Source organism: Scatophagus argus, chromosome 17 (genome assembly GCF_020382885.2).
Source record: "Scatophagus argus isolate fScaArg1 chromosome 17, fScaArg1.pri, whole genome shotgun sequence".
Lineage (NCBI taxonomy): Eukaryota > Metazoa > Chordata > Actinopteri > Scatophagidae > Scatophagus > Scatophagus argus.
Window position 1 is genome coordinate 18,151,490 of NC_058509.1, and position 144,179 is coordinate 18,295,668.

At 40.3% G+C, this 144,179-nt stretch overlaps 6 protein-coding genes across 8 annotated transcripts; 4 read left to right on the plus strand and 2 right to left on the minus strand.

Annotated features, from left to right (window-relative positions):
• Window positions 1–25,211: 25,211 nt before the first annotated feature.
• Window positions 25,212–28,407, plus strand: tbxta (T-box transcription factor Ta). The gene is made up of 8 exons (XM_046417733.1): window positions 25,212–25,647; window positions 25,887–26,151; window positions 26,552–26,686; window positions 26,783–26,844; window positions 26,930–26,991; window positions 27,132–27,305; window positions 27,402–27,525; window positions 27,716–28,407. Exons 1-8 carry the CDS (start codon window positions 25,463–25,465, stop codon window positions 27,972–27,974), a joined length of 1,266 nt encoding a protein of 421 aa, XP_046273689.1. The 5' UTR covers window positions 25,212–25,462; the 3' UTR covers window positions 27,975–28,407.
• Window positions 28,408–37,580: 9,173 nt separating this feature from the next.
• On the minus strand, window positions 37,581–43,249 carry nudc (nudC nuclear distribution protein). The gene is made up of 9 exons (XM_046418342.1): window positions 43,049–43,249; window positions 42,287–42,364; window positions 41,974–42,183; window positions 41,813–41,878; window positions 41,610–41,723; window positions 40,293–40,487; window positions 40,097–40,180; window positions 39,879–39,997; window positions 37,581–37,906 (listed from the first exon to the last, which is right to left on the minus strand). Exons 1-9 carry the CDS (start codon window positions 43,121–43,123, stop codon window positions 37,855–37,857), a joined length of 993 nt encoding a protein of 330 aa, XP_046274298.1. The 5' UTR covers window positions 43,124–43,249; the 3' UTR covers window positions 37,581–37,854.
• Window positions 43,250–44,928: 1,679 nt separating this feature from the next.
• On the plus strand, window positions 44,929–46,526 carry nr0b2b (nuclear receptor subfamily 0, group B, member 2b). The gene is made up of 2 exons (XM_046417459.1): window positions 44,929–45,774; window positions 45,859–46,526. Exons 1-2 carry the CDS (start codon window positions 45,231–45,233, stop codon window positions 46,098–46,100), a joined length of 786 nt encoding a protein of 261 aa, XP_046273415.1. The 5' UTR covers window positions 44,929–45,230; the 3' UTR covers window positions 46,101–46,526.
• kdf1b (keratinocyte differentiation factor 1b) lies at window positions 46,394–53,469 on the minus strand. Of its 2 annotated transcripts, none has more exons than XM_046417457.1 (4): window positions 53,387–53,469; window positions 51,231–52,180; window positions 51,039–51,125; window positions 46,394–48,523 (listed from the first exon to the last, which is right to left on the minus strand). In XM_046417457.1, the coding sequence occupies exons 1-4, from the start codon at window positions 53,452–53,454 to the stop codon at window positions 48,429–48,431; spliced, it is 1,200 nt and encodes a 399-aa protein (XP_046273413.1). In that variant the 5' UTR covers window positions 53,455–53,469; the 3' UTR covers window positions 46,394–48,428. The 2 variants fall into 2 exon arrangements, with proteins under 2 accessions (XP_046273413.1, XP_046273414.1); XM_046417458.1 differs by having other exon boundaries at window positions 53,223–53,432.
• A 1,629-nt stretch (window positions 53,470–55,098) lies between these two features.
• zdhhc18b (zinc finger DHHC-type palmitoyltransferase 18b) lies at window positions 55,099–67,682 on the plus strand. Of its 2 annotated transcripts, none has more exons than XM_046417454.1 (9): window positions 55,099–55,903; window positions 56,555–56,715; window positions 58,662–58,811; window positions 59,058–59,195; window positions 59,518–59,569; window positions 59,824–59,926; window positions 60,233–60,342; window positions 61,378–61,480; window positions 65,525–67,682. In XM_046417454.1, exons 1-9 carry the CDS (start codon window positions 55,659–55,661, stop codon window positions 65,879–65,881), a joined length of 1,419 nt encoding a protein of 472 aa, XP_046273410.1. In that variant the 5' UTR covers window positions 55,099–55,658; the 3' UTR covers window positions 65,882–67,682. The 2 variants fall into 2 exon arrangements, with proteins under 2 accessions (XP_046273410.1, XP_046273412.1); XM_046417456.1 differs by lacking the exon at window positions 65,525–67,682 and adding an exon at window positions 63,220–63,248.
• A 21,013-nt stretch (window positions 67,683–88,695) lies between these two features.
• tent5bb (terminal nucleotidyltransferase 5Bb) lies at window positions 88,696–97,028 on the plus strand. The gene is made up of 2 exons (XM_046418221.1): window positions 88,696–89,210; window positions 95,379–97,028. Exons 1-2 carry the CDS (start codon window positions 89,055–89,057, stop codon window positions 96,402–96,404), a joined length of 1,182 nt encoding a protein of 393 aa, XP_046274177.1. The 5' UTR covers window positions 88,696–89,054; the 3' UTR covers window positions 96,405–97,028.
• The last annotated feature ends 47,151 nt before the right edge of the window (window positions 97,029–144,179 follow it).

Consider the following 144,179-nt stretch of genomic DNA (forward strand, 5'->3'; position numbering starts at 1 on the left):
AATTGTATTACAGCTTTAAATTCATGTAAAAATAGTTTTTGGTTAATGTCATTTCTTCAAATATGTCACTTGTGGGTGCTCAGTTCATTGGCCGCCCGTGCTGCCGAGCTTGTTATTGCAGGTCTTTACTTGGGCTCACATAAAACATCAAGCGTGTAAGCAAGAAACACTGTTCATCAACACAATGCATGGTGTGAAAAAGGGATACAATGCTTACTGAGCCACATTAAAGCGCTCTCCAAAACCTCTGATTCTGTTTGTTCTGTCGTCTCTGCTGGAGACCAGGTAGGAACCCCTTAACTGTGGCTTCTCACCCGCCGCTTAATCTTACCCACAATCACATTCAGTGACAGGCTCACAAAGCAGTCCGGCGAGCTCTACAAGGCTCTGCTATTATGTAACCACTGACAGCTGGGCTTTCAAGGGATGGGTGAACTCCCCATCCGTGTGGCAGCACTTTGTGTCAACCAGACGTGACAGTCAAGAAAGGGCCAGGGTAGAGAAAGGGTATTATCAGGCCAGGCAGAGGCATACAGTCCCAGTAACAAACACACCGACTGATAGAGTCCAAATCAAAACAGCAGTTCAGCCATGACACTAACATTTCCTCCAGATCCTTTATCAAATGTCATGTAACATGCTGTATCTGTGTGACACTTGATAACAAGTGCTAGGCCATCAGTAGCCTGTAATATTAGTGTGTCCTAGAAAATAATTTAAACCAAAGTAGTATATTTTATTGGCTACCGGCATCAAAATTCATCCCAGGGGTAACAGAAATTAAGGCTTTCTATGATGCAGAAATGAACAGGATTTTTTTTCTCTTTTAAGTGCACCCAACAATGTTCTTGGTTGCATTTCAACCAAATGCATCCCAATGCAGATTTCTGTGTCTTAGAAAAGTGGGAATGGGCACATGTGCATAGATTTCAAGTCCCCTCTCTCCAAAGGGGGTGATTTCTCCCCATTGTTTTTCTTTATATGTAATTTCTTTGAGACGGTGGCACATGACCCTGAACACAGAGGCACCCAAATGTTTGATTAAACTGTGCATCGCCTCCCTTTAGGCCGACATCTCTGACGGGTCTTTGATCCTCCGAACACACAGCAGAGCCAAAAGACCCAGAATAGCAGGGGGATAATCGACAGACGGTGTGTTGATTTTGTCACCCTTTCCAAATAATTCCCTGTTGTTCCAGGGAAGAATCGCTGTCAGTGGCGGCATTCCAGGGCAGACAGACTGCAGAGATTGTACAGGATGAGGGCCACTGTCTAGATAGAATAGATCTAAACACGTCTGTGGTCACACAGACCTGGCCTTCAACGTGCTCTGGAGCCAAACTGGCTGGTGGTTTTTTCATATGCCTGCATGAGCAACTCGGCATGCATATAAACTTGTTTATAACATGCAAAATTAATGACTAACACTTCTGTTTGCCCACAAAATACTTTATGTGAAAGTAAATTGCTGCAGCAACATAACGTCACAACGAAAGTCAGATGAAGGGCAAAAAACATACATGCATCATAGAAATAAGTGTGAAGTAAAGTGAAGGCAAAGTGAAGAAAACAGTAAAACATAAAAATGGTCTGAAATAAATAATATAGAGTGTATTATCATTGGGAATAACCGTATATCATAGTTCAATAGTTCAATTGTACCGATGCTTTTAAAGGCTTTCACACAAAACTATGTACACTATAAATTATGGCTTTTTCCTAAGCAGTTTTCTGTGAATATATAAACAAAGTACAAGTAGATATCTGTTGTCAGGACCATTTACTTGGTAAGTTAACATATTTTTTTGATAAGAAAGTGGCCATAAACCTTGTAGACTGCATGGAGGCTAATGTCATACCAACTTTTCAACATGTCTGCCCCAGTGCAGTGGTTTCAGAGGTGGATCAGCAATTCAGAAGAGAAAAGAGCTCTCCTCTTGTTTCTGTGGGAGATTTTAGGTACTGCTAAAAGACAGTGGGGGCCATTCTTGACACAAGGTTGTCCAAGTTTACCGACCACCAGTATAACCACTTCTACTCCCTGGCTGTGTAGCTGGTGTCTGGTGCTCTCACAGTTGAGCCACAGATAGTCAAGTCTAGATAGAGGTCATAGTACAGCAACCGCTCCCTCCAGTACACACAGTTCATTAGCACACAGGGGCTAAAATCAGTAACATGTATGAAAATATCCAAGGTTTTAACAGTCACACTTTGTGATAGCATCATTTGTTAAGCAGTATATAACACTGTGATGCTCTCCCCTTCTATTTTTCCACTTTTAAAACGTGTTTTTGCTTCAGATTAAAATCAAACTCCTGTCCGGGTTTTCCACGAAGCCGGAGCCTCAATTTACTGTGTGTGCTTTCAGTGCCGCTGCACTCACTGGCAACCTTAAGGATTCCTCCGCGGCTCACTTGTGTGTGCCTGTATGTGACTCTTGTTTTACAGCACAAAACGACACTTAACGCACCACGCAACGTCACGTAAAACAAAGTGTAATACTTCATTTTTATTGTCTTTTCACTGGCTAGTAAATATAATGCTTTTCCACATGCACAGGCCGGGTTTAGGTAACTTGGTGCACTATTTTGCCCCAGCTGTCCTGTCTTTCTAACGCATACAATACATTCCTGTGTTGGTCCGCGGTGTGACAAGGCCCTGCCTGCCTGCTGTTCCTGTAAACTCCCGCCTTGACTCGATGAGCGAGGGAGGCAGAGAGACCCAGACAGAGAACGGAGAGAGTGAGTGGAAAAGCCCTATAAAACAAGCAGTCCCACAGCAACTGCTCGAGTTCATGTACCATTATAGAGCTCACATTAAGTTTGCTGGGTATAATGAACACAGTAATCTCAATAATAAAATAATGACCCACGCATATCAGAGTGGAAAAACATCACTTTACTCAACAAAACGGTCTACATAAACAAACGATTCAGTACTCAGAGTTTACTGCATTAAATACTAACAGACAACAAATGAGGTACTTCATAGTGAAACACGTATTAACCCCCCCACCCCCTTTTATTAAAAAGGAGATGTAACATTTCATAGCTTTATGATGATAAGACAATGTAATTTAGTGGAAATCCAATATTACATATTTTCACTCTCATTTTTACAAAGTCAACATGTCCTTCAGCTGACATTTAAATCTAAGCTCTCTCTATTTAATGTTTAAATAATTTCATTCTGATCCTGATTAGTTTGATCAATTTTGTAACTAAAGACTGAATACAATAGGTAGGCTCTCTAACTGAAATAAAACGACTGAGTTCTGATCATATATTCCTTTGGGAACTTCTTATTTGTAACTCTGAATTTGTCATAGCCTCACTTTTGTATTGGAAGCCACCCAAAAGCAGCCGCCTTTTATCAGCTTTGCATCTTAACCATCAATTAATTTCTGACCAGGTCTTGAGTAGCGTGATGGGGTTGTATGATGACTGATGCTTTAACAGTCAAATTGCGTCCAAAACCAGATTCCACTGACCCTAAGTGACAGTTTATGGTCTTTGATTTGGTTTGGCCAGAGACTGCCAGGCAACAAAACTACCCTGGGTCCTGAATGAAACAGCCATCTGTTCCATAGCCCGGTAAAACTGAATTAATTTGACGCAGGGCCTAATCCTGGAATTCAGCTGAAGATTCTTTTTTTTTTTGGAGGGGGAGTGGAACCAGAATTACCACAAAAAAGTAGGTTACATCAAAGAAGATCAAGACCATGGTGAGATTTGATATGAATGCATGCACTATTGAGTATTGCTCAATCTTCACTGTACTCAAAAACACACTTCAACAAAGGCGGGATGCATGAAAGTTTGAGATGATGAATGAAAAACAAAAGAGAGGATCTGTTTGTGCAGACTGTAAAGCAGGTCGTAGCATACTAATCCCCTTGTCTGTGCTGTCACCCATTGAATGGAGGCCATTTCTTGCTATTCCTATAGATTTAAAAAAAAAACTGAGATGATTTGAAGCACGTTAGAAAGAACATTTTAAGGAATAAGAATAAAGCCAAGGCTAAAAGCTGCACATATGAACAGAGTTGGTTTGGGAGCTTCGGCCAGCTCCAGTCTGCTTGTCAGTGACCTTTTCCCCTGCAGATTACCCAGCTGCCCTTGACCCACGGCACACTGAGGGCACAGCCCTTTGGCACAGACGACAACCTCTTCTTCCAGTGTCCCCCAGCTTTATCCGTCCTGCTTCATGCCTGTTAAACCTATATGGATTGTTTTACCCTCCGATCCACGGGGCCACACAATACCTATTGAGAGGGAAGGGTCAGAGGCTCTCCACTGCGACCCGAACATGGGGGGCTTTTGTATGGAGCCAAGCTTGTATCCCATTCTCTACCCTGGCTCAAATCATGTAGCCCAGCACAAGACACACTTCTGGGGCTCACACTAAATCAGCTTCATAAAGGGTGCAACAACAATGGAAACAGAGCTGATCACTCGGCTGCTGTTGTTTCCCTTCCCACACAGTTGTAGGGTTAAATCTGACGGATCACACTTTTTTCCCCCACGTGATATGATGCTGAGGGAGTCGGGCTTACACTGACAAATCTACTAATACTTAGTGTCAGACACACTTCCAGGCTATCTCTCCGTCACAGCTGGTGAAAGCGCCTGATAACCTCCATGCTCCCCTTTTTTGTCTCAGATGTTGTCTAGTGCTCATGCAGGTCAGAAGGTGTAGCAGCAGCAGCAGCAGCAGCCAAACCCTGTGTGGTGATTATGACACTTCTGGCTTACCTGTGATATTAATAACAATGACTCAGGTGCTGTCCTTGCCTTTAAAACTGAGAGCTTGAATGGGAAAACCAGCAGAGATTTGTTACATTTCTTCATTTTCTATCATTCCTCAGAATTCAGATCACTTTGAAGTAAAAGATAATTGGCAAAGAAGGTCAGGAGCAAAGGGGCAGCTGCTATTTTCAGTGCAATACACTCCATTTTTAATTTATTTGACCAGGCTATTCTTGATTTGCAAACTGCTTTGACAGCAAAACAAGAGTGTCTATCTCAGTCAGAAGAATGATGATGGTCTGTGAGGAACAAACAGCTCCCTCCTTTATGTCAGTAATTAAAGCAGCAGTGGGTGGATGAGTGTGGGAAAGAAGCAGAAGAGATGTAAGAGGGCTGGTTCAGGATTGCCACCTAGTGGTGTGACAAGCATAATGCAGCATGAGACATGCAGAGTGCTTTGTTTTATTTTATGTTTTTTTTTTCTGTAGTTACAGCATGCAATGAGCTGTGCAACGTTACTGTCCACGGTCGAGACACAAATCCCAGTCACCTTTCCTGAACTCACTCTTCACAAATATGTGAAAGCACCGACTGGCAGGATCTCCAGGATCTATCATCTCCTTATGCTATGAATGGCAAAAATAATTGAATAGGGTGACCCACACTTGGCAGCTGAAGTGGAGGATGGATTCTGATCCCTGTAATAAGTAGGGCTCAATAAGCGCTGCAGGAAGCCCCAGCTCGGCTCCAGCAGGAGAATGACTGGGTCAGATTAAGGTTGAGCAGTTTAATTATGAACAAGGAAATGAAGTTCTCCAAATCTCTGGCTCATGGGATAATTTTAGCCAAGAGACGACAGTGGGTGTCTCGGCCCGTCTTCTCTCCGTCTGTAGCTGAAGCATCTTTCTGCCACTTCACAATCAGAAGCCTCCTGAGGGATGAGGAGGGAAGGAGGGAGAGGAGGGGTAGGTAAAAGAAGCAGACAGGGATGAAGTGCCACTTAGGATATTGCTTCAAGGACTGCTCCCCTTGTTAAACTCATTGCTTTGGGCATAAATATAGCCAGGCGTCTGATGATTTATTGACACGCGCTCCCTTTCCTCCTTCTTCCTGACTAACAAGCCTGTGGACAAATGAATTGTCGAACTGAAGGAATTCTGCCTTGATTTACACTGAGTTCCTATTGCCTGTGGGAAATAGCAGAAGAAGGGGCTGAGAGTGTGTGAGGAGGAGAGTGCGCTAAACTCGGAGTGAGAGTGATAGACGGTAAAGGATACACTGTAGATGTTTTATTCACCAAAAGCCAAAAGTACAAAAGTTCTTAATCAAACTTTATTCTTTAAACAGTCTTAATGGAGAAGTACGCCAACCTCATTTTCACTTGATGTGATGATGAACATGAAAACAGTTGAATAACGTCTTCTCAGTGAGAACTTTGTCAGGTCTGAGAAAATGACCATGATGATGTCAACAGTTTCTTGCTACTTCACATTTGTTAGACAAGGCTTATACAACAAACTATTGGAGTTGAAAAGAATTTAAAATGCAGTGAGGTGTCCAAGGAAAAAAAATGCTGTTGGTCGTATTATGGGAAACGTGATGATACACGATCACAATTTTTTCTTTCACTTTTGACCGTTGTGCAAATAAAGATTCTGTGTGAAATCACAATTCTCAAGTCTTCAGTTGTGTCTTCATTTAAAGTCTACCAGAATACATTCTTTGAAGTTGCACTAATCAACGTTTTTATTATTATTATTATATTATATTATACTGTATTTATCCCAAGCTGGAAAATGACTTCTCTGCATTTAATCCAGCACTGATTGAAACACACACACATGCAACATGCAGTGAAACACACAGGAGCAGTGGGCTGCCATTTCAGGCACCCGGGGAACATATTGTGGGGGTTAAGTGCCTTGCTCAAGGGCACATCAGCCAGCTAGTGGGGGGGTCTTTATTAATCACTCTACCACAGACAGTCACAAGCCGCTTCTCAAACCTCATTTATATTCGCAAAGGATTAATGTGCAGTGTGAAAGGTGTTACTCAACAGTGCCAAACTCAAATCTGCAGTTCCCTTGAGCCACATGATGATTTTTAGCCTGTTTTAGCTAATTCTTTTGGTTTTGTGGCAAACAAACTGCAGTCTAATTGATACTGATCTCTGTCCTGTGTTCAACTTTCTCGCTGGGTTAAGCAACTTTTCAGACCATCAGGATAAAGGCAAGGGATACATTATTAAATACTGTAAATCATCCTCATACATGCTTCTCCTCTTGGCTGTGTGCAGCACACTTGAATTAACAAATAGTGTGTATACACAGTGGTTCATACATCTTTTAATAAAATATTTCACAAAACTCATTACACACAGGCCAACCTCCACTTATTTGTCCCATTAATGATCCATTCAAATATGAAAACAGAAAATGTTCCTAACTCCTATGTTTACAGTGGTCTATCTACCCATCTGTAAAGAAATTCATTTCGATGAAAACCAGAGGCATGGAAACGTTCATGTTTTCCTAACTCTATGTGATCCCTCTCGGCTTATGCAAACCCATATAGTAGAGCCTAGAAGGGACCACAGTTGCGTGAAGGCAATGGCGCCTCCATATCCAGGTCTGTGTTAACACATCCATGGGTCAGGGCAGATGGATAGAGTAACAGAGTGTTCATTAACGAGTGAAGCCATGACGCTAGAAGTGTATAGCCCTACTTAATGTTTCTTAATGTTAACTTGACATTTTATTTAGATGTTATCTGCCAGACTGCAAAGCCAAATCCTTCTTTCCATGCCTTTGTGGCTTTTAGCAGCAAACTGTAGATACCATAGCTGCCAGAATTCCCTGGATCCCAAGTGGCCAAAAGATCAATAAATGCAGCTTAAAAATATAAAGTTTTAGACAATTCATAAGCACAGGCAAAGTTACCCTAAAACATGTGAGGCTTTCTACTTGTGATTTTGCTGTCATGTGTTAAAAGTAAGAGACCAATCTGAGCATAACGCAGAGACCAATATTTGATAATTTTTCTCGAAGTAAAAAAGAACTTGTCCAAGTAAATCATAAATCCATCGTCATCTCAAACCTACATGAAGGTTAAGGGCTGCAGTCAGGATGGAAAGTCCCTCTTCTATTCATGTTTACATTGCAATTGTGAGGTGAGATCATGTTTGGGAAAATTCCTCTGTGGGAAACAAAGGGAGGTCTGTGAGAGAAGAGACTAATCTTAAGCAAATACTCGGGAACTTCACTTAAAAGCCCTTTTCAAGAACTTCCTTCAGTTTCTTCCTCCCCAGTAAAGCTGTTGTGAAGGTCTTGAACTCAGCAGCTGGCCGCAGACAACATCGACTAAATGAGCACGAGAAGAAGACGAAGAGAAAATTATTGTCGACTGTTATTTGCCACAACGTTGCACTTCACCAATTGAAGACAATAATTGGACATCACATAAGCTGTCAGCGCCATGTGCTCACATGTAATTTCTTTGTCTCTCTTACTGCTCCCTCCCTCTCTCTGTTTTCGTCCTCCTCATCCTCCCTTCCTCCCGGTGTCAGTCCCCACCTCGGGTGGGAGGGTGGCACGTAAGCGCTGATTTGCTCTGACAATGAGCTACTTGCGCTAATTTACTCATTTATTCTAATATGATTGACATTTCATTTCAGCACACTCCCCTCCTCTGCCACTGATAGGGCTGGCCTAGGCAGCCAGTAATCACTGACAGGCCCATTAAAGGGAGATTGCATGCAATTATCTCACTAATTTAGAGGGTTCTTTTAATTTGGCAGCATAAAATTGTCAATCTTGAAAGTGTAATCGGCCTCATTCCCATTTTAGGCCAGGGCTAAAAATAAATAAGAATGGAGTGTGTTTCCCTGTGCTGTAGCCTAATGACAAAATAGATGCAAAGGATACAGACCCTCATCTGTTGTCAGTCCATGCAGACAGGCATCAGGATCATACACAGGCTGCAGGAAATTAATATTGTTTTTGCTGTCACATCACTTTCATTGCTATGAAGCCCTCTAGATAAACGGCCTAATTTATTTCAGCTTGCTTTGTATACTTACCATCATCGACGTCCGCGTGCAGCAAATGACCACATGGACCAAATATGATAAAAAGAAATGGAGATACTGCAGAAGAGAGTATTCATTGTTTAAAATATATGTGGATCCCCAAAGCGGCATCAAATCTTCATAAAACTTTGGCTGCGTGTTCCATATTGTTCAAGATGCTAACAATGAAACAAATCCTGCCATTTAAGAGAACTCCAGAACTGCGTGGACAGAGAGTAGATCCTAGATAGCTGCAGTATAGAGACAGAGCTCATGCAGCACTCACCTCACCTGTGTGACTGTATCATGGATCATGATCAATGTGTATATTTCAAAACAGAACAGTTCAGGCCTAAAATATTTCATAGGATGTTTGTTTGTTTGTTTTTGCATTCCTCGGGGAGAAAACAAGAATTAAGCCGCATTCGCTCTCCGTGCGTGTATGCTGTAGAAGTAAGATTTCTCTTAATTGGAACTAAAGCGCCTACAGCCTAACCATGAAAAACAGCCACAAACAAAGAAAACATTCAGAATGAAAAATATGAATTATGAAATAAGTGGAAATGTATTTCAAAATGTCAATAAATTACATTCAGAGAGCACAGTGTTTACAGCATATGGGGATTCCTATACAAAAGTGTGTTATGTTCACATTAACAGGGAATATGAATGTCCACGGTGCCTCGGTGTGTAGGTGTGTGTGTGTGTAGCTGTGTAGTGATTATTCATCTCATCAGGACATTCAGTTTGCACATGCTGATAACACATGACATTTACATCTCACTGCTGTCCCTGTGCATTTCTCAACCCCGCTTTAGAGAATTGTACAGCAGCAGTTCATCTTATCCAACATTCCCACAGACTGTCATTTCTCCCACTCTCTGACTGTTCTCAGGATTTCCAGATGAGGAGGTGATTGGTCATTTCCCCGTAAGTGCGAGGGCCTCCGAACGCAACCCCATTCAAAAGCCATCAAGCGGGCCCCGGAGAAACACTGGAGTGGATGGGAAATGCTGCGAGAAGTGGACTCTACATGAATGAGAGAGCAAACCCTTGGCATTCAGTGCCTGAAAATGGCTTTTCACGCCACACTCTCAGAGAAGCCAATTGGGCTGCGATGCGTGGCACGTCTCCTCTCTCCCTCACTACGGGCGATTCAATTACCTCCCATGCAAATTGGGCCGGGGCTTTCATTTCTAGGAGGCAACCCTGGTAACTCATAAGGCATCTCATTGGTAATCCCAGCAATTAGGGAGCTAATGCATCTGTTTGTCATGGTTTGGAAAGAGTGAAAGACACTGGCACAAATGAAAGTGTCCAATTCAAAGAGCGGGAAAGCGGTTTAACATGAATGCAAACTCGCTTATATAAATTCCATAAAGTTTGATGAGATGTGGTCCAAAATGTTTTGTTTTTTTGTTTTTTTTTTTTGAAGAAAATCTTGGAGGCAACGAGGGATACTTTGCTAGAACTGAAATTACATTCAGACCAGGGAAATTTATACATTTTCAAGCTTTAACACTAAGAATGAACGATTATACAACAATCTAATGTGTTTGCTATTCTCATGAATCTATTGTTCTGTTGGTGTTCAGCCAAGATTTTATTGTTTATCTAACCGCTCATGAATAAAACATCCCACAGCCATTTTTACTGCATGCTGTTGCATTATATCAATCATTCACAAAGCCTGTGCCTGTAATTTGATTCTCAGTGTAATATTCATGGCAACAATAGCAGGCGTAGAAAAGTGAAACTGTGGAGACACGTGCATTTTTGTCGCCTCTTTATATGATTTGTGGCTTATTTATCATCAATCTTGGGCATGCTGTTGGAAAAAAAAAACGTTGTACATTGTTTGGGATTCACATTTGGAGAAGATTAAATTATTATATCCAACATAATGCAGTGATTTGGGAGGCTGGTGCAGGAGAAAACATACTGGTTACTGTTGTGGCCACCAGAGGGTGACCATGCATTATTTAAATGGTGGCCAATGTGTATGGGAAAACAAAAACTCAATAGGTAGACCAATTGCAAATGAGCATAATGTCACAGCAGGTAGCAGCTATCAAACCAAACATCTAATTCAAAACTCCCTTTAGATTTTGACACATTTTCTCCGCTTTCTGCACACACCTCAGAGAGCTGTACCTGCTCCGAGTGGACTTTTCCTATCAAAACCCTTCATTTGTGCAGATGTTTCCTTCTCCTTTCTTCCTCTGTAATAAACACCAGGGGGCCATTTAGCCACAGATCACGGTGAGGATCAATGAAAATGTCACCAAACGTCGAAAGAGTGTCGGCAGCTGTGTCTCTTAAAAGCGGCGGAGGAGTGACAGGAGAGTTAGGAGAGACCGTGTTCTCATTTATAAGGGCCTGGTGATCGATATTAATCAGCTAGTTTATCCGAATGGATTCATCTGTCTTGGGTTGGTGCCATTAGTCGTCACCACTGGAGCTTTGCAGTTTTTCCTTTTGGGTTTTTGAACATCCAAACCAGGTCCACATCCATAGTATTTCAATTTGATGTGATATCATATCATCATAGTCGTATAAAAATCGTGACATCTTGAATTCAAGTATTTCAATCAAAGCCTAAATGAAGAAAGAGAGTATATGAAACTAACTTTAAAACTAATCAGAATTCCTTTATTTAATTAAAATTAATTAATCATGGCCCCATGTGATGTTTAATTAAATTTAATTAAACAGCTTAAAGTACATTTTGAATCTGTTAATAATGTCTTTGTTTGATAGTCAGTGGTCCTTGGTTTAAGACTATATTGTACTTCTTTAAATTGATTAATTCTAAGGTCAAAAATAAGCTTTTAGACTCAGCGTTAAAGCCCGTGGAAACATGGTATTTCTCTCAGTAATAACCTCAATAATCATGGCTAAATAAGAGACAGTCAGGGTTAAAGTTGTGATTGAAAAAAACATTAAAACGTATGGTCTGCTTCTTTAGTTTGAGACCAGCTGGAGACGTCTTTTGCATGTCATCTCCCATCTGCCTAATTTACTGTTACAGTCTGTAAAAGTCAAAAATGCTCCAGAAATGCAAAACTACCCAGTTTGTCACCTGTTGACAGATGACCAAACTAATAGCTATAACAGGAAAAGTGACTGCTTGTACTATGAAAAATACAACAGCTTTTTTTTATGCTTTTTTATGCTTCTGAAAGAGCAACAGCTGTTATTTAGATAGATTCTTTATTGATCTTATATGGTACATACAAAACACCCTTACATACTTAATGAGCCACCACCAGAATTAATACGGACAGCTGTGATTACAATATGCAAAAGGACGAAGGTGAACTGTAAGGTGAATAGCAGTGCAGGTGTTAAATCCATTTTCTGCTGATTGGCTAATTGATCACTACTAATATTTTCAGACTATTTAAAATATAAGAATATCATATTTATTTTTACATGCCATATTTACAATATATTTAGATATTTAGACGTCATCGGCTATGTTGGCCTTTACTGCGGCAAGCAAAAAGCAAACAAAGTCAACTAAAACAGAACACAAAAATATATCAATAATAGCAATAATAGACAGATGAAGGTGTTAAAAACATCTAGAGATTCTGTCAATGTGATATATTCAGCTGCAAGATAGATGGAAGAAACAAATTACATCTGAATTGCTTATAAATGCTATTATTATAACTGTGTAACTGTGCTTATAACTATAAGCTTTCTGTTATAGGAATGCCTGTGTGTGTGTGTGTGTGTCTCCCACAGTGGCTCAGTTGACAACTGTCCTTGGTCAACTGGTAAAAACTATTACAGTGTAATATATCATCCGGGAGGCTGCTACCTTTACTGTCACCTGGGATAAAACAATCTCCAAAGCAAATAAACAGGAGGCCTGCTGTGGTGATGGGAGCAGCGACTGGACCCACAGTGCACTCCCAGCCTCCTTGGCTCCCCCAGCAACAAAAGAGCAGACGGTGATTCCGACCTGGCTCTTTTGTCAGGGTCCACATGGGGCCATGATTAAAACAGCTCAGCTCACCGAGGGGGGTCCCTCCCCTTCCCTTGACAGCAGCTCTACCTGCAGCTTCTCATGGAGGGCCTCAGGAAACTGGAGAGACAGGAGTATTTGTGCCTGAATTTTGCTCTTATCGGAATGGAGGAACATCTCCGCGTTGATGATAATTCAGAATTCATGTAAACTCACCTATCATTTAAAATGGCCAAGCTTTGAAGGACTGGCCCATGCTGTGGAGGGATCTGTGGGATCCGGGTATCCTACCAAGCGTATGCGTGAAACAACATGTTGGACTTTGTTTGCATGTATCCACGCTGCTGCTGATAGGATTAGTGACGCACTGAGGCTGCTGATCGTTCTCTCCGCATAGATTCATTCTGTTGTCGCTGCATTCCCCTCTTGTCACCTTCAAAGTTCAAAGTGAGTCAAAGAAGGCCTGTGATGGACAAACGCGTGAAAGTGTGAGAGAGTGTGTGTATCCTCTCCGGCCCAGTTTCTCAAGTGTTGATTCCAGCCATTCTTGTCGTAGGCTTTGCGTGTCTCATCAAAAAATATTTCATTAATTCATTGTCATTCATTTATCAGTGAGAGTCAGCATACACAACTGCTGAAAATGTTTGTTCAATTCAGCATATTCATTTTATTTTGTGTGTCTATTTACTAGCTGAACTATTTACAGAATGATCCAGTTCCCCCACAGGAACCATCAGTGTTTCCTCATATTCTGCCAGAGACACACAAATACTAATGCACAATAGGAGGGTGTTAAATTCTTAAAATCCCAAATTATTTGCAGGAATTAGCTCCCATAAATTTATTTCATTCATATATTTACTTTGCAGGCAGAACTGCACAGAGAAAAACACCTGTTTTTAATTGTCACTGTGCTAGGAAAGTTTTCTGTTCTTCACATCACATGACCTTTTTAAATCAGAATCAGAATTCCTTTATTTATCTCTGAGGGGAAATTCTTTTGCTGAACAATACATTACAGACGTACACAAACCTGAAAACACCACTTTTTTTTTTATCTCAGCTGATGAAAAGTTATTGTGTGGAGATTCAAATATAGAAAATAAGGTTATTTCCATCTGCATATATAATGTATACAATGTATTCAACAGCAATATGTAATACTTGTAAAAATGGCTCATGAAAACACGCAAAATTGAGAATTAAATAGAAATACATGAGCAGTTGTACGGCAATAATGTGTACCTCAGCAGGATAAAAGTGCGCTAAAATCGCAGCTGTAAGTCATAGAAAGAACACAATGAATGTGTAAAATGAAGAACAGTAAAACTATAGTCAACATGAAAAAGTTAAAAATAAAACAAAAATAAATATAGTCTGTGCAAAGAATGAGAAATTGATCAGTAATAAGATTATCAATGAAGTAAGTTGCTGAACTTGGCATTTTGTTGTCTTGTAGTGGCTTTCTAACCCTGGGAGACGGAGATTCTCTGCTCTGATGGACATGTCCTCCATCAGAGGTCAGGTCAGAGAGTCTCAGGGCCTCCAGTAAAAACACTGCTCTGATGCTTTGGACCTTTTGCGTCCTTTTAGAAGGTAGTGGGATGCTGAAAATATTTTTCTGCACAAGAATGAGTCATTTACAAGCTTTTCTTCTTTAAATTCAAACATGTACTTAAAACAGTTGTAAACTGTGCGTCCAAAGATAAGAGTTTTGAAAGAATCCCTGCGTGTAGATTATAAAGTGTATCTTTTTTTTTTTAAATCCAGTTTGCATGGACATCTCAGAGAAGGACAGATAGGTACAGTGGGATTGAGCAAAGGGAGGGGGGGGGGTTAAAAAAAAAGAGGAGACACTCCAAGATGAAGGGGCAGCAGAAGAAAAGGGGCAATTACTCTTCCTTTCTTATGGAAATGGTAATGAAGTGGGACATGGGGCTTGGGACAATAGAGGGCCACAGGCAGGTTGAGCGTCACCATGTAAACTGCTTCCTGTTAGGGAGCCATTTAGCCCTCACTTTTACTGACTAACAAGCCATCTCCAGGCCAACTACAAAGAGGCTTCCCCATCAAAGCTGGAGGCTGCTGCTGTCTGCGGAGTCCAGATAGGCTTTTCCCAGGCCAGCTCACATCTAACGGCGCAGCACAGGCCTTTAGGGTGCTGCTTTAAAATTTGTGTGTGTGTGTGTTTTGCGCGTGAGCGTCTTTATCCACGTGCAGGGATGAGAGATGACGTCTGTCGGCGTTTCGCATCACTAGACTGAAGCAGAAACGAGCTTGTGCAAGTAATCTCAAGAGTTTCACCAGCAACCCAGTTTCCAATTCAAAATTTACACCAGGGATGCAGCTGCTTTGCTGACATGAGTACGGGACAGTACGATGAATGCAGATGAAGTACTGTGGTACTGATTTTTGCGTCATATAATAATCACTGACTGCTCAGGGAAACATTCTAGTAAATAACTTTGTTTTAAAGGCGTTTACGTCTGTACATTCACACAGCTCATAGAAGGTATTTATAAGATATTACTGTTCATTATAAGATGAAAACAAGAAATAAAATGAAAGGACGATGCTCTACATGCTCAGTGTATTATCAATTAGTGTTTCTATTTAACCAGGTAGTTTAACAATAAAAAATATTTATTATTCAGAGTCCGGAAAAGAAAACCCTGCGCGGGTGCCTTTCACATTTGAGAAATGAACAGGGAAATGCTATATCACACACAAGATGTTTAGAAGTATGGAGAAATACGGGAAGGATGGAGAATTCAAAAAAAGAAATGCTGAATTCAAAAGCCCACATTTTCTCTCCAGAGAAATAACAAAAACTTTACAAGTGAATGGGACGATGAAAACACGATGAAGATGATGCTTAAAGGACCACGTGAGTGTGATGTCATGTATTTCTCGATAAACGTCGTCTACTCTGCCATGTGACTCATTAAATGGAGAGTCTGCACTGCATGACTTCACAACAATAATGTAACTCAGAGAACACTAATGCAGGCTTGATATTCACTGTGACTGATTACACACCAACGTCATGAGGGCTAACTCACGTTCATATTGTGCAATAATGACCACCAACGGATGGCCTGAATGGTTAAAAAAAAAAAGTGCATCTAAAATTACACAATCAATTTAGTGTGGGTTGGAAAATAAATCATTAAGCTGTGATTTAAGGTACAGGTGATTTGTCGTAAATGGACTGAAACGTATTTACTCTGACTTCTGTATCCTCAGCAGAAGAGAACTGTGCATGTGACTGTTTTCTTTTTATGAGATTTGTTAACAACAAGAAAATTACAGAATATGAGCAGATTTTTAAAGTGGAAAGAGACAACCTTTTTGCATAAACTTATCATTTTGAAGTCAACTTTTATTGCACAGTGTAATAGTCATAGAAAAATGACACCATTTGTGTTTATATTAGTTCCCCGTACGCCTCATCATGATAATCTGTCTGTCACCAGGCAGGATTTTTCCCCAATGAATTAAGGCTAGATTTACGGCACAAAGGCATAAGTCTGCCATGGTACAACCCAAAGAGGAACAGCATTTGTTTTCCCTGGTAGCTATCCACAGGTAATGGTGGAACAACCAGAGTGTCTGTGGAAAAAGAAGCATGTTGACAGACGGGACAAAGAAGGCAAAGAGGGCAAGTGATAGAAACTGAGGTGCAACAAGAGTGAATGAATGTGCATCCACTCCATGGGTGGACCTCAGGTGTTCTATCCAAGCCTGTTACCCCACTGACCTGAATGTCCCCTTAACAATGGGACTCTTATTGCAGTACTGAGATAAGAGTTTCTAGATGAACTTGAGACAGTCATGGTTGTTTCTTACTGTGGAGAGTGGCTGAGCACACCAGGGGCTGCAAGGAGGCCAGAAACTAAAGAAACAAACCTATATTGGGATGTTAAAGAAATGTTGACAAGATTAACTTAATATTCCTTAAAAAAAATCAGGCTACACGACTTGAAACCAACCAAAGGCTTTAGCGATAATCAGCCATTGCCTTTAGTGAGCCAGCCTTTAATGTTATTATTACATATAATGTTACTGACTTTTGCACCATTTATTTTGCACGCTGATGCTCCAGACAAAATGAAATATTTCTCCACAGAGGGACTAGATCCTGTCCCCTCTCAGACCACACTGGACAGAAGGGGGCAGTGTGCTGGTCTCAGAGGGGGGATGCAGGGCAGATGAGGAGGAGGGCTGCCATCTATTGTCTTTTAATGAGATCCTTTGATGTGGCCCCACTGTTTGCTGTTTGTACACCTGGGTCACTGCGCCTGCATTCAGATTGGCTGTCTGCTGGTAGAGGGGGGAAACACGGCATATTCCAGGTAACACTTTTCAGTCAGCTGCTGCTGCAGCCTGGCGTGGGAAGGCAGTAAAAGCAGCCCAGCCCCTTTGTTTACCCCCCTGCAGTTTACGGTGCGGCCCTCCTTCCTATAGTCCTGCCTGGACTCCAGACTCTGCAGGCAGACGCTGGGTGCCTCTTTGGGGCCCCTGGACACCCGTAGAGGTACGGCTGCCTTCCAGGGCTCACAGGCAACGATGCTTCCTTCCGGTAGAGCAGGAAATGAGTGTTACCATACAGGGGCCTCAGTGCGGACACAGATACAGGAGGAAGAGGGGTTCTGTGGGAAAAGGCAGGTTTCAGCCGCGTCAGATTTACGGCCGCAGCACCTGAATTGAATTTCATTTCTGCTGCTCAGAAAATTGAAGTGACATTTAATGTACTGAAAGGGATGAGAGTGATGAAAATGTACCAGTTAGTCTGAATAATAAACAGATCTGACTTTTTTTTCTAACAAAAAATGAAAACAGTTGACCATTCTTACTGGTAATCAGAATCAGAATCAGCATACTTTGCTGGTCCCTGGGGGAAATTGGGTAAGTAAGTGATGGCAGTAGTCTCAGAGACAGATGTCTCAACAAACCTCAGCAAAAACAAAATAACTAAATAAATAAAAATCTACACGTAAGAAAGAAAAAAGTGTTTGTGGTTTGGGTGAACTGGGCTTCTAAAGAGCTCTCAGTGTGGGAGTCTGCTGATGCTCTAAATGTTGTTCCAGGCTCTCTTTTCCATTCTGATAAAAATGAAACAATTGGATATGTAGATTTAACTTTATAAAAGTATTCTTAAATTAATCAAGTGGTCTCACTGTGTTCACAAGTCTGAACACACATTCCATATACAGAATTTCACAGCAACTTCCATCGAAAATGTAAAAGAATTTATCATTAAAGTCCACCTCAGCTTCTTCTTGTTAATTTACTTGACGACTGAGCTTCACTGTGCAGAGATTGTCTTCACATTCAGTTGCCTAAGGATGAATGTTTCCCAGTGCTCACCTCAAAGCTCGGTTTAACAGGTGGACGTAAGTGCAGGAGTTTGAGTGACATCACAACTAGTCTGGAAGCCAATCACGGTCCAATCAAGTGCAGCTTAATGTGGAAACCCGAAACGTTTAAGTGCACGTTCACTGATAATGGACTCGTATATTCGATATAAACACACAAAATGTCCAAACGGTGCGTGTGTTCGGCCAAGAGATCTGCCAAAATATCAGCCAAGAACACTGGAGAGACTTTTTAGATTTATGGTCAGTGGAAAGAGACGCCGCCACGCTGCCACTGCTTAACCCTAGAACACTAACGTCGGGTGATTTTCACCCACACAATTTTGAAGTGATCGAATTTTACAACCAAATGAAGGGATGTGTTGATACTTTCGACCAAATGTGTGCTCAGTACAGCTGTGAAAGAAAAACCAAGAGGTGGCCACTGTGTGTCCTATATGGCATGATGAACGCTGGTGTGATAAACTGTATTTTATCCAAGATATTATATCGGGTAAAATATACCCAACGTTAGTGATGGTGTTACTAATTTTAACGTTAGTGTTCTAGGGTTAAGTTAAAAAGTCCAATTCCAATTACTTTTTCTTTGTTTCTCTTCATTTAAATTTGTTTTTCTTGTTTTTTTCTCCTTAAAAAATAAATAAGTACACACACACATAAAGAGGACAATCTAGTAGCATCTGCTTTAAATGTCCTAACTTTTTTTAGAGGTTAATTCCTTTTTCACTGACATTTCCAGGTTGCCTGCCAAAGGTGGAAGAAGTAATCAGATCTTGTACTGAAGTAAAAGTAGTACACTTTATGTACGAAGTATAAACATTCTGCTACAAGTAAAGGTCATACATTTATATTTTTTACTTAATTTAAAGTACAAAAGTGTTAGCGTCACATACCAAATGTCAAGGTACTTAACAAGCCAAAGAGCATATTTCAGAATAATGTGTATTGTATCACTGGATTATATTTACTGCCAGCACTTTAATGGTGAAGAATTACTTTATATGGTTTATCTCCTGAGTAGCTTGTGAATTTCCCATTAGGGATCAATAAAGTTTTATATTCATCTCTAATATTACATCACAGTTTATATGTTGATGACATTTTATATTATTACATGAATTCATGTTGTGAAGTAAGAAGGACAGTATTTGCCCTCTGAATTGCAGTGGAGTAGAAGTATAAAGTAGCCGAAATTGGAAGCACTCAGGTAAAGTACAAGTACAGTCGAGCTTTCTGTCACTGCTGCCCACTTTATTATTAGTATATTCTGTTAAAAGTGAGTAAGGAAGATGCCGATAGCTCATTGGTCATGTGGTGGAAGGTGACAGCGTGTTGTGTGAACATCTCATTTTAATTGTGCATTTATAGAGAAAGGAAGTGCCGCCAGAGGAAGAAGCTGATGAGGTCTGAAGTCACACGTCCTCTGACTCAGGGTAAATAATGTTCCTGCCTGCACCTATCATTAATCCTCTGTCTTTAACACTTACGTTTTGTCAGTAGAAACTGGTCCTGCTCCTTTTGATCTCCCCCCCCCCCCCCCCCCCCACACCTCCAACCCCTGCCCATTTAACCCTCCCACTGAAAAAAACTCACCCACCCAAGTCAGAGCAGAGGAAGAAGGAGAGCGTCCTGCAGCAGGGTATAGAAAATGTTCCCGGGCAGACACCGGGGCTCGGTTATGATGATCCACCCGAGAGCCATGATTAATATCTGCTAATATTTGCTAATGTCTTTCACAGCTTCCCAGCAGTCGATCCCTCTTCACGTCAGGAGGAGATAGGTTGAAGTGTGATCTCACTCCACAGGGTCTTCTGTCAGTGTGTGTGTGTGTCTGTGGTGGGTGTGTGGATGCATGTGCACACAGTTGGGGGCTGCTGCAGGGAGATTTAACTGTGTTTTCTCACACACTGGTGTCTGCTGACCTCAGCTGCTCATATTTACATCAGACAACACCGATCACGGTGGAAACAAAAAAAAAAGAAAAGAAAAAAAAAGGAAACAGGCGAAAACAACCCTGCGAGGAAGAAAATGTGTGAAGAATACAACTTCACAACTTCAATTTCAATAAAACACTGTCTAAAAACAGTCAATGTCCATATATGTTCATTTGCTGCAGATTCTAATCTATATGAATGAAAACATATAAGCCATGCTGATCTGTCCAGACATAAAAGCAGGAAGGACAAATAGCACACATGTACAGTTAAATACGCTGGTGTCACTACTGACCATCAAGCTGTCGTTGTAAAGATCGCTTGTTAAATGGAGATCAGTGCAGGTCAGCTCCTGCAGCGCTTGTGTCTGTGGTTCTCATGTCAGCGTATTCTTTTCTTCCAACTTGTCTCTGGGTTTATTTTGTTTTTTTGTTTTGTCGTTATATGCACACAAATGCAGACAATACACAAAATTAAACGCTCAGATTCATACAGCATGGAGCGAGGACCCGCAGTATGCCGCACATGTACTCCAACAGATGCATACTGTAAATAGAGTGAATTATCAGCTATGTAGTATTTATTTCGAGCATTCTTTGTACAACGCGTGCCATGTGAAGGTACTTTGTAATAATCTCATCTGTATGTACACAGTTAGTCATTTTGTGAAACTCCATCCGGCTCATCGGTGCCTTGTACCACTGATTATTAAGTACATTTACCCAAGCATCATATAAGTACAGTTTTAAAGTGCTTGTACTTTACCTGAGTGATATTTTTATTTCTCAACATGTTGGAGGCAAATATTGTACTTTCTACAGCACTGCGTTTATCTGACTGACTGGTGTGTCGAGCACTTGCTTTAAAGGTTAAGATTTTTCATGCACAACCACGCTGAGACATTAATTTCTGCGACAATTTCCTTCTTCGTTTTCCACTTGAAATTTTAATTAGCTTCATAATGCTCAGCTGATTTATTAAATACGATAATCAGGCCAGTGTTTTCTTTGCCTCGTACCTGGAGGTGTTGGTCGTACAGCGGGGATGTACAGGCAGAAAGAGTTCTATCATCATTCTGCCCTGAATGTTTTAAGCTGGCACTACAGTTGTGGTCATGAAGACATTGTTGACAGTCTCCTGCATGAAAGCTGGATTTTGATTTTTCGCTCTATGAAACGGGACATCTCACTGCCTCCTAACAGACTGTCCTTCTTGCTCAGAGGCGGTTGGGTCAATCCCTGTAGTGTCAAAGCTGAGCCTCCTATCATTAGCATGCCAAAGGTCCCGAGGTCTACTGTAGGGCACCTAGATGAGGGTGGTGGGGGTTTGGGGGGAAGGGGGACAATTACTGTCCCCACTAACTCTTTTTATCCCTTTCAAAGGGAAGGGTGATTAGAAGAGGAAAGTTTAGATTTCCTGAACTTGAAGTGGAAACGCAAAAGTGACAGACGAAGCTCGGGGCTCAATCCACATCAGGGTTTGGTGTGTGTGTGTGTGTGTGTGTGTGTGTGTGTGTGTGTGTATGGGTTGTCAACCCGTGGTGGTGGCTGGAGGATTCTTTCACTTGCTCTTCTTGCTGTTCTCAAAATAACAGAAATACAGTTTGGTGACTTGGTGACTGAATACCTGTGGGTCAAATCTCAGGAAACACTCTGCGTATACATACTCGTACATTTACTACAGTTTATACTGCACTTATGCTTTAAGTGAACATTTCCAGTTTAGTAGAAACCTGTAAATATTGTACTTGAACTGCACTGTCTGACTTCTATATTACTTCACACATCAAGTCATAATTAAATTGATCAAACAGCCCAAGAGTAAGTAGTGGCTCCACCTTTATGCATCAGTAAGAATATTTCAGTTGTACATGTAGTAACATTAAATGTGCAGGAGCCATTCTGGATAAAGAGTAGTGTTACTTTTATTTCTAACATTTATGTACCTGGATTTTTACTTGTGAAAGAATTGTTTTTAATCTGTGGTATTACAACCTTTAATTAAAGTGAGAAAATGCAACGCAGTGTGCCTCTTGAGAAAAGTTTAATTTGTACACATCAAAATGCAGCCTCATTTCATTTGTTGGTCTGGTGTGAGCTCTATCTTTAAGTGGCTAAAAGAAAAAAATACAAGAAAACTAAACTTCATGGTGTCCGGTCACATGTTGCTGGGGGGTATAAAGGACAAGAATGGGTGTTATGAAGCAGGTAACGCAAAAATATGCCACAACATGAAAAGATTACATGAAAAGTCCAGTAAGAACCATATGAGATGTATTTCACATTTCCTGTTTATCACATTTTGCATATCCAATAATATCAGATCCATTATGGGATCTTATTTTTGGTCCTTATCAGGAACTTCATTTACTTTTTATTGTTTTGTCCAGTAACCAACTTATGTCATAATTCATGAAAAAAAAGGACTTTGTGAGTGTGTTTTTGTACGTTTGTGTGTGTGTGTGTTTTTTCTTCCCAGGGCTGACTCATCTGCCTTCCTTGTGTTTACTTATTTAGGCCAGCGAAGTCCTCTGGAAAATATGCATCATTATAACTGCCCCTTTGTGAAGCACCAGACCTCTGCAATATTTCTCACCTAGGTGAGTGTGTGCCGATGCCAGAGCAGGGCCTGCATCGGTTAACCCTTGGCTCGCCGGCGTGGCAGCAGCAGTGTTCGTGAGAGGAGAAAAGCTGTGGGAAATCTCTTGCGGCTTTTCAAGCAAACTTTGTATTTCAGAGCAGACATTCGCTCACCGTTTGGGATCCTTCACCTCAGCTTGGACTCTGCAAACTGTCAGTCAGACTGTGAGGATGTTTTGTGCCTTCATAATTCTCGACGGGCATCACCTGATAACCGCAACACACAGCTGAAGTGCAGCCAAGAGAGTGCTGTGTTGTTGCAGCTACAGACAACTCATCTCTGACTGATCTCTGAAATGAATCCTAATTTGGGGTTATGAGGGTTATGCTTCCCGTGAGTGTTCAGGTTTAGCAGAGCCTACAGGCCTGGTCAGCGGGGGTTAGGTCCTGTATGCAGCAGCGTTTTTAACACTCTCTGTCTCTTTCTCTCAGCCTCTAAAATTAAAAACAACACACGGGAGGGGTGGGGGGAGGAAGAGGCCGCTGAATGATACGAGATGGAAAGGTGTGAGAGACCCCCTTTACATTTATGGCCTCTGTAGAACTGGAGGAAGTGGTGTAGTAAAGTGGAGTCGCGCTCCAAAGCCCTCACTCAATTCCAAGTACATCACAGACAGTGGAATCAGAGGCGACGGGAACAAAACAAGAAGGCTCAGATCTGAGATCAGTGGGTACAATGTAAGGACTGTAATGAATACTATGGTCAGGTGACGTCTGGGTCCAGGAGCTCAGTATTAATACACTGTGGCCTGTATTCACATGTTGCCCTTCAACAACAGCAACACTGCTGTGTAAAAATACTGCAGTGCAACATATTGCCTGTGAGAACTGTGCATCTCAAAATTTTGAGTAATTCAGAGTTTTCCAGATAAACTGAAGGGTTTCTTCATGGCAGGAGAAAATGATCCTATTTCCTAAACCCCACTGGATCTGAGAGATCTGAAAGATGCACTGTGACAAAGCTGAAAGCAGCTGAAACAGTCTAATACAGTTACATTTGTAAGTTATATAATATTGAGTTATATTGCTTTATATATTATATTCTTGAATGAGCATTATAAATGCAAAAACGGTTTCATGCTCCTACATGATGTATCCATCTTCGTATGTTTTTTCTTTTTCCTACTTACTGCAACGCAGATTGTATTTTATCTTTTTACATCTTGATAAAAAATGAACTCATGTGTTTCTATCATTTCCATGTATTTCTTTCTCTCCAGTTGTGTTCACTTCCAAAGAAAAAAAGTGGGAATGGCCAATGCAAGAGCAGCATGTTAGTTGTTAAACTATGCCAGGGCTGCCAAAAGCGGGGCGCACGGGTTCTGTTTCAAGTGAAGAAAAATATTCTAATTATTTTTCAAAAATTAAATTAATCTAAAGCTTTTTAATATTTTCTTTGGCAAAAATGCTCTTTAAATATGTAGGATCCCTAATTATTATTTTCATAATCTGTGCAAGGCAGGCAGAGTGAAACTCAGGGAATTTGGAATTCCAGTACCTTTTGCATCCTTCCAGTATAATACAATGCAGTACAACAGATGTGTGCTTTTGGCCCGTGGCCCGTCGTTATGTTTAGTTGAAGCCCTCCAGGAGAAAATGTTTGGGAACCTCTGCTCTGTTCTTCCGATAACGCTTTAAAAGTACAACATTTCCCTTTGATGTGTGGCAGAGTAGAAGCATCATGTAGCAAGAAGAAGTGAGAAGAGTTAAGTGAAAATGGCTCTGAAGGACTGTGCCTGAGTAAACACACTTAGTTTCCAGCCCTGTTCAGCAAAGATAAAGCAAAAGACAGAAAGAATCTGTTTTAAAAAATCACATTCAGTGCAAATGTTCCCACCAGACTGATTAATTTCTGACTTACAATGTATCACACATTGAGTTCCATTTTGCCAGCCACAAGTTCCACTTTGTCTCCTGAGGCAGATTTTGCTGGTAAATGATCTCAGACAGAGACTTTTCCTCAACTTGTTTAATATATCTTTTTAAACCGTAGAAATAGCCTCTGCTGAGTCTCCCAGCAGCGGAAATATTAAATATCAGAGTCTTCTAGGGAGTCGTGCAGGCCCATTATGCAAATCCAGGCATCACTTGTGGGCCATCCACACTTTAGCACAACAGGAACACAGAGTCTGCTCTAATGGCCCACACTCAGTAAACACAGGCCCTCTCCCATGTGGACAACAAAAGATTAGCACTATTTGCAAATACACAACTGAGTTCAAAGGCGTGGGTCATCCCTCGCTTCCCTTCTTTTGTTTGAATGCACAGCTTTGAATATGTAGGACATCAAATGCAGTGGATTAAACAGATTTTAAGGTATCAAGCTATAAATCCCAAGTTTCATTTCAAAGTCATTGTATTTTACATTTATAAAAGTTGTAAAAAGTTAGTTTTATGAGTGGAGTTTGGTTAAAGAAGTCACAATTAAACTTTAAAGGTAGAGTGTTACAAATATGTATATACATATTGTAGATAGAGGTTGGTCTGGCGTGGGGGCGGCCTTTGGAGACGTTCGGTCAGGGAGGGGAGATGTGTGTGCTCAAACCACGCCCCGAATCCCCATGAGGTCCCTGGGGGCCCTTAAATGGTGAGGCCTCAAGGTTTAGGGACCAGTATCACTCGGGCCTTCTCTCTCTCTCTCTCTGTCAACGACAGTCTCAGAGTCAGTGAGCCCCTGCACTAAAAGTCTTGGATTCAGGTCTGTCTACACTACTTGGAAATATGACTTCATCCAACCCCGACCAGCGCCTCGAGCATCTCCTGAGCGCCGTGGAGAGTGAGTTCCAGAAGGGCAGCGAGAAGGGAGACGCGTCGGAGAGGGATATTAAACTGACGCTGGATGATGCGGACTTATGGATCAAGTTCAAAGAGTTAACCAACGAGATGATTGTCACCAAAACTGGGAGGTAGGTCTGTGCGGAAGCCGCCGTGGTGTGTTTTGCGCACCGGCCGGGTACATTTTTACGCGCCTTTTACGCACCGGGCATAAAATAGTTTGTACAAATGGTTTTAGTCTTTAAGAGGTGCCCACATACGCACCAGGGATTTTTTATAATTCAAGTTACCAACTCGTTTCTGTCACTAAACTAAAACAAGTTTATCTCGGCAAAATGCGCTCACAGACGCCATCCTTGTTGTTTTCCAGGAGGATGTTTCCTGTGCTGAGGGCCAGCGTCACCGGCCTTGACCCCAACGCCATGTACTCGGTGCTGCTGGATTTCGTGGCTGCGGACAACAACCGATGGAAATACGTGAACGGAGAGTGGGTCCCCGGCGGCAAACCGGAGCCCCAGAGCCCCAGTTGCGTCTACATCCACCCGGACTCCCCCAATTTCGGAGCGCACTGGATGAAAGCGCCCGTCTCCTTCAGCAAAGTGAAACTCTCCAATAAACTCAACGGGGGCGGCCAGGTGAGGAGACATAATAGGATATGGAGGATTCATGAGTAGAAATATCATTAATGAGGGTGACTTTTCATGATAATTTAACTGTGACACTGAAAGATCTATTCATTTAAGTCATTTATTCTTTTTAAACTTTGATCAATACAATATAATGTGAAATATACAAGTTTCCAGAACCTTTTTACGTATTTGAGGAACTGTAGAATTTTGAAACACGACAAAATAATGTGGATCACTCGTATCCAGACAAGGAAACTTAATTCAATGGGAATAATGTGATTTTTTCTGGTGTTATGTCACTTTACTGTCGTGTCCTCAATTGAGCTGAGAAAAACACTAAACTGACTGAATGAATTTGTAGCCATTATAATAATTTAAAATAACATTAATTGAAATCTTCCCATAGATCATGCTGAATTCCCTGCACAAGTACGAGCCGAGGATACACATCGTGAAGGTTGGAGGCATCCAGAAGATGATCAGCAGTCAGTCTTTCCCTGAAACTCAGTTCATCGCTGTCACTGCCTACCAGAATGAAGAGGTCAGTTGAGCATAAGCCCTATGTGGACCTTCTGTTTACACTGACCCCTCTTGATTACTGATTGAAATGCTAACAGCCGTCATGTCGTCCTCACAGATTACTGCCCTGAAGATAAAACACAATCCATTTGCTAAAGCCTTCTTGGATGCCAAAGAAAGGTACAGACTCAAACCTCAAAAGTTTCCTGAAATGATCAAGTTGGTATACTAACAGTATAGCATCTAACAGTATTTTTGCTTGCAGGAGCGACCACAAAGAAGTCCCTGATCACAGTGCAGACAGCCAACAGTCTGGCTACTCTCAGCGTGAGTTTTATCAGTTTCTCCATTTCTGAGCACCTCTACTGGAGTGTTGTGCGTCATAGCATTTGTAGAAAAATGTCTTAGAAAGGGAGCAAAGTAAAATTCTTATACTTATGTGACTTTGTTTTTGTTTGATTCCACAGTTGGAGGTTGGTTCATTCCAGGCCAGACTCCTATCTGCCCCAGCAGCAGCCCTCCTCAGTTCAGTGGCACAGCGGGCCACTCCTCTGGCTCCTACTGTGAGCGCTACTCCAGCCTGAGGAGCCACAGAGCTGCCCCGTACCCCAGCCACTACCCCCACCGCACCTCCAGCACGAGTAAGACCCCCACACGCCTTACACGAATGAATAATGAATGGAATCTCAATAAATGGGACAATCAACATTAAATTGTGGCCTGTCTCTCATTTTCAGACAACTACATGGACAACACTTCAGGAGCTCTGCCCGCTCATGACAGTTGGTCCGCTCTTCAGATCCCCAGCTCCACAGGCATGGGCACTCTGTCCCACACCACCAACTCTACATCTAATTCTAGGTGAACCTTTCTCATCTTTGATTTCTTTTAAGAGTAAGAGGCAGTTGCTGAGGCACAGTTACTTGGTACACTCTATAGGTTCGGATAATTCAGAAAACCATGATGTGACCATCTTTGAAAGTTCTTCAGTAGACATTGTCAAGTACCATAAAACTTAATGAACCAACCCTTCTGTTCCTTTTGTCCACAGTCAGTACCCCAGCCTATGGTCGGTAGCTGGCACTACCCTCACCCCTTCAGGCTCACCCTCAGGCTCCATACCTGGAGGTTTGACTTCCCAGTTCCTGAGGGGCTCCTCCTACACGGGCCTGACCTCCTCGCTGCCCGTTTCCTCGCCTTCCTCCATGTACGACCCCAGCCTGAGTGAGGTCGGTGTTGGGGATGCCCAGTTCGAGAGCTCTATCGCCAGACTGACCGCGTCCTGGGCGCCTGTCGCTCAGAGCTACTGAGCTCTGAAAACTTCAGCATCTCTGAAGGCTTGGGACTGAATAGAATATCTTGGAGAACATGTGGAAATGTCACAAGGCCTGCAAGGATCTCCTTTGACTCCTTTTATGAAAATGCTTAGAATATTCATTCCAGAGCTTGTAATCTTAAGAAAAGGTGTAAAGTTAGGCTGGAGTCATGCTGAACAAAGTTGATATGCAAAGACAGGACTTGAAAGACAATCACCACCTTCCATGCAGGACAAAATCAAAGAAGAATATTGAGCTTTAGAACAGCTGCATGGTCAGAACTCCTTCTTTGCTCTTAGTAATTCCCAACATGCTTATTACACATTTATAACATGTTTATTACACCTTTTTCAAACTCCTTGAGTTCCTTACAAGCAAACAACTGAACAATCCTTGATATTTTAGTTTTTATTCTTAAATATATAAGTTGAAAAAATGGTTCCGCTAACATAAATGTGTAAATGTGTGTAAATAGAATAAATTAACGTCTAGTGCTCTCCATATAAATGTGCCTTTTCTGATTGCAATAAATGTTCCAAGACTGGACTGAAAGACATCCTGGCAGGGCCTCCCCTGCACGAACACCTGTACATAACTATCTATTTGTATTTGAACTCACTGTGAGTTTTATTTATGTCATTTAATAATAAATTAAAAATGTTTGTTTTCTCAAACATGGGTTTCATTTTGTCTTGTTTGGTGTGCAAACAGCACTGTAAAGATTATCTCCATGAATGTTTTGTCTCTCAGCTTCAAGCACAACGGCAAGTGTGTGCTTCGATCGTGAACTGTATCTTTTGATACAGACAGAAAACGAGACATGAACCACCATGTACATCAACGATAAAGTCCTATTATGTATACGATCAAAGGGCAAACAAGGGCCACTGCAAGATAAGAATAATATCAGGGTCATGCAGTAGACAGCTTAAAATAACGTGTCACTTTGAACCCAGTCTCAAGGTGTAACTCTCACTGCCCTTGTGCATCAAACCTCAGTCACCGTACTTTCAGCCTTGTGATATGAGCTTTCCTTAAATAACAGCGTCTGCAAGGCTACGCTAAGTGAATGTGGCATCTCTGACATGTAACTGAAATGAGGAGGTGATGGAGAAGTGTCCACTTTAAGAAATCTACCAGGGTACTTTTCCATCACTGACACCCTTTTGTCACAATCTGCGTTATGGTGCGACGTACGGCTAACACATTCAGATCTGCATGTGAGCAAAGGTACTTAATACAGACTCAAAATGCTAACACCTGGGACTGAATATAAGGATGTGCACATTAACACAGCTTTGCATTATTATCCGACTTAGTTGGAACAAGACAATGCTCATGTCTCAAGTCTATGGACTATTATGACATAAAAGTTGTTATTTTCATTCTGATCATCACCAACTCGAGGTCATAGTTTGCACAGCTTTATGTGTAATACCTGTTAATTGATTCAGAGAGGCCTGTGCAGAAGGACTGGGTGCTCCAGGGTCAGAGGAACTGTGGGAGGAAGGCCTGGCTGGCATACAGAGCCATTCTACTAATTTTAGATAATTCATTTTAAAGTCTAACAGAGACCACTGTACTCCAACACTGAACTCAACAAGATATTTGGATTGGTTTCTCCCATATGTGGTAGATATTCATCTGCTGTAAATATGTAATCAGTTTTTCAAACAACATGGAACTAACATTCAGCCATGCTCTAATTTGTTAATATTCGGCTGCTCTGACAGGAGAAAGATTCTTCCATCCTATCAAAAACAGACTCTCAGTGCAGGCATGTTTTCAGCTAAAACATTAATGTTACTAAATTGGAAGTCTTCATCATCCTCATGCTTTGGGAGGTGATTCAGTGAGATGGTTTATGCAATGTCATTACACAGTGTTCATGTCAAAGAACGTTATTGTTAAACTATTTTCAGAAGGTATGGAAGCCACTTTTGACATTAGTTGATGATACCAAATTATTTAACTCGTGTTTTGCTGCTGTGTTATACAGTTATTCTGTGTAAAACTATGTGTTATGTGTTATTCTGAATGCTGACTGATGTTCTGACAGAAGCCCAAACCATGTTTTTCTTTTCTTTTTACTTAATTAATAATAATAATCATAATATATATCTATTATATATGATAATACTTACTTAATAATATCTTATTTTACCATTCTTTTTTCAAAAAAAGCAAAAAATTAAAGACAATTAAAAAACAGAAAAATCTAACGATAACATTTCCAATAGCCTACATGTCAAGGTGCATGTCCACATAAAAAATTAAGGTAATATCAAAATAATTATTCAAAAGAAAATAAAAATAAAAACAGAAATAAAGGTACATACGATAAACATTTGAACAACTGCATTTGCATTGCCAAGCTTGACCAACTAGGTAGAACACCGTAAAAAGAGAAAAAAATTCAAATGTATTTAAAAAAAAAAAAGAAGAAAGAAATTAAAATATCCCGTAAAAGTACTTTATGCTCCTGCTCGTTACTGAGGCCAGTGGCTCAGCCTTGCACTCATGATGTCAGTGGTGTGATGTGTGTGTCAGGCCCACAGAGGCTCGGCCCCTGAACAGTGATGGAGGGGTCCTCACTGAGGTGCAAATGAAGGCTGGAGGGTCACGGGGCCACAAGCAAACAGTAATGAAGCAGCAATGTGACCCGCAGCTGGCAGGGCCGATCACAGCCGAGCAAAGGTCTCCTCATGAAACGCTGACATGTCTGAAACCCTCCACTTCACTGCCTCTTCAAATGTAGGAATTTATCTCCACTAGCTATAACAAAATACAGCAGTGCCTTTGTTTAAACTGTCAAAATGAGAGGTGGATTCCCTGACAATAAAATAAGAAAATAGATTATATAAAATTATACAGAAAATTAATAGAAAGCTTAGTTTCTTCTTCACAGAAGAAGGCAGCACAGTATTAATGTGTACAGGTAGTACGCACACCCCTTCAAACAAAACGCACAAATATCAAACAAGTACCTTCTCATCAGCGGTGGAATGTAACAAAGTGCATTTACCCGAGTACTGTACTTCAGTATAAATTGCACTTTTTACTTAACAACATTCGACAGCTTTAAGTTATTTTACAAATGAAAAATTCTGCACTCAAAAAATATGACAATGTAAAAGTACAGCTGAATTGTTTAGTTTATAAATCAACTGTCAGAAAATTAACTAACCCAAAATAATAATAATAAGAATAATAACCCAAAATAACTATTGGGATAATAATTCCGGTCATTTTTCATGTAAAAACATTTCATGGGTTCATTTTCTCAAATCTGAAGGTTCCTGCTTTTCAATATTTGATATTAGTTTTAATAATATAAAGGTTTGTGCTATTGGTTGGACAAAAAAAATGATGTGTGGAGAAAATGATCAGCAGATTCATACATAATGAAATGGAAAAAAATCATTAGCCGCAGTCTTGTGCAAAATAGGTCAAAATGAGCACCACATCTACCAGTTCCAACAGCAAAAGTCTGCTTTTACTGTCACAGGGGACATTTTACTGCACTGGGTGTTTTTGCTTTCCTTACGTGAAGTTCCTTCTCCTGATCAGACATACTTTTACTTGAGTTTCCTTTTCATATGCAGGACTTTTACTTGAAACAGAGTGTGGCATTAGTACTTCTACTTGAGTAAAGGATCTGAGTACTTCCTCCACCACTGCTATTTATATAATTATTAGGAGTGCAGCGATGTTTAAGCAGCGTTTTAATGTTTTAGTTGTTTGGAATGGAGGTCATTCTGTCTACTTGGTTACTTTGATGAGTAAAATTATTAAATTATTATTAAGAAAAAGCCCCAAACCAAAAAAACAAACAAAAAAAACTTGACAACTAAAAATAGCTTAAAGCAAAAGATATGCTGTCACCTCATGTTGCAGTGATATTAGGATTGCCATCTTGGACCACTAAGGTTCGAAAAAGGATACAACTTACACATGTGGCGAGAACAGGTGGTTGGGTCCAAGATTTAAAGATGTAGCCTGAACTCACCGTGCTGGGACTTTACCCCAGGGAAACACTGATACACTAACTTCAAAAAGGGGTGCACATTCACTAATGAAAGTCAAAGGTGTTTTATTTATAATATTAAAACCAAAACATTTTACTGAATGTTCAAAAATAAGCAAAATCAAACTAGCTCCATGGCTAACTGAGCTAACTGTAGGTAGGGATAGCAAACAGAACAATGTGCAGCAGCTGGCAGTTAGTCTGAAGATGTACTGTTCCCTATATTTTTGGATCTACCTTCTAATTCTCTACGTATTTTACAAGTGAAGCGTGGCTAATACATCCTGAGAGGAATATCTGTACCAAAATTCACTGCAACCCATTCAATAGTTGTTGAGACATTTTAGTGGTGGACTGACCGAGCCGTTGACAGACAGCATGGCTAAAAACATGAATGAAATGAGAGCTCCTCAAATCCGCTGCAGGCTACTCATGCTGGCTCTGTTGAATCTATTTAGATCGTTCTTTTTAGAACGTACATCGTGAGTCTGACACTGTTATTGCATCGCAGTGCTAAATCAGCAGAGCCCTTTTTAAAAAAGAGCTCTTTCAGCATTTCTCTGATAACTTTTAATCTGAGTTTCAACTTTTCACAAGCACCACTGGAGGAGAAACATCTCAATCAGAAGCTATAACCTCAGCAGCAGACTGAAAAGCTGGTGATGAAAGGATTTGTTGAGGATAATATATTTAGAAGAGCAATATATTCATGTTTTTACATTTATATTTACATTATCTTATTGCTCTTATTGCATGCATTTATCGTATATGTTATGTTTGATATTCTCAGACCTTTAATATTTGATTCACAGAACCAGTGGACAGTTGACATATTAGCCAGTGTGTCTGAATCATCTGACTCATCACCACTATGTAACACTGGTGTGTCTACAATCTCTACCAGATATACTGCAGTAAAGTGAGTACAGCCTTGATGTACTTTACAATACAGCTATTGAACTGGGGTTGAAGCTGAATGACTTCATTGTGTTCAACAAACAACGAAAATAAAAGTCATAGTGTATCACTTTGCTTTTTCATCTTCAGCGGTGTTTGTGTGTGTGTGTGTGTGCCAGTTTATGAGCAGTTGTCCAGACTTGGAGGGGAGGATGTTTGCAGATGGTCTTTGCTCAGTCTGGAGCGATAAACAGGTCCTGCTGGGCCGAGAGTGATCTCTGCCTTTTCCTGTGTGTGCTTGTGTGATGATCTGAGGACTCTGAGCTGACTGAAGCCTTTGTCCTCCAAGATGGCTGATCTGCTCTGCACACTCCAGCCTACAGCCTGTGTTGGCCTTCACTAATTGATAATTGGAGTTTGACTTTGCACACTGGTCTCTTCTCCACCCCTGGAAGTGTGTGTTCCAAATACGCTTTACAGAGTGTGCCCAACACCCAGGTGAGGATGGAGAGCTCTAAACAACAGATGCACATGTTGGGTTGGGTCACTTTCGCCTTATTGCCACCGAAGTTACTAGTTTTAGTTTTGGCAGAGGTGTAGAGAAGGGTTAAACACTCCAAAATGACACTTGCCACTTATTGCCAGTTATTGTGATAGATTTTTATTAATTATGTAACAGTAAGGCCTTAAGCTGGACTTGCGTTTTCATCACGAGGCACAGTGAAAATCTAAATCCGGCCTGCCGTCCCATCTTTGTCCTGGTGTCCCCTCACGTATCCTCCTCCACTTCCAGGAATAAGCCACGGAGCAGCCTTATGGTGGACGACCGAAGGGCAAAGCGGCCTCCACAAACACTACGATTATGATGGTGAGTCACATTGTGCAAGGCCTTGCGGGTGATTTATGAGGGGGGCCGCTGCCAAAAAACAAGTTGTCAAGTCTGGAACAGCGAGTCAGCGCAGCGGCGGGGAGGTGTGTTTGCAGACCGCCCCCTCGTCCGCCCCAAAACCCCATCCCCGTCCCTCTGATGTCTGTGTGTCTTCGTTAATGAAGAAATTCTGGTACCTTGGTGAGACATTGCTGTCAGCTGAGCAGACTCTGCCTCCTCCGTGCCCTCAGCCCCTGCACAGTCATTCAGCCGCCCCACCCATCCTCAGTCCCATCAGGCCTCTCACCCCCAGTGCAATTAATAGAACTACTGGAAGTTGGGCTAATACACTGATAGTTTATCTATGGCAGAGTCCTTGCATTTCATATTAACAGTTTTCCTTTTGTCATTGTGATTATTAGATATACGTTGCTGAGTTAGAAGCAACTCTGGTTTTCAGTGGTTCTCCCAAGTTTTCTTGCAGATATATTTCTGGCAACTAAATTCCACTGCTATGATGTATGCTGCAACATCAAATTTGGAGATATTTTCCAAGACAACTCATACTAGAGCCATGCAAAGGCCTGAAACTGTGACCGAGCCTGACTGAATATGACTGATGTTAAATCTGGGACCCAGAACTGACCTAGATTTTCTTTGCTTCATTCGTAACTGAGACGAGACGAGCTGAAACATGTTACCGCTTGAAGAAATGAGAAAAAATTAAAATGTCTTCTCTGTTGCTCCGTTTATGTTTTAGTTTTCTTGTGAAAAATGAATACCCGAATTCTTTTAACCCTGAAGTCGCTCACTTAGCTCACTCTACCAGTGGTTCTGCTTTAAGTGTACAGTTCTGTGCTGTCATTTCCTGGCTCATGAGTATATTTCAGCTTAAGCTTGAGCTTATTGTGTTTGCCGCAGTAACAACAATTCAGATATTCAATACCCACGACACTGAATTGCCCAAAATGCCCAAATGAAGGCACCATGCGATAATGTACCTCACAGCCTGAAAATCCAACATGGTGACCTGCACAAAAAAACCCACTATTGTCCCAAGAGACGGATGTCCGAGGAGCGTTTTTGAACTACATGAGCAATTTCACACATTAGAAGGACTTGCTAGGCAGCATAAGCTAATGTATGTTTCCTCCGGTCGCCACAGTGATGGTGACAGCCTCTCACCATCCTGACAGGCCAGTCCAGCTAGCTGTGGACAGTCACACAAGCAGAAAAGACTTGTAAGCAAACTGGTCCTCAGTGAAGTAACATTTAGCAGAGGTGCATGATATCCAGTGTGGTCTGAGTGAGAAAGCGTGTCTTTCACTCATTGGTAGCAACGTGCTGATTAGCTTTGGGGTTCGGGCGACATGTCAGTCACTGCATTCGGACAAGTTAGTACAGTGATTGTACCATTTGGAAAGAGAAAATTGCTGTGCATAAATATGTTTCAATGATGAATGCAGTGAACTACTCTGGGTAGCCTGTCATGGTTAATCAAAGTTAATAGTAAGAGCTCTTACATTTCACTTCCACTCACAAACTTAAAGGGGAATTCCACAAGTTTTACACCTCAGAGTCTGTTTATAGGTATTGGGGAGTACAACTGAATGTGGAAAAAAAAAAAAGGTCTATAAAACCTTTTGGCCTCCAGAGAGATGGGAGCTGTGTGAAGTTCCTTCATGTGATGCCCCTTAATGCAGCATCTGCAAGAGCTGTTAATTAAAAAAGAAAGATCTGGCTATGCACTACACAGCCTACCAGACCTCTGTACCCCACTCCTCATGCCCACTGCAGGCTGGAGGCTCCAGGCTCCAGCCACCAGTAGCATAACAGCCAAATCTCTGAATTAACCGCTGACACTTGTGGTTCCATTGCGAGTAATGTGGGTACCACTGAAGAACAATGAGTGGAATAAAATACACAACATGTCCGATTCTGGTCCACTGATTTTTACCATTTTTTTCAACCATCATAATGCAATGCTACAAATAAAAGCATCTTAGCAAAGTTCTTTTAACTTAATTTATTAATGTTTGTAAACGAAAATTCATAATCCTTAAATTGTTTTTGACAATACAGTAAGAATTTTTTTTCAGCATCATTTAATGTATTTATGTTCAATAACTATCATCCTGTACAATGGCTTTGACAGAGGCCAGCTTTCAGACTGGTTGTGATGATTATCGTGGCCAAAAGAATTCACTGATTTTATCATGATATCTACAGAAAAACTGGGGGGAAAAAGATTTTGGTCAAATTTATTTTGAACTTTGTTGTGTGTTGTCTCTTTTTTGACAAATGAATTATACTAAAAATACAAGTGCATGGAAATGGAAAGAGCCTTTAACCATAACTGTAAAAAAAGCATAAAAAGAATAATTACACTGGATGGATAGTGTAAAGGCAACAGATGAGCTGATGACAAAACTTTCACAACGTCTAACATCTGTGTTGGATTATTTGCACAGTATACAATATATATAGTATACAGAACATCAGTATTTCATTTTGAATATTGCGGTTAGGGTGAATACCGGTACATCGCAGGACCCCTACTTCGCACAGAAGAATCACAGGAAATGATACATTCATGTAATCCATTTTGACTGTTTTCTGTTCTAACAGATACCGACATCACGGTTTATGGTTTTCCTACTGCTGCTGCCTCACGTGTTTTGGAGTGACTGTACAATATACTGCTGGTCATAACCTGAAGTCACATGTTTAACTGAAAACATGGTAGTTTTGACTCACAAGTTTTAGCTGCTGTTTTCTGATGAGCTGTTAGCTCAGGGGACAAGGGGCTGTCTGCACTGCATTAGTTTTGTGTGTATACAGTTACATTGCAGTTATTTTAACCTGTTGCTACAGGAGATAATGATTTCACACAAATACTTAGAAAACTTAGAAACTCTTAGAAAATCACTAACAAATAAATCCTGGCATCTTATTGGCTGCACATATCCCATACATATGATTAGTTATCTGATCACAGAAGCTCCTCCTACACTTCACTGTACTCCATATAGAAGACACTTGATAAATGTCTTAGCCTCCATTTTACTTAAAAACATTTTTAAACTTACATTGACTCCTTGGAGCATTTTCAAGTGTAATTTTAGAAACTGGATAAATATGAGCCAAAATTCACATAAAGCTACAAGACACTCACTCTTCATACTCTTCAAGAAGATCATCATCTACTACTTTTCACCACATTTAAAGGACTTTAAATGTGATAGTGTCTGTAGTACATAAACTATACAGGATACCATTCAACCTTCAAGTGGCACTTAAAGGAAAACACTGCTCCCTTGTGGTTCAAAGTGAAAAATCTTTCCAACCTCTGCATGGTGCTTTATACTGTACTTTGTGAGCATTGCACTGGTTCAGTCGTAATACACATTAACTACAAGCATTCTGACGTTTTTAATATTTAATGACATGTTTTAAATGTAATCAAAAAGGCTTGGAAATTTGTGCCATTCCCAGCAGCTCCTCATCAGGATTTCCAGTATTATGTAATTAACCTGTATGGAGAGCACTCCAGGAAAACCTGCCATTGTAGGCCATTAGCTTTTGGATGTGATCCAAACAGAATACACAGCTGGTAAAATCCCAGCTCCCGGCCTTGAACCCTTAAAGTTATGAACTTCTACATTCATAGCCAGTAAAAATACCAAAGTGAGCAATAAAAATGCTAAGACTTTTAATTTGATTTTCAGAAAACCATTTTCTTGTTCACACACTTATTATTATTCTTCTATTCTTGAGGATGAGGAAGTGATTTATGTAATGATGTCTCTTTGATTTAAAAGCCATTTATTACAAAATCCAGTCACATCTTAAATATGGAGACAACATGCAAATGGAGAATGTGGGTTTTACAGTCATCAAAACTTGTTATCATGACAACAAAAAGGGCCTGAATGTATGTACTTAAGACCATTAGTCAACAAAACCATGCAGAGTATGAAGAGAACAGATGAAGGGGAGTTGGTGACGCCTGATGTTGGCTTTGATAAAATGATTGTGAATTATAGTACGGATCCTCCAGGTGAAGCTGACGGCATCAAGGCTCAGCTGAATTTGGCTTTAGAGAAATCCATCTCTGGGTGCTGAGCCATGAACCTGCAGACACAGAAAAGGTCACAAAGAAGACAACAGATGGTCAGTCATTTGTTTGTTTTTTTTTGTTTTTTAAATCACTTCAAGCTGCTTTAAAATAGAGAATAATTTCATTATCACCTTGTCACCTATCACAAAGAAATCCTGACCTTGTTAGAACAATGAGCATTGCATTTAGATATTTTCTAAATGACAGATTCTTAACCTCTTATGGTTATGTTCATTTATTTATTTCATAGTATCTCAGACACAACTGTTGTGACTAAACCTTTGTCTTGCTGGTACATGTCTTGATTATCTACATTTCCTGCTGGGCACAGATGGGAAATTTTCCTTTAGGTACAACACCTCCATCTGGCCAATGAGGGAACTTTTTAAATGCTTAAAAAAAACAGGACGATTCCTCTGAGTTGACACCATCAGACAACTTATTTGACAGAGACAATGTAAACACTGCATCAATAAAATAACTGCGAGCAGCCATCTTGACTACTCTCACCACAGAAGAAGTGTTGCTCGTTGCTCGTATAAAACCACCAACGGTCAGAAGAGAGAGGCCTTCACATCCGTCTCATAGCTCTGACCTGGCCCACATCCTAGTCTTATCTTAGTTAACCACTGCCCTGTGTAATATTTAACATGGTGCACAGCTACTATTCCTAACATGACACAGTAAGACCATCACGTTCATGAAGTCAGTGTGCATTTCAATCCAAGTCTGTATTTACAAGAGCAGCAGTTCATTAACATGCAAATTAAAGAGCAAACTGATGGTTTTATGTTTTAGCCCACCATTTACCATCAATGGAGCTTCACAGCTCACTTTTCTCCCACTGTACCTCTGACTCTTGTGCTACTGGTTTCAGCTGTTTTTACCATCAAAACCAGCCTGGAACGTGCAACACGCAGCCACGAAATTTTACACGTGCGTATCTGGGATCCAAATGAAAGCTGAGTTTGGAGATGAGTGCAGTCCCAGCAAGTGTGTCAGAAACAGGCAGGTAGGAAGAAGGGAAGCCCACTTCACTCCCCCTGACCCACATCTGAGTCATGGATCACTGCATCCCAGTTTCATTCTTCGCCAATCCAAGAACTTAGGTCAAAGTAAGTGTTGTGAAGGGATCACCAGCACGATGCCAGTTCTCAGAGTATGGAGCAATGGACGGCATTGCAAGAGAGAAGGAAGATTGGCTGAACAGGTGAACTGTTCCTCAAATGAGGGAACATTTCAGCAGAACATATATGCTAATACTAGCAAAGCTTAAAAGTCCACCATTCAATGACAGTTAGGTATACTTTACATACTTCAAAACACTTCCTGTTGATGCGCTTAAAGGTGTTGTGACTTTTGACACTTAAGTCAACTAAAGTTAAATCTTTTCAATTAAGAGACAACCAAATACTCATCTTTTTTCAACAAACTGTAGTCTACAGACCCAATCAGCACCAACTCAAATGATATCACTTGAAGACATCTATCTGATTCAAACTGCCCCCTCTGGTGACATGTAAGTCTTCCTACAACCATTCCACATATGCAGCTCCCAAATCCTGTAAATTCTGATGTGTAAAATCAGTGAAGTTCCCCTTGAAATGCACCACCAAGAGTAATTTAAAAGGCAAGGTGAAGTACTGCTAAGAAGTGCTCTGAGAGACAGTAACACAAACGATGCAGAGGCAGAAGCTAGTATGAGCACTTTTCACATTACCTTTTACTGCCTAAGGTTACAGCAGGTGAGCCCGGCCTTGAGCACAAATTGGTAACAGTGAGGACAATACTAGACAAGCAGCTTCTAATAAACTCTTTATCCACCATAAAGACTCTAGTAAACTGACTCTGGATACAGTGTCCGCTTCAGAGACTGAGCCAATAAAAGAACAAAGATGTCAGCTGACAGAGAATAAAAAGATCTTTAAAGTTTCATGATTTAAAAAAACAAGAAGACTCGGCAGTGATGCAATACCGGAAACTCACTTTTTAAGAATTTCTTGTTTCTTCTGCTCCTCAGATGTAGGCAGGCCCATTGATTTTTGCCTTTGGTCATACATCATCTTCTCTACCATCCCACGTGTCTCTCCGTCGAGGTCTGACAGCTGCTCAGCAGGAGGAACACACAGTAAGGAAGCTGTTAATACAGATGTACCGGAGGCAGGACACAAATAAAGGCTTAACTCTGATCGATCATCTTTTACCTTTGAGTTCTCTGGACAGATTTTCTTGGTATTAATTTCTGGATCTGTCGTTACAATCTTGCTCCACCACTCCATTTTATTAATCTGAAATTAAAGAATGTGATTAGGCTCAATGCAGCGTGTTGTTACTGCTGAGCAGACACAGGCCGATTAGATGGAATCTTTCTACAGTGACCCATATATACTCTGCCCTTACCTTTTCCAAGTGGACTGTAACAACCTTGCCGTCGTCAATGAGCCAGGAGCTTTCCTCTACCTTCACCTCGTTGTAAAGCTGGCCTTCAATAACAGGAGGGTGTCCCTTCAGGCCGACCTTGATGGAGCGTCGCTGGATGTCCACCACTACATCTCTCCCCTTTAGGCGGAACACGACATCAAAAGGCACCGCCAGCTGTAGGAGGATTCGATTCCCTTTAATACATGGCTATCAAAACTACAATATGAAGCAGAAGAGGACACTGGCAGTGCTATTTAGATCGGACCTGAGAGGATGTAATCATACCCACAACTCTTCTTCTGGGTCTGAACCAACAACAGCTTAAAGTGTGTTAATTTGGTTCAATTGGTACAAACTGAAAATCTGTACTGTGCGATACCACTGGTCAATACTGTAATGAAGACCTGTGGCTTCTGAAGTGCCTATTTTAGCTCTTCTCTCTTCCTCAGGTTTGGTGTGTCTGGGGCTCGAAACACACTCAACTGTGAACACTGAAACCTGTGATCCAGCAGCTTCTAATTCAATGCACAATTTCCTTTTAGTGGATCTTTGTTAAATCTTTATAATTTGAATTGTCTAAACAGTTAGTCTTGGGATCTGTCTCTGAGACTTTCCTGAATGGCTTAAGTCAATGATCCACTTTTCCCATTGTACGGTTTGTGGCTGAGCTTACTGAGTGTATCAAATGAGCCCTATTTAAACAGCTCACCAGTGACCAGCTGTACAGTCAACAAAAAGATTGAGAGGCCGCGTCACAAGGCATCAACAAAACTGAATTAGGTTGCTGTATATATATTTTTGTCCAACATTTCGTCACTAGAACTCGGACTGCCATGACATACATGTTCTTTACACGTGTGCATAAACTTCTGACCACAACTGTACATCCTCCCTTCACAGAATGAGGCATCGGTCAACATTTACGATGTGCTAGTCAATGGCCTGTACATTAAACATCAGCTGTGGCATAAAATATAAAATCTGGATTATGCAGCAGACTGAGCTATACAACAACCTGTGTGAGCAAACAACATCAATAACATTCAAGTAAACACTGCCATGTTCCAAATTTTTTTTTACAAATTCAAGCAAAAGCCGAAATGATAAATATGAAATAAAATGGGTGTAATGCTAAAACATATTGGGCAGAAGTCACTGTGAGGGGTTTTCAGTAATAAATCTGATTGCCTGAGGGAAAAGATGAATGAACACCCACTGAGAGGCTTAGTAAACAAGGTGCAGAAACGTTCCACACAAAAGAGTCAAAGCCTCATCCTGAAGTCAAAAGACACTCACATCAACTTCAGACAGGGTCTGTGTCCACTTGTATTTTGGCAGGTCAGCTCCGTTTCCTGCATTAGGCTTCAGTTTGTCTTTGTCCTTCTCATCCTCCTCCCCTTCTGAGTCAGACTGTGGAAATAAAAATTAAGATGGGTACAACAGAAGAACTAAGAACGCCAAACTCCAACCAAAATTTCAGTTTAAAATTGTCCACTCACCCCCTTCTCTTTCTCTTCTTTGTCAGATGATTTTTCTTTGACTGTTTTCTCCTCTTCATTCTTCTTCTAAAACATACAATACAAAAATAACTAAAGTAATACAACAAAAACAAGAGGCAGTGGCTCACCGGTGACGGACCATCAAGGCACACAGATTTCACCTTGTCGAGTTCAGACTGAAGTTTCTCTGCTTCTTCATCAGTAAGTTCCTGAATTCTAGGACCGTCGTCATTTTTCTTTTTTCTCTCTTCCTCTGCGAGCTTGGCAGCTCTTTCGGCTTTCTCTTTCATTTCCTTCTCTTGTTTAATTTGCTTCTCTTTGTGGGCCTTCTGTGCTAGCTTATTGTGATGGGCAAAAGCATCTTTGACAAGCTGCAAGAAGGAGAAAGTGCAAAGTGAGGGGTATGAGGAGGTGTGCCTGTTACACAGCATGCAGTCCAATCAGCAAAGCTACAGGTTCAACAGCGTTTCTCACCTTCTCCGGAGCACCTGCCTCGCCGCCGATGAAGAAATCAGTTTTGCGGCGAAGGAAGCTGAAAAATGTGTTTACTAACTGTTGAGAGAATAACAGGCGGTCACAAATTTCATCCCACAGACTTTAATTCTATTTGAACATGACTGGACTACAGTGAGTATGCTGCACACTTCCACTTCACCATCATCAGTTAAACCATACCTATGCGTTTATCAGCTTCATGGATTTTTTTCTTCTCATAATCCATAAATTTGTGACTTATTGTTTGATGTAACTGCAAATCTTTGAATCAGATTCCAACGTTATTATTTAACTGTGCGCAAGAAAAAATGTGATTCTTCTAGATTACAGCCAGTTGACACTATTCAGATAGCATCTCAATAATAAATAAAATTGCTTGCTTTTAAAACGAATATCCATAACAGAAAACTAGTTTGTAGAAAGCCGCTTCGACAGGAACTAAAAAAAAGACTTAATTGAAATATCTTGAATTTCCCTCGGGATCAATAAAGTATCTATCTATTTATCTATTGTGCTGCACGTTAGTCGCGTGTGCCGAATTCATTAGAACATCCCAATCATTAATAATTTAACTCGATGGTCTGTTGAACAACACGTAGTATTAATAATGATAACAACTTTGGCCAAAACCTGTAAAATACCTATTTGTCTCTTCTGTATGCATACAAGCGAGGTGTGCCTACTAGCTTACAGGCTAACTACATTAGCACGTTGGCTTTACCATGCAACACACTGGCTTACCTCTTGTACCCCTCCTTCGTGTTGTTGTGCCATAACAAGCAGCATGCCATCATACTTTTCTTCATCATCACCCATATTGCTGGATTAAGAAAAGGCCAAATAAATATTAGCCGTAAGATGACAAGCAAAAACTTCACTTAACAATAATGCGAGGCCTGGAGACACGCCACTCACTTCCTGGAAACAAACCCTGCCTACGCTTGTCTTGACCAATTGGAGGAATAGAACTTGAATGACAGCCAGAGTGTCCAATAAGACGAGAGAATTGGTTCAAGGCGGGACTGAAGCGTCCCGGAAAAAAGAGAATTTTCTAGAGAAGCAACAAAAATTGTTATTTAAATTGTAACTTTAATTTTAAACCACAATATCAAAGTGACTAATTAATATAATACAATAATAATATACAGTAAAAATTAAATAAGTGTGTGTGTGTGTGTGTGTGTAACCGTGTTTATAATTTACGGTTCATAACCATTGGCCATTTATTATTACAGTTATGCAATAATGCAATAAATAAATAGATAAATAAATAAAAATAAGCAACAGCTCAGAGTGAATCAGTTTTTTGTTTTTAATATTGTTTTTAATATATTTAATATAGCTGCTAGGTGAAAGATGGCGGGGCTAATGCAGTAAGATTAGATAGGGATCATTTTATATTGATCATGTAAATTTATTAATTAACGAATCATTTCAATATTTAGGTGAATGCACAGTTTTCTGTTCTGTTTCTTGTTTTTTCACGCTCACACTGCAGCAGGTGCTCTGCACAATCTGTAAAATGTGCTGTAATGTGGTTAATGCATAATTGTTAATTTCTGACCACTAGCTAGACTAGGTAGAGAGCTGTAATTATTATTCAGCATTAAAGTGAAGAGTCCATGTTAGCATTTTTAACTAGCTACTATTGGCTTGAGGGTCCACAGAAAGTCTTTGTGGTCTTCACACAGTTGTAGGTCTTTCTCTGAGGAAAACCTTTGGAAGCAAAACACAGCCAAACTAACGTTGCATAAAACGTTGCCATGAATACAGTTTCTTAACTTTGAAGCTGAGCAAAAAAATAAGGTTACAAACTTGCCTAGCTAATTATGTGCAGCCTTGTTAAGCTAAATATACTAAGTGATATATGCACCTTTTTCGGCTTGCTGTTTTTCGATTTCATATCTTGACATTTACAAGATAATAATAATAATTATTAATAAATATAAGAAAAAAGTGAGTCTCAAAGAAAGGGTTTTAAAGATGCTGAAGTTCCACTGCTGAAAGCCAGAAGAGCGTAACCCCAATCATCTTTGGTGACAAATTGAGATTTAGGAACCACGTATTAGTAGGGCCCTGCCAGAGTATCTAAAGCAGCGATCAGAGTCATCCTAAATCACAAATACGGACAGGTCATTTCTCTTGAAAGGAGTTAAAAGTATGACAGCAGTGTTTTGTATGAACCGCAGTTTCACCTGCTGATAACAGAATCAAGTGCATCGCAATAGTCGGAAGAGATCAAAGGATGGCGGACCTTTTCTAAGTCTGCAGAGGAAAGAATGACCTGAACTTAGTTGGCTGTAAATCCAACATTATTAGACTAGATGTTCACAGCCGAAAAATCTTTATTACAGTCTGGTAGAAATGATGAAAACAGAATTTGTACCAGAGATTTTAATGACTTAGATATGAAGTAATTTCTGAAAGTGGCAGCACAGCTATAAACTTCAAAACCTATAAAAAGATCATTGTGTCTTTTCGTGTTGGTCAAAGGTGTAACTAGGGCACAGGTCAGGTAGCAGCCTGTGCGTTGACCCCGTCAGTCCTTGATAGACTGGTACAGGCTGAGTTAATGACTGAGGTAAACATGATAAATGTCATTCACCCCACCAGCTTCTGTATTTCACTTTCCTATGCAGCTGATGAGTTTAACTAGCCTTATCACCGCCACGTGGAGGGAACCTAGATCCACCGGCATGGGAAGTCCACGGTCACAGTTTTGTTTTTTTTTTCTTCTTCCAAATGTAGAGGCTGAACAAGGAGGGTCAAGGCTGAGCTTGGTGTGAGCAGGTGACATCCTGATAAATAGGGCCTGAGCTTGTCGAGTTGTGTGTAGGCACTACATGACACTGTTCAGGTTAGCTGGAACTTGCTGGCTTTTATTTTTTATTTTGAGAATTCTGCAGATACTTCTTCCTTCAAGATGTTTCCCCTGGATGAGATTACAAACAACACTTGCTCTGTTTACTGGGATCAGCATCCTCATACTATCCTTTACAACATTTTGAGTGGGAGGGAGAATGGATACCTGAACACCAAACTGAGTCATAATACTACAGTACACAACTGCCACTGTGTACAGAGGAGGACTGTTTGCCTTAAGGACCCAAAACGCACCTGCCAAGTTGCCTCCAGTGTGCTGGTCAAAACCATCTGCTTTGTAAGAAGTTTGCCATCCTTCCGTCAGCTTCCATTAGGAGATCAGTCATCATTGTTAAGACACTGCTGGGTTCCTTTATTTGTTCTGGGTCTTGCCCAAGAAAAGATAGTCTTTGAAGTGACTGATGTACCAAATTCAAGTATCCTTAGACAGATTCTGCTCGGACCAGGACTCACTGAAAAGGACACTGATGGACCAACCCTTGCTGGAGTCCACAAACTGAGAACTTGCTTGCACTATCTGTGGAACCTGGATCTCAGTACGAAGGAATACGCTTACCTGAAGGGTGCTTTGTTGTTTAACCCAGGTAAGACACGTTTATGAGTTGTGTTTTACAGCCATGCTACTTAGCTTTCTTGGATATGTAAAATTTCTCTGTTATCCGTTACAGCTGTTCAAGGACTGAGTGCCTTATTGTTCATTGAAGGCCTCCAACAGGAAGCTCAGAGAGCCCTCCTAGAAGTCATCTACCTCCTGTACCCAAAGGACATTGTTCGCTTCAGCCACATCCTTCTAGCAGCCTCGGCAATTCAGACCATTAGCCACAGCCTAGTCACAGAGCTCTTTTTCAAGCCAGTTATCGGCAACACAAATATGTTACATTTATTAACAGAGATGTTGTTTGTGCATTGAGATCCTAGTGTGAAAGCCTTACACTGTATGTGAGAGTTGTAATATGGAATTTTATACAGTGAACCCAGTTTGAAAAGAGCATGAAATAAATCCACCTTCTTCGACTTTATGAAGTGATGGTTTTAAAAACTGTGTGACTTCTGTGAAAACATAAAAAAAATCAACACCACTTGTGAGAAAATGATTGTATTATTCAAAGCGTCCTGATGAAAGAGAGGTGAAATGAAAAAAACGCATACTTTGACTCCCTCATGTGGCCATATGTGGCAAAAAACAAGCAAACTATTACCTTGTTATGTTTCACTTCATTTACTTTATTTTATACAGTATGACATAAGGTCAAAGATGGCCTGCACACATGAGGTGAAGGTGAAAAGACCCAAGCCTAATACCTTGGAATATGGGAAACCTTTTGAGAGAATGTAATGGGCAAATTAAAATAAAATACTTTACAGACAAGTCAAACAGTTCAGTGAAGTAGGACGTATGTTAGGATAATTACAGTTAACTGTTTATATGACACAAACACATCCATAACTTCCTAAACAGGTGGGTTACCTTTTCTGCTTCTTGGTAGAAACCAGAGAAACCAGTTTCACACCATTTCATTATAACCACACGGCTATTGCAGCCAAATTCTTGACACACAATTCCTGGGAGACTAGAGAGTGATCTGGGCAGTTAAACCACACATTTACAGTAAGTGTATTAGCTACCAATGTGTATTAACTGAAGGCACTACAACAGGAACCTTGATCTACAGTAACCATAACCATAATCTAATGCTGATAAGAAAACAGAGAGCTCAATAAATCCACTGAGTCAGCTGGATGAATTCCCATCAGCAGCTACGGGCAAACACAGCATGCACGTTTGAGTGAGAAAACAGACCTTCACTTCACGACTCGGCTTGGGACAATGTCACTAATAAATTATACTTAAATTACATGATGCAACCTAAAGTCTAGCTGCAGTTTAGCAGCAAATCATCTTTCAGTTTGAGACTTGAGTCCAAACATGGATTCTGGACACAATCAGTAGCCAGAATGCATCAAACGCAAGGTTAGCTTAAAACCTAAGAGATATCTTCGTGTTTTCACGTTAAAAGGCTGATAACAGTATGATAGTCTGCTTTGGAAGAAATCTAATCAAATCACACTCTGCATACACTGTATGAACACAAAAGTCACAAAGCAAAAAAAAAAACAAAACAAACTGTATTCAGACATAAAAAAAGGTCAAGATCCACTTACTAGCTTTTTCTATAGCTTTCAACTTGTTTTCCACAGAGAAAAATATTCTCATATCTGTATGATAAAAATGAAGCTACTGACAGCCGGCTAGTTTAGCTTACCTACCCGCACCTTTAAAGCTCACTTATTAATGTTGTATCTCATGTCATTATACACAAACAGAACGGTAAAAACAACAAATTATGAGATAGTCTAGCTGTCAAACCATAATGTCTTGTTTTTACACTATAGTTTTTGTACAAAATAAACAAAGAAAACATGTTCACTGGTGGGCTTTAAAGGTGCTGTTCGGCTGACTTTGTTATCTTTGTACTAAATCAGGCTAGCTGTGTCCGGTCTATATGCTGTGCTAAGCTATCTAGCTGTATAGTCTTCGCAAGAAAGCAAATAAGGATATTTTCCAAATATTAGTACCAGGCGCAAATCAGAAAATATAATTACAGGATTCTGAACCATGCTACATAACTACTACTACTGCAACTGCCAGTTTAAGACATAAATATGGAATAGTCTATGTCAATTGACAAATACTATAAAAACACAATTTCTGATCATTAATCGAGATCACTCATTTACTTACTGCATGTGATATACAACCACTGAATTAAAAGCGTTACAGTTTAGAATCAAATCTATGGTGATGAAATGTGCCGAAAAAACAAACCAAAAAAACAAAGCAGAGGAACCTAGCCAGGACAGGTTTCATGAACATTACTCAGTGCTCCTTCAAGGAGGAGCGGACGGTTAATCGTGATACAACATCTCAAGAGCTGCTGGTGATATCTGCCTGCAGGGAAAGCTCTCAGTAAGGAATTCCTTCAGATATACACATAATATTTATCAACCATAAACATCTACAGACAGAGTCCTGAGTTCATTGAAGTCCTTCAGACAATGTGAATTTTCACATATTCATGTCTTGGCTTGGAAAAATCCAAGCCACCGCCTCTACAAAGAGCTTGGCTCAGCCACAGCCTCCTGTGTAAGTAGTGTCGTCTTTCAATGTCCCATATGTGACCTTGAGGATGCAGTTTAACAAATAATTCAAGCACAGACCGCCAGCGTGGCGCAGGAATCATGTTCTCACGGAGGTATGAATCAGTGGGACACCTGAAGAATTAGTTTCTGTGTGAGAAGGTGAATAGGCTGTTGGAGAACTAGAAGTATGACCTGTAAGAACAAAAAGAGAAAAAAGAAATGGTTATTCCTCTGCATTCATCTGCAGGGGAGACTGAGCATCAATTCCGTTCATCACCATGCCTATTCACAGTGCACTGCAACTACAAATCATTTCACACACTGTTAAAAAAAAAAACAGAAAAGCTTCCTAAAAATGTCTCTTAGACTCAGAGAAAATAAAGTACGTAAAAGTATCCTGTAAAGATCTGTGGCGTGTGTCCAAGCATTTCAGCTCGTGCACCCACTTCAGATGGGGTGCGCAATAACGCTTTTAGCTTAACAGCAGGATACAGTGATTTCATCTTAAAAAAGTCTGTAGATTCAAATCAGTTTGGGAGCTTTCTGTGACTTGGATTAAGAAGGACAAGATGTATGGAGCCATTCTATGTTGCTTTTGGTTGTTTTTTTGTGTTTTGCTTTTGGGAGAATATTTTCACACTGTTTCCCTGTGAAGATTCAGAAATGTTTTGTGAGCTAAGAAGCTTCAACCCAACTTTCCAGTAGTAATAACTGAATTTTCATTACTGGGTGAATTGTTCCTGTAAAACAATATGGGTGCATCCCATTGTGAATATTTGTATGAGTAAGCTTCACAGAAAAACATAAGAGATTTACATTAACAACACAAAAATGTTCATGTGGGAAGGGCAGGACTGTTTTCTCATATTCTCATCTTTCTATTTACATTCCATACACAGGCCTCTTAGTTTTGGCTCACTTCACAGATAAAAATGATTTACATCTTTATCTGTCACTGGTGCAGCTCTGTGAATAAGCTCAGGGTATATTTTTAACTGGACCTCTACATTCATTAGTTAGGTAGTTTGTCTCTTCTCACATAAAGGTCTGCATTCAAGAAGCCACAAATAATTTCTCAAGCATCTTCGTACATTTAAATTGTGCAGACTCAATGAGGCTAAAGGGTGAAAAAGGAGGCTTGACTGCATAACTCATGCTTGCTGTGGAGTAATTTCATTTAATTAAATGTCATTTTTATGCAGCATACATCAAAGATCCACTAAAATGTGTTGTATCCATGAAATTTGATTGAAAAGCTGGTTATAATGAAACAAGCTGTAAAATACTATCAGCATTCAAACATCTGCACTCTGCTACTATTGCCACAAAGAACACAGGAAGAGGCTACATCGTGTATTTATTCTGGGCAATAAAAGTGTTATAGAAAGCTGCATGGGGGAGATTACATTCGACATTTAAAAACTTAAATGAGGACTAATTTACAGGCAACTAATTTTGGAATCTGTATATTATAAATGAACTACTTTTAGGAAAATGAAACAAATACATAATGGATTCAGTGTCTCTCCACCAGAATCTTAATTCTACTGTGAAAAAGGCTTTCAAACAGCTTTTCGGCCACTGGAAACGTAATAAAAAACGGATTCTTGGGTCAACAACAGATGTGCTCTGATGCTTGACAGGCAATTAAAACTCAAGCATGTGTTTTTGTACAATGATATGGTTTTGACATGGAAGAAAAACTGCAAACACATCAATCAAGTATGACAAAGTCATGTGCTCTCAAGTTCCCCCATCACTACAGAGAGAGATTTGTGTCTAATAAACCTGACAGCTCTGGATGGTTTCATTTGAATTATGTGCAGAAGGCATTTTTTGGGTGTTTTTTTTTTTGGCATGACATAAATAGTTTATACCAGCTTTTGGAACATAGAGTTTTCAGCTGTAATTATCAAATCAGGATGTGTTTGGAGGCTCTGACTTTAGGCCTTGATATTTCACATGTAGCCTATGGGCCCCACACCCGCGCAGAGAGGCATGCTATCTGTTCTCGATAAAAGTGAATGTTGAAAGCTGGTAAAGAAACGATCAGGAAGTCAAACCAGTGTTATCAGGCTACGTGTGATGAAAAAACAAAACAAACCCAGTCACTGTTGACACACATGCGTGATGGATTTCCCCTGTTACAAAAGCCAAGTTATGGAAAACAAAACATACGCATGATTCAAAGTCACTGTCAAACTACTGGGGACAAAATGAGTGAATGACACACTATTCAAGCTCAAATTGCATATCAAGTTTTTTTTTTTTTAAAAAAAGGGTATATTTTACAGTATACTGTGTATGTAATGATTAAGAATAGCCTTTTAAGTAAATTTCATATTCAATTGCCTGCGTTCAAACATTATGGAGTCCTGCTTAATAGAAGCATATCTGCACTCACCATTTTCATAACGGAGTGGCTGAAACGTTCGACTGATGTCTGAGTGATAACGCTGAACATTATCCAGCATAGATCTACCATTTTTGCAGTATGGCTCTGTGCAAATATTCATCGATAACAGTTACATCACTGTATCTAAAAGAATGTGAACTTCTGATATACAAAATGGTCAATTTGTTGTTATATTTAGTAGATAAAAAATGCAAGTACTCATATACATTGGACGAATACTGATGTGAAAATTGAGCACTTGGGTTCTCATGCCCACCCCTAGTAATAACGTAATAAAAGCAGATTTCTTACCGCCATTGGTCCTCCACATCTCTCTGGCATACTTGTCAGAGGGGGTCAGTTCAGATATTTGGATGTTTGGATTTGATTTGTAGTCATCTTGAGAAAACAGAGAAGAAAATGAGAGCAATGATTACTTGATGACAGAAAAGCAGCTTCCAGCAGCATTTTGGAGGACTTAAGAAATGAAAGTCTACAACGTACTGTTGTTGCTGAAGGAAAAGGAATCGCTCTCCCTCATCGTCTCATTCCCGCTGTCTGACAGCGTCCTCTCCCTCCTGGAGGTGGGCGGCCTCCTCTTCGTGCTCTTCCGGGTGCTGATGCGGATGATGCCACGAACCAGCCGACACTCTGCCTCCTGCTCGTCCATTTTGTGCTCCTCTGCCAGTGAGTTGATGAGCTGGTTGATGGCCTTGCTCTTCCTCAGAAACACAGAGTCTGAAGTGCACCTAGCCAATTCCTCAATCTGATATTCAGAGTAGAGCTCCAGCAGCTTCTTAGTAATCAGAGAGTCCACGTTCTCCTCGCCATCCTCCCAGTCATCAAACCTCATGGACTCATGCAAAGATGGATGGCTGGGCTGTGTTGAGCAGGCCACAGGACGCACATGTGATGAGGAATTGGTTTCATCATCTAAATATTCTCTTGGACTGTCAATTTTGACTCCAGCAATGCGAACGTCGCCTAACCAGTCTGCAGTGTCCTCTTCTTTGTTGTCTCCTGGGTTCACACCTCGGAGGCTCACTTTTTCTGGTTCGTCTGGGGATCTCTCATTTGGCACCAGGCATGGAGCGAGGACGGAACGCTGGCAGACCCTATACAGGCCGCAGGTGAGCACATTGCACATAAAAGTCCCACAGCTCCTTGGGGAGGCACAGGGATTGCAGGTTTGTGTTGCAGAGGGAGGGTCTGCTGAACCAGGAATGAAGCCAATGGTCTCAGACTCCTTTCCATTAGCATCTTTCAGTTGAGCTTTGTGGACCGTCTTTGGCTCTGGGGTCGGGAGCCTGTCTTCCACTGGGTCCACGCAGCGCTCCTCATAGGATGACCTCTGGCTGCTGCTCCAACTGGGTCCATCTCTGTAGCTGCCAGGCCCAGAGCTGTGTCTCAGACTGCCAGTGTTGCCGGCAGGCATGACTAACTCCCTCCAAGATCTGGACAAACATGAGACAACATGGGGTTGATTGAGGTGTAACTGAGAGCTTGAAAAGGCTTCACTAAACAACATGCTTGTTATCAATCCAATCTGTAAGGCAAAACCTAAAATCACTTGAAGCCACCTAAGGGTATCTCTCTTCTAAACAAATGTGAAACTACTATCCCCAGGTGGCAGGTAAAGTAACCCAACCGGTTCTCTAAAGGATGTGAAAGCACACATATAAAATATTCAAATATTAAATTCACTGTATGATCTCGTGGTTCGAAGTTAATGATGTTAATTGTAACATTTACAAAAATTACAAAATGACCAAAAAAAAAACAAAAAAAAAAACCCCAAAACATTCAGCACAAAAGAGGTTGAATCAAGTAGACCAATTTCATCTTAAAATTCCTGGAACTGGATGCCCTCTTGCTGATCACACCTTCCGAAAAAACGACTTCTTTCTTTCTTCCTCATCTGTTTAACATTTCGAATTTCACGTCTGTGTCCAAAACAACGGAGTGTAAAATGCCATCATTGAAACTGTCAACTTCAGTCTGTAAGCTAGAACTGTTTTGGGTTATTCTGATGACTGCCACTATTAAAGCTAATAAAGCTGAGTAAAAACACATTTTTCTTAAACGAAGCAAGCACTCCTGTAGGTTACATGAACGCCGAATTGAACAGCAAATGTTAATGAAAATGAAATTATCTTCGCTTAAGTTTTACCGACTATAGATATTCATTAAAAATATAATAAGCTTTAAATCGCCAGATTCTCAGATAAAGTCTGGCGTTCCGTGCTATGACGGCATGTTGGGACATACGTCATTCCTTGTTAGCTAATAAACAAACAAGTAACCCAGAAACATTATTTTGCCTTTGCTTGTTTTTTCGCATTTAAGCACTACCATCAATCGCAGATAACTATTTGCCACGCATTAAGGTACGTCCTTTTTCCTGTATTAAAATGATTTTCACTTTTATGGCGATTTGTCATCGCGACTCTTTCCTCCATTTGAGGACACGGCAACTTTTCACTGAACATTACTCACAGTGTAGGTCTACACGGTACGTCCACCAAATTACTCCCGAATTAATGCTGTCTTCTCCACCTTAAATACACCATTTCTGTATTTAATCCATTTTGAACGCTTCTTATGGCATGCCCGCGACAAAAATGTCTGTTTCAGTAAAGATTTCGACCAAATCCGTGTACCTGAACGTCAAGGTGGAGGAAACGCTCCAGGTAGCTATAGCAAGAGGTTGGACTTCCGGTTCTAACATAAAAATAAGACTCAATTAAAGCGCCATATGATTTTTTCTTTTCTTTCTTTTCTTTTCTTATGTGTTTTATTTTTGCCTATTTGCAGTTGTAACGTAAGACTATTTAAATTTTAAATCGTATACCAATAGCCAAGGCCAATCCCTCATCCCAGCCATTCAGTTTTTTTTTTCATTTTTGTTTGTCGAATTTTCAAGTGGCAAAAGGAGACAGATAAGTCTTGGAAACTTGATTAAGCACTTCTTTAGCTCCTGATAAATACATGCTCTTACACATACACACATATACCCACAGTGTCAGCTAACAAAAATGCAAAAAACAGTTGACAGTTAAACAGTTAATGATAATAAAAGTAACAATAATAATTACAATTAAAATGTGGGAGAATCAGGTCTAAATCTATCCATAGGCCCTACAAAGGTCAAGCTCTTGAAGCAAAGTGACTACATGCATAAACAACTCCATCCCCAAAACAAACCTATTAATTGTTATTATTATTATTATTATTTTAATTTGTCAAACATTAGTTAGCAGCATGGGATTCTATGTAAGCTGAAAACTGGCCCTGCAAAAATTCCTTATAGTGTGTGTTTGTCGTTTGTCGTTGCTCAGTGACATTAGAAAAAGCTGCCTTTAAGTAGCTCAACCAAGATGGTCATATTTTCAGTTTGGTTTGTTGGTTTGCCTGTTTGTCAGCAAGGTTATACAAAAACCACTGGATTGAATTCTATGAGACCTGTTGGAAGTGTGTACCATGACCCAAGAAGGAACCCATCAAATTTTGCAGTGGGTATTCAACCCTGGAATGGGTGGATGCAGAAATTATTTTTCACTTTTGCAGAATGAGTATTGGCTGCGAGCTGGCCTCTCCTCCCAGGCTCAAGAGATCAATGCTGGTCGAGCGAGGCCGTGAGTGAAGAGAAGAAGCAGAGAAATAAGACATTTTCTTCTGATTATTTCACATTTGTTCTAAAGCACAAATAAACACTCCCACACCTCCAGACAACCCTGCAGGAAGATGCCACATTGTTGACAAAGTGCACATCAAACGCACGTCTGGTGCCTGCGTTTTTCACCTGTGACTGGTTGGGGGCTGCAAGCCATCTACCTAAAGGCTGATGCCCAGAAATATTCCCAACATAGAAAAAGAAAGAAAATAGAAATACAATAGAATAGAAAAAAACCTCGAAAAAGACACAAAGCTTAAAGATTTCAGAATGCATATCATCACTGATGAACCCAGCAAAACAGACAATATTTTCACTTAAATATCTTTTCAATATCTGGGATACCCCTCGGACACGGGTATGCGGTTCTCTCCCGGTATGGAGAACTCGCTACTACAGCAGTTAGATCAACTAACTCCACCAGTGTTCTCGCTTGATTAACCTGCGTCAAGTCACCCACAGTGGCCGCTGATTCACCGGATATTGTGTGATTTGCCAACTATTGGTATTTAACAATGTGTAGACATTTGACATTTGTGGAAAAAAATAAAATAAATATAGTGAAAGACATATTCCAATACATCATTTGAATATTTGATTTCTAAGTCTGCCAACGTCATCATAGATAAAATTGAATATTTTAATAAGATATTTATTTCGAAAGAAATTTAACCGGAAATACAGTTTTTCTTTGTGGTAAATTTTACAGTGGCTAGTTTGCGGACCCCTTGTTTTATGTAGCTAACAAATACTAGTCATGATTGTATGAGGGCTATTGGTAGGATATCAGTTAGCATGAATAAACATGAAGCTTTAGTACTCTTTTTAATCTATGCATATCAGACCTCTGGGGATTGGCAGGAAGATAGCAAATATGTGTAAGACTAGCACGCTAACAAGCTAGCAGTGGTAACGGTACTTTGGTTTTACTGATGTTAAATAGTCCGCAGCTGGCAGAGTTGGCTAGTCTGAATGTTACAGCTAACAAGCTAACGATAATCAGTGCTTGTGGAGACAGACTTTAAGAGGAATAAATGAAGAGGCATGGAAAATAACAGGGATATCACTTCGAGCACGGGGTCTCCGGATTATTTACAACTGGACACATACAGTATAGAACTAGCTTGTTTTCAACGTAGAATGACGACATTTGCACCGTTCAGCTGCCTTAAACACGAGCGTCGGTGATGCTGTCGATCCCTGGACAAAAGCCCCGGTTGTCCGAATTGGGACAGAGCACCAAAACTACAATATAAACCATGAAAAACTGTGAGTATCAACAAATCGACCCGCAGGCACTTCCGACTCCAACACCGACCCCTCCACCTCATCATGGGAACGACAGGAAAGAGGAGCCGAGGAGACCGAGGAGAAAGTGGGAAGTTTTTCCCGGAAAGAATCGCTTCTACTGCGATGGAAGGATCATAGTGGCCCGACAGAGTGGGGTTTTGCCCCTCACTCTGGGCCTTATTCTCATCACAAGTGGATTATTCTTTATATTTGAGTGAGTTCGTGTTTAATAGTCAGTCAAAGACTGTCATACCTCTTGCCAGTTCACTCATTGTCCTAATGTCAAAGCTATGTTATTTTTAGAACAAATTTTTAGCACATCTTAGTTTCCGCTTGAGTGCTGAAGTATTGGGGCAAACCATCTCTATTAATTGACATTTTACTGAGGTGACTCCTGTCTAGTGTTTTTGATCTACGCCGAACTGTAGAGCAGATGAACAAAATGTCCTTATTCGTGTTTCACAAGCTGAATTTCTTCGTTAATACGCAATTCAGCTTAGAAAGCTACATTTCATAATAGAGTTAGGTATAGTTTGCAAAAATAAACATACCGGAGTTTTGTCCCACCATTTGACCGTACTATATGTAAATATCTGTTGTAGATGCACGTAAAATGTAGTTTTTTCTTGCAGCTGAATATGAAAGCAACTTTCTCTCTATCACAGTGTAGTGAAATGTGTGTTCTGTCTCCGGGGATTCAAGTAGTGATTAAAGTCTCTGGATGTTAATTAAAATAGATCCCCTGCTGGGGAGAAAAGTAGGCTCAGTGTTATGAGATGGGTCCTCACTGACCATACCATCTCAACATGGACAATGTGTCTTTGTTATTCATCCTCTCTCTGTCTGTGGCTGCCCCATATCACAGCTGTCCCTTCCTGGTGAAACACCTGACCAGCTGCATACCTGTTATTGGAGGAGGCCTCTTTGTGTTTGTGGTCATCACCCTGCTCCAGACCAGCTTCACTGACCCCGGCATCCTGCCCAGAGCAACCCCAGATGAGGCTGCAGACATTGAAAAACAGATTGGTAAGAGCTAAAGTGGAGCCAGAACTTTACTGTTGTGCTGTTTACTTTGATATCCCATATCATAAAACCTTCCACTTTTTAAGTATTCACAGTTTGTCCCCAGAGTGGTATTCCTGCCAGTTTATTGCACTCAGGGTAGCCCACCATAGGCACCGGAAGTCTCCATGTGGCCTCAGCCTGCTTAAGCTCAGCTCATTCTTTTTCTTTAAAAGTTACCCTCTGCTCAGTGGCATCCATTCATGTAAAAACTTCAAGGACATCCTATTTGTGGCTCTGTCATAAGAGCTTTCACGCGGTTTATTTTGCTTCAGAGCACAATTCACAGTTGAGACTGAAGGCGTTGTTCCGCTAGCGTCTGCTACTTTCCTTTGAAACCAAAACATAAGGCAAGGTCTGATGGAGCAGTCACCAGCCATTTATGTTGCCAGTTCATTTTAGTGATGATGAAATCTTTGACACATGAAAGGTCCCACGTAGATATTTTTGAAAAGGCACATTTGCCATATGAATGTCAGCTGGGAGTCATGAGATCATTTTTGTCTGGAAGAAATGTTTGGACTGGAAGATTTGTTATCTCTCTGACAAGGTCCTGTAAAACCAATCTGTCCACCGTTTTTCACCACAGTCCTGTTCACAGCATGCCATCAGTTATATTCAGTGTCAGTCTGAAGTCTTGCCAAGACCATCTTTCCTTCTCACATTGGCAGGCTTCAATACAGTGACCTCAGTGTCTAAAGTTGGCTTCATGTACACCTTGTTAACTCCTACTCATGCCGAAGTTTAGGCAGTAGTGATGTAAGATGTTCATATTACTCAACCGTGCTGCTCTTGTTCCAGCTATTTTTGAAGCAGAGGCTCTGACACAAGTATTTACCTGCTGTCTTTAAGGAAATGCTTTGGACTTTTAGGTTTACTTGGTAGTCTCTTAACAGGTGCACTCTGTAGCATAAATTGTCACTGAATCCCAATTGCAGACTCATTTTTATATATGGGGCAGGGGGGGACTCCCTGATTTTTACATATGCTCAAAATGTCCCCCAATGTGTTAATGTAAAAAAATCTAAATTAAAATGATTAGAATTCATGCAATAATTGTTACAACTTGACAAAGTGCCATTATTATTAGTACCAGTTATAGTATTATTGCAGCATGTGGTTTGTCCAAGTGGTGTTGCCGTACCTCAGCTGCTGCTCAGCTGCTGTGGGTACAATCAGTGTAAAACCCCAAACGATGTCTCCATTTCATTACCTTCAAAAGTATTAAAAAGTGGAAAACTAGTATGTAGTAAGAATGTTACTTGGGCTATGTCACTCAGTTGTGATTTTATTTTGTGAAGACCCTCATCAGATTTTGGTGTAGACTCCACCATCATGGGTGTTCATGCTAGGAAAATTACCAAAAAAAGGAAATTACGGAAACTATGGCGATTACTAACTTACATCTAAGTAGTAAGGAATCAATCCATTTTCTATACTGCTTATCTGTCAGGGTTGCAGGGGGGGCTGGAGCCTATCCCAGCTGATTACGGCCGAGAAGTGTAGTGACACAATATCAACCTTTTTTGTCACAGATACTAATAAGATGAATAACAAGTGCATTCAGTTCCAGCCTGCCGGTGTGCCGCATTCTGGCTAACTTGCACATTCACTGGAAGTCTGCCCTCATTAATATTAGTGTATACACTTGTGACTTAGCTGTAATGACAAAACTTTGGTCTCTAAAGCAGAAAAATGTTTGGGTTAGAAAGTTCACAAACCTTTTAGGGATTTTTTTGGAGTGTTTTGTGTTTCAGGTTGTTCAGGGTGCAACAAAGGGCTGGCATTTCAAGAATAGACAAAAAAATAAAAGAAAATAAAAGAAAGTTATCAGTTATCACTTAAGATCAGCTCATCAGTGAATCTGATTAATTTTGTCCTGTTTCTCTTCACTGTCCTCTCCCCTGTAGACGGCACCGGGAACACCAGCTATCGACCTCCGCCGCGCACTAAGGAAGTCCTCATCAACCAGCAGGTGGTGAAGCTCAAGTACTGCTTCACCTGCAAGATGTTCCGGCCCCCGCGCACCTCCCACTGCAGCCTGTGCGACAACTGTGTGGGTGAGCTGCGGACACACACGCACACTCTGACATTTACCAGCGATTAATCATGAATAGAGGTTTCCTGGGCGGGGGGGGGGGGGGGGGGGGGGCTGCAGGGAACATCGCAGCGTTGCCGTGTTACAGGCTGGAGTGACACATCAGTGTATTTCCCAAACTGTTGAAGTGTTCCTTGAATCAGATTTAAGTGAAAATGTCAGCGGTTCCGCTCATTCCGAATTCTCCTTTGGCGCGTTTCTCTCTCAGAGCGATTCGACCATCACTGTCCTTGGGTGGGCAACTGTGTGGGAAAACGCAACTACCGCTTCTTCTACACCTTCATCGTGTCGCTGTCCTTCCTGACGGCCTTCATCTTCGGCTGTGTGACCACACACCTGGCACTGAGTATGTGTTTTTCCCCTCAAACAGCACCTGCCAGATGGGTGAGATGTACCACATCAGAGCACTTTAGGTGTATGAGAAGAAAAATAAACAGAATGTTTTTTTTGTTTTCTGTTTTTCTTGTGATTGTTTTAAACATCTGGCATTCATTTATTTGACCACTAGTCTGTGTATTCAAGTTATATATCGTATTATAAAATGAACATATTTGAGCTCGTCTCTGGTGTCATTGCTTCCACATTTGGACCACACTCTTTTTCCTCTTCAAAGGACTTTGAAACACGCTTCGAGCTTTGCGTCATTGTTGTGTTTTTGTCTTTTTCAGGGGCTCAGGGTGGAAAAGGCCTGGTGTTTGCTCTTCAAGAGAGTCCAGGAAGATATCCTTTAATCACAAACACATTAAACTGAATTTGTCCCAGAAAAGCTGTTAGTTCTGGTGGCGGGCATCTTTTGACTCGGGCACGGGTATCTTTTCACGCCTCTGTGGCCAGTCGCTGTTTATTTCTGCCTTTTTTGGTTCAGTCAACATCGCTTTGGCCTGGTGGCCCATTGGGCCTAAATGAAGCACAGTGTTTTTATTTATTTCTCCCTCCTCTGACATGCTGATGTTCTCCTTGATGCAAGCTTTCACTGCAGTGGAGCTTGTAATATGTTTCTTCTCAGTCTGGTCCATCTTGGGCCTCTCAGGCTTCCATACATATCTGGTTGCTTCAAACCTGACCACTAATGAAGACGTGAGTACTGCCTTGAGTTACGTTTGTAACATTACAACTGCAGCAGTGAAAGTGCTTTTAGTGGAATACCTTTAAAAATAACATTAATTGCATTACATTGACATTACCATAATAGCACATTTGAATATCATTTCAGAAATGCACAAATAAAGTATCCCAGTAATAATGGATAATGGCAGAGGAAAATATCTCTTGACAAAGAGTTAAATTCTTCCAAATCAAATCAAGGGCTACCTTGCAGAGTCTGTCAGAAATTAAATGGAAAACCTGTGAAATGCTGTACCATAAATATCTTGTCTGTGCCAGATTAAAGGCTCCTGGTCAGGGAAGAGTGGAGAAGATGTCACCAATCCATACAGTCATAAAAACATCTTCATCAACTGTTGCACTATGCTCTGTGGACCCATGCCACCCAGGTTAGTCTTAAATCTCACATACTGTATGAAATGCTAAAGGAATGCGTGTGTGAATAAATTACAGTTAGCGTTAGCATGTTTGCTTTAGATTCATGCATCATGTCGTTAATATTTGTTTCTGTATGCTTTATTATCAGTTGGTTTGTCAACTATTTTTATCACTAATAGTTTTTTTTAATCGGGGGTGGCGGTGGAGGGGTTGTTCCAATCCGACTCTGATGATGATCAAACAACACACTGACTGTGCTTTAATCAGTCAAGTGCAGTGAGTGTCAGGTGGTAATATGGAGAGAAATACCTTTAATCACTAGCTGTTGTTACTGTGGTGCAACAATGGGCTCTATGCCTTGACATGGACTCTAAATATAACTCATTTATAATAATTCTACATATAATTATAAAGCAAAGAATCTTTGTCTGTCTCATTCTGTCTGTCCCTCCGTCATCCAGACGTCTCAACCATTCATCCAACCTACTTCACCCTTGACAGGTGTATTTCTGAGGATTTGAAGACTTGCAGGATAGAATTTGATGCAATTTGGGTATGCGAGATGTTCAGTATTAATAAACTTTGAATAACCAAGCGAACGATGCTCTGAACGGCGGCTGGGGGCGGGGCCTCAAGGCTCAATTTAACTTGCTGGGCAACTTACACAAAGACAAGACAGCAGATTAACCATCAGAGTAACTTTTAAACTGTAACAACCATGTATGAGTGAAAAAATGACTTAAGCTAACTAAATGAAACTAAATCATTTCAGGTTTTTACTGGCCCCACTCTTTTGCTAGTGATTACCTTAACTTAAAATACAGATTCTCCAAATCTGGTGAAGGGTTGCTATGACATACAGTTATTCTATTAATCTATGCGTCACCCCTTGTTTTGAATTGGAGATCCAGGATATTTATGATCAGGCATCTGACAAATCGAGTCTATTATCATTATTAATAATATTACACGGAACATTTGGTCCTGCTGTTTGATGTGAAATGGACACTCATTACACTTTTTGTTGTTCAAAATTCTTTCTTCAGCTTGATTGACAGACGAGGTTTCCTGCCTGCGGATGAATCGGTCCAGACCGCGAGCACGGACGTTGAGCTGCCCATTGTGGCCACTAAAAGCGAGATAAACGTGGTAGGAGGATCTTCTTAGCTGGCTTTTGGCTTGCAGGAATCCCCCAGTCCTGTGCCTGCACCCCCCGACTCCCACCAAAACCCCTCCTCTGCCTGACAGAAGCCTTGTTGCCTGCTGTAGCCCCAAGCCAGCATCTGTCTGCTGCCTGTTGTCGACTGTTGTGTTTGGGTTAATCCCTACATGTCCCGTATTTACCCTACAGTCAGGCGTTCACATGTAATTACAGTGGGTTGAATTAGTGCACGCTGGCGTAATTTGCGTTAGTTTTAATCAAAGTAAAAGGGAGGTTAAAGGAATAATTCGACTTCTTTTGGGAAATGTGTTTATTTGCTGTCTTTTCCGAGAGTCTCCTGTCAATGTGCTAAAGCTGGCCACGACTGGTAATTATGTTGTAATGCTAAATGCCCAAGCAGTGTAAGAGTAGCACAAGTAGAGACAAGTCAAAATGTCAGCAAACTGACTCAGTAATGGCACAAAAATATGCAAAGTGAAGAGACATCTACGGCTCAATAATGAACACAGTTCTAGTTTTTAACATTTCTGTTTAAGTACGGATTACACAATCCAGATACATCATGTAAATCAGACATTGTGTTTCTCACTGTGGACTGAGCTAGCAGGCTAACAGTTTTCTCTTGTTTCCGGTCTAAGCTAACCGCCTACTGGCAGTAGTTTCACATTTAGCGGGCAGACACGAGAGCTCTCTGTGGAGGGGGGAAAGCAAAATAAGCCTATTTCACCAACCACGTTAAAGTATTCCTTTAAACTGTGATTTAGTAATGTGCTGTCGGCTTTGTCAGCCCGATGAGTTCAGACGTCTGTTCTGGGCAGCAGCTCACTTTACCTCGTAAAAACATGAACAGATCAGGTTTACTGACATTTTCCTTTGATAATAAGCAACAGAGAAGCTATTCACTATGTATTTTTTTAATTCTATATATTTTGTCATCTTATTTTTTTTTCTATCACAATCTCCTCCTGTTTTGTTCCTGTGCAGTGAAGTCAACTCAGGGTCTTTTATGAGGTAGGAAGACAGCAGGAGTAGTAAGAAGTGAAGGTGCTGTTATCAGCTCTTCGTCCTCACAGAGCGATTCTCTTGCTCTCTCTGACAGCAAGAGATATAAAAGGATGAGTTGAACAACAGCAACTTTTGTTTACAAGACGTAACTGCGGTTCAGGTGGAGCTGCAGTCTGAGCCACAGAACTCGCATATCAAGTAGTAGAGTAGGTGCTGTTCAGTTTCTTGGAAAACAAATGGCGGTTACGCCCAAACAATGAGACGGCTGTAAACACCTTTTTATATGTGTGTGTATTGAATTGAAAGCCAGTTGAGACTCAAGTGTTTCTAGTCTGAAATTTGGTTTGTTTCTATCAACTAAATGTGTTTTTGTTTTTTTGTTTTTTTTTTTTAAAAAGTCTTTCAAACTCAGTTGATAGACTGGGAAAGTTATTTCTGGGTGTTTTTTATTCTGTGTTGGTTCTCCTATCACATGTTAATGGTCATATTTGCCTGCATATGAAAGGTCAAAGTGCCAAATTATTTATGACTCATCAAGCCAGTGAACATCATTTCCCACTTTTTTTTTTGGTTCATTTCCCCATCCTGTTTTTATACATATTTCTGTTTTGTCATTACCTGAATTGTGAAAATGTAATAAAATTTCTATTTTTGTCCATGCATTTCATCTGTGTACTGATTTTTTTCATTGGTTTGTTTGTTTGTTCACCTTCCCCATTAGCATACAGGAAAGTAATTGTATTTTTCAAGGTAATAAGAGCTCCCTACAAAGTGTCGGTATGCTCCCCGTCTGTCTATTCACCCAGTCCTAACTTGTTGTTCTGTATGTGGTCTGTCTCTGTGCCTGTGTGCTGCCACCAACACTAGGAGGAGAAATGTCTAGACTTTGGTGTGTCCTGCACGGGCTGATTAGCCGCTGTTAGTGCAGGAAAAGCGATGCTTGAGCTTGGTAAGCCTGTTCAGAGAAGGGAAAAGTGAGTGTACAGCCTGTGGTGCACGCCACTGTGTCTGTATATCCTCATGGCTCGCTGCTGTACTGCTGCACGGCTTTATTCATACACTGCCATGTTGAATACATTGCCGAATGCATAATTTAACACAGTACAGGGTGCGCTTTATGTAAAATTAATTCACAATGTACAGATGAGTGGTTATTCAAACTATTTTACTGTGCTGTGTCAATGTTGATTTGAAATTTGGTCTTTTTCATGCCACAGATTTGCCAAAATTCAGTTTTGCTCCAATAAGTTGTTCTTAGAAACATATTTGAAATAGAAATTAAGGCCACAATGGGAGAGGAAAGCAGTGAGGCTTATTAGTAACATTTTTAAAAGTGGGTTAGATGTACAACATTGTAATGTTTTTTTTGTTTTGTTTTGTTTTTCCAATTTGGCCATTAAATGAAATCAGTAACTGGGAGGGAGCTCATTGTGAGGATTATGATGCCAGTGAATCACTGATAGCTATGTAGATAATGTAATGAACTGAGAATAAACCCATGCATAATTGACAGCTGATGGATATTTTTTCCTCAAGTTGAGGGGGAGCGACTCTACGCAGGGAAAGACAAATAAGAAGTGTTGTTGAGACGTGTCCTTGTCTATAGACTCATTATGACAAAGAAAAGAATTGTTGCCCTTTTAACTGAGGGGTTATGGGGCTTTTTACATAGTGAATCAGTCTTTGAACCTTCATTAAGATTTAATGTTTCAAATTAAAATTAAAAAATTAAATTAAAACAAACTACTCTCAGGGCTTTGTGCTCTTGATCTTCAGATATGTAAGACACTACATAAGACATATATAATACACTCAAAGTGTGAAACTTTGAGTGTATTATCTATCTTCAAGTCTGAGGAGTTTTAAATATTAATTCAAGCACTGTTTCAAGCTGCATTAATCAATATTTTTATGTTTACATTGGAGCAAAATGAATAATAATGTGAAAGGGCTTACTTATAGTAAGTCATAGATGATTATCACCAGCTCTGCAGTCCCCATCAGCTCTTCAGAGCCTTTTAGCTAGAAGGACAACAGAAAGTGGACCACGTTAATCAGGTGGTCAGAAGCCACTGCATGAAAAGCCCAAGCAGTCATATCCTTAATACAATAATGTGTTTGACAAAGTGTTGAACTCTGGGTGTCCCTTTCATACCCAGTCATGATCACCTGTTACCAGTGAACCTGTTTACCTGTGGAATGTTCCAAACAGGTGTTTTTAGAGCAGTACACAACCTTCCCAGTCTTTTGTGGCCCCGGTCTGTCCCAGCTTAGACCTACTGCTGGCATCAAAGTCAGTGAGATCAATTGTTAAATATATCTGTACTGCCTTTATACTGTTTTCAAAAGAGTGTAGGCCAAAAAAAAAAAAAAGAAAAGCAAATTACGAAATTGTGTCTTTTTATATTGCCTTGTTCCTTGAATATCTTGTCTTGATGGCTTGATGTCTCACGTAGACCTTTGAATTGCCCTGTGGGTGCTGTGCACTTGAAACCCATCATGGTTGGACTCCTGCTAATCCTTTGCGTTGACTAAAAATTTTGACTCTTCCTAACAGAGAGTTTTCATTACAAAGTATTTGAAAGTTTGAGAGAAGTGGGCGAGTACTGGGCAGGTAGGCTTGACCACACAGCAGAGTTGCATCATGGGACATGCAGGATCCAGTGGTTTTTGTTTTTTTGGTGCTTGATACAATATAGGAACTAAAAGGTCAGGATATCTTGGCATCTGATGCTTCAACTTTGACCATTTGTTTTTGTTCCTCCAAACGCCTATGAAATGTGGTTCCCTCTGTCTAATGTGCATCTCCATTCAGATCTTTGGCATGAAACATTTGCGATCTCATGCGTCAGAGCACTCATATTGGCTGCTTGCACTCTCAGTTGGTCGTTGATTCATTTTGCACAGCTGTTGCTGAATTGACTGAAGTGATTTGACACACTGCTGCTTGCCCTGTTAAATTCACTGGTTCGTCTCATCAGTTCTTGTCTTCCTTTCTTCCCCTCTTCTGTCTCGTGCCTCCCCAGTGCACACAGGGAACTAAAGGTCTGCTGGAGTCGGCCACTCGCTCCCCGCTCCTGTCCACCTCATGCCCTCAGGGGAAACCTCAGACAGCTCATACCTGCCCAGACAGCAGCCTTGCAGTGAACTCTGACCCCTCACCGGAGCTCTCCACCAGTTGCGGGGCCCGCCATACCCCTAGCTCCCAAGGTGTTCCCTCTCCACCACGTCATGCCAAGAGTCGGTCAAAGAACAGCAAGCGAGCAGCTTTGCATATTCCCAGTCCTGCCTACGATGTTCCTGTTTTACCTTCCTCTCCGGACGCTGCCTCCAGCCCCAAAGCTAGAGCTTACAAAGGAGCCAGCTTCTCCCCTTTGCACTGACTGACTTGAATGATGGCTTTCTCAAAATGCACATTGTTTGAAACTTGCATGCAGTAACACAGTCATGTACAAATGGTATGAATTCTTCATTGTTTCTTGGTTCTCTGGAAGTCCTGGGTAATTGAACTTTGTGATCAATTTAAGTGGAAGTAGGAACACTAGAGCACACTGGGAGAGGATTATTCTGGCTGGAAATGATGCAATGTAACCTGGTGCAGAATGAAAAGCACATAAAACGATGAAATTTGTAAGATTGAGAATCTGGTGTACCAATAGCGTGGCTATTTGATGATTCTCATGTGAAATATGAATTTTACCAGCATGTCAGATCAAATATTGTGAAATGGTGGCTTTGATGTAGAAGGTGGACAAACTGTGGGAGTTTGAAAAGCTTGGAGAGCTAAAGCTCAGAATTTATATACATCTATAAGGAGAAAAGTGGCTTTGAAAGGGAAAATCCACCCAAATATAGAATTCGCATATGTAATGTCTGTAACCCTGAGCAGCTTGAAGTGTGAACCTGAACCAGTTTCTCCTTAAACTGAGCTGCAGAGAGACAGTTTGTACTGATGATGTCAATGTTGAGACATAATAGACCACCATTAAAAAAGAGATGCTTGTAAAAATGATGATCTGTTATTTTGATCTATAGAGGCTTTATATTTGTAAAACTTTCCTCAAGCCAAAAAAGAATCTGTCAATCCTAGACAGGACAGCAGGACAAACTCCACTGTCCATATTCGTCGGGACATACCCAGGAAGTACCCGGATACCCGGAAACCAGAAGCTAGAAAACCTTTTTGCTGTATGAACTGAATAGGCACCATCTTTGAGTCCTGTGTCTAACTCTGTTATATAGCTTTGGCTATCTCAGTCAAAGATATATGGGCCCATTGATTATTCAGTGTCAATGGACCAAGCCCCAAAAATGGTCATTATCACAGTTTTCTTTGTTTAATGGTGCTGACTTTGCGGTCCAAACTTTTGAAATTGCACTGGTGAATTCTGTTTTTGTGTGGATTTCCTTTGCTCGAACAGCAGTGAGTTAAGTGTGTGTCAGTTGTATTGATGTGTGCTGTTGTTCAGATTTCAGTGCTGTATAAATGGCAGTGAATGCAACTGCATGACAGTAACTAACGATGTATTTTATGGTACTTTTATTTACATCCAAACATCACATTATACACCTGAGAGGTCATCAGGAATCCAGACCTAATGTGGATTCCTGAATATATTTATGTACCTGAGCTGAAGTGTTATTGTTCATTGCCTGCTCTGCACCACCTCCTGGTCATGTTTTCATTGACATCACATAATGAGTTTAGGCTTTTCAGTCCTGCACACTTTGTATCACCAACAGCAATACCTGTTTCCTTCTCCTTAAAGTTTTGTGCGCTTGGACAAATTTAAAAAAAAAAAAAAAAAACACATCTGTGTGAGTGGTTGTGTTGGTTTGTTCTCAGGTGGAAAGCTGTAGGTATTTAATATGCAAGTTCTATGTGATCACGTTTATCCACTGTATAACCTGATGGCAATAGCTTCATAAAAATGCAGTGATCCGAACAATCACCTCCGTGCACTAAAACGTAGGCATGCACACACATATACACTGTTTGTCTATAGTTCGCTGAGAGTAGTACAGCATCACTTTGTATACTCTGTGTCGAAAGTCATCCCAACACTGTCTGGATGTTTGCTGAGAGTGAATGCATTTCCAAGGAAGAGAATATTGGACTGTATTTGTACAAACTGTATGGTTATTTAAGCGGACACTCCTGTCAAAATAAATGAAAAGGAAAATTAAGTTCACTGAGGAGGCTGTTTGTTTTTATGTCCCTGAGGTACTGCTGTTAACCACTAGATGACAGTGAGGAACTACACACATGGAGCAGATAATCCACTCACAACCAGTGTGTAATCTGTACTGAGCTGCAAACACTCCTTTTAACATCTCAGAATTCTTCTCTTATTCCTTTGCTTCTCTTTAATTTCCTTTTGTCCTTTATTATTACTTCATGTTAAATAAGAGAATTCAATATAATCCCCTTCCCTGGATTACAGTGAGGACTCTGAACTTTTTGTGACTTTGTTGTTCAGTCTTAATTCAGTCATCCTCATACTGAAACCTAGAGAAGCAATGCCTGAAAGTTAAGCTGTGCTATGGGGAGTAGACAGGTGTTTTAGATTGAAGCGCAGTGGTAGCCTTGAGGCTGGGGCTGTGATTGTTTCGTTTCTGTTTTTTTTTTCTTTTCTCATCTGGATTCCACAGTGGATTGGGAAACTATAGATGGAGGAAGTGAATGAAGCATTTTCTCTCCTTTGTTAGCAGCTTTCATTGATCAACATTGCCATTCTGTAGTGGTGTGAGATATTTTCAATTGTTAAAGTCTCAGAAAAATTTGTTTATATATATATTTACGAGAACATTAAACATGATTCAATAAACTACATTCAAAGCAATAAAAAAAATAAAGATCCTCACAGGTGTTTGTGAGAAGAGTTGAACACTTTAGTCTTTTGTTTAGTCTTTCGTGACACCTCTTTTGTCTACAGAGCCCTGCCCTGCTTTACTTTGACTCAATGAACTGATATTTGATTCCGTTTGCAGAATCAAAGTCTGCGTCACACAAAATGTAAAATATTCTGTGATCTGTTTGAGTCCAAAGTTCACGAGCATGACCTGTGCGGTACATTTCTAAAATGCTCTGTCCTTCCTGATCCATTGCATGTCCTCTCTTCCTTATGCTTTATTATACAAATTGGATATCAGATACCAAAATGGTGCTAAATTACAAAACCAAAAAAAAGTTTTCTGGCATCCAGTTTTACCTCTGCTTTGTGCAGTGGGTATCACCACTTATTAAACAAGGCTATTGTTATTCGCTTTGTCACGCAACATGGATAATCATAACAGTGATGTGTGCAAGCATTTTGGACACCACAGAGGGGAAATCACCTGGCAATTCTTGACTCAAGTTAAGTCAAATTAATTACATTTTTCATTTATTTATTTATTTTTTAAGTGGCATCTATACAACAGTAAGTTAAGGAATACTTGTGGGGCTTGTATATGCAAGCTTCCAGCAGTAAAAATACTATTCTAGATTAAAAATGATAAAAACTTTTAATGTTCTTTGGCCTTTTTGCCTTTCAATGTTGATAAATCTTGTGTGCCTCGAGTGTCACCATCAGGTTATGAAACGTTCCGGAAGTACAGTCGAGGTAAATTGTCAAGGCTTTACGTCACTCCCTGTTTTACAACATGGTCCTGAAATAGCTTTAAAAAGCATGTCATAATCATGTGTGCCATTGCGTGCCATCTTTTCGTGAATGTCTGCAGGAAGAATGAAGACAAGCAAGATTTTATTTTCCTTCTGTTCTTTAGGTTGCCTGACGGGAAAGAAAACAAAAGAGGCGGTATTTCTGTACCGCGTCTGCTATTAACTTGAGAAGAAAATGTTCTGCTGTCATTTTCTATAAATTTCATCCAAAGAGGTGTCGTCATTATCAATGTTATGTAATGAGTCAACGTAGTTTCATTAGCGGCAGGTTGCTGTTGCTCACGGAATCAACTGTTGAGAACAAAAATAAGCTGTTTTTTTCTTTCTCATTTTTATCTATCTTAAAGGGCGGGTTCATTAATATTTTTGTATTCTTGAAGTTTATACGTATATAGCTTTCCAGTAGTGTTCCTTATGTATTCAAATGCAAACATTCAAATACTGGTCCAAGTGCACATCTTAGCATCAAAGTGCTATATTGCTAAGCCCCTCTAGAAACCTGTGACCTGACAAAGGTTCCTGTTGATGATGTGGCTACATATCAGCCCCCCCCCCATGTCTCCTGTGCCTCTGTGACTTCGGGAACTTCAGGTCCGTGTCTCTTTGAACATGGCAGACATGGCAGCCAGGATGAAATGTGAACTTCAGCACACAAAATCCAGCACAAAATCCACCTTCCCACAGCATTGTTTTTGTAGTTTAGGGTCTGGGGTATCAGCATTGTAACCTACGCTGCTGTTTTTTTGCCAACAACGTCAGCACTGGCAGTGACTCTAGGTTTTCTTTGTGATTCCCCTTCTTCCTCACATCAGTCTGCCCCTCTGCTGTCTTCAGCCCCACCATCCTACCTAGTTATAATAAACTCACTTTTAATGAACTGTGTCTGTGTCTGGAAAAGCTCCAAGCATAACAAACCTGTAATTTCCCTCATTCACAAAAGTTTTATCACCAATAATTTCCATTTTTCATTGTACAAATTACAGTTGTCTCTTGCATGTGCTCAGTGATCTAGAATAGACGAGTCAGTTTTGTGTTTGTGTCATTTAGCTTAAGTGCCACATATTTTTTTTAAGTAGCTGGTGGAGACCAAAACAGAGTTAAAAAGAGACTGAATGTTGGGCATACTATATATGTACCTAATACTGCTGCATGACATTCAAAGAGGTAACTTCAAAGAGGCTAACATTTTAGCAGTAACACATTTATGAGGTCATAACACATCATGTTGGTTTTAAAGCTTGCTTTATTGTTCAACTTGGACCAAAAATCTATTAATGCATTAATGGCGGAGTCCTTGTATATTTTCTAATGGCTAATTTAACACTGACTCATTGACTGCATTGATGCTGATCAATGTGCTTTGTCCTCGAAAAATAAATAAAATCTAAATTACATTAGTCATTAGTCATTAATGTCAAATGGTGCCAAATTGTCTTCCCATTGGTAAAGTGCATTTAATGCCTCATTCCAGGTGAGGCAGATGTATAAATACTTTTGCACCAACCATATGCAACATTGCCCATCAGTTATATAAACAAACAAACAAACAAAGTTATCTGAACAAATTTTTTTTGTAGCTGTCTAACTGGTGGTTTACCTGTCTGTCTTACATGTGTATAGCTTACGAGGGAACCGGGGCTCCCCTCTCGCCATGTGCTCTTGGGAATGTCAAAATTGGCTTGCTACAGGCCAAGAAAATGTTTAATGAGCTCCTCGGAAGAACAAGTAAATGTTTATGGAGAGCAGCCGCTTAACACCACTGATCTCCCCTTCCTTGTCTGCTGTGTATGGCTGTGTCATGAAAACACAGCACAGTTGCTAAGGAGATCCCCTCTCTGCTTAATGAGTGGGGTCTTTGTCAGCTTCAGGTTAAAACTTTTCATCACCCTTCACTCTGCATTCACTTCATGGCCCCAGTAACATCTCATCAGATGCTGTGAGCAAGTCTCATTTAGTATGGGCCTTCTGCAACAGCCAGCACCAAAGCCAAGATCAAGGGCAAGAATGGGAACATTTCCAGAAAATTATCATTACTGGCATTAATCATCATTACTGGCTTCAGCTAATGTTCTTTTGACACAGATTTTAAAATCTAAATGCTGTCATCACTGTTTCTTCATTTATGCTTAAGGCTAAGATTCTTTCAGTGTATAACAATTTCTTCGAGAGCAAATTAAGATCCAGCTTTGAGGTTATCCATGGTGAAATTGCTGGTCTATTCACAGTCACTGTATCACATGGGAACAGTACTGTCTCCTACAAAATAACATTGTCATGCAATTAATTTGCTTTGTCATCTGATGGACATCTTCTATTAAGTCTGAATTACCTTCACATTTAATGTGATGTTCTTACACTGCAGCAAAAGAGAGGAGGTCAGGCTGAACTCTTACAAACACCACAAGTTTACCCTAACCATAAGAATTGGAATCAGAATCAGAACACCCGATCCAACTTGAACACTTGATTATTGGTCCCTGGGTAAAACTGGGTAACTAAGCTTTCTTACCCATTTGGGACCCCATTATTTCCATACCTTAAATATGTGGTTTCACTAGGTTAAACCTAACAAAAATATTCACTTTCAATAGAAAAGTTGTCATTGTATTTATCAAAGACATTATTTTGGGAAGGTCTAACATTTTAAGCCTGTAACCAGAAAGCAATATATTGCTCAGCAGAGGAAAAGGCGACATGACAAACTCAGTTGCCAGTTCATTTGTTGACTATGACTTGGTTCTTTGGGCTACAGCTTTTTTAAAATCTTAGTTAAGTGAATAAAAAATTGCTCTCATTATTAACACAACACCTGGCACCAGCTGGAAAAGGGGATAGCAATGGGATGTCCCCCCCCCCCCCCCATTCTCTTCACGACTGCATTCAAGATCATCTTGATAGGTGGGAAACAGATGGTGGGAGGAGTCAATTCCCAAGCAGGCCAAAGACTCCCGTCCATATGGAGTTATATGGATGATGTCACCACCCTCCTCCAAATAGCAGCCTGCACAGTAAGACTCCTCGAAAGGCTGGAAGAGTTGCTAGCATGAGCCCGTATGAAAATCAAGATGACGTAATCCTGCAGCCTCTCAATCTGGAAGGGGGTCAGAAATGACAACACCTGCTTCACTGTGGACGGTGAAAGGATTCCCCAGGTCGTGGAAGCAGTGCGAAGTCTTTGAAGGTTTTACATGCTGATCTCTCCGACAAACATATGACCTTCGCTGTCACAACCCAACTCCTGGACGGCCTTCATAAGATCAATCAGTGCTTCCTGCCAGGAAAATTCATGGTTTGGTGCTACCAGTTCACGTTATATAAATGCCTCATGTGGCCACTGAAGCTGTGTGACATCACCGTGACATCATTCCTTAAACTTGAAGCAAAGGCCAATACCTACATCTGAAAATGCTTCGGCCTCTCCTGCTGTCTCTCCAATGCAGCACTCTTTGGCAGTAACATGCTATGGCTACAGAAGAAGAGACTAAGAGACTCACCTGCCGTCCATCCAAAACGCAAACACACAATTCTGGACCGGATGAAAGTGGAATGTAGCTCAAGCGGTAGACATGACCACAGACTGAAACACCAGGAGATCGTGGGTTTCACACAGCCAGGCAGAACTGGCTTAGGATGGGGAGTACCATTGCCCAGGTGGTCCAAAGTCACCAAGAAGGAGAGAAAAGATCTCATGATCTCTGAGGTGACCAAAATGGATAAGGAGCTTTACAAAGTCACAGCTGTGAACCAACAACAGCAAGGAAAATGGTCCACTTGGAAAGCCATGACCAACAGGGCCATCACTTGGACGGATATGTGGAGTACACCCAAGGCAAGGTTGAGCTTCCTCATCAGAACCACTTATGACACACTCCCCAGTCCCTGTAATCTCTACACCTGATGTGGCTCAGAAGAACCCTGTCACCTCTGCAGCTCCCGAAACCCTGGCATCAAACACATCCTCTCCAGCTGCAAGGCAGCACTGGCACAGGGCAGATATAGATGGTAACACGACAAAGTACTGTGCAAACTGGCTGAGCTGCTCCACACGCATAGGCTGGAGGTAAACGTGCCAGCGCTCCATCACCCCAAGGATGGATCCAGTTCGTCAGGCAGGGGAATATAGCACAGTGCAGCACCAGCGCAAGGTTCACCTTGTTGTCCCCGTGGGGAGAGGGGTAGCTGGCAGCCAACCTAGGCCACCAGCTGAATTTTCCTACCAAGGTCACTGGTTTACCTCTTCGCCTTGACATAGTCCTCTGGTTAGCACCTGCTAGAGTAGTCATCCTGGTTGAGCTGTCCGTCCCATGGGAGGAGGAGATGGAGGCTGCCTATGAGAGGAAGAAAGAGAGGTATGCAGACCTGGCTGCTGCTTGTTCTCAGGCTGGCTGGAGGACTCTCACGTTGGGTGCAGAGGCTCCATTGGTACATCCATGCAGCCTTAAAACCCTTGGTTTCACAGGCCATAGGAAGAAATGAGCATTGCAAGACCTAGCTCAAGAGGCAGAGCAAGGAAGTTTCTGGCTCTGGCTCCAGAGGAAGGACAAGACTTCAGGAGACGTCCCTCTCGCTGCTCCACCACCCTGAGATGTTCCGGGATTAAAAGAGCTAAACATCTATGAAGGGTGGCTCCTCGCTGATGACCCTGCAGCTAGCCAAATGGCACCGTCTTAGCTGCATCAGGCAGAAATGCTGAGCAGGTAGTTCTACCTGTGCTTACATCTATCTCAGCAATAAAGTGTGTGCTGAGGGATGTCATGTCTGTGTGATAACATTTGACTGAGTTATCACAGCCTCTTCTTCTATACCTCTTCTTCAACTCCCCTGTGTCCCTCTGGGGACGTTTTTGGCTCTCTCATTTGGCTTTGCCCTGTGGAATGTCTATGTCTATTACAGACCATATCTTGTAGTATCCCAGGGGTAAAAATGCTGCCAGGAGTAATGACCTGAAGGGACTACAGTATATATTTCACTCCCTACCTCCACCCGTAATGTTAATCCCATCTGAATAGGGCTGCATTTATAATGCCAACAACAGTGACACAGCACTAGCACAAAGGAAGTTTCAGTGATCATCCTTTTGAAAATAGCTGAGTTTTGAATAAAAGTGTGTAATGCTGTGTTTCTGACCAAACCATCGCAGAGCCTATTGCACCTCCTGCCTGATCGGGTTTGAGGATTTCATTCAAAGCACTAATTAGCACAACTTTTATTCAACACTTGTAGCTGTTGCTTCCACAAGTTCTGTATTTTATATTTCGCATTATGTATTTACTAGAGTATGTTGATTCAGACAGGTTCAGTCCAATTCTGAAATTCCTCCAGTCATTGCTGTCTTCCGCAGTAGGAAATGGTTGATTTGTCATATGTCCAAAGCAGCAACACACATGAATGAGTGCTTCACTTGCTTTGAAAAGATTCAAACAAAGCCACTGCTGATTTGATTCCATTACATACAGATTTTTATTTCTTCAATCTGTGAAACCCAAAACAGATAAGTGTTTGGTCTTGCTGTCATTTTTTTCTGCATTGTTTGGTATTCAGAGGTAGGCTGTCTGACAGATGAAAGATAGAAACGGTGATGGAGCACCTGAATGCCACATGTTCATTGGATAGGAACTTTTAAATTCTTGCCTCCTCCTGTACACTGTGACAGAGTCACACTGTCAGGTTTTTTGTGGTACAGTTAGTATAAAGTGTGGGCACTTTTTACAGTGTGGGCTGGCATTACCTCACTCTCCTCACCACTATCCTCACCACCAACTGTTCAGCTTCTAACGCCGTGTGGGGTCCACCAGCGTGAAACCAAGCTGAATGAATGGTAGGCTGAACGTGCAGCTGAAAAGGTACTTTCTTTCCTGCAGTCAGCTATCATGTGCAGCCGTTTGACGTGCGCGGCAAATTAATTTATTTTGCTTTTACAGGCGATGTGAGAGATTGCTTGTGCATTTTCCTGGAACTACAAAAAAGCTTGCAGCACAATTATCAGCTCTCTTTTGTTAAAAGCAGTTGTGTTTGAATCTGGAAATAATTAGGATGATGGAAAGATTAAATAAAACATTATTTTTACTACTTATATTACTACTATTTCATTTAAGTGATGCAATCATAATTCTCAGATGTAATAAGCAATATTATTTCATTCTACTTTTGGTTGAAATAACTTTTTACAACTATTAATTGAAGGGTTCCTTTAAAAAAAAGTGTGACCAAGAACCTTCCATTTTTATAAAACAACAACAAAAACAACAACAACAAAAAAAAACAATACAAAACAAAAAACCTGCTCTGGTTCTAAATCAAACAACCAATGAGGTAGCTAACAATGATAGCGATGGCAGCATCAAGCGCTATTGGAACTTGTCTACAATGAGACATAGTACAAACATGTGATCACAACGGCTCTTCACAAAGATTTGGGCTCTTTATGTTTGATGCCATGGTGTTCATATCCACGAGTGGCATGGGGACAAACAGTGGGGAATAACATTTGGGGGCAAACCGTGGTGTGTGTGTGTGCATGTCTTTGATGTTCCGCTTTAACGCCCATGTATATGCATGTTAGGTGCATCATTTGGTTGGAGGGGCTTATTGGAGTAATAACAGGTATCAGAGAGACAGAGAGGAGGAAAGTTTTGTATTGCATATGGTCAAATTGCCTGTTGTAGTTTTAACATAGTTAAAACTGATGGTACTGCAATCCTGCTGCTTTAAGTGCTTACATTTGGGAGGAAAGTCACCACCTGTATGCAACTATCATGCAGTAGTGATTTACATATTACAAAGCATTATAGCAGGAAGTAGTGTTATTTTTATCAAGGTTTGGGTGGTTGATATGCTATCTTCTCTTATCTTGAGCAAAGTCGACAGTTATGCTTGAATCCATTGGTGAGGAGGTTTTTATTTAATGGAGGATACGTAGTTGAGGAGAGGTCAGCAGGTAGACAGTCAGAACACACTGTTAGACAATGATGTAGGATATGACTTTTCTCCATTTTTTCTCCAACCATTTTTCCTTTTATGGATTGTCTTTATTTTGTCTATTTGCAAAATGTCAACTGCTAAAAAATAAAATATGTTTCTGAATGCACATACTCCTTTGCTTCTTTTAGAGCTTCTGAGATTGTTTAGAGGGTTGCTGACCATGAAGGCTACAAATGGACCTGAGCCTTGGTTGGGCCTGCCGTGCAAATCCAACCAAGGACCAGAAAATAAGAGACCTAAAATAGAGCAAAGGACTGCAATTCTGTCAATGAGCCGTGTTGTGCGAGTAAAAATAATCCTGTGGGGGAAAAAAAATCAAAGAACTCTCCACCCCTTATCCATATTTAACTCCATTCAAATCAAAATACAACCGCATGAGAAAAGCATTGGATTCCCCCATGGTTTGCAATACCATTAGGTGAGAACGCACAGCTAACATATGCTGGGAAAGGAGACTTGTTTCAGTCCAAGTTCAGAGCTGAAGCAATAAAGAGGGAATGTAAATGTAATTGCAATAATAATCAACTTCTGAAATTCTGCTATTTAACTCTAACAACTCTCTGAATGTAAACCAGAACATAAAATATATGTTTTTTAAAACTGAGAAATGTCAATAAAAGCAAACATTCTCACACAAAATTCCAATCTCCCTCTGGAGTAACAACACAGGAAGCAAACCAACATTGAAATAACCCAGGACAGAAAGTACAGTAAGGGTGTTGTGGTCGAGGTGGTGAATGGGCAGGAACATTGGCCTTTAATTCATGACTTTTACTGAGAACACACTGTGAGTCAAGCTTTAATTTTTAGCTAAAGGTTTTGTCTTTTTCACTATAACCAAAGGCTCTCCCTAACCTTAACCAAAATTGTTTTAGTTGCCTAAGCATAACCATAGCCTCGCCTGAGCCTGAAATATAGTTGTTATAGTTGCCCAACCTTAACTCAAACTTTGACTTATTTTACTGAATTTTAAATTTGAATGTAAAAAGCAGTCATTCAACTTGGGGAACCAAAACTTTGTGCTACCTATAGCTCACTAACTAACGAGCTAGTTGTGAGCTTGGTTTATTAATCACAGTGAAGAGATGGTGCTAACAGCAGGAATCAGGTGGTGCTGTATATGTTTCAGTTAATCTCTAATAGAAGCAACATGCATTGTCAATAGATTACTTTGATCACACCTTTCACAACCAGAGCAATAACCAGACAAGCTTCTCTAGCCACCTGTTATTGCAAAAGCTCCTACCACACCCAGTGATAATACATTTTAATACATTGTAAATTTGTCCTGTTTCAATACTGTGTACACCTACCGACATGAAATAGCAAATGTTTGCCATCACACCCTCTGCAACACAGTATTGAAATCAAAAGACATCAATATGCAATGTTAATCTATGAACTAACTTTGCCAGTAGCATTGAAGTTATACTGCTACTTTGAAAGTCGTGAAACATTTCTTGCTTGTTGACTAGATGTATATTGCAACCAAACCATATTACCCATGCTAGCTATATCTGATTTTTTTTTTTTTTTTTTTTTGAATGCACATTAGAGACTTAGTCTTGCTGTCCTCTTCAGAGTGGATGGACATTGATAATACAGTCATTTGGGGGTTTTAAGAAGCTTAGAAAAAGGCCAGTTGTTCTGTAAAGATTGTGCACCTACACTTTGTCTCCTACAGCTATGGACTGTAACAGATGCTTCAGTGAAGTAGATTACTGTCAACCAGTATGATAATCAGAATCAGAATCAGAATCAGAATTCCTTTATTAATCCCTGGAGGGAAATTCTTGAAATCGGTTTCAACACAGAAAGAGCAGGAAACCAGCGCGCTTTCAGTTCATCTGCTCTTGCTGTTTGTTATCTGACAAACTTATGTCATTACATTAGCTGACAGTATTGGGCCGTAGTGTCTACAATTTTTACTACATTTCTGAATAATGTGATGGTTGCATCATTGTTTTCTAAAGCAAACAGCTTGTTACTCTGTTGTTATTAGTTATGTGTGATATGTGGAGGATTTTTTTTTTTTTTTACCAAACTGGTTTTGGAATACTTTTATTAATCACTGAGATAGTTTTCACTTGGAATGTAGTTGGTTCAGTATCTTGAAAAAAGTATAGTAAACTGTTTTTGCCATGTTACTGCAGCTTTAGTTTGCCACATTTCGCCCGGGAGTAGCTTCATTTAAAGTAACTGATAGCTTAACGTTATTTGTTTCTTGATGTTAAATAGTCTCAGTATGTTATGCTAATTTTAGTAGCTTGAGCAGCTTGAAATGTAACTTCTTACTTTTAATTAAACTGTGGTGCTGTTAACTACAGTACTTTCAGTGAAGAAAAGCTTGTAGCTTCAGTGCAGTTCCAAGTAGGTTCCTCAGTAAAGTTTGGATAAAGGAATAAACTTGAAGACAGAAACACTGCTGCTTAACACTCTTTATAATAATAACCTAATAATAGTCTAAGAGTCTGGGTGCTCTTTCAAACTGACAACAACCTGTCATTTCAGTTAAACTGTCATTTACTTAAGAACATCAATTGCTAACTTGTGTCTATATATAAGTCTGAAAGAAGCAACTGTAAGTGCATAAATAACTTTCCCATGACACCTCCATAAGAACCCCATTTCACATTTTCACATTTTTCCATGCACTATCTGTGCTACTCTGTGCCATGGCCCCTATCTTCCCTAAAGGTTTGAGAGAGTGTACAAAATCTGTATGAACTCTAATAAAAGAAGACCACCCGTGAAAAACCCTGCTATGCCATTAAGTCAAATTCCATATGTAAAACTGCACACAGAGGTGTATTGTTGCACTGTATTACACAAGGAACTAATCACAACAGTTAATATATCTGCCCTGATGAAACACGTTTATCACATTTGCTGTATTTCCATGGCAAATCAATTTGCCACAGTTGATTATATTCATTGCACTTAATTACTTTCACTAGGAGGCTAAGTTTAATTGCATTGGAGGAAATATCTTGCCTGTATATATGCTATACATGTACAGTTTGAATATGAAGTTCAAACATTTTCCAAGTGGTAAAACAATTTAAAGCAGACCAAGTTTGTTGAACAGCGAGAACAGTTTTCTCTGCATAGACTTGTAGGAGATGTGATCTAGGTGTGTCAGCAATGATTTCATCCTATAACCTTTCAAAATACCTGGATTATCACTGCAAGACTTCAAAGACCTATAGTTTGTCAATCCTGTAACATATACTGCTCTCTGCTAACATCAAAAGAATGGACAAATGGATGAATTTATGTGGCTATAAAAGGGAGTTTTGGGCTGAGCGTGAACGGCCTCACATCTGTGCTCAATCTTCACTGTGGCGTGTAATGAACATCACAGAGCCTTTGTTCTCTCCCAAAGGAGAGAGGGAGCCAGGTAGGGGGCCTGAAGCTCAGGTAAGCCTGTGTATGTGCCTTGCAACTAATGGAAAACATTAGTGGAAGGTTGTGAAGAGTCAGGCTTTGCTGCTGGTCTTACTGGCGACCTTTAAACCATGTGGCTGGATCATCTGGAGACCCCTTTGACCAAAGGTTTGGAATATCCTACAAATAAAACCATGGAGTGCAGCTAAAACGTCAACCTGAGTCTGACATACTTTCACATATACAATACATCCTTGACCTTTTCACAGCTAAAACTATAATATGGTACAAAGTGAGGGTCAATAGGTCAGCCTCGAGTCTTACACATACCACAAGGAGATGAGCCACTGCCAGATCTAAAGACATTTCTAACAGGTTTAGCTTTTGCTTTCTTAACTGAAAGTACAAATTAAAAAGCAAGGTACACTTGATTCAAACTTGACATCTTATACTAGATTATACTATATGACACTTTCATATTCATATTTTGGAAATCGAACCAAATTTTTGTTTTATATTTGCATTAGTAATGTGCTTGTTGAATCAAATTAACTATTGATGCCTGTTACGCACAAGAGCAGCGCCTATTCAAAATGTTTGGAACAGGCCGATTGCTTGGCCTCTGGTATTGCTGCTTGCAGCTTTCTCGAGAACATCTGACTTTACACTACTACTTGACACTGACTGTGTATGGCTATTAAAACATCAACATTAAAACTCAAATTAGCTGACCTCATTAGGCATAACCACTGTCTACATGGTTCTGGATATGATGTAGGCTAATGTAAGGTTGTACCAAACAATTTTCAAACAGTTTTTCAGTGATTAATCTAAATCAGTCAATTATGGTTCCCAAACCTTTTCATATCAAGGACCCTAAACTACCACAAATCAGCCCGTGGACCCACACTTGACAAGATGTTTACTTTTAGAAGTGTATTACAGAAAGTCTGTGAGGCTAAAAAATCATTTTCCTGCTGCCACTCCAGCACACGCTCGCTGTTCTGGTCCACAGCAGCACATTTGCAGCACATTCGCTGTTGCTCCTGTCACTTCCTGAAATTAAACTATTCTTACTATTTTAGCCCTGAAGCCCCAACCTGCTGCTGTACCATATATAATGCTGTTCAACTGGTCTGTCAAAATTCACTAATATACAGGTCATTTTTACAGACATTAGTACAGTCAACTCTATCTTCCAGGAATGGTTGAATGAAGCAGTTTCAATAATATGTTGACAGCTCACTGCTCTTAAAGCTGACGCTTGAGACCACAGCTTCCAGTCATACACCTGGAATGGAATGAAGGAAGCCTTTTCTCTCACTGCATCAATTACTTCTTTTCAGGCAGGAAGACAAAGTTATCTGTGAGAGTTAAAAGTAAGTTTCAACACAGGCCAATCTGAAAGTTGTAATGTGTTGTCGTCTGCAATGTTATATACCACATAATGGAAACGGGCTTTTACTGGCTTGGGTGAATTGAATGATGGTAAAATCACACAGAGGGCTTATTTTGACAGCACAAAAATCATGACCATACCCTGGTACTGATTACACGACTCCACCTGACACTATAAAACTGCTCAGCTAAATAGGGCTGTAATCTGATAGAATCTCCACAAAGCCAGTGGCTGGGGAGTTGCTATAATAAACCACACACATTGGTACTGCATCCAACCCAGAAGGTGTTCTTTTGTAATTTAGTGGAAATCCGGATGCAAGCCACATCTTATCCCTGCAATATGGTCAAGAAGCAGTGCTTCTGCTGCTTTCAAATGCCTGGGCAAGAGTGTGCAGTTATCAGCCTCCAGCATCAGCTACTCAACAAAGGGTTGGAACTGGAACTGTAAGAGGTCTAACTAGCCTTGTTGTTTATATGCCTTAGAGAAAATTGCTTTACCCCTAATGGAGCATTCATTAGTTTTTACTGCCATTACACCTCATAAAGCATGTTTTGATCTCCACTGATCATTTGGTGTGAATTCCAAAGAAAAGACACACTGTGTGTGTGTGTGTTGGTCTTTTTTTATTAATCTGATTTTATACAGGACTCCGTGCATGTTAAAATGTGATGGTGTTACTTTATATTATTTGTGCAACATGTCATGTTGGTGTGATGAAATCTCCCCAGCAAAGCTCCAGTATGCTTCTAACTCGCTTATAATTTGAGTATAAAACAGTAGAACCAGTTAGCTCACAATAAGGGCGAGAATATTCTAAGATGACAAGCCATCTACAGTATTTAGTGCTAAAGATAAACATAACTCTCCTACATTAGTTTAATTCCACTGGAATTATAACTTACTTATTCTTGGCCAAACCATAAATCACACCCTACTCAAAACCGGTTGTTTTGTGTACAAAATCCTACAAATACATGCTCAACTTTGTTTCCTGATGTCTTAAACAGGAACCAAGAAGACACACATTTTATGTAGTTGCTTCCTTTTGGAACAGATCAACTGGCACTGTTCCAAAGGGAAGAAACTTTCCCAGTTAAAACACATTCATGCACCAACTAACTGAAATGTACTGAAATGTCACAGGTGTTTCCTGAATTCAAATGTCTACAAGACACGTCTAACACGTGTTACTGAAACATCGCTCTCTTTGAAAACACAACAACATACTAGATTGCTCTATTTCTGATGCCAAAAAAAAAGATTGTCTTGTCCATGTAGCATATTGTATTAGAGTAAGGAGTTATTTTTCTCTTTTTTTCCCAAGAATGTCTCACTCACTTTAAACTACGTAACGGTTGGCTGTGGTATGATTTCTGATGCTAAATAGCCTATAAAAACACAATTTAACATGCTAATGGAGCATTACAGCCATTTGGTTTCCTCAGTAGGTTTTCTCCAGATTCACTGTTGCATATATCCCCAATTATCAAGCAACTTACAAGCTAAAGGACTATTTTGACTTGAACACACAATGTGTAATTTCTGCTGCAAAGGGTTTCTCGAAACAATACCAAACGACCAAACGAGTGGGATGAGATTGTGAAGGTTCCTGGAAGTTAAAACAACTAGAGTGTGCAAAGGGGATATGATGCCATTGGTAGATAACCAATTGCCCCTTGCGTTTTAAAAAATGCAGCAAAGGTGCCTTATTTGAAACTTCTATGGTAAATAAAACGTGATAAAATACCCTCCAGTGTGCCTCTCCATTGGACAAATCATGGTAAAGTCTGGATGCCAGTGGAGAAAACATGATGAGGTGTCCTCTCATCCCTTTTTAGTTTTTTGGCCCTGCCCTTCAGACAGCCTGAGTCTGCCACATTGGTGATTTGCATGGTTAAGCCCATTAACTACAAATTGCATGTACTGCATATTACAGCTAATCATTTTCTGAGGCAAAGCGCATGTTTATAGTTTGATTCCACACCATTTCCCTCAGGCAGATAAACATCAACTTACAGAGACTTGAAATGGCTGTATAATGTAAATGAGAGGAGAGGCTGTTTATCCTTGTCACAAGTGGGGATTTTTTCTCTCATTTAGATATGAGTCCTTCAAATTGGCAATAACCTATTTTTGTGGTCCCTCTGGAGCAATGGAAACATTTTCACTTGTGAACATAACAGTAGCAAGAATTCCATCTGAGTGTATTGCAAATGTTAACCAAAATCTGAATAAATTGACAAAAGACAATGTGAACAAATGCTTGTTTGGATCTCCCACTGTTATGCCATCATTTGGAGTTGAGAAAGAAGAAAAAAGGGATATTTCTGTTTGTTTCCTGTTTTAATATGATGAACATCACAGGCGCCTCACCACTGGACACAAATCTGAAGCTTTCTTCCATTAATTTTCATCTCTTCAGTGAGGCAAAGCTTCAGCTGGTGTTTAAATCACATATTTCATCACATATGTCATGATTTATTCACCCAGTCTGTTTATTCCACTTTGTTGCGATTTACTTTTATTGATGCACTAATTTCTCTACCTCACCTAAGTGCAAAAACAATTTCCACTCCGGTGCTTAAAATGCACATTCTCCTTTTTGCACTGTTTTGGTTCCCACCAACCCCTCTGAAAAAATGTCTGGCTCTTGTTAAATGCTCCACTTGCTAGCTACATGCAAACTTTGTCAGTGAGAGCGGATCCAGTTCTGTCAGCCATGGGGTGCTGCAGAGACAGGCGATATTTCTCGGTCAGTTTGTCCCTGAGGGAGGCGACCTCTTACATCACAGTAATTTGACTTAATTAAGACCTTTAAATTCAAATTCATTTCTTTGGCTTAACAGTTAGTGCTTATTCTTCGATTAATTCATGCCTCCCAATTGTTACCATTATCTTCTGGCTGGGTTGTCTCATATTCCGTGAATCTCTTAGCTCTTGTTGATGAGAATAAAACTGTAAACCTCATCTCCCACAAGCTGCCAAGATGTGTGCATCTTTGGCTCTCTTCTTCCTAATTTTCTCCTTCCTTTGCTCTCAGGCTCCTCTCTGGTGGACCACCGGTTGTCTGGGAAACTTTCTCTCTCTTTCTCTCTCTGGGCTATTAGTGGCTCCTCCAGATGTTTGGATCTGGATCATCATCTCCCAGGAGATTCAGACTCTCCTCTCTCCCTAGTTTGCAGTGCATTTGCCTGTCTCTCCTGTCTGTTTTAATGCTGCCCTGCGTCTTCTGTGTTGTCCGTCTTCAGGTCTCCATGATGAAGAAGAGGTCATGTAGCTCAGGTTCTACCTAACTGATAGGCCGATCACTGTCCTGATCCATACTCTCTCACTTATGTTTGATAATCTGGATATATCTATATTTTGTCACCAAATTGTGATTTGTGATGTTTAACTTTATCAATAAAATTTGATTTTGAGCCACTGTAAGGACACAGATTTGTATATTTTCTGTTGTGATCATATTAGCAAGTCTACCCTAAAGTTTCCATGCGGACATAAAGACACAGGCTCTTATGTAACAGAGGCAGTCAACGTAAACAGCACGCAGTGGAGTAACACAGGCCATCACTTATGAGTGATGTAACACAAAGGCCACAAAAGCTCAGTGAAAAGTTGAACACTTATTGTTTTCAAAGCAGAACCAGTTGTGCACACTTACTAGGGGTGGCCCCGGAACACAATAGTGGGTTTTTATGAATATTTATTTTGCACAAATATTTTAAACATTCTTTGTAATTGGGATGAAATTAAAAAAAACAAAAAAACAAGGGGGCGTCATGCTCCGTCTGCTTGTGCTGCTCACAGGTGAGATATCTGAAACAGTGTCACACAGACAGCAAGCCCTATAGTTAAATGTCATCATTAGCTATGCTGTCAATGTCTAACTTACTGTTAAGTTACCTCCATAGTTGGCAGTGTATTTTTGACTACTGTTTTGCTGTCCCCTTAATATTACCCCTATTTTGCAACATGGATATGGAAAATGGAGATAAAGGATCATGATGCTGAGTCTGCTCCCAAAGCCATTAAAACACAAGCACAGCAGATCCAACCAAGCTGATCTGTGAAGTGTGCAAAGGTAAATTCAGCAAAGGCAAAGATATTACACGTATGTCAACATGTGCAATGCACAATCACTTGCATTTTAAGCATTACACCCTCAACAAGTGCCATTTCAACAACACAATGATGTCCTATCCCTGCATGTCGACGCCCACCCACGAACTGCGCGTAATGGGTTGTTTTATTACTAAGGCTAAATTATGATTGGCAGCAGAGCGGAAATTAATTCACTAATATAAATGTTATGTGGGAGATCGAACTGAATGTCAAGGTGTTAGGTAAGTAGATCTATGTCGAGATAGGTAGCAATTTGCATTCATCACATTAAACAAAAGGCTAGCTTGAAATGTCACTGTTTAACCTGTCAACACCATTGTTCTACTACAATCCAGCATGTGTGTCTTGTATGTGTGTGTGTGAGTGCAAAAACAAGAAAGAGAGACATTAACACATTCTTTCCTATTGGTGAGAAAAGTCACTGTGTAGTCGCAAGTGGAAAAGAAGGCAGAGCAGACCTAATGGAGTTATGTAAGAGTGACGTGCTTGCCTCTTTACGTATGCATATACTACCTGTTGCTGTTGTCAAGCTGCTGAAAACATACACAGCAACAAAACAAAGGCAAACGGATTCCTGTGTAAAATGACTGCATTCCCTTTTAATTGTTAGCATACAGGAAAAGATAAAGTAACGTTACACATGTTAAAATGTGTTACGCTTAAACTGGCTTGCCTCAGTTTAAACTGGTTTTCATCCGCTTCCTTGTCCATGAAAGATGGAAGCGCATTACAATACAAATGAAAACAGGAACAATCAACAGAAACAAGAGAAAACAGACACAGCCACACGGACAGAGGAAATGACTTAAGCGGATTGAGTAAGTTGTTCTGTCATTTGCATTCTTACAAATTCAGGTGTGACTTTGAATGAGGTTTTCTTCTTTCCAAACATATGCAAAGGGTCTGGTCTCACTTTGGCTCCCCCCTTCATCACTGGTAATCTTTAGGATAAGATTTCACTTTTACATTAAAAACTAGGTGAATCCACACACTAAGTAAAACACTTAGAGAAAAAAGCAATTAGGTATAAGCAGCTGGTTGTTAGACCTTGAAAGCTTAATGCTTACAAAATGCCGTTGTTGCAGTACTTGCACAGAAATGCTGCAGGCACATTTGCCAGCGCACCTTAAGCTGTGACACACCTTGCAGTCAGCTCAGTTATGCTTGAGTGTTATTTTTACTGCTGAGGCAGGTGCTCATTATCTTCCCTCAAATAAACAAATTAGGAGCAGCTGATGAGTCACTGATGAGTGAAGTCACACACACACAAACACATAACATGCAAAGTATTGACAACATTTTTCACACTGCTACTGGCTGAACCATTGTAAGTGACCTTGTGACTTTGGCATTCTTTCTCTTTCATGAATGTCTGTATAAGAAACGAAACTGAACACTATTGCTGCTGCGTGATTAAGTCCGACTCCACAGTAATCGAAAATGAACTTGGATGTCCCGAAGTTTCTTGGAACCACACCAAGTTAGTTATGTGATGTTCCTCATCATATGAACACTACAGTGAAAAACTGACTTGCATAATACTAACTGGGCCTTCAAGGACTTTTCCTTGTGACTTTACATTCTAATACAGCCTTAGTAGATGAAAACAATGAACCCCTGATGGAAACATACTGTACCATAAAAGATTTTATAAAATTACAAGCAAAAACTTTCCCAGTCAGTTAGGTTTGACATTATGAAACGACAGAGATGTCAGGTTCATTTCTGAGCTGACAGCTGATTGACCTTGTCTTCAGGCACGCTTGCACGGTTTTCTTGGAATTGCAATGTTGGTCTCCTGGATGGTTGGATGACAGCTGGTTGGACAGTACCAACCACCCCGTCCTGACATTTATTTGTTTCCTCAGTCAACTTCTGCTACTCAACCAGTAACACAATACATCAACTTTTTTCACGGAACAACAAGTCCTCCAACTTGAATGACAAAATACCTAATATATCCATGCCTCGTAGCACGACATAAATAAGTGTTTTCTCAACTGACACCACATGATTGTCTGTGCCTTTCAAAGTCATTACAAATCACTGTTGAACAACAGCTGATCCCCTCTATAATGTGACAGCAGTGTTATGGAACATTTGTTGACTCATCCATCTGACAGCTTCCTTCCTCCTTCTCTCCAACTTGAACATTTTTGAACAGTTTTGACAATTTCTTTGCAATTTAAAAGCCTTGTAAATACGTTTCCCCCCCCTCATTCAGCTTTCTATAGGCCCACATTAACACACATTTTTTTGGAACAGTCATCGTCATATGATTAAAGATTTTTGTGTCTGTGTTTTTGTCTGCTCTCTTCTCACAGGCGTAAAGGTGTTGTTCCCATGCAACAATCACAGTGTAGCAACATTTCAATCAGATTCTGGAGTTTTCTCACATTAACAAGCAACTGTCAGTCAGATCTAATGAAATCACACTCAAACAATCTAAACTGGTTGAGTTGTTGAATATTAATGTATTTGCTTATAATGTCTACAGGTTATGATCAAATTCCCAGACTGCTCACAAATATTCTATGTTACAAGGAAACTCTTAGGATTTAATGGTGACAGTGTTGGCAACCCTACAATACCTCAGCAGAGCAACCAACACTATTAACAGCTCCAACCTCCCTGACCACCACATCTTTGAGCTGTTGCCCCCTGGCAGACGCTACAGGGCAGTAACGACATGAACCACTAGATTTAGGAACGGTTTTGTCCCCAGAGCCATCAGCTCACTGAATAACTGAAAATAGTCCATATATGTTGCCATGTTGATGTACTGGGCAACATTTGCATCGCATATTTAACTTTTTTGTATATTAATTGGATGTTCCATGTTTGTGTTGTGTTTGTATTTTATGCTGTACCAGTGGAGCAGCTCTGCAAATTTCACTGTATTCAAATATACAATGACAATAAAGGCAATCTTGAATCTTTAAATTTTGCTAGTTTATGCATTTATGATATGTAACTTTTTTTTTTTTTTTAAAAACTAGACTTTTGTTATTTATCTTGCTGAGTTGTGTAATTATATTATTCCAAATATTTCCAACAATATTCAAACCCAGAGAAAGCTCTGGCTGTATACAAGCTAACATGCTTTTCATTTGGCCACATGTTGCTGACTTCGGCTACTTATTGCTTGTATTTGTATTGTATTGTATTTTTATTGAGAGAGCTTCTGTACGTTTAACTGTTGAAACATGTCTGCCAATTTTAAAGTTAAAAACATCCTAAACAAACAAACCAAATAAAAAGAAACAAAAACCCAAAATGTGATATTATGTCATCATTTGCCTTCATGTTTTTTCACTTTCATCAGCTGTAATTCACTCATTTCTGCTGTTCATTGCTTTGTAGTAGGACTACATTGGCTTTTTTTTTTTTAAACAGAATTAATCCTGTCAGTTTCAGCGTGTATAAAACATACAACAAACGCAGAAGAAAACTGGTATACAACTGGGATACGATGCTGAAGCCTCATGTGCATCAAGGTTTCAAAGTAATGCGTCCTTTAATTGCACTAAACCAGTAATTACCATATTTCCTACAGTACTTGAACCTGTCATCTGACGCATGGGAAGTCGGTGTGTGCGTGTAGGCTGATTGTAGTCCTCTGTATGTAGTGGCGTTCACAAATCTCTGTCTAGCCAATAGGGAGGCTCCGGTTAATCCGAGCTCAGTGAAAAGCCGGTGTGAGCCCAGAGGCGGCACTAATCTGAGGACAGAGTCAGTGCAGACAGAGAGGGAGACAGACAGAGGGGGACTGGAAGTTTCTTCTATGGAGATGTCCGATACTTTACAAAAAATCCCATCACTTGATTGCATTTAGGAGGTTTTCGAAACTTATCACAGCAGAGGAGACGCTGTCCGTGTTTTCCACTCCATCCACAGTTATCCCCACATCGCCGGCTCTTTTTTTGAGGGGGATCGCGCTGTGCTGCTGTTCTCATTACAGCCAATACACTCTGTGGACATCCCGTTGAGTCCGGTCGTCATGTCCTCCGGTGATGCTTCGGAGCAGAGTCGGCGTATGAGCGTGCTGTCTTGGGATCAGGTGCGGCGTTTGGACTCCATCCTGGGCGAGAGCGTCCCGATCCACGGCCGCGGAAACTTCCCCACGCTGTCCGTGCAGCCCCGGCAGATCGTCCAGGTGAGACAACAGTCCGTTCAGCTGTCTTTTATGGAATAATGGAATAGGGGAATAAAACCATCAATCTAAACAGAAATAGCACTTTTTTCCTAGAAATCATATAACTTCCATCATAGTTGCTATCACTGCGGTGCGTCTAATACGTCTTATACAAGTGAAACAAAATAGAAATGAGTGTAAAGGTGTTTCTCTGATAATACTGAACATGTTAACGATCATATGATTGTATGAACAGTACTTTTCTTTATGACAAAATCTAAAGTTGTTTCAGCACTTGCAGAAAGTTAAAAGTTGAATTGGAATTGGATTAAAATCTTAATCCATCTATGGACATGCACTTTTCAGTGGATGTTTCTCCAAAAAAAAAACCCCTGAAACATAATCAAACAAAGAAAAAAAGAAAAAACCAAGTCACTTGTTGCTCGAACAGCGTGGATAGAAAGAACTTCAGAACAACCTGAACTTAACAAAATCACCCTCGCTTCTTCTGCGTGTTGACACATAGATTGCCAGTGCTTTTTACGAAACACATTTGCTCAGTGGTAAGGATTTGTGGCAGAGCTGATTACACTCAGAAAGACATCTGATCGCTCATGCTGTTCATACACTGACACAGGAGTCGGGATGATCTAACACTATGACCGCACTTTTCCACTAGCTCACTAATGGTTCTGCTCCTTCACACGAAAATAAGTTAGAGATAATGACTTAGCCACAGTGTATTTATTAGGAAAGAAATGTATAGTGAACAGCCTGAGTTGAAATTTTCCTGGACATTATTTAAATGTCTTTGCCCGTCAGCTAGGTTCATATTTCACTTGAGTGATTCATATTTTCTGTGGTGATCCTGTGGGGGAGAAAGACCCTCACACACGCAAAATTTCAAGGGCCTCTGTAATCAGGGAGGCCCCTGCCATCTGCTCCAAACATCCCCACTAAAGTCTTCCCTTCATTACACCAACCTGTAGACAAGAGGGAGCCCAGACATTTTTTTCTTTCAAACTTTCAAAGACCAGCTTCTGGTAAATTAGCCCACCCAATTTCAGATGAAAGGCACCTCTGATTTCTCTGTCTCCAGTATTTGTCCAGTTTGAGTGTCAGCATGTTAGCTTGTTCAGTGTGGCGTTACCCAGAGTACAAAGATAAACTGTTTTTTAATCCAGAGTTGTTTTTTTCTCAAACATCCTGGAGATTTTTATCTTAAAAAACGAGTTTTTGTTGTTTGTGACGTGCACATTAGCATGCAGTGCAAATATTTGCGAATGCCTTGTGAAAACAAAAGCCAGACATTCAAAAAGTTGCAGAAACAAATATTTTTGGGTATAAGTATGTGTATTCTGTCCATTTCAAATATCCATTCAAAAGATCTCATTTTATCAGCTTTAAGATAACATCTGCTATCACAGATGTAAAATAATAGGCATCTCTGTCAGGTGTCTTGTGTAATCATAAGATGTAACAAAGGACCATATTTACTGTTTTTGATATTGTAGCAAATTTGTTAGAAATAATTTGGTACCAATATTTTGACAAAAATTAAAGCACATTCCCTGTTGTGGATTATGTAAAGCAGGTTTCAAGTCTCTGCAAGTTGATTTTCATACCATATGGACACGCAAACCAATGGCTGTCTGCAAGAAAGGAAAAACACATTCACATCTAAACCACTATGATATGTTTTGAAAAATGGTTGACAGTAATGGGAGGTATCTGTGATTCATGGCAAATGGGCTACAACATACAAAACCACGAGTCTGCTCCTTCAACGTCAATTATTTTTAGCCTGTGCACCAGACAGACCTGCGTACCTGAGTGAGATAGAGATGATTTCGGAGCCACGCCCGTCGTCACATAGCGGGTAATGTGACCAACGGATCATAGTCCCAAAGAGTCAGAGGAGCCCCCTCTCAATGGTGCGTTTGTCCGAGCACAACATTCAAATAACATCTGTTTGTGGTCTGGTTGTGAGTGAGCCATGGGAGCAGTGAAGGAAAACTTTTACCGTTACTTACACCTCTGTGCTTTCCGTTCCATTTAACATCGACGGTCATCAACCCCACGGTCAGAGTATCTAGTGACTGTACAGTAGGCTGTGTCCACAGAGGCTGTGCACGTGCGGTAGCGTCGTACCACATGATGATAAACACAGATGTCTGATTTGTGTGTCATGGGTTACGTTGAGTGGGTTTTTGTGTGTTGCGGCAGAGGTATGGAGATTGATGCCAGCTCTACACGCCATCATATATAAACTAAATTGTCGTATGGCACATGTTTGAGATGGAGCTCATCCCAGCTTCAATCACTGTGCTTTTTATTTTATCCAAAGTGGTAGAAAGTGGCCTGGATTTGAAGCCAAATATGAGGAGTGGATTAGTAGCGGTAATAATAGTGGACTTGTGGGTCAGGCTTGACAACGTATCGCTGTGGTAAGTGAAGATCAGTCGCCAGACTGCACTGCTGCCCCCGTCACACTGTAAACCAATTCCTCACTAGGCTATTGTTGAGAAAGAGCAACATGAAGACACCACATGCTCCCAGTGCTACCTAGAAGACAGTGTGGGCAGTGCTGATTGTATGTCCATGGCTGGAATTTTCATTGACATTAGAGTTGTAGTGGGGAGTTTTATATGCCAGATTGGCTAATGCTGCACATATTTTTAAACAAAACAGGTTTTAGTAAACTGGGGTGAGGTTTAAACCAACAAAACATGAGTATTGTCATCATAATCAATTAGTGATTCAGTGTCGACCTTCTGAACATTATTTAGATGTTGGTTTTGGGTAATACAGTTTGCAATAAATAAAACTCTTAACTGAACAGAGGAAATGTGAAAAATCAAAATCATTTTAAAAAACAGGGAGCAGTAGTCATGCAGGGGGGCTTGTGACCTCAGTATTTAACATCCTGACTAGGCCATTTAGGGGCCCCTTCAGCAGACTGCAGGAGCACCCGGCAAGGTGGGGAATAACTTGATTCTAACTTTAAAAAATAACAAGATCCTATTAGAGTAGCAGGATATATGAGGAGATGGCTATTCTTATCATAGCTTTACTCTCAACAGTTTTATTTTACATGGCTGGGTGAAAAATAGAACGCAACAAAAGTTTCCCCAGATGGGTTTCTTTGATAAAATCGTATCGAATAAAGTGTTATTATGTCAAACACGTTAATAGGTCATTGAACCCCTGAAGCAGATGAACAAATCCTGCATTGAAAACATCAGTCCCACAGGAGTGCAATAGCATCACGTTTCAGCTCGTGACTCACCTTGGTCTGAGCAGACAGGTGAAATGACCACCCGTGCTTAGGAAATTCAAGGAAGCTTTTCAAATCAGAGGGAAAAACCATCATCATCCCCCAGTGCCTGCCAAGCTACTGTACGATTGAGTGGCTGGATTAGTTTTGGAATGAATATGAAGGTCAGGGACTCGTAACTCCTCACTCACTGTCGCCATTTCCTTGGCAGAGGGATCATCTGAATGCCTGCCCAGAGCTATCATTGGCGTCCAGGGGACCATGGGCTGGTAAATGGCTGGGTCATTTCAAACTGCCATAATAAAAACACATTCAGGCCGCAGCTTAAATGAAATGCTCAAGGAAACGATTCAGACTGAGGAACGAAAGTGGAGAGGCTGTTATGTGTCGCCAAGGCGTTGTCAACACCAGACAGTCTGGTGTGTTTGTGGCTTTTTTTACAAGGCTCTTTTGCTCGAATGTAGACGGAAGTGTCTCCCTTCGCTCAGCTCACCAGGTGCTGGTGCGTCATGTGGGAAATGTACTAGCCTGTTTTATGAGTGCTGAAGGACTGGTATGGTGGGGGTGGCAGAGCTGTGCTTCCTCATGCACTCCGTTCGGGACCCCCTGACAGGCAGATTATGGCTTGCTGTTAACTCGGACCAACTGTTTAAGTGTGAGGTCAGAGAAAATACTGCTGTGGGTTTCCCTTGCTGGATGGTTAAAAAAAAAATTGGACAAATCCAGCAAGGATTTGTCCAGTGCCCTCTGAAACCCTGTGTAATTTCACTCTACAAAGCATCTGGTGCCTTCGCTTTGTATTTGCTTTCTTTTAATATTCCTGAAGTCTTTTTAGCTCTTTGAGGTCTCTTCCAAGGCGACAAGAAACTAGCAGATAAACTTATTCATTGCGTATTTTTGAGAGTTTGACTTGAAATTTGTTGCTTTTAAACTGTAACCTTCCGTTTAGTTATGCGCTAATATGCTTGTGAGATAAGAATATTGATAATAATTCCATTCACCTCTATGAGTTCAGTACAGGAGGGAACTCAGTGTGTTAGCCTGGCTAACCACAAACATGCAGGCGGGGGGAAGAAGCTAGCATGGCTCTGTTTAAAACCTGTGCCTGTCAACACCTCTAAAGTTGTCTTATTTACACACTTGTTTAATCCGTACACAAACATAAATGCTGAAATGACAGTTTGTGATTTTAGGGGGAGTTGTGTATGGAGCTGTTTCTCCACCAACAACAGTTCATTCATCCACTATTTATATGCAGCATCTCTAGCTAATGTTCACGTAACTGTAGCGCAGCAGGTGAAGCTAAAGAGAGGGATGAGAAATTACAAAATGACAAATAGTATTAAACTGTCCCTTTAAACCTCACTGGCACTATGTCATTTTGTCTGCTACCGGGCAACAAATCCACCAGGAGCATGGTGACTGAGTGGTGTTCCGGTCCACTCCGGTCTGGTATTTCAGTCTTCAAAGTAAATAATTGTGAGACTACTCTGGCTGGACAGACAGATGAAAGGAGACAGGACAATGTGACACAGTGGCCTTGTTTGGTTGTTTGTCTCCTCATTTGAGTGATGCAACAGACAGGAAGCATAAACATCTCAGCTGTCTGTAGCTCAGCAATTTTCTGAACATCACAGCAAAGAATGTTGATGACTGCAGAGGGAATCACGTTTTCTCAATGTTAAAAGTTCAAAACTGAGCTGTTCTTTTAAGGTTAGAGCCTTTTAGGGCAGTCAAGCACTGACTTGCCATTTTCCACTCTTTATCTCTGTTGTGCTGATGTTACTTGTACTGAGCTTATAAAGAGATAAATCAAGCATTCCACTCATTAGAGGTATGTACCGTACAGTATGTAGGGCATTGTCCCCCCTCTAGGCAACAAGATTGGTAATGGGTAATGGCACCATCCTCTGAATGAAGGATCAAAATCTGGAAGCAGCCACTTAGTTAGAAAAGTATCCATAACCAAGATACTGAAAGTCCGTCTGCTTCAGGAATCTGCCACCGGCATTTTCTGACTCCATAACTGAATTAGTCCACTCAAATTTTGATGCGTTTTTTTTACTATAAACTGGTGTCTTATATTAAACACATTGTACAAATACAAAATTCAAATATCTTTTATTCATGCTAAAATGTATGAAATTGTTATGGATTTTCTCCTTCCTCTGTTCGACCATCAGTGTAAATGAATTAGATCCAGGAAGGTGCAAAGAATTCAGTCTTCACAATAAAATGAGCTTTGGTTCATACCTCATAATTCATTCTGTTATGCTCCTTGGATTTTTCCCCTTCTTGCTATATTTTGATATATATTGAACTTTGATGATTATCGTTGCAGCATGTGATGAAGCTCTCTAGTTCTCTGTACTGCTCTGTAACAATACTCTATAGGTGAAGACCGTTTCTCACTGAGAATTATTCAGTGGAATCACATGTCAGTATAGTGACAAACATTTTACCAAGAAGTACTGTTGCTCTTCATTAAATTCCTTCAAATTTTTCACTATATATTATATGAGTTTGGACAGACATGGATGTAAACTGCAATTTGTCAGGCATATAAGTGCAGGATGGTGATTCTAGTTTCTACAGCCCAAATTCTCAAATCACATATACCTCAAGGGGCTTGACAAACTGTATGCTGTGTCCTCAGGCCCTTGAGTTGGATCAGGAAAACTTTCTCCTCAAAAAAAATATTAAACGGAAAAAAATTAGAAACCTCAGGAAAAAACAACAGAAAGGGGATTACTCTCCCAGGATGGACACACATGCAGGAAATGTCATGTGCACAGAATGGAAAAAAAATCTATCACAATATATGCAAATTTTGTACATAATTGTATTTTCTGATGCTTATCTTTTTGTGGATACCATTCACTCAGTTTTTTCCCCGTCTCTGTATCTTTCAGGTGGTCAGGGCTCGACTGGAGGAGCAGGGTGTGGAAGTACGTGATGTCAAGCTGAACGGGTCAGCGGCCAGCCACGTGCTTCATCAGGACAATGGCCTTGGCTACAAAGACCTGGACCTGATTTTTGGTCTGAGTCTCTCTGATGATAAAACCTTCCGGCTGGTGAAGGACGTGGTACTGGACTGCCTGGTGGACTTCTTGCCTGAAGGGGTGTGCAGGGAGCGAATCACAGCCCTCGCCTTGAAGGAAGCATATGTGCAGAAACTGGTGAAAGTTTGCAACGAGACAGACCGCTGGAGTCTCATCTCGCTGTCCAACAACACCGGTAAGAACGTGGAACTGAAGTTTGTGGACTCCCTGAGAAGGCAGTTTGAGTTCAGCGTCGACTCCTTCCAGATCTCACTGGACTCCTTGCTGCTCTTTGACCGCTGCTCGGAGACAGCCATGTCTGAGACCTTCCACCCTACAGTGCATGGGGAGAGCATGTACGGAGACTTTGATGAGGCTCTGGGTCACCTTATCTCCAGGACTATCGCCACCCGTAGCCCAGAAGAAATCCGGGGCGGTGGTCTGCTCAAGTACTGCCATCTGCTGGTGCGCGGCTTCCGGCCTTCCTCTGAGGCTCAAATGAAACAGATGCAGCGCTACATGTGCTCGCGCTTCTTCATCGATTTCCCCGACATAAGCGAGCAGCAGAGGAAACTGGAGGCGTATCTGCAGAACCACTTTGCAGGCATAGAGCACAAGCGCTACGAGTACCTGGTGACACTGAGGCAGGTGGTGGATGAGAGCACTGTGTGCCTGATGGGCCACGAGCGCAGACAGACGCTGGCGCTTATTTCTGCTCTGGCGCTGCGTGTAATGGCCGAACAGAATGCTATCCCTGCTCTGTCCAACATCACCTGTTATTACCAGCCCGCTCCCTATGTCAGAGATGTCAACTTCAGCAATTACTATGTGGCACAAGTTCAGTCACCCATGGCCACATGCAGTAACTCTTATCAAACGTGGCTGCCTTGCAGCTGAGCAATGACTTTTAAGATGTCTGGAGAGCTCTTGGTTTTAACTTTACATTGTTGTAAGTTGAGCATTCACTAGAGTGCTCTGTACCTCTGTAGCAATGGTGCTTTTTTGGTTTGAGGCCCATAGTGGACGAAAACAAAGTAATGTATCTTTTTTTGCCAAATCTTATATCAAAACTATTCCACTAAGTTATATTGATTGATACTGCTGTAAAGAAATTCTCATTCGAGCCATTATAATTATACCCTTTTAATCTGTTGTCATAACCAATGTGGAAATGTATGGAAAAAATATGAAGGCTTGATATGTGACCAAGGAACTAATGTTTCTTGTCTCTTGTATTGGGTCTTTAATGAAATGTAAATAACTGTTATTAAGCCAGAGAGCTGTTTCTTGTTCTGTCTGTGGTTACAGCTGACCTGAATGGGGAGTTAAAAAGGACCAAAGAAATACTTTCTTGTGTAGCATGACAAACAAAGACTGTATGTAGTTCCAAGTGCCTGAAACTGAACGTCTTCATAGTAAGAATTGTTTTTGAAACTTTTTCATCCAGGTTACTGTACATTTCTATATCCAGGGTCAGGGTATTTGTTTTTAAATCATTAAAAAAAATGTCAAAAATGAAAAGATGTGGTATATTTGTCTTTCTTTGCACTTTCTCCAAAGTTCATAGAAGATAGATAAGGACAAACTGTTTTATGCTCCAGTTGGCTCAAATCACTCTGGGGATGTGCGTCATGAATGCGTACTCTATCTCCATACCCTCACTGTCTCAGTTTCTGTGTCTCCAAACATCTCCCCGGGTCTATCTTTCCCTATCTTTCTTCATCACACACAAACTCCTCAGTGTGTTGTCTGTGTTCCGTCCGTAAGACACCAACTAGCCTGACACAAACCCTTACTTGTTCTAGCTCTGTGCACACACCCCTCCCATTCCAGAAATGTATTCCCCTGAGCTCGAGCCTATACATTAGGCATTTCCTTCCACTTGTGCATCCAACAAGGGGTTTCCTTGGCCTCATTCAGAAAGGGGAGATTGCTGTTGCTTGTCTTGGATGAGTTGAGCTCTGAGGGGGCAGCTGAGGACCAGGTGGTGAACTGGGACTGCTGGCTTTTCAGCAGATGTAATGACACATTCCAGCACTTCACTTCCTGGATGATCAAAACAGTTCAGTATTTCATCCTCACTTAGACCAACATTTCTCCTGCTATGACATTTTATCCAAATTACTTTTGCATGGGGGATGACTTCTTGAGATTTAGTAGAGCATGAAATGACATGTAGCTGGGACACACCTGCTTACTATTGCTCTTGATGGAGACACAAAGTACTTGCAATGCTGGAACACTTGAGTGAAGCACTCACTGATTTCTTTACAAAATTTAATTTGGAAAGAAGGCATCTGTCAGAATGATTAGAAGGATGAGATATAAATGCAACAGGGGAAATTTCCCTCTCTGGGTTAGCTGTCACACTTGTCTCCAAACTGTTACAGATACACTCGAGGAAACACAGGACAGCCCTGGAGATTTCCACTGGAATAAGCACAAGTCACAACTGAGACAGAGCTTGTTGTATCTTTAACAAACCAATGATTTCTGCGCCTGGTGGCCAGACCTCAAGAGTCAACCAGGAACTGGGAATGTGTAATATTAATTAACAAAAGTGTAATATTAATTAACAAGCCTACAAACAAGAATTCATAAAATGCATTTAAAGTTAATTTGCTCAAGATTACTCTTATTTTAGCCACGATAGCAACATGGCTCTAATGACAGTCTGTCCATTAGTTGCCATGGTAAACATTAAACCATCTTAACTTTGAGCGTGCTAGTGTGCTAATGTTAAAATTCAGTACTATTGCTAAGTACAGCTTCACAGAGAAACTGGCAAACCTCTCTGCTAGTCTTCTTTGTACATAAGATATTACAAAAGTTCAGTTATCATGGAAAAATGATTATGTTTTGAAGACTTGTTAAGACATTTCATTTGTCACATTTAACATGTATAGGCACACAGCAAAATTATGCTTAGTAACTCTAAGACCAGCAAAAATAGAAAAACAATATATGATGAGGTAGCACCCTCTTTTAGCATGCCTCATTATCCTTATATTATTATTATTGTTGTACAATAAAAAAGTCAAACTTTGATGTAGAATTTATGCCACAGATTCATTTTTCCCCACAAACATGGTTCCTCCAGAAGTAGCTTAGAGGTTTTCTAAGTCCTGCACCTTAGATTTAAGGCAAGGTAGCCACAGTTTTGTTTTTCCTGGACAAATACCACAGATAAATCTGACACTATGGTAAGCGCTGTGGTTCATAGTGTTCCACAGTGCTCTCTGCAGCTTGGCCTTCTCACCCCCCTACTCTTCCACGTGGGTGGGCCCTTCTGGGTTTGACTCCCATCACAGCCATTGGAGCTCAAACAGTCCCGTTATCATTTTTCCCTCCTTTCTCTGTCTGTCTGCTGCGAAGACTAATCTCTGTCAGACGATCGCAGTGTGTAGTGTTGTTCACGGATGCATGCAAGTTTGCATGACGGCTGATTAGATTATGGGAATGTCTTCTTTAGTGATGACTGATACCACCTGGGGAATGATGGGAACGGTCAGGATGAGTGTGGAGCCAAGCGTAGTCTCAAGTGTAACAAGCAGTTCACTGTTGTCAACTCTCAGCTCCCTATCTGGATATGTTGGCTGCTTGGGGAGAATGTAATAGAAAAAACATATTTGTCTTCAGATGCTGCATGGGTGGCTGAATCTTCTCAAACAAAGATGAACGCAGTGAACCTTAAAGGGTTTAAAGGAATATGTTAATGGAGTATTTATCATGGGAGATGGAATCTAGGGTGAATTAGGAGGAAAGAGTACAAATCAAAAGACATTTTACATCAAAGAAAGTGGTGAGAAGTACGCTTTCCCAGTTGCAGCTTCCCTATCCAAATGAAGTCCCATAAAAGTACCACATATACAAAAATCCACGATTGAAAGATTGAAAACAAATGAAATTCTTCTGTTAAAGACTGATTGAATCAGACTGATACTAATTTCAGTCTTTACAGCTGAAGAATGAAGGAAGTGGCACTGAAGTGTTTCCTCATAAAAGTGTTTTACTGGACTGCGTGGCATTGCTCCATCTATCATCATGTTGTTAGCAAGCAATTCCCAGGAACTCACAGGATTTCTATTTGCAGGATGTATGGATATTCAGAGCAGCTTTACCATGGTGATGTTTATTTGTTGTCCTGAAATGCAAAGGGGCTGCCTGTGCTATACAGAGGTCAATAACAACTATGCATCCACCTTATATATTTTTATTTAAGGTGGATGGGGTTATAGTGCATTTTTGGGGTGTTACAGTGCATTTTTGGTTGCTCAAAATAGTTCAAAGACATGTTTACAGTGGAATTTATATTACAAAGAGTAAAAATTCCTGACATTTCTGTGAGTATAAAAGTATAAATATACAATATCTACAAAAATCTGTTTGACACATGTATTCACCCTGTGTTGGAAGAAAAATGCTACAATTTATCTTTTCTCACTGAGTTCTATTAAACAATGTCCCTTTAATTTTCAGAGAAGTGTGTGGTCTTTTTACCTTTTCAATAAAAAGAACATAATATGAAATATCTGTGACACTTTGAATCCAGCTATCATAGTCTTAAGGAAAAATTAAATTGCATTTGTCTGTTATAAAACTACAGAGAAGCCAATATAAGTTAACTTTTTCTTCTCTAATTTAAAATGTTAGGTGAAATAGGCATAAATAGAATTTCAACAATCTCCCCATAAAAGCCAGCTCAGTGGTGAATCAATCAACAAAGTCTAGCAAGTTGTAATTTTCCTGGAATGACACATACTGTATAAATCCTTCAGTAGCTGAATTTATTTTTCCAAAACAAGCAGAACAGAAATCTTCTTATATGCATCCATTGCTCTCACCGCTTTATATGAACAAATTGGTGAGTAACCTATAATTTAAAGACAACATCACAGACGCTGAAAAGAAGCTTCGGTCTGTGTTTTCATGACAAATAAGGGCTGGAACACAAACGGCTGAGCACCAAATTCTGTTGAGTCACTCCCAGACTGAAAATAATGAACTGTATTTTTAAGAGAGAGTCCCAGACCACTGAGGGTGTAGACTATAAACAAAAAGAGACACCGTGTGAGTGCACGACACAATTTTGGGAAAGATTTGCTGGATGGAAATGTCACGTCTTGAAAGGGCACAGGGTGTTTTTTATATATTTTAAATGGATGATTTCATCTCACAGGCTTCCACACAGCTGCTGGAGCAACTGTCAGGGATTCATCTTAAGGCAAGAACTAATGGTATCATACCAACATCTGCTTAGGCCAAACACCAGCCTGCTTTCATTTGGTTTAGAGGAAGATGGATGGGGGTGCCCTCTTCCCTTAGAGTGACAGCCACAGTAAATACTGGCCCTCTGAAAGGTCACACTGTTTGTCACCCCTGGGCCCTTGCGAGGAGCTCTCTCTCATAAATATCAATGACTACTGTACCAAATGGGGCCACTGAGTGTTAACAAGATGTGTGGAGGATGGGAGGAAGGGCTGTTCCTTTTTAATGCTGCGAGAAGCTCCTCCACTGTGGGGTGATGGGAAAACAGAGAGGCAAACCTGGAAAAGTCTGGCCCCTAGTCTTTGGCATATGGATCTTCTTAGTCCTGAAGTGACTGGAGCTTTGCTCCTTCGTGGCTTTGACTGCCAGGTGCTCACTTTGGCTTCAAAAGTCAAATCAGTAATAGCAGACATTTTCACAGCTGACCACATCAGCTCTCTACTTGAAAATTGTAAATTCTCTCCAAATGACTGATTACCCTCCAGGCACTCCAACCCTTCAATGTTCCTAGCTGAGCTAATACAGTATAGTTTGTCTTGTTTATCAGTTGGCCTGTGACAGCTTATATAATAGTGTTATATAATAACCTGAGCCACACAGACCAGGTATACCATGCTTCCAGATGAGTCTACTTCATACTACTCATGAACCCCTTCCTCCCCGAACCCCTTCCTCCCCAAACAAAGAAAAAAAACCTCAGCACAGCACATCTGGTTGTTTGCAGATTGCAGTCACAGCCAAATGATATTCAGACAGCAGCCAAAATGGGCCAAAAGAAGCTTTGTTTGGGTCCAAGACAACCACAAGTCTGTGAAGTTTGGATTAAAAAGGGAAAACTTTGGAGGGATGTTTGCTTGATTTGGAATAAGTTAGATTTCAAAGAATGTTCAAGGCTTTCATTGCTTGGCATTCCTGAATATGACATGTGCTCTTTCGAATATCATTCGATATCATCCAGGTAAAAATGTATGCGTAAGAGACACCTTTTGCTTCAAAGGATCCTGGTGGAATTTGGAAGGTATGAGATGTGAGTCAACTCCCACATCACACGGTCTAAAAATTATTTTAATTTATTATTTTAAGCATGCTGCATATGCCTCCTGCCTGCACTGGAGCTCATTTTCCTCTCAACCAGGTTTCCCAGAGTTACACACTGTATGTCAAGAGAAGCAGCATTTCATTGGCAGTGTTGATGTTTCCTTATGAAATACAACTCAGCAGGCAATGGCACTAGGGCTCCATGTTGAGGAGCAGGCAGGGGAGGTTGATGGATGAGCCACCAGACACAAACTTCAGTTTGACTCTCAGTACACGGGGTGGGGGGGTGGTGACATCTGATCTGCCCAGGTGGGGAAGAACAGGCCTGCTTCTGTTTCCATCAAAACTCTGCGGTTCTGGAACTGCCTGGGGGGAAAGGTAAATCACATCTTCTGTTCACACGTCAAATAAACTTAATATCGGTTTTGTAGCTGCAGCCAGTTTTTAGAACTGAATTGTAATTACTGTATTAGTGAGACATCACTTGCTGATACAGCCACGGTGGATTCCTACAGTCCATCATAAGGAATACAATTTAAATGAAAAGAAAGGAAAATTATAAACTACGATAGATAGATAGACAGGTAGACTTTATTGATCCTGTGGGGGAAATTGTTGCATTCCAGCAGCATCAAAAGCAATAAGTTACAAAAGTATTCAAATATTAATATTCATTATTCTTGTGTCTGTGTGAGACTAGGATATGCATAAAACAAAAATTAATGTACATGAATGTACTATATATATATACATACACAATAAGAAATAAGAATAATTTGTTGAGGGAAAAAATGGCAGGGGATAATGTGAGTGAATGTGTATATATTAATAATATTATTCAGAACAATAACAATATTAATATTGATAATAAGTAAGTATAAGTAGTAGTGTGACACCAGTGTGACATGAAACAGTACTGTCAATTGTGCAAAAATGTGTTTATAAATGTATATATATATATATATATATATGCAGAGGTAAGCTGTTGTACTGGGTGAAGGTGAAGGTTTTTATGACAGTGCAGCTGAATGAGTCTTTGGCTCCTCTGTTTCTGCAGTGTGTTGTGGAGGGTGAAGCTGCTCCCCAGCAGACTACGGCACAGTAGATGGCACTCACTATCACAGACTGGTAGAAGACTGCTCATCAAAAGGTAAATAGACAACTATGCAATCAGTCATGCTCCAAGAAACACGCTGAAATAATAACTGTGACATTTTTAAAATGCACAAAATCTATTTCACTGCTAGAGCAGCACGGCAAGAGCATGCCATGGTTGAACAGATGCAAAAGCACCATAGACAAGTTCTCACTTTATTAAATGAAGATCTATGGAGAATGGAGCCTCACAGTGTCATCTTCACAATTTTGATTGACAAGTGATCTCTGGAAAGTGCAAGAGGCAGCAAAAATAATTAAAATACAATTTTTTTTAGCAAGACAAAATGAAGATGTTTCATATAGTCTTCGGTCTAAAAGTGTGACCATACCAAGCATGAAACGAATTTACACAAAATTGATTGCAGGATCATTGTGTTTTTCTGTGTTACTAGCTGGAATGTATATTTGGCCCAAACAGCCAGAATACTTTACTTTTTGTATTAGCTTTAAGCTAGCAAGCAACATCAGGCACTGAGGATTTCTAAGTCACTGTGTTTGGATTCAGTTCAGCCTGTGACTAAACTCAACCCTCACCACAGCCTCCGGTTCTCGCTCTCCTTTTCCCATTTTCCTCTGTACATTCATGAAGTAAAGTACACTTCCCTTCTAGTCAACAGCCAATATTGCAGTACATAAACACCTGACAGTGGAGGTCTGGTTGGCACCCCTGTGACTTCCTGCTGCAGCTGTTTAAGAAGCAAGAATTCAGATAAATCTACCTTCTAATTCCAAAAGTGTACTCTGAGCTCTCCTCTGGAAAAGTGCTCCAGACCAGAGCAGAATCTGATGGAACTCCAGGTGTTTATTCCTCATGAGGGTCCAGCTGTCTTCCTGGCTCTCTCCTCCAGAGCTCCTCGGCTCTCAGCAGCTGAGCAGGGGCTCAGTCCCTCTATGGTCACATGGCATACACTGCAGCTGCATGTACAGTTTTCTTGGTGAATATTTTTGGAATGCACAAATGATGCGTAATTAGCATCATTTACAATTTTTTTGTTATGACCTCACTATTCCTCTGCTGCATGAATGGACAAAAACTCCCATAGAAACACACCAAAATCTCAGAAGAGTAGAAGCTGCAAAGGTGTGTGTGAAGAATGTTAAGGGAAGGACTAGGTGGGAAAAATCCCTGTGCGTCTACTCCCAAACAATGACTCAGTCAGATTAGCTGAGACATAATCACCAATCTCTGTCCAACGTGATTAACCTATTTACAGCTTGACAACACATCCATTTCTGTCACTCTGTTGTGCTGATACTGTCACTTAGATTACTGATATAGTGAACATGAACACACTAATCACGTCCAACATGATTCTGAATTGAAGCGTATTAGTGATGTCATCTCAATATCACATCTCTACAAATGCTACAAATAAATTCACATACAGTATATAGCTGCAGTGACAATGCTGTATATTGTCCTTGACCTTTGAGTGACTTTGTTTTTCAGAAAGAAGTGGTGAAAGTATTTTAACTGTGACACTAAACACTTTCTGCAGAGATTCACAGGTTTTATACACATTTTAGTGTTACTAACAAACTAAACTAAACTAAAAAACTCAAGGACCACTTTTGGATGTTAAGACTTTGATCAGTTGAGTCTGTAGGTTTATTTTTGACCACTGAAATAATAGTTTGAGAGAAAAAAATATATGGAGCTTTTAACCACAGCGCATGGTCTTCATCAACAGTTCAGGTGTGACCTGAGTATAGAATGGCAATGTGATAACAGTTGAGCGCTGCACGCGGTCGCCCACTGCCCCGGGTTTGCTGTGTGTGTGCACGTCACTTGGGTGGGTTAAATGCAGAGCACGAATTTCGTTGGAGTGAGTTCCCTCCAATGACAAAATATGTCACTTTCATCTTTCATCTATCGCCTTGGAAACCACAGAAACTCCATGCATGGAAGGCTGTGGTGCTGTTCATATGCTTCATGTACGTTGCTATTATTAGGAAATCTCCCATAAATTTTCATTGTTATGCAGATGACAAGCAATTATACTCACTAATGGAACCACATGAAACCAGTCAGTTAACTAAACTTCAGGCATGTGTTAATGACATGAAAAACTGGATGACTTTTCTGCCACTGATCCGAGCTGTGAGCATGGTGGTCTGTTGCATCCCTAAACTGCACCGAAAAGTACAAAATACATATGAGAAGTCTAGCATTCAGAGCAGGCTGAAGCCTGAAAGCTACCTACTTCATCTGAAACATTATATATGACAAATGTGGCAAGACATAATAGATTCCCTTTAAAATCAGTCTTGCTCTTATCTTCTTTTGTATTCTACATCATATTTTTTTGTCTGTTATTACTTGCTGCAGTAGTGACCCAGTCATTTGAGTTGTATTTTACCATAAAAAGAGTAATTTATACAATGGTGGCTCCTTTCATCTCCAGCCATCCCTGCTTCCCTCTCCTCCTGTCTCTCCTCCACCTCTGCACATTCATCCTCTTTTTGCCTTTCTCAGATTGATCAAATATTTGCTCTTCTTAGGACCAGCCTGTTTATTTTCTGGAGTGTGTTTTCAGCAGTGGTCGTGCTTGTGCAGTGGCTCAACAGTGCCGTCTCAGACATGCCAGTGTTTGGCTTAGCGGCTGGGGACGGAGGCTTGGCCGAGTCCGGGACACTGAGTGTGCCGGCAACATTGGCTGTTCTCCCTTCTCTGGGCAAACTGGGCCTGTGAACCTCACACACTGCGGCCATTCACACTCCCAGCACACACAGGATAGAGTATGGATTGTTTGGAGGCCAGTGGCAATGCCAGGAATGCTGAGCCCTAGTTCCTCTCTGGGAAAAAATGGTATTTGGTTCTCTGTCTCTCTTTCTCTCCTCCTTGCTGCCTTTGAAAGGTTGCAGCAGTCTGATGAGAGAGATCACTAGGTGCATTAGCCGACCTGTTTCCTCTTTTCCGCAGATTCCAGACTGGCCAGTCAGAGAGGGCCTCCCAGCCAGAGGAATCCTAAGGAGAGCCGCTGCCTTCCACATCGGTATTTCCTGACCCAGTGCTGCATCCCTAGTGGCTCATTCATAGTTATGGCAATGAAAAAAACAGAAAGCTGCATGGGCATGGGGACACATAAAATCTTCGTTTCAGCATTGATAAAAACATTAATTTAAGTGTAAAACCATAATGGGACTTCCACAGTTTGTATTTTAAACAATTTTTCAAATCTAATTTTGAGGCTCAATGTTCAGTATGAACCTCAGTTTTAGGTTCGTGGTTTAGTATGCCTTTGCTACAGTAAGGGAAAAAACAACAGCAACAAACAAGAAAAAGAAAAAAGAAGAATAAAATATGGTTTGTGTCATTTATTTGAGAAAGAAAGAACAGTCAACAGCAACCACAAATAACATTTTAGACATTTAAATACTGTCATATTACCAATTACCAACCAATTTATTCTACTTTGTACTGTTATTGATGAATATTTTGACTAATCACATTATCAAATTGCTCTTAGTTGTACTGATATAGTAGGTGACAGCACAGCATATGGTTTTATTAAACATGTGCACAATGTTGTGTTGTGGCCATGTATGTAAATAACATCTCCTCAAGATTGTGTGCTGACATGGTGTGGCCTGTTATGATTTGTAACAGAGCAGTGTCACATTTCGTTGGGTAGGCCTACAGCGAGCTCAGTAAAAATGATTTTGTGACAGTTGTCACTGGTGGTATTCACTTAATTTGGGCAACTACGGGCAAAAACATAAATTGGTGCCCGTGAGCTTGACTGATTGGTAAGTGAATTAGCATGTGAACATAAATACTGAAACATGAGTTTTATGAAACATCAGTTTTTAGTTGTAATGTATTGAGAGTTAAACAGATAGCACCTGCGGCAGTGGTAGCATGTTAGGGATGGGATACCAGCCCCAGACTGCGGACTGTGGATGTGGATTTGTGTTGTGGTTTCATTCTGTTCTCAGAGCTGTTAAACCCACGATTGTTGAGGACAGCCCTACTGGTTTGATTCATTCAGTCTTAGCTCTGAACATCTTACTGCACCCTATAAGTGTAATGAGAGCTGAGAGGTCAGGGAGGTTATGGGCCAAGTGAAGAAGTCATTAGGAAAGTGTCTTTGTATCCAAAACCCATTTAGTCTATCAGATTTGGGAGCCTAAAAAGTCCTGAGGTGGCAATGTCCTGGACAACTTTGCTGAATTTTTGAGGCAACAAAGATCCAACAGCCTCAACCATTTACTCCCAGGCTGTTGTCAACCTTTCGTCAAATACTGCTAATTGTGCGTTTAACGTGTCAGGGGAAATCCCCAGGGTGAAATCTCATGTCTTCTTACAAAGATCTCATGGTGTCCATAGCAATGACTAAACAGAAGATAACTTCTGTATGTCAGGGATCTCACCACAAGCTGTCTAGAGCATTTCAGCTGATCACAGGCACAATAAAAAGTGTTTGGTCTCTTTATAAGTCCTAAAATGTTTCAAGTGGAATTAAAAGGGGAAATCATTTCACTGGAAACACTCCACTCGAATTCTTCTGAAAGTATGGCAAGTTGATGTTTTTTACAAAGTGTTTTCAATCACTCAGTTTCAATCACTAGTGACTTTTAATTTGTTCAGTGGGTGAAACATTCCTCCTACTGGTGAATGAGGTTCTACTTGATTTCCCATCAACACTGTCTGGGTTTACCTAGTGGAATCCCAGAACTCTATTTTCAGCACACTGTTTTGGTGTCACCACCCACAACTTCACTGTTTTGGTTCAGTCTTACCATTCACATCAACCTAATTCAAACCAAAAGAGCTAAAAGGAGAGTCAATACTAGACTTAAAGGTCACCAATGAAATGAATACTGATGTCTGCTAGACGTGTAAATAGGCAACTGTTTGCTGAAATATTATCCAGTGGAAGACAGCAAGCCTATGTATGGTGAAAACCTTGGTGGGACCAGGAAACAGACTATAACAACTACAGTAGCTTGGAAAAAAGCACTTTTCAAAGATGATCGAAAATCACATGCAGAGATGCACTGGATCAGTTAATTCACCATGCTTTACGTTTGTTTGACGAACGTACTAGCAAACAATATCCGATAAGCTAACATTGCTTAACACTTGTTTTACTCACTTTTACAGCCTGCCAGCCGTCTGTATGAGCAAGTACCTTTTACATTAACAACAATAACTGGCATTAGCTGTAGCTATTCGTTTTTTGCCTTTGTTTCAGACTTATTAGTATTTGTACAAAGATCTGTCATTCGGTAGTATGAGGACCATTAACATTGTCATAGTCATTCTTCAGTACAGTGACTGTGTTGGTATGGTAAGTGTTACAGCAACACTGTTGTTGTTTGATGAAGGTGGAAAAGGCCAAGGGCTGGGTGAAGAGGTCATCATAGGTGATGTGCAGAGATGATGTTACCCAACTAAGGTTGAGGCCTTGCCTGTTCCTCAAGGTAAGAACATGCATGTGTCTATCTTTTCACTGCTTCTCAGCATCAAAATTTAAGTTAATTATTGCTTCAAAAAAAACAAAAAAAAAAACAAAACCAAAAAACTGGCAGCAAAACTGTATGTCACACTGTGATGGATAAATTTCACAATTAATGCATGCTTGATGAACCGAGCGGGTTGATCTGTACGGATCACAGATCATCTACTTTTCGTTACACCACTTGTATTAGCAAAAAGTCTCTACAGCTGTTAAAGGCAACTGCCTTCTGATCCAGCTTTGATCAGCAACCGCAGTTATCGGTCCCTGTTATCATTCTGTTAACACTTCAGAGAAAAGGATGCCTCATTACTCTTAAAATGCATTCACTTGTTTCCTCTCTCCTCATATGGTTTCCTTCCATCTCTCAATGCATCCTTGGTGAAAAGGACAAAGAAAATTGTGAGACAGAAGAAAGGGAAACACAAAATTTAAGAGACATGGGATGTACCCTACCTCTTTCCCTGCAAGTTAAATTAATTAAATAAAAAAATGTTTATGCTAATTAAGCAAGCAATATCTATCTTCTTGTTTCATATTTACAGAGAAAAATAAACATATCTCTTAATATCTTAAGACTATTGTCTGAGTATTTTGGACTCTTGGACTCTTTTATAATCCTACCCTGTTGGTTAAAACTGATGCAAACATCTAGTCTGCAAAAAAAACAACAGAAAAGAAAAAGGCCCTGATATATCACCTCACATGTCAAATAAATTCTTTCAGACAGTTAACTGGAGTCTTTTGCAAGAATTGCTTTATAAAAGTACTCCTTTCTGAATAAACCTGTCCACACACTAACCGAGAATGTAACTAAATGCAGGAAGCGTGACCCTACATCTTCTGTGTATGGTCACAGAGGAAAGACTAGATCTTGTGTTGTAGCTCAAAACACTGAATTTCACAGTATGGAGTCTTTCCACTGTGATATAAAATGCTCACTGTTTGCTCAGATACGCTGTCATTACACTCAAAAGTGATAGTTAGCAAACTTGGATAAACTGTTCACATGCCAGCAGAGGGAAAGAGGAGAACTGTCTTCCATGTGCTTGGCTTTAAGAAAGAACAGACTGTCTCATAAGCTGAATGAAGATCCTACTTTTAACTCTAAAGAAATAAAGTTACAGTATGTAAAAAGTATGTCCTGTCAGTCAAGAGAGTTTTCCCTCACATATGCACGCACACACACACAAAATATTGCAAGATTATACCCAACAGTATATTATTTTATGTGAATGAGCGTATACCTACACTTCAGTTATGGCCAACCAATATCCCAAATGAAAGGCGAGGGAGGATAAACAATCTTGACTGAGGCCTTTGGTTCACCGCTCCATTTCATGACCTCCACGCCCTCTGCCACCATCACTTCATCCATCTTCCCTCCTGTTCGAAGCTTGACCCTCTCACAAACCGCCCACATCACAGGCTAATCCTTTCCGCCACATCGACATGTGAGCAACAAGCGTTTTCTCTCAGCAAACCTTAATTACCTGCTGTGCTGCAGCCTCTGTGACTAATCCTCCTTTAGTGCTTTGCATGCATGGAGAATGTGCATTTAATGTATACATGTAGAATGTCTCTTTGAGGTTGGTCCTGGTGCAGAGACGCTAAACTTCCCGATTGGAGTTCAGTTCTCCGGTCAAGAGGATGCAGTTTATGTCATCTTTGCCAGGTTGTCAGTCTGTGTTTCGATGTGAGCAGCACACACTCTAGAGATCTCTATGTTCCATAAGTACTAAACTGCAGTACAGATCAGACTTGTAGTTGGAGAAACTACCTGAGGGCTGGCCAGGTTTAGCTTCCCAGCAAAAGTGAAAGGTGAGAGTAAGGCAGGTCAGAAAGCTGGCTTTATTTATTTTTTCCTTTCTTTTATTTAGAGACAGACAGACCATGTTAAAACTCCTCTTTTGGCTGTATTTATTTGAATTAAGAAGCATTCTATTTTCCCTTCTCTTTGTATTTCACCTTATTCTTTGTTATTTGTAAATTTAAGTGACCCACATCCAGTCCATGCAATAAACAATGTCATTTCACCAAATCTGATTTTATGTGCCTTCTTTTTCCTCTACAGAACTGTCTTTTAACCTCAAGTATGCACCTACTGCAGCACAAGTCAGACTGCTGCAGTGTGGAAACGTCCAGAACTCTCAGGTTTTTCTCTTTCAGGAAGAGAAGCCAACAATAACTTTCCTCCTGCAGTCTTGGATATTAAAGAAAGCACCAGCCCTTACACTGTTTTGTATATCATTACTGAATTCCAGGAGTTATTTTGTGATTTTATTTTACTGCTTCCCGACTTTGCCTCATTAAGTCTCTCCAACATGTAGATGTACTGTACATTTGCTAGTCTGTGATTAACTGCATTTCATTTCAAAATATTGCCTGCCTTTAGTCAAACACTTCCTACATCATGGCTACAATATATTCTGGTTTAATGAAACTCCTGCTGGTATAAAAACAGCTGCATTGGCATGCATCTCTCCCTTGACTGTTGAACTTAACAAAAAGCTTAAGCATTTATTCAAGTTCAGTACAAATTTGAGGTATTGCAGTTTTGTTATTGTAGTACTAAGTACTAAGTATTTTTTTTCACTTTATGCTACTTAGTACTTACACTTCAATGCATTAATTTGACCTTAATAGTTACTTGGTTTTGGTTTAAGACTCTGCATTGTGTTATAATTCTATAGAAAACAATTCACTGAGCTGTAATCAGTGTGTTTGTAATGACAATGTATCAAGTGACAATGTAAAAACAAGTTTGGCAATGTGACAGATGTTGCTTGTAGTGATGAACCAATAGAATTTTCACATGAATCTGCAGCTCTTCTTGGCTTTATGGAGCTTTGTAGTGAGTTTCAGCTGTCTGGTGATCCAGACTTTGCATACAACTTGCTTTCACTGTATTTTAGTGGTTAAGAAACAAATAAACAGGTTTAACTGGCTTGGGCAGTAAAATAGTTCAGTTAGATTCAGTAGGTTCACTGGATTCTGTTTTTATTCACATTTTACTACCTTTGTTGTTGTATGTATATATATATATATATATATATATATATATATATATATATATATATATATATATATATAAACAATGATATTTCTATTTCTTTACCAAAGGAGCAGATAATAATATTTTCTTCCTCTGTTCCTTTGTGTCTGAAGAGAGAAACTTTTCCGAAAACACTGAATATGGCATCAAATTTTCCACCGTTGACAAAGTATCCACACAAATATCAACGTTATCTATAATGATGAGTGATTAAAGGTGCATGACTTAAACCTTTTTCCAAGATTTGCTCATTTAAACAACAAAAGATTACCATTTCTCAAGGAAGACTGCAGCCTGTTTACTTTCCAAAAAAAAAGACTGCATTGCCTATTTGCTCAGCTATCTAGAGCACAGCCTTGGTTAAAAACAACACTGCATAAAATCATAATAGATGCAAAGTTTCACAACACTCTAGCTTGCACAGTGGCACAAATGTCAGGTCCTCGGCAGGAAATAGACTGGAGGGTTAAGTAAGGGTGGCGGCTGGCACTGCTACTGATTTCCATGGGTTTGGATGAAAACTGACTAGCTTTTTATAGCACAGTGGCTGGGCGGGGTCACAGGGTATGTGTGGCTCACAGTATTCACTGTGTGGGAGTGTGGCACTCGTTCAGATGGAGCTGAAAGACACAGTGAGAGAGAAAAAGAGACTGAGCCGGTTGGTGATGGGAAGGAAAGAAAGCCAAGACTGAGAATGAGAATCAACAAAGAGAAATGCTAATGTATGAAGCATTTCGGCTCAGTCTCCCCAGAGAACTTCGCTGTGTCATTTTGGAAAGGTGTTGTGAACCATAGAAAGGAGAAGTGCCGATGGGGGTTTAGAAGGATGACTGAGATCAACCCATATCTGTTGTTCAATCTCTTGAGACTAGCTTGAGCTTTTCATTTTTGAGGCATTCTGTGCAAGGGCACACTGTGTATATGTGTGTGTATGTGTGTGTGTGTTGGGTGGGTGGGTGAGGTGCATGTGTGTGTGGGGGTGGGGGGGTGTTAAGTGGAGGACAAAATATTGTAGCCTTGGCTATCTATCCTTATTTTGAACATTAAACTTGTTTTTAATGGTTGGAAATTATTTCTTAATTATTTGTATTATATTGTTAACTATTCTTTAAAGCTCCTTATTATGTTCTTCTCTGAATATCACTTTTAATTATTACTATAACAGATTTTTCTCACGGGTACAATCACCTGACTGTTTCAACTCATCTCAGCACAGTCACGGTTCTGTGGTTGTGTGGCTTGCAACATAGAGTTCATTGTCAGTTTTAGAGACGAATAAAGAGAGACAGAGACCTCAGGACAACAGGTAAGGAGACTAGCAATTCTACAAACTTGCTTTTATTGCCCTGGACAAACTCTTGAATAATGAACTAATACATTGTCTTGGTGCTCACGTCTAACTCACATCTTCTCAGTCTGCTTTCTGTCTGCTTCGTTTGCATTGTCTCCTTTAACCGAAAGGTGTATGCACACATGTTCACACACACCACTAGTGCAACCAAGCCTTAACAAAACAGAAATAAGTTTAAAATAAATAGACAATAACAAGTGGGATATCTGTTGACAGTGTTCATGAAAGGAGAACATTACATACAGTGTTTTCTTTCTGGGGACAGGTTGGTATTTTCTCATTGGAATGTATGGTTACAGGCAAGATTCTGTGATCATTTGTGTCTGAGTTACGCCTAAGTATCATTAGGAGCAATAAATAGAGAATAGATAAGATAAATCAGTAGACTTCTCTAAAGCCAATTTTTAAGGCCAAAGGTTAAACTGACAGTATTTAGTCTCCGCCTCTTGTTCTCTCAATAAAAGCAAAGATGTAGTTTGATGATTTAGTGAAGTAGCGTGAGGTCATGGGAGCTGTTGTCTTCATTGTTTAAAAACCACTGCTGATGTGATTCAGGCATAATTGTTCACAGGTGAGGTAACATTTTAAAATTTTTATTCATATTTAATCACATTTGCTGACTTCGTTCTCCACTCTCTGACTCTCTCCTTGAGTTTATAGTGACAGGTGATCAAGTGAAACTAATCATTAGCTTGAATAAAATTACAGATTTCTCTTGCTTGTCATATTAGTGATAATGTAAGTACACAACTCAACAAAAGATGTAACAAAAGTGTAGGTATTTTTATATGTTTTAGTGAGAAAATGGTACAATTTATGTCTTATATTAAGATAATCATTTTAACAATTTTTGAGAAGTAGGATAAACAAAGGACATCTTACAGGGTATGATCCATTCAACAGATCATTGTTTGTCTAATGTCTCCTTGTCTGTTTACGGCGATATTCCATTTTCCAACCATTTTCTTTCCATGTCGACTGAACTGGTCATGCAGAGATACTGTTAGACTAAACTGTTACACTAGTTCTCAAACTGGTCATCTCTATGGTAAGCTGTATCAAACTGCACATGTGCACCTTCTTGTGCACAGCATCAGGACCGCTGTTCCATTATGGACTCATTCTTGTTTCCATTTTCCATCCCTGTTTCACAAGCCTTAGCTGACTTTTACATGGGGATGACTACTGATCAGTTTTTGTACGGATAACAGCGGGAAAACATGCTGGTCACTGCATTAGTTCTATAACAGTGAGGACAGTGAGGACACAAGTTCAGAGAAATGGTCTCACATCAATACATTTTGGGGGGGGGGGGGGTCATAGCTAAGACCAGGACAGCCCAGCCTATAAGAAAATTTAGAGGACTCCCACCTTGCCCACTGGAACACTGAACCATATATATATGCATATATATATATGGAGTGACAATTAAGATCACTGAGAAATTTAAGAAAGTCCATCCTTGGTCCTGGCTGATGCTCAATTTGTCTAGGAGATGAAAATGTGACATAAACAAGACTTTCCTTTGGAGTGAGAGCGGACAGAGCTGCCAAGCAAAGACAAGCCAGGTCACTCCTACATCAGAGCCTCAGGAAATACGCTTGGTCTTTAGTCTCAGATCTCCAGTCACCCAGCTTGTCAATGTGTACTGTATGTGTGTATGTGCATATCTAAACATGCATGTTTGTTATCTCCAAACAAGTCAAACAGTTATTTACACTGGAAACAAGTCTGATCTTCAGCACTGAAGGAGAGTTAGTTCATTCCAATACCATCGATATCACAGATGACAGGCATCTTGGAGGAATAGAGAGCCGTACAGCCAAGGACCAGTGTCACTGTGTCATACCAGGGATTCCTCTCCGCTCAGTAGATGAATGATGAGGACCGGAGCACCAGGCAGGCCCTGCCATCCAGGCGATCATAAAAATATTATTATAGCTCATAGCTGCTTTGCAACGTTGAGAGACAATAAATGAGGATTTCATCAACAAAGACTGGGTATGGTTTCTAGTGAAGAGAAGATCTTAGAGGACAATTCTGGTCTATTGAAACTTGAGACTTATTTTTTGTGGAGTGGCCATCACTTCAGTTGGTTAGGATAACACTGTCGGACAGGTTGTAAAGAATCCAAAAGTTTATCCAGATTGTCTGAAACACTTCAGGTCAAACCAAAACGACACAGGAAAACTGTGTGCAAAACTACAGCAAGTAGACAGGTCAAAGCTAAAGCACTTGAATTATACATCAAAACATCCTTGCCTTTCATTTTCTATGTAAAATCTCACCCTCAATTGACTTGATGCATGTTAACTCTCTAGAAAAGCATGAAATATTTATCCAATTACTGCGGAGGGAATTTTCTTTTATTTTGGCTAAGGGCAAGGGCATACCACTTGGTTGTATTTTGTATTTATTTTAAATACTTTTTAACTTTTCTTGTGTTTTTTTTTTTGTCTGTTTTTTCTGCTATATCATGTACATAATCACTAAGGGGGGTGGGTCAGATGCCCCAATATATGAAACATGGAAATTTGTCCTGCTTGGTATTTGTAACTGACAGAACATCAGATTCCCTCAAAAAGCTGAAAGAAACCTGATTGTTTCCCTTGCTATTTAGAGTTAATCAGATTCTAAAATCCACTGGATGTATATCATTCACAGAAAACCACCTGCGTCTCATTTGAGTTCATGTCAACAGCTACGGTGAACACAGCAGCTGTCAGTGTGGTGCCAAAGCTTTTGGTCAGTCCTGTAGGTCCTCCTGTGGGCTACCGCTGCTTCAGCCCTGAAATGTTTTGAGCCTAGCCCTGCATATTTTTGGTCCTCAGAACTGGTATTTTCAGGTAACAGAGCCAAACTTAATGCAGAGTGACTGAGGAAGGGGGAGTATAGAGTGGTGCACATTATGAGGGCAGCTGTTGCTCAGGAGGTAGTGTGAGTCGTCCTCTAATCAGAAGGTTTGATTCCAAGATACCGAACCCCAAATTGCTCCTTGTTGGCTGTTCCTTCTGTGTGTGAGTGTATGTGTGAACGGCTGGACATTGAAATATCATGGAGTGTTATTGGTTATGAAGTGCTGTATCACTCACAGCCTCTGCCATTAGTGTCTTAGTGTGTGAGTGAATGGGTGAATGCACTGAGTACAAGTGAGGAGTCAGTACACTCAAAAAGTGCTGTAACTCCATTATCCATTCACATTCATATTCACAAGACACAAGGTACTAGCACTGGCTGTAGGTATTATAAGTTCAGTAAAGTTATTTTTACAGTAAGCTGAGTTGTCTCCAGTGCTTTTCTTTGCATTTCAGCAGAGAGATTGGTCCAGGGCACAACAGCCTCCGTTTGTGTGGCTTTAGTCAGCAGAGGTGTGCACACAGCTCCAACCCGCTTGCTGCATTGGCTCTGGTTCTACCTATATGTGGTATGAATATATAAAAAATATGGTTATTTGTGGTGAACGTTGTGTCATGCGTGTTGTCCCAGTCACTCAGGGCGACTCAAGGAAAAATATTTATAACTCTGGGGAGGGTCAAGATAAAAAAAATTCTAAATCAAACACCAGTCACTCCCCTCCTCTGATAAATAACAAACAGTCCTTTAGTCCTATGAAAAAAGACCCTAGTTTAATAGGACAGAATTAACAAGCTTTCTTGCTCTACATCGATATACTCTATGCTAAGTCGTGCATCCTCTCCATTAGTTCAGCTGTGGGCTATCATTTGTGTAGGATTGATTCCCTTGAATTGTTTGAAATGAAGTAAGACCTGTATAAGTGAACACACATGGAAATAGGCATTCTTGAGCTGAAGCGCCTTTGAACTGACAACTGACAAAATACTGTCTGTAAACTCTACTAAAATAAAACCGTGAGTGGTTCATTCTCTTTTTGGCAAAAGAATAAAGACCTTTTCATATCTAAACACTGGCTAGCTCCTCCATGAAGCTGGATGTTGTCAGTCAGTTTTGTCAGTCATGTGCAGGCAAACCACTGACTTACCCTTCACAGGCACAGCAGGATCACACAGCACTCTCAGTGGGAAGGTCCATCTACATTATAGGGTACTATAATGACAAAAACAAGGCAGTGACTTGGGAGCAGATCACAGATCTAGAGTTTCCGCTAGTGGCTGCCTACTGTGTTTCAGTTCCCAGGCTTCTCCATTGTCCCGCTCAGTCTGAGTGCTACCGGGAAACAAGCTCCATGGCACAGTGGCTCACAGCACACCACAAAACACAGTACCGACCGCTAAGTGGGTACAATTACAAAACAAGGTGTAAGTCCACCTGCATAACACAGCATGTTGCTGCATTAGCTCTGAGGCCAAAGAAGAGGCTCATATAAGGCCAGGACAAGCTGAATTTTTTTGTGAAAGGTCCATTTAGATGGAATTTTTCATGGAATTTAAGCATGTTGATACTGGCACATTGCTTGGCAGTCGGTACAAGTTACAAGTATAGACAGCAGGGAGCTAGTTTGAGTAGTTTAAGTGTCCCATTCTTTAAATCTAAGTGCCCATGTCCCTTTTAATTTTGAGAAATATACAATGAAAATGAAGGAAGCTTTCTCCAACTGTCAAGAAAATTTGCAATTTGGACTCAAACAATTTGAGGTTTTGAAGTTCAACGTTGACATTAATAGTATACTTGAAAACATCAAATATACTACTTTTGCTGTTTTTGCTATTGAGATATTGCAGGTGCAGCTCAGGTATCAAACCCAGCAGGTTTGCTAACAAACCAACTGAGATGTCCCTCTCTGAAGCCCACTGGCTATAGGGCAAAAACAGGCTACATAAATGTTTTTAAATTACAACTTGTAAATTAACATTAGGGGCAGCCGTGGCCTAGAGGTTGGAGAAGCGGCTTGTGATCGGAGGGTCACCGGTTCGATTCCCCTACCGGACGGGCAGGACAAATTTGGGTGTGGTGGAGTGATTAATGTGAAAAATTAGCTGGCTGATGTGCCCTTGAGCAAGGCACTTAACTGTATGTAATTTGCTGGGTGTTGCATGTGTGTGTTCAACTAAGGATGGGTCAAATGCAGAAGACGAATTCAGTGTGTGTATGTAAAAATATATATACTGTCAATAAAGCTGATTCTTCTTCTTCTTGGCAATCAGCCGTGAAATAAGTGTAAATTGGTCTGTTGTGTCTCTTAGCTAGATTTAAGTCCATCACTTCTTTATGGGTCCGGGTTCCAGCTTTCAAATAGCACACGTGCCTGGTTTGGAGATATGAAAACATTTACAGGTCTTCTTGGGTTTGGGCATGCATGGACCTGTGAGGACCTGAGGATAAATTTCTGTGGTTATCTCTATTCATTTTGCACCTGATCAGAATTAAAAATAGATTTATGACTTTTCGTGAAATTCCCATCAGCTTCAATAAGTTTAGATTTAAGATAAGCCTTTACCAGTTCCACACTGGGGAAATTCACATCCGCTAATTAGATTTAAATGCTAATCAGCAGCTGTTAACATGTTAATATGCTAAATGGTGAAGTGGTACATTATTCCAATGACACATCAGCATGTTAGCCAAGAAGCAACCTACAGAGCTAAAAAGAGAACCCAATGTGGAAGTGCCAAAACCTGCAGTTCCTTGAATGGCCACATGAGTGTGGCTTCAAAAGTGAGTCATCTCCACCTCCATGTTTACAGCTTAGTATGAAAAGTGGTTTTGGTCTCTATATCTAATTTCCCCATTTATGACAACTGTACTGAGGGGTGAATTTTTTTATAACTCAATAGTTTAAATTACATTAAGACTTTGTGCATAGCTTTAAGACTTAAAGCTGTGCATAATTAAGTCCATGGCCACAACTTGACCTCTAGGCCTTTGTATGTTGTATGATTGGTACCTTTTGAAGAATGTTTCACACAAACAACCTTTATTTTACTTCGCTTTAACTCCATTTCTGTGCCCATTTCTGTGCCCATTTTTGGATTAGTTGGCATAGTCAGGCAAGACTAAGAAGTCGACAGCTGGAACCGCTCAGATGGAGCGTTACATACAGCTCCTCTGTATCTGTGGGTAATGTCACTGTCCAAGAAGACTTGATGTCAATGGCCAAGAGGTTTAAGTTCTATCAGGCTTTGAAAGCCAGACAAAACTCGTTAAAATACATCTTGGTTTTGTTCTTTGCATGAGTAAGAGAGGTATATAAGTGCAAGATGTATCGATTAATGTTCAGTCTCACTCTGAAAATATGGAAGATAAATACAATATTTGGACAGGGGACCGTCGCTTGTCAACCCTCTCATTCTTTTTCCTGTCAATATAAATGTGCACAATCCACGGTCAGTGGAAGCAAAGTAGTCCTCTGTACAGACTGTACAGTACTTCATGTGCTTGACAATGCAAATGAAACCGATAAAGTAGTGATTTACATGCCTGTTCAGCCATTCCTTTTGGTTTATTTTTTCTGTACCAAAGGCTATTGAACTTGGCCTCTTTTGAGAAAGAATGAGCCAAAAATTCAAACAGAATTATAAATTGAGACTGAAGTCCAACATTTTGGAGCTTCCATTTCTACCAAATTATGTCTTCCAGTTATGTTAGTTGGAGGGTGCTGCAGTGCTGGAGCTGAAGTCCTAATTTTTCTCACACACTTTTAATCATTTCCCTCCTCCCATGTCTGGCTCTTCATCTGATGCTTTTTTCTGGAAAATAAAGAGGACACTGAAAGGGAGTCATTGAAAGTTAACAAGTCGAAATGTTTGAAAAGAAGAAATACATACCTAAAATAACAAAACCAAAACCAAACAAATATCTAAATGAAAATGTGCTCCAAATTAATTTCCTGTAGGAAAAGGAAGGTTTTCCTGGGAATAATAGTCAATAACATCATTTTGAGCTTGTGTATTTCTTTATTGCTTTCAGTTAATAAAAATTACTTCAAAATGGATGACCTTTAAAAAAAAACTGCCTGAGCAATGTATGGCCCTTTTGCCCAGAGTTCCCCCAAATTATCCAGACGGTGAGACAGTTAAATTTATTTGTAAAGCACTGTTCAAAACTGTAAAACTAAAGTAATTAAAGTTCTTTAAATTTAGAACTAAATTGAATTAAGTGTTTTTCTTCTGTGGTCGTGGTAGACTGTGCTAGTCACAAAAGTAATTGCATTTTGAATAGGATTCTGGAAATATGTTTCCATAAAGTTCCTATTTGTAAACCATAGTTTCACATGGTGAAGGCATTCATGATGCTGTATATATATATATATACATATATATATGTTTCACATAAACTTTATTTATTCCAGTGCACTGAAGTCTCTCATTTTAAGTTACTCAGTTTTTCAAATCCATCAAAAATCCCAATCTAGTATCAGGGCAGTTTAAGAAATCATGAAGAAGTTTAATCTACCAGATTTAAGTACACGGGCACAAACTGTTCATTTTTTTTCCCATGACAGCATGAGCTAAAGATGGAAATTTCATGTCCATGTGCACAAATCCTGCAGACTAAATGTCAGTATATAACCTTAATCAAAGAGCTTTTGTTGCCGAAGCCTAATCACAGATGGGACTTGAACACTGGATTCTGGTGTGACCGTCCTGGGTTTTGTACACCTGGCATACACCTACCCGTGTGTGGGTTATAAATCTAATGTTCCATTCAGTCAAAGAGAAGGGCACAAAAGATAGCTGTACTGAGAATCATGAAAAAAATTCTGTCCACGTACATGAATTCTATACTTTATATTTTATGACTATTTAACAAACTGCTGTGATACTCTGTTAAGAACCCATGCATGCCTGTCCAGTGAAAATAAAAAACTGGATACATACTGATGACGACAACTGAAGGTTTTAAACGGAGAATGTGGAAGATTTCGAAAACTGAATAACCCTCCGGCATTTTCTGTTTCCATATTCTCCTCCCACCCAGGGATGTGGATGCGTTCTACCAGAAAAGATCCAAGACGAGAGCTTGAATGGAAAGAGCAGGTGAGCCATCCGTCTCTAAGATTCTCCATGGCAATACTTGAAAAGACAATTAGACTGCTTAAACAATGAGGCCTTTGTAATGCTTCCTCCATTTCTCCCTTGCCTCTTTTTTTCCAAACACATTTTGACTCCATGTGAAATAACAGTGGAAGTCGGAGAGAAGAGGGTGTGCCATCACTGCAAGCTGGTCCTGCTGGAAAAGAAGGACAGACAGGTGCTGACAGAACACTCAGGATAACACATGTCTGAAAACACTGAAAGAATTATCACAGTGAGGGAATTCATCACTCTTTGCCCTGCGTGAGTGCTTCTACGGCTTCATGAATTTCACATTTGAAACCATAGCCAGACGGAAAGGATTCAAAATGAAGTTCACCTCTTAACTTTTCTGCTCAGTGAAAAAGGTTATTTGATCTGTAGAAATACCTGAACAGGAAGAGCTTCAAAAGGCGCAACACGTGAGCATACGGTTTTTGTGTGAAGCAGATGAAATTCAGCAAAGCTCAGAAGGGGAGAAAGGCCAGCTGACATTAGTATGTTTAGGAAAAGGTTCAGTGTAATCAAGACCAGACATTCAGACAGTAATGTGATTACATTATGAAGAATTAGGGCTTTAACGTCCTTTTAAAATGTCAGTAGATCTTGGGGGAAAGTACCAAGGTCTAATTTAGCAGCAAGGTTTTGTTATTGAAGCTTTTGGAGGAAGTATGTTCATATCTATATACAGTATGTGCAGAAGCTGCATGGTGCCATTAAATACAGTACAGTAGACCTCTTTGTAAAATCTCAATCACCCACCACTTGCTGCTTGTGTAAGCCCTGTGATATAGCTTCTAGTCTGAGCAAACTTTAGGAGCTATTGTGGAGGAGAGAATTTTGTCAACAAGCACTTTTTGGGCCTCCCTGCCAGGCTGTCAGCTCCTATGAGTTCCCAGCACTCACCGGGTGGGAGATGTTATGATGGCCATGTGGGACAATTTTATATGAAACACCTCTTTGCCTTCCAGGCTCGTGGCTGTTAAATCCCCCGTCATGCCCAGTCTTATACCAGAGGTGCTCTAAGCTCCCTCCTGGGGTCACGGAGTGAGGGTTGGAAGGCTTTGGGCGGAAACCAAGCCCTGCCATAGAAAACGAAGGGGAGGAGACATACAGCTGTGGATCCAGCTGTATATCATCTCTTTTTTTTTTTTTTTTACTTCAAAGTGTTTACAGAGCATGGGGCCATGAGTAGGACAAGTTGTAGGGGGCCTGAGGGGGGAAGTGAGAGTGGTAATTACCCAGTACCTTTAGGTAATGGTGCTTAATAGTCACTTTATCTGAAGTTTAATTTAAAAAGTGTTGAGTGAGCGTGTCCTCCATGCTGTGACAGGCTTTTGAAGTGTACATTTGAAATATAATTCCCCTCATTTTGCACTTTAAAGCTGCAAGTTGCTAAATATGGAACAGTGACCAGTTTGTTGCAACTTTCATTAACACCATAAGAGCTTTTGGGGATTTTTGCAGGAGCTTAATAATCCGTCTTTAGAGTGATAATGGCTGATTAATACCCTAATATGTATTTCATGACAAAGTTTGCCCAAGGATTTACAACAGTCTTTTTTTCTCATTAAGAACAAGCCCTCTGTAAATTCCACCCTGTGACCCATGTGCTTCCATTCCCAGCAAGAACAAAGCGCTTTAGGACACTTTATCATTACCACTGCTTATCTTCTCGCCTCGCAGCTAGGCATTCGGGCGGTAGTGTTTATGCAGGAAAATTGTTTCTGCTTTCAGCTCTTAACCTAACAAGTGAGTGTAAGCTGGGTGTCCTCAAGTCATGAAAACAACACAGTACAGTGAGAACATTTTTTGACATGGCTGCTGATCAAAACCAGTTCACATCAAGGAATGTCGACACACACACGCGCACGCGTGTGCACACACATACACATAAACACACACACTTTGCACTTGGGCAGGTAATCTGCCATAAGTGAGATGAAGATTTGTTCTGTCAAAACTGGAAATAATGGTTTAAATGTTCATCAAAGTAGCCAGCATATAAAGAAGGACACCGTGCACTTCATACATGGACATCTGTCTGTGAAGCATAGCAAGTGACCTGAAACAGCTATCCAGATTCTATCCGAAGGCAACAAAATCCACCTGCCAGTTGCCCCAAAGCTAACTATGTAACATGTTAACACTGAAGCAGTCACTCCAGACTGCAGGGAGTTCTGCACCCGGCTATTAATCCAGCACATAACCAACTGAAAACCTGTTTCGGCCTTTAAATTAAGCTAAGCTAACTGGCTGCTGGTAGTAGCTTCATCTTGACCATAAAAATATAAGATATACTGTTTATATCTCGTCGCATAACTCTCTGCAAGCAAGTGATAAGTGTACTTCCAAAAATGTCAAACTTAAAAGGGAAAAAACTTTTTTTTTTTTAACTGTCTAATCTCTTGCTTTGACAAAAGTCCACCTCCAGTCAAGAATGTGTTTTTTTTCTTGTTCCAGCTGAATAAGCTTTACTGTGAAGAATGATCTTCATGCAGAGTCTGACACTGTAAAGCTGTTTTCACATTAATTGCTGAAAGTATTTGAAAGTATCCAGTATTCAGCATACACAGGTGTGATGTAGAAACTTGAAGCGTCCAGTGCACACACACTGAAGATGGACTAGGAGACACCTTTTGTGTGAAGCAGTTAAGCTTCTGAAATTAATATTAATTCTATATTAATATAGTTAGACTGATAAATAGATAGATACTTTATTGATCCCAAGGGAAATTCAGTGTCCAGTAGCATCATTACAAAGACAAAAAACACAAATCAGTATGCGTTAAGTATATTCTTTTCATCAGACGCACATCAGAGAATGTGTGAAGGGGCTCTTTAAGCTGTGATTCACTTCAGTGTCACAACCCAACACTTTCTATTATTAACTTAATGTAATTTTATCAGTCTGTCAGTTTCAAATTAAGTCAACTAAAACTGTGTTGTTATCATGCCAAGAACAATCCTGAACTCAAAGGTGCAAGCTAAATGTCCGACTTGCTGTAATGATGCTACACATGAAATAGTTGTAATGAGGACAAAACAGCTGTTTAATGTCTTCTGTGACTCTGGAAGGAACTCTCTACAGTTTGAAAATGAAGCCTGACAATATCATCAGATTTATCTTACACTGGGCTTGAATGCACAAAGCCTGTCCTAAGAACTTTGGATTAGAAGTCTCAGCCTCCTTCTTCATTACTGATTCTTATCTGTCTTTTCTGGGTCACAAATTGTAATGAATGGAGCAAATTTTCAGTGAGTTGAAAAGTTGGATCGACCTAAAGGAGAATTTTTTTAAATGTTTTTTTTCATTTTGACATCTCAGAGGTAACATCTGTATCATTTTCAAAATGTGTTTAAATTTCATGGCTTGACAAATAAACAAAATAACCATAGCTTTCCAACCAACAAATATTGGTTTGTGTGTGTGTGTGTGTGTTCTATGTCTATAGATTCTTCAGTGACAGCAGGACAAACAAATAGCACTGAACTCATTTCCCTTACATTATTTAGTCATGCAGAAGAAAAGCAGTACCAAAAAAAATAGCTTAAAGGTCACTAAGTTTGTCCAAACAATCATTTTATTTAGAGAGAAAAAGTTGCTGTTCGTCCCATCCCTGTAAATCATTTCTTTTTTCTCTTCAAACCTTGTGATTGATATCCCTTCACAAAATAACAGACATCTAAAAAATGGCCTTTCATCCCAACAGACCCGATCATAATCTGGGGATGATTTGCAACACATTCATGTGCAGAACAGGGACACATTAAGTGTTTGCTTCGGGCTGTCAGTCAGGAAACATTCCTTTGGCAGCTGATTGGAGTTTCCAGAATCAGAGGGGCTAAAGCATAGATCATGGCCTTGGGGAAGAATCGTCTTCCTCAGCCCATCTGTCATAGAGGGTATCTGGTGCTGCTGGTGGTGAGCAGCACCCCCACCCCATTTGAGCAACACTTTTCCTGTCAGGGAAACCAGATTCTAATAGTTCACACATGTCAGTCATTACAGCAGAAAGTGATGAGACCCTGACAAGCCTCTCTGTTTTTCCTTCTCAGTCTTTTTGTGTTTCTTCTCTGTTCCTTTCCCTATTTTTATCTTTTCCACTGTCTTATTGTTGTCCTGAGGGATTCTCAAGACCAAGGGTACCATTGAAATACAATATCCAGAATCATAAATCACATGAAAAGTACATGGTTTGGCCAGAACTGCCTGCATTGCAGTTTTTGGCACAGAAATCTCATCATGGCTGAGACTAAGGCCTTGTTCAGACTGCCAGTCCAAATCTGTTTTTTGGCATATCCAGAATGCATCTAGATTGATTATAGAAGGTCTGGACAGTAAAAAAAACCACATGAAATGTGATTTTTGCAAATCAGATCCAAACCACATATGGAGATAGTTTGAAATGTGATTCACTTTGAATTTATACAGATGTGTCTCAGTCCAGACACTTATGGCCCAAATTGTTTGATGCACACGTCTGAATTACACCCATTGTTTTAAATGTGGCTGAACATTCAGCAAAATCATTCAGTTCAATTCACTTCAATTAGGCTCAATTTATTTATATAGAATCAAATCACAACAAAAGTTATCTCATGGCACTTTCCAACTATATCAGGTCTGGACAAAACTCTTTAATTTAGTTTTTAGTACAGAGAGACCCAACATTCGCCTGTGAGCAGGCATTTGGCGACAGTGAAAACCTTGTTTTCGTAGAAGAAACCCTGGAGCAGACCCCGGCTCTAGAGGGGCGGTCATCTGCCTTAACTGACTGGGCTGACAGAGAGAGAGAGAGAGAGAGAGAGAGAGAGAGAGAGAGAGAGAGAGAGAGGGAGAGGGCAGCACAGAGACAGAGATGCATAGCAACATCTGGAACTATAAAACAACAGCAATAACAACAGCAACAACAATGTTAATAATATAGAAATTTGACTAAATGTTAATATTAACAGATAGTGTTGAGTAGGATGACAGCAGAAAGTTCAAACACAATCCATGGGAACCTGCGAAATGAGGACGCACAAAGACTCTGGGGAAGTAACACATGTTAGCGGCATAAGATAAGATAAGATAAGATGAGACTTTATTGATCCCTGAGGGGAAATTTGCTCATTACACCAGCCAACAAGACAAGCCGGTGCAAAAAGTACAGAAAAGGTATGAAAGGTTATCTAAAATAATAAGAAAAATGGAAATAAAGAAATATAAGGTTTTATTTACAATACAACAGATATACAGTTGTGTAGAAGGGATTTGAGGTATTGCACAGGTTAGGAGTTGGGTTTAATAAATGATCAATAAAATGATTGATTAATGCATTAATGGGACATGGAGGAGGGGGCTAGAGGAGGAGAGACAGGCTCAGTGCATCATGGGAGATCCCTGGCAGTACAAGCCTGTAGCAGCATAACTAGGGACCAGCCTAAGCCGGCCATAAAATTAAGCTTCATTAAAATGGAGAGTTTTAAGTCTACCCTTAAATGAAGTCCCAGACCAAAACTTGAAGATGGTTCCAGAGGAGAGGAGTTTGAAGGCTCTGGTTCCTGTTCTTCTTTTGGAGACTAAGAACCACAAATAACCCTAGTTGGATGACAGGGCACTATGAGCTCTTTAAGATGAGATGGTACCTGACCATTGTGAGGCATGTCAAATTGCCCTGATGCCTCCAGCCTCTACTAAAGCCTTGTTTTGATTTTTAAGCCTCAAATGAGGACATGGCTTTTTCTGACAGTACCTGTTTGGAGTGAACTAAAAGGAAATAAGAAGCTAGTAAGGCTTGTGAGCTCTACTCATACACATGTGAGAACAAATTGACATTTCTCACCAAACTTTCACTTTGGGAGGAGACTTCTGTACAGACAAGGCTGGAATTTCTCTGCTTCATACGTATTACTGACTTCTGTGTTATTACTTGTTATTACAGCAACCCGTGCAGGCTGATGATGTCTGGATATGAAAATTAAATATGATCACTTGAATACAAAAGTGTGATCTGAGAAGCAAATCTGAACAAAGCCTACCTTAAAGGTATTGTGAAAAGTGTTATACTGTCTGCAGATATGAGGTTTAGTCTACATGTGCTGCTGGTACACTGTGTTTTATTTCAGTGGTTAGAATGTTAATGGTGAGAAAAGTCACATGGGAGAAGAAACACGAGCGGTCAGATGATCATAAACATGTCAAACAAACTCCAAGTTTAGGCAAACACATTAAGAAGAAAAAATATTATTATTATTGCATTTGCAAATGCTTACTTTGACTGACTTTACTTGCCATATTTGTGGGATTATTATCAGCATTTCAGATCATATCATCTCTGCAGGCACAAGTGACTAATTGGGCAAGTCAGGACCCACAATGGCGCTCTATGCCACTGGGTGCGGTGCACACATGAACGTTAACATTTAGCAAATGAAAACAGTCTCCTTGACAACATGTAGTGGCTGCAGGATATTGTGGCAAGGTACTTAAGGATGGAGTAGATATGACCTCAGGTGTTTTTTACTTTCTTTAGACTTTGATTGATGCTTTGCCCTCCGACAGCAAAGGACATCTGAGTGGCCTCTGCCTTGTCAAACCCAGAACATTTTTCAACACCTTCACACATCTGTCATGCAGAGTAGAGGCAATCTGATCTCAGACAAAAAGGGGGGGGGGGGGGACCAGAGATGAAAAGCAAGCTTGACAACTTTCAGAAGGAAGGAGAAGATTAATTAAGTTTTTTTTCTCTTGAAGACGGAAGGTCACCACAGTGTTAAATTCCTTCAACAGCAGTAGTGTGATCCACAGGGAGATCTGTGGAAATCGTGAATTGGGGAACAACATCCCTCCTGTTCAGGACCATCCCTAAGATCTGCCGCTGTTTATCTTTCTGATCCATTAATCACACAGCGGCTGCGCTGGTTTAACACGTGACCCAACGCTGACCTCAGCACACATATTGATGAACATTTTCACTGTACCTTTGGACTACCAATTGTAGTGTAGATAGGTGGTAGCATCTTTAGGCTCCAAGGGGAAAAGTTTGGGCACAGGGGAGGATTCTCTTTCTTTTAAATTTGAAGTAAAGTTATTTAAAACACATGTAAAGCCAGTGTATTAACATTGTTGGGTTTTAGAGTTGCAATTTTATCTCTTTTCATGTATAAATCAGCTAATTAGTGGAGCAGTGTGGCCAAGCTCCATGGCAGACCAGCAAAGAGCAGCCACACAACCCACGTGAACAGCGTGGCTACAACAGCCCATCATCTGTTCTATTTTTTTCTGTATAACGTGCACAATTCTCTGCAAAAATAGACCCGAAAATGAGCTCTGGCTAGTTATATCGACATCATACCAGTGATTCACAGCAGTTTTAATGTCTGTATCTATATGCAACAACTAATGTGATACCTTTTGCCCTTTTTTTTGCCCTTTTTTATATTTCTGATCAGTGCAGAATTTCAAAAAATAACCAGTGTGCCCCTCTAGCCTTACAACTGCATAGATCTGCACATTCCAAGCTATCAACACTATTTAATGTCAACATGAATAAGAGCACCGTAGATGTGTGGCCAACTTTTTCATAATATCTTAAAATTGTACTTCAATTTGCCCTCCACTTGTACATTCACATGGCTGCAAAAGATGCCTTTTATTTAAAAAAAAGTTTGGTCTAGTTTATATTGCGACAACACTGATTACGCTTTAATATTGCAGGTCACTGAGGGCTTGGAGGAACTATTAGTGGCAATAACATGATGACAAAGGCAGGAGCTTGTGCAGGTTACAGCCCAGAGGACATTTGAGACAGTGGAAGTCATCACGGGACAGAAAGGCTTCAGGGTGGCTTGATCTACGCACTGAACCGCCATTATCTCAGACAGCTGTGTGTGAGGGACCAGAGTGGTCTCCCCGAATAACGGGATCTCGGCAAGATCGGATTCAGGCAGAAGAGATTGAAAGTAGGAAGCAGCAAAGCGTCAGGTGCCAGGAAAAGCCCTTTTAATCTAAGGAACAACAAGAGCAAAATGAGGCTCCTTTAAATAGGGCTGCTTGTTGAGCCCAAACGGTCCAAACCATTATGGAGGGGATTACCAACAGACATAATGGTCCATACAATATGCTAATCATAATAAATAAATACAAAAAAATAAATAAGGCATTATTCAATGTATCCACACACCAAATATTTACACACCATACAATAATTTTTCACAAACACCACATAGCCAACACCATAAGAAAATATAAACCCCCCTGAGTGCAATGGGACGTGCCCCCTTGCCCTGTGCCCAATAAAGTCCGCCCCTGCAGCGGCGCGCGCTTCCGCAGAGGAGCAGTGGAGCTGGACCGGGAGTGCAGGTGACTGTGTGAATGTATGGCAAACCAGAGTCTTTACAAACTGGAATGAAGAGGTGGACGAGTAGTGGGTACCTCACCACACGCCTGGATGCTAAACCGGGGAGAAAACTGACACGAGTGAGTTGTGGTTGTAGTGAGTGAGCGACGCAGCGGGCTGATTCTACAGCGCCGAAGCGTCCATGGCGTACGCCACGCCAAACATGTCACCAAGCACTTGAAATATATATAAACTGACGACAGAGTCCATTTCTCCGTGTGCGTGTGTGTGTGTGTGCGCGCGCGCGCACACGCGTCAGCGTGTATATGCGCTACAAAGTCCGAAAAGTCTTTTTTAATTTTAATTTTCCGACGCTGCCTCGCAGGCCACGTTATCAAAACCGCGTCCCTCGTGGGAGACAGTGAGAAGGGGGGTGCTCACCTTCTCACACTGTGAAATATACCTTTGAGCTATGTCAAAAAAAATCTTGGAACTGGATGCTTCAGAGTTGTCAAACAAAGTCCAGACAAGAGCAAACTTCTGGCTTGAAATGAGATTGTGGTTGCAATGCACACTTTGAAATAGGCCTACTTTGTCAATCCCATACAATGTTCAGCTTCTGGACAGCTTGAGAACTACTCCAGATGAAAGTTTTAAAGTTGCTGATTTCAACTCTATTCCACGTATGTCACTGAAACTTCTTTTGTGGTCTGTTCACATATTTGTAGTTGAAATTGAGAACTAAGATGAGGGTTTTAACAGACTACATCCATCCATTTTCTATACCGCTTATCCGTCAGGGTCGTGGGGGAGCTGGAGCCTATCCCAGCTGACTACGGGCGAGAGGCGGGGTTCACCCTGGACTGGTCGCCAGTCAATCGCAGGGCCAACACACAAAGACAGACAACCACACACTCTCACACTCACACCTAGGGGCAATTTAGAGTAGCCAATTAACCTAATGTGCATGTTTTTGGTATTGTGGGAGGAAGCCGGAGAACCCGGAGAAAACCCACACAGGCACAGGGAGAACATGCAAACTCCACATAGAAGGGCCCAGACCGGGATTCGAACCTGGAACCCTCTTGCTATGAGGCGACAGTGCTAACCACTGCACCACCGTGCCGCCCTAACAGACTACAATCAAGTCAATTTCAAAATTTTAATATGTTTTATGTAGATATCTAATCAGTGCTGAAAGTAAATATAGTCAATTAAAACAATAAATTCCTCATCATGTGCTATATTGATCAAGAAAGCTGAGTTCTCTGGCTGTGGAGCTTTGCTAACAGTGCCTAAATGTTGTTGTAGATGTTGGAAATGTACAAGCAAGAGAAATTTTATTTTGTTCATAAGCCACAGCTATATATATATAGCTATTTTATGTCCAAAAATGTTTTGTGAACTCAAAAACTTCATTTCATAAATGCAATTTATAAGAATTTTAAGCCATCAGCCTCACTACAGACTGATGAGACAGGAAGTGAGGGACAGAGAGATGTCTCAAAGGCCAAACTTAAACTTGGGACACTGTGCTTTGTGGTTCAAGCCACAGGGGAGATCTGTCTCTGAGATCTTTTTTCCACCTAAATACAAAAGGGGCAAATAGCATTTTCCCTGTGGTACTCACAGTATAGGAAAAAAAAAAAACACTTTCATAAAAGTCAGCCCCAAAATCAGATACAACATCTCTGAGGCTGGATTGTAAACTGCAATAATAAGGACATTTTTACCTCACCTGCAGGGGAGCCTTTTTTTTGGCAGAACGTACCAGTGAAAACAGAGATGAATTAGAAAATGTATTTGTTATGTTGGTGAGCATTTCCATTGGATAGGCAACACTGTATAAAAGGTGGGGTTAACATTTATTACTCTGATCATCAGCAGGAAAGAAACAGCACAATTTCATACTCCTGTGTCCTGTGTGAATCTCTGTACACTTCATCACCTCAGAGCTGTTTGTTCTTCTGCTCTCTGCTGACTCCTAATTCATACTGTAGTGTTTAACAGGGTTACTGTTTCCCGGCAACAGGTCGTTCCGCATCTCGAGCTGTGTTTGTTAGTGGGCAGTATGTCTGACAGGAAGATGGTGCCTACTAATGAGACTGGATGCATGGGCGGCCATTACCCGAGGCCAGCAAAGTTAATCATTTCCATTCAGGGCACCCGGGGCTTTGTACAAAGCTGATGGCTAATAAACTCTCAGTTGGAGGCCGTTTCACTTTATCAATGACTTTTTCAGGGAGTCTCAACTTGAGAGTTAGTGTTTGTTGGTACAACGCTTACATTATTAAAGGCCTTTAGGACAAAAAGATCCAAAGTAGTAGCGATGTGTGCCTGGCATTCTCCCAACTGACATCATCTTCTCAATTCCCCTCATGTTTAGTGGGCAAATTGTCCAGACATCATGAGGAAACAAGACAGAGCCATCCACCAGTCACTCACTCAGGTTTATACAGCCATGATCAACAACTCGCAAGAAAATCAGTTTTTTTTCTTTCCTGCTGCGGTGCACCGGCCGCTCTTGAGATGTGGACAGGCATGCACTTTCCCAAAGACTTTTCCCCATCGCACCCCTAATTAGGCAGGAACTTTCCATGCTCATAAACGCCAATGCGACCATCAAAAGTGGAATGCTCGGAAACAGAGGAAAGCTCCACGAATCACAATCTTCAGGCTGACGGAAGCCTCACAGATTACTATTTACAGTGTCACAAGTCTGGGAAGTTGGGGAGGAGTGGAAAAATGAAATAAGTTAGGAGTGATGGAATATCTCATAGAATGTCTGGCCAGACCACTGGTGGGTGGTGACATATAGCAGCTGCACTTAAACATTGCATATTATAACTTACAGCAACCACCAACCAGCCATAGATTTCATATTGGGACTTTCTGTACTTCTGAACAAAGGCGTCACACTCAAACAGAAGGGTACAGTACAGTGGAGGTTCTGAGGTTTTGTCTGGAATCGACTTGTTGATGCAGTACACAACATAAAGGACGTCGGAAAGTCTTGCCCTGGAGTTTCCGAGCTTCCTGTTTACAAATGTGATCGTTATATGACATGAACACATCCCTTCTTGATGACATCTTTTCCTTCTGTAAAGATGAAAATAACGTGTAAACCTGTCTTCTACATGGTTTGCATTGTTTTATTTTATTCATTAATTTATTTTAATCAGACCAATGACTCCTCTGTGATACATGTACAAAGTCACATAACTTCAGTCATGCTTCCATCTTTTTTTATTTTTTTTCAAATTCTGGGGCCCAGCATCACCATTACTTATTACAATTAAAAAAAAGAGAAATTTGCTTTAGTAAAGTGTACTGCAAGTGGCCGGCCACAAGACTTTAGAGATTTACTGATCTAATAACTAGATAATGGAGTGAATTCAATTGCAGGACCTGCAAATAAATTAGAATGCTTTAAAAGAAGGAGAAAAAAGAGGGAGCTGACAAGGGCTTTAGACCCAAATAATAGTATGCTCAGAAAGCGAGAGAGAGAGCTTACACAAGTTGATACGTGTGAAACCTATTTAGGAAGGGTTCATTCACTGGACCTTTTGGGGGGGGGCTAGTCATTTCAATGGCCGGGCCTGGTGACAACTAAAAGATTTAGATGACCTCTTGACTAAAAACTGAAAACTTAAAACTCACTACTCACAAACTCACTACACTATGTTGATGATAAAGTTAAAATGTTGATGGTTAAGAGGTAATTAATTGAACACATTCACCGATGAAGCCATCTTTTGTGCGTTTTTTGTCACATGAACAAACTTGTCACATGGAAATGTCATTGACTTTGCAGCATTAATTTTGGACCAAAAATAATCACCAAAGTGATTAATCCTTTGGGGGTCACGAATGTACCAAATTTCATGGAGGTGACAAAGTGGTTGCATGGTGAACAGACACAGAGGTAGGGTGAAGTAATGACATCCATTACAAATGGGACTGAGATGGAGGTGTGGATAGCAGGTGCTCAGGTAGATGTGAGGTAATCCTGAGGCACACAGAGGAAAACAGTTCAGAACTCACAAAACACAAAGATACACTATACAAATAAGCTGAGTGGGCCCTGTCAATCTTCCAGTCATCTTCTCTTCTGCATTACCTACCAATCAACTAATCAGTTGCTGTTGCTTCCAGTTTCTCTGTTATCTCCTGTTAGACATTTGTTCTATGTTGGATTTAAATGGACTCTTTGTACTAATCTTTATTGTAGACCACATGCACTCACCTGTTGCTTGGCTTCTTCATTGGATTAGAGACTATGAACTTTCTTACATTTATTAGTGTAAATAGTTTGTTTTTGTAAGTACAGACTTTCTTCTTAGTACATGTCTTGTTTGAGTCCGCTTATTTGAGGTCCTTATCTTTTTTGCAAACTTAACAAAACACAAGGAAACACTGAGGAAAGTGCTTGGGTATGTAACTGTAACAAATAATTGTTGAGAAATTTCACAGGACCTCAAATGTGAACCTCATAGTGCAGCTGCTGGTGGCGCTAGAGGGAAAGTCAGGAGCTCAAGAAGGCCATTGAGATTCATTGTTTTGGACTCATGAGTTTTGTGTCAATCCATCCAATTAGCGTTGGTTTCCAGCCTGGGCAAAAATTATGGACTGACTAACCAACTGACCAAAATTACCATGCCTAGAGCCATGCCACTAGTAAGACTTAAAGTTAATGGATTTTGACATTTTACAGTGCAGAGAAGTCTGTAATATAAACAAAAAGTCAACTTTCAAAAACCTTCAAATTGTTGTGTGTCAACACCTTTCATTTGCATATGACTTCATTCCATTTTACAGAATACCAAATTAAGGTTGGAATTGAGGTTGTGCAACAAAACATACTACAATGGAGGTCAGATAGTAGTTTATTTTACTTGTGTTTTATCTGTTGACCAAGTCCAAACAAATCTGCAGTATGCAATGTTAGCCAACGTTAGCCTACCAACTTACATGATGATTTTAGCCAAATGGTGACACAACATTTTATATGGCTTGGTGGTGTTGATGAAGAAAATTACAGAAATCGTTACTCAGATCAGTTCCTCAAAAATGATTGGATTCATCTTGATAATTCTGACAGAAAACTTAATGTGACTTGGGAGTTGTTCTTCTGAATTGTTTGTTCAGACATGTATGGCTGAATTACTTCTATTACCACTTGCCATTCTGTAGTGTACAATAACCGGTGCAATGAGGTTGTGTGCTTGATCGCAGAGTCTTACTGAACCAAGAGACTAACTTGGTTTATTGGTTTAAGATGAGATAATCCTCTATTTGTCTCAAAATGGAGAAATTTACAAATTTATGTTTTTAAGTACAAAATGCCTTATATAGCTATGGCAAAGAAGAAGAACAATTGGCATTATACAGTGTATACAATAAAAATAATATTTTTTTTGCAAATTCAAAGCAGTTTTCACAAAAGAAATAAACTTGCTCAAGAGCATCTCAACAGTAGCTACTTGGGGAAGGGTAAGCTTGAGTGTACTTCATTCCTCTTCCATATCTTCATAGCTGGGCCAAGAATTCAACCCAGACCTCATTCAAATATTGACTCCTATTATTTATAATTGTGCAGAGCAAGCTGAGCTTTTGTATTGAGAAAATAACCACTCTGTCTGAAAGACACTATAATGAAGCCATTGCTTTGGCCTTCAAGTACTATGATAAATATTCTTTTGGAAAATGAGAAACACAGAATCCATTTTGAGTAGGAGCAAAATGGTCCTTGTAGCCAGCATAGGAAAAAACAAATGCAATACTGGCGTTAAATTCAGTAGCTCTTCTGGTGAAAAATTGAAGCAGCATAACTTCTAGATGATTCTTCCAGGTTGAATGTAGGCAGAAGTATGGATTCACAAGTCCAAAATTAATTGGAGGCCATAAAATGTGTTGGAAAGTATAATTTGTTACTGTTTCTTTTACATTATCTGTCTTTCCCTTTAGTTTGTAAAAGAGACTGGAGCAGAATAGTGAGAAATGTACTGTATGTGTGTATATAAATGAAGGGAAATACACTGATCAGCCATAATATTATTACCACTGACAGATCAAGTGAATAACATTGATCATCTCATTACAAATGCACGTGGCGGTAGGTATCATATATTAGGCAGCAAGTGAGCATTTTGTCCTTGAAGTTGGTGTGCTGGAAGGAAAAATGAGCAATCATAAAGATTTGAGTGACTTTGTGATGGCTAGATGACTGTGTCAGAGCACCTCCAGAACTGCAGCTCTTGTGGGAAGGTCATGGCCAGCCAAGGCTCACTGATGCATGTGGGGAGCAGAGGTTGGCCAGTGTAGTCTGATCCAACAGAAGAGCTGCTGTAAATAAAATTGCTGAAAAAGTTAATGCTGGATCCAACAGAAAGGTGTTAGAACACACAGTGCAACACAGTTCGCTGTGTATGGGGTCGCATAGCCGCGGACTGGCCAGGGTGCCCATGTTGACCCATGTCCTTTGCAAAAAGCACCTACAATGGGCACATGAGCATCAGAACTCTCATGAATCACTTTTTCTTTTCCATTGTGTGGATGGCCTGGCGCGTGTGCATCGCTTCCCTGGGGAAGACATGGCAGCACTATGGGAGGTAGATGAGCCAGCAGAGGCAGTGTAATGCTTTGGCAATCTTCTGCTGAGAGAACTTGGGTCCTGCCATCCATATGGATTCTACTTTGATATATAACATCTATCTAAACATTGTTGCTGACCAAGTCCATCCCTTATTCCCTGACGGCAGTGCTCTCTTTATCAAGATAATGTGCCCTGCCAGAAATGGTTCAAGAATGGTTTGAGGAACACAACAAAGTGTTTGAGGTGTTGACTCCACATTCTCCAGATTTTAATCCAAGTGAGCATCTGTGGGATGTGGTGGACAGACGAAAAAAAAAAGTCCCATACATGGAGGCCCTACCTCACAACTTTCAGGACTTGAAGGATCTGCTACTGACAGCTTGGTGCCAGATACCACAGCATACCTTCACAGGTCTAATGGAGTGTTACGTTTTTGAGTTTCTTGCAGTGTTTTTTCCACTGTCACCCCCCCCCTCCTCTCTGTCATTGTGTGTGTGTGTGTGTGTGTGTGTTAACTACCTGGAGCCTATCTGGAGCAAAACAGCCCTGTCCTGTCCTCCACTCAACTACTTACCTGCATAGCTATTTGGAATCAGGTCCAATTACCTCCTCCACCAGACTGCTCAGTAAAGTCTTTATTTAAAATCAGTTGCCGTGGTCAAGTGTTTGCTTTTTGAGGTCGTTAAATGCAACATTATCATGGAGGTTGTAATTTGATGGGTCAGGGCTGTTTCGGTGGATAAAGGGGGGCCTACTCAATATTAGGTCGACATCATGTAATATATAATCTTAAAATAACAGCTTCAAAATTATTTTGAAGTCACTGGGTATGATCTTCTGTGAGAAGTGCATACGAAATGTTTTCTGGCTTTCTCTTTGATGTCCTCAAACTGCTCTGCTTCAATGCTTCAATGCTTCAATTCTGATGGACAGCTTTAACTTTTGCTAAAGTCACTGCTATCTATAGCTGCCTAATGCTAGATAGCTCAGCAGTGCAGCTAACTGTCTGTGCCTGGAATGGACTGGGATCTCAGAGCACCAGGTGAGCGTTCATGTGTGTAGGAGCTTTGGAACGATGGGAGGGGGAAGTTTACAAACCTGATGAGAGGCAAGAGACAAGAGTACATCTTGGACTGGCTTTTAGTTGTTAGTGAAAATGTCACGAAATAAAAGGCTGCAGGGAAGACAGATAACCGCTGTTTTGCTTTCTCTTGCGTTGTTGCCCATGCTTGATGTGCACATCTGTCCATAGTTTGACAGTAGTGTATAACAGAATTGCAATCGCCACACCTGAAGGGATGCCAAATTGCAAAAAATACCAATTTTTGCATAATCTTACTCTCTGTTAACTCTCAGCAAGAAAGCAAATGAACATATTTCCCAAAATGTCCAGGTATTTTTCAATGTTTTGAAACTCCCAAGTTTAAAAGCAGAGAACTTTCTTTACTTTTTCATTTGATCTCAGTCCTTGTGTCCAAAACATTCCCACCTTCTTCCTGTGAATGAGCTAATTAGCTGCCATTGAGCACTGGATATCTTACTAGTGTTGCTGGTTACTGCAATTCACTTGTACTAAATGCTCTTATGTGTATAAGTAGCGCATTAGTAGTAGGTCATGGTACAGAACAGATTAACCCTGTAGTGCAACCAGCTCTTGCATGTAGGTACATCTCTTCACTAACCATATGTATCTACATACAGTGTAATCCGTGTTAACATCATTAACCTACTTCACTGTTCAGGGATGGGACGGAGCTGAAAAAGATGATACATGCAAGCCTGTTCATGAATAGTTTAAATACACGGAAAATGTAATAGTGGAAATGCATATAAAATATTGCTTTTTAAACACAGTTCTTTCATAGATTATAGTTTAAATGCAAAAGGTGTTTGGTCTTCTCAAAACTTTTTTAATGGATATTTTACATGTTCTTTTTCTTCTTCATGACTTCATTTTGATTTTTATATTTCTTCTGACACAAATCATGTCTGAATAAACCTTCATTTCTCCTTCACTGTCACTCACTCACTCACACACACACACACACCGGTGACATCCAAGTAGGCCTCTTTACAAGCTGTATAATACAAATAACAGTTTTTATCTATGAGGCATTTAAAGGTTTGCAAAAGGTGTCTTTACTTTTAAAGTTTAATGGTTTTAATGGCTTTGTAGGTGAAAAAGAGGAAGACAATAATTGCTTAAGTACAAGCTTATGTAATAGCACAGCAGGTCAGAACACGAACAGCATTTTATTGCTGAATGATGATGGGGAGTAAGGGACTATCTCCATCTGTTTACATCTTTAAGAATCAGTTTATATTATTGCTGATAATCATAAAAGCAGAACTGGACCTTTTCTGTTCAGTGGTTCAGAACTGGTTGACTGAAAAAGCTTTTTTTAAAGAAAAAAAAGATCATGGCACAGGATTGGTGTGTGTCCTGTCAAATATGCACTTGACCTGACTCTAACGTCTCACTGTTTCCGTCATTTTTGCATTTCTCCCTTTTGCCTTCATTCAGCAGCCCTTTCATTAACATTCCTTGGATTTTTTGGCGTGAGCCAGAGTTGGAGGTGTTTGCTCAAGCTGACAGCAACACACTCATATGGCTGACATAAGGAGAGGAGAGCAGACGTGGTTTCCTAAGGTGAATATGGTCCACCACTTCTTACCACTTAGCACTGTTTCATGTCCATTTGTGTGTTCTCTCTGTGCTTGGTCACATACGCCTGTGCCCCCTCTTGTCATTACCAATAACAGAAATCCACCTTGAGGAATCGCAGGTGGGTTAGGGCTGCCAGACAGTTGTGACCTCATGTGAATGGGACATTGTGTCATGGGGGTGGAAACAGTGGCAGCAGTGGCACTGTCACACTCCATGTCCACGAAAAGGAAAATTACTAATGTCGAATTACAGACTCTTAAATCTGTCTCCTTCTCTCAAAGCTGTAGAGCTGATCTGATGACATGATTTATAACAGATGCATGCATAAGTCACGTTGCAGAAATATGCACCGTGTGTTATCATTTATTGCTCCCTTCTGGCAGTATGTTAGCCATCATAAGGTGAAACGACTGACAAACTGTGAAGGGTCACTTTGCCTTAATCACAAAACCACATATTTTCCACACTTACACCTATACTGTAGTTGTATGTAGATAGCTTTGCCGGGTTTTCAGGTATCAGCCACAGAGATTTCTGGCACCACCCCAATAATGAAGGTGAGTGGAATTTCATCTGTGGTGCCCAAAGCTTTGGAAACATTGGACAAACCTTCCAGAAAAGATGTTGGCGGGTGCTAAGGATAATCTGCAGACCTCACTCTCAACACATTCACTTTATTCTGCTGTCAAAATAAAATGGTCAGGTAAATTTTATTTTTCCTGACCAAAACCACAAATTTTACAATCTGTAGAAAATACGACATCCTCTCTCCGTGGCCCTAACATTCAGATAAAGGAAGTCCAAATGAAAACTATCGCAGGGTCTGTTGATTATCACAACAGTTTCTGGAAAGAAATATTGCTTTTAAGTTTTCCAAATAACATTTTTCAGCTCTTTAAAAGCCATAAATTAAATTCCCTTCACCTTCAGTATTGCCAGACAGATTTTTTATCTGCAAGACAACAAAAGAGGAACAAAGAGAACTCTCTCTTGCTTGAACTAACCCCTAAACATAAAGCACAACAGTAATGTGGGTAGCTTTTATTGACAATACTGTACATAGTTGACATGGCTGTTTTGATTACATAACATAGAAACTGCTGGGTGTATATTCTGCATTGACCAAATCAGTGGTCTCAGAGTGACTGCTGACTGATGGACTGTAAAGCGCAACTCATGAGCACGTGGATCTTCTCATCTTGATTTAGTTAACACGTGTGAGCTGGCTGCTTTTTAAAGGTGAACCAAAGCATCTAATTGGCAAATAGTGTGATACTGTGTGTTGGTGCATGTAATTTATTAAGACAATTATGTCTAAAGAAGACACAGGAAGTTATCTTTAGTTGTTTATTTGTGTGACGTTAGATCATCTCTGTTCTGACTACTATTTGCATCACTTTTAAAGTGTTTTGCTGTAAAGTTTCACAACAATATTTGTTTTATTTAGTCTATCAGCAGTGTCAATTAATTGTATTGCCATTTGGGAGCTGTGGAACAATTTGTTCAATGCACTGTCGCATGTCGAACATATTGTCAGCATATAAAACTGGTATGGTAAATTCAGTTTCAATTCAATTCATGGAGGTTGAGAGAAATATTTACACATTCAGCAAACACAGAGCAGGATTAGTGTTCATCATTCTGTGGCCAAAGTTTTAGTGTTCACCATCTCTTGAAGGAAATATTTGCTTCTTTAGCTACTAAATATTTCACAATTCTCAATCTGCTAACTAGTTGCTAACTACCTAATGTTTAAGACACTGTGACTAGTGACTATAAGTCCTGCACAGCATCTAAAACCAATCAGAACAACTTAAAACTTCACATTCATAGAAGGGTTATAATTATACGCACATTCCATTATGTTGTTGTGACGTCCTCTCTGGGCTTATCTGCTTCTATTTTGATATGCGAGATGAGTTTTGAGTTTTGTGGCAGACCACCAGAGCCACCCAATGTCACTGTCCTTAGTTGTAAGCCACAAATGAGACGTGCAGCACAAGCCAGGGTGGTCTCATCATATCTGCTTGTTATACTTGACTCTGAACCAGAGAACACATTTACACTTTATTCTACAGTGCATTTAGAAAAATCACAGATCACAGTTTCACTCACGTTACACTGTGCCACGAGGATAAGCCTGGTGGATGTTTTTCCTCACACTTCTCGTGAGATGAGCTAGCTGAAAGGCCTTTCTTGTATTTTCCCCGATTAGGCTCACCTTGCTGAGAATGAGCCAGAACACGGTGGTGGTGGTGGTGGTGTGTGGAGCAAAGGACTGTAAAGATGCTTTGATAAGCATGATGTATCTCTTTGTTGAGGGCAGTGGGCCTATTGAAAGAAATAAGAAAGGACAGAGCACACGAGCTGATGACACAGACTATTATTAGAAATAGTTTCCTGTATTCAAAGCAGTGTTACTTTCAGCTTCTTTTTACACACAAGCATGAAATCACACAGCTGAAATATACCAGCACAAGAATGCCCACAAAAGACACGCTTGCCGTTTGAGTCCTTTTATTTACTGCTTTGGCACCGCACAACAGGGACATGGGATATATTATGGCGGAAAAATTTCTGGTCCTGGTTTCCTGGATTAATACAGACCAAATACAAAGTGTCAGCTTCGATTTGGGTATTTGCGTGAAAATGAAAAGGGGAATTCAGTCACTGGTGTTGAGTCAGAGTACAGAACAGCATGAGATACTCATGAGAAGGGTTTTGCTTTTACTGGCTGTCCCAGTGGTTGTGACTCTAAGCGGTGTCATGCCTGCCAACACAAGGCTATGATTAAGCTAGTCCGTGTGGTAATTGGCAACATTTTGAGATTTAAAAAAAAAAAAAAAATAAGAAAGATGATTGACATAACATAACAGTGATTCAATGTATGGCCAGTGTATAGAAGTGCTGCTGTAAGCATAAAGTCTCCAGTTGGTCTTTTCTTTTAAATCATGGTAATTTTTACATTTCTCTTAAGGACATGATGGAACTGAGTAGCACTGCTGTGCTATGATTGAGCTGTTAAAGTTGTCTTAGAGAAGTTCAGACTTCTGTCTATTAGGTTTTTTGTCTGTATTTTACATGTCCACTCTCTTCAAATGAGCACTAAAGCACCATCACTTGAAAGATTCTGATTTTGATTTGTCTATGTATGAGTGCATGGTAAGTGTTCACATACAAATAAGCAAAATTTTTTCCGTTTTACTGTTTGTCCTCTGGTATTGATGATTGTGAAGATATTTTTTAATTGCTTGTTCAATAAAACAATTAATTTAATCCTAAATAAATATACAAAACTCGTCTTATGCAGGCTAAAATGCATCACACTGCTGTCCTGGTCCACAGCAGTACATTTATAGCTTAGATTCCTACACTGGTACTCCTGTTACTTCTCCAAAGTAAACTGGGGATGTGCTGACCGCCGTCTACTGTTTTCACTGTCTACTTTCTCATTTTAGAGCACGCCATGTGAAATTACTTTCCCTGACTCACTTAGGTCTCCCACTGTCTGTCCCTCATTTCGTTTCTGTGTTTGTCACTCTGACTCGTGTCGAGCCTTGAAGTTTAATAATACTGAAAATGTCAAAGGTATCAATTGCACTAAATTCAGCACTGCATGTCCTCAGGTCTCCGTGCAGCAATATACCTGCCAAGTGTGAAGTAGATGAACAATTCGTAAATTTTCAGAGGACATACATACATCGAGATAGACAGACAGGCAGGAAGACAGCGATTCCTTGTTTTACAGTTAAAGGGCTTTGCAACACCATGGGATCAATTGTATGCTTTTTTAGAGTATTAATTCTGTTGAACTTTGCATTGAATCACTACATTGGTTTACCAAAGCTTTTGAATTGCAAACAAAGTGTCAAATGAATAAATAAATAAGTTCATGTTAAAAAGGTGTTTTTTTTTCAAAAAAAAAATAAATAATTTAGCATTCTGAACAGAGGCATGTTACTATACTTTGCCTGTTGAGCAATATTGTGTTAACATGGACATCCCTGCATGTGCTGCAGTGTGTTTGTGTAGACCTTATGAATATACTGTTAGTCCAGTAGAAATTTTAGCTGTTTCGGCCTAGAAAAGTATCTAGCTCTTTAGCTGCTAAATGCTCCACTTTCTTCACAGCTAGTTGCTAACTGTGTCTAAGTGCAGCCTGAAGTTGTGTGGGTAGTTTACAGTGGCTTTATGGAGCTTTTTCACTGAAAACAGCTGCCTGATGTGAACAAAAAACAACACTGATGAGGGTGAACAGTGACATTACAAATGGTGATTTCTTCTCCTGGCTTGTAACAACATGACCCCTCTTTACATACGAATGTGATCCATTTTTAATTAAAAAGAATGATAATAGCCACTTTAGCATATGTCACATTATGTTCTCTTAATTTGTGCACACAAATTATTACATATATCATATATCTAATTAGAAATAATAAAACTGTGTTCAGTCCTATCAGAGGAAAAACGTGCTACTAAAAACCTTCAAAACATCATAATATCATTGGGTAAAATTTTGTATAAACATTTTCCATTAAATGCTTTCTGGAATTTTACTGTGACAGAACTCCTAATGGTTGCATGAGCTCAACTGTCATGTATCTGAAAGCGTCCAGCTCCAAACATGTTAACTTCATGATCTAATGTCTGTCTGTGCTGCGCTGGATGTTATGTCTTGAAGTGTACCCAGCTTTATCATCTATGTTTCTTTTAATGGGCCCACAAGACTTGAAACTAGTGACCATGAACCCATGAGAGAAACTGTTTACTGAGGTAATCACATGGGAAAAAAGGTTATTTTCTCATAAGCTTACATACAACTCTTTTTGCAAACATTGTGGTTGCACTCTGCAAGCCACTAGAAAGAATGTAGCTTTATGGTACTTTTTAATGGTCTTTTTTTTTTTTTAATACAGTGCAAATATATCATAGTGATATAATGATGAATGAATAATATCTTTTCACACTTTTTGACATCAATAAAATAAATACCTCCTATCTAACAGAATAAATGCACATTCTCGCCATTTAATTAAGAACAAAAGAAGCAGACTGGAGAAAGTGATGACAAGTAGAGATGAGACCAAACAAGGTTCTTCTCAGTCTGCTAAGTGGATCAGGATCCCTTTCCCCCCTGGGCGAGATTAGTCTTCTTGGGAAATGAGCACAAGTAGGTATTAACACAGTGACACAGCTCCATCTCCTCTCCCACTGGCTTGCACAAAACACTGGCTGTAGCTTCCTGGCTTCTACAAATGGAGGTCTGGATTAAGTAAGTTAGAAATGCCCCATGATATCGGAGTGACTTTAATGCCACAATAAAGTTAAATGTGACTTTAAGTTTGCATCACCACATTAATTTTTGAAATTAGGAAAAAAAAGTTTTCAGTTATGTTTCAATGCTGAATCATATATTTTCTTGTTCACATTGCAGGATGCGATGTCAAATAAATTTGAGACTCCTTATACACTGTGATTGCGATTGTTCTGCCTGTGTTTTCTGTCTCTTTCTCTTTCTGACATCCTGTATGAATGATCAGAAATTCTTACCGAATCCTCTACTGACACAGTTTGATGTGACTGAAGCTGTGCCTGTATATTTAGTATTGAATTTGAGGTTTTGCATTGTGTGATGTGACAGATGTGACCAGAATGAGCGTGTCTGTACTGTAGACTTGTGGAGCCATCAGACTGTAGGTATTCATGCTAACCTTACTGTTTCTGTTTTTGATGCTAATGTTTCTTGTGTGAATGGG

Bases quoted from the DNA above. Each gene is read 5' to 3' on its own strand.
- zdhhc18b (XM_046417454.1), top strand. From the start codon at position 55,659: ATGAAAAACTGTGAGTATCAACAAATCGACCCGCAGGCACTTCCGACT. The intron at 59,196-59,517 runs GTATGTGTTTTT...TGTCTTTTTCAG, and splicing joins GACCACACACCTGGCACTGA to GGGCTCAGGGTGGAAAAGGC. The intron at 59,927-60,232 runs GTGAGTACTGCC...TGTCTGTGCCAG, and splicing joins ACCTGACCACTAATGAAGAC to ATTAAAGGCTCCTGGTCAGG.
- tent5bb (XM_046418221.1), top strand. From the start codon at position 89,055: ATGTCCTCCGGTGATGCTTCGGAGCAGAGTCGGCGTATGAGCGTGCTG. The intron at 89,211-95,378 runs GTGAGACAACAG...TGTATCTTTCAG, and splicing joins AGCCCCGGCAGATCGTCCAG to GTGGTCAGGGCTCGACTGGA.
- nr0b2b (XM_046417459.1), top strand. From the start codon at position 45,231: ATGTTTCCCCTGGATGAGATTACAAACAACACTTGCTCTGTTTACTGG. The intron at 45,775-45,858 runs GTAAGACACGTT...TATCCGTTACAG, and splicing joins TGCTTTGTTGTTTAACCCAG to CTGTTCAAGGACTGAGTGCC.
- tbxta (XM_046417733.1), top strand. From the start codon at position 25,463: ATGACTTCATCCAACCCCGACCAGCGCCTCGAGCATCTCCTGAGCGCC. The intron at 26,687-26,782 runs GTCAGTTGAGCA...TCGTCCTCACAG, and splicing joins CTGCCTACCAGAATGAAGAG to ATTACTGCCCTGAAGATAAA. The intron at 26,992-27,131 runs GTGAGTTTTATC...TTGATTCCACAG, and splicing joins ACAGTCTGGCTACTCTCAGC to TTGGAGGTTGGTTCATTCCA.
- kdf1b (XM_046417457.1), bottom strand. From the start codon at position 53,454: ATGTTAGAACCGGAAGTCCAACCTCTTGCTATAGCTACCTGGAGCGTT. The intron at 52,181-53,386 runs GTACACGGATTT...ATGTTTGTCCAG, and splicing joins TCCTCCACCTTGACGTTCAG to ATCTTGGAGGGAGTTAGTCA. The intron at 51,126-51,230 runs GTACGTTGTAGA...TGTTTTCTCAAG, and splicing joins CTTTTCCTTCAGCAACAACA to ATGACTACAAATCAAATCCA.
- nudc (XM_046418342.1), bottom strand. From the start codon at position 43,123: ATGGGTGATGATGAAGAAAAGTATGATGGCATGCTGCTTGTTATGGCA. The intron at 42,365-43,048 runs GTAAGCCAGTGT...TTCTCTCAACAG, and splicing joins ACGAAGGAGGGGTACAAGAG to TTAGTAAACACATTTTTCAG. The intron at 39,998-40,096 runs GTAAAAGATGAT...CCTGCTGAGCAG, and splicing joins TCTGTCCAGAGAACTCAAAG to CTGTCAGACCTCGACGGAGA.